The sequence below is a fragment of the Delphinapterus leucas genome, chromosome 1 (genome assembly GCF_059928025.1).
Source record: "Delphinapterus leucas isolate spDelLeu-1000000601 "Yukka" chromosome 1, BTC_Dleu_Yukka2, whole genome shotgun sequence".
In the NCBI taxonomy this organism is placed as follows: Eukaryota; Metazoa; Chordata; class Mammalia; order Artiodactyla; family Monodontidae; genus Delphinapterus; species Delphinapterus leucas.
In genome coordinates this window covers 95,449,512-95,593,690 of record NC_143129.1, presented here as the reverse complement: position 1 = coordinate 95,593,690, position 144,179 = coordinate 95,449,512, and the positions used below count along the sequence as shown (strand labels likewise).

The window sequence follows — 144,179 nt, the reverse complement described above, 5'->3', positions numbered from 1 at the left end:
TTACTTACTCATTTTACATATAATCATTGATTACGTATGGCTCTATCCCACAGTGTCTTCACTCCAGGACCCAGGCTAGTAGCTGCCATCTGGAGCATTGCCTATCTTGTGAGAGAGAGAAAAGAAACATGGCAAAGCATTAAAAAATGTGTATCTTAAAGCTTTTGCTCAGAGTGACATATGTCATTCCTGCCTGCATTTCATAGTCAAAGCAAATCGCATGCCACTCTGGAGTTCAACATGTTACAATTCTGCCATCTTGAAGGCACTGCAGGGAGAGAAAATGGAGTATTCAGCAAATAGTAGTAAAATATACACATCATCTGACCTACATGGGACTTCCACCCTAACTTGTGGACCAACGTGGCATTTTGGAACCCTAGGAAGTAGTGTCAGCTCAGAGGCAGTGTACAGTAATCCGAGAAAAGTCTGGGGATTTTTCTGCAGAAGACTTACACTATGCAGTTGTAGCAATGTCACAGGATTCTTCCTCCAGGAGATAGGACTTTCCTTCTATTCAAGGGGCTCCAGATTTGAGAACTGGCTCAGGTCTGAAAATAGAATAAGTAGCATTAACTCTCCATTGTGATTAAAATTAAGGCTCCACTCACAGACCTAGAACTTTTTATATTTTAAATATAAAGTTAAACTGTGTCACATAAAAGTAAAACTGCCCATCTATTTCAGTCTTAGGGACAATATGATCACTTGGCCATATTCAAAAATATCTGTAATTAAACAATTCTAATTATCACTATTCAATCTTGGCTTGGCTTGGCAGTATCTACTTGGCCTGTCACTCTGAGATCCATCATCCACATTGAAATCAAAGAGCCCATTTCTATTGGCAGCATCTTCAGCTGTCAGCTCCAGCCTTTGAGGACAGCCAGTAAAGAGCTTTCCCAGAAAACTTGTGCTCCTATGGCCAATGTCTTTCCCCAAGTTTTGATAAAGACAGTATCCTCTAAGAGGATGTGTTAGCTTGCTTGGGCTGTCATAACAAAATACTACCAAAAGGGTGACTTAACAGAAATTTACTTCCCATGGTTCTGGAGGCTGGAAGTCCAAGACTGAAGTGTTAGCATGTTTGGTTTCTCTGTGGCCCCTCTCCTTGGCTTGCAGATGGCTGCCTTCTCTCTGTGTCCTCACATGGCCATTACTCTGTGCCCACTCTTCCCTGGTGTCTCTTCCTCTTTTTATAAGGACCTCAGTCATATTGGATTAGGGCCCCACCCTCACGACCCCATTTAACCTTAATTGTCTTCTTAAAGGCCCCGTCTCCAAATACAGCCACATTGTTAGTTAGGGCTTCATGAAATTTGGGTGAAACAATTCGGTCCATAACACACTCTTTCCTAATATGTCTTAACTTTCACATAGTAGACCTTGTAAACTAATGAATTCAGTTTCTTTGCAATTCTTCAGTGTGTAAAAGAGCAAACATTTGGTCTGGTTTTGGGTTACATTGGTCCTGTAATTCTCAAAGATAAGATTTTATTTGGGGGCAGTCACAGAAACACTCTGGTTTTCTGAGAATGTCTTAAGCAGACATTTTTAAACCCTGAGCTTATCATTTCTTTCTGTAATCTCTCCAGTGCCCTCAGAAATATCTAATCTGCCCTGTGGTCCCTGTGGTTCTCACTCCAGCAATATCCACATATTGCAGCAGCTACTTGGTCTCCCAAAACTGTACCTTTACTATTAGGCACTTTATTCTATGTAATACAGGTAATAACTTATGTAACTATTTTGTCATTAATTAATAATATCACTACTAAGTAGGTCATCACTATTCCAAATACAGCAACTCCAATAACAAAGCCTAAATTCCTATTTTTGAAGGTCTTTTTCTTAGAGCCACTCTTGGTAAGTGTTCAGTCAGAAAACAAAACAAAACAAAGCTATTATAGGTAGTCTAAGCAGGACATGATCTAATACAGTGGTCTCATATTGTTGAAAGGTCTCGAGGGGTGGATAGGAGCTACCCATCAATCAGGAAACCACATAAATCTGCTGGTAAAGCTACAGCTGCTAGGTCTAATAGTGAATGTGAGAAAGCCACTTGCAGAAGTGCATGTTAATCTGTCACCATTTCTGATGGAAGAAGAAAAACCCTATCTCACTTCCTCCTTCCAAATCTTTCATTAGCCTACTGTAAACAAGCACTGCTGGCAAAGAATTCTGGGAAATGTAGTTCTCAGGATTCTAGCCTCTATCATACAGGGGGAGACCATGAATCATACTGAATGTCAACAGACATATACCTGGCACACATCCCTTTCCAGAAGCTTTTGGAGGATATGCCCCACAAAAATGAAAGATTAAACTAACAGAGGAGGAGATCGTGAGATCCTAGAAACAGAGAATTCAGGACAAAAGAGAGCCAAAAAATTTTCCAAGATAATGGGAACAGGAAGTCCTAGGATGACAGCTGTGTTAGCTGCCTATAGAGCAGCAGCCCAGATTAGAATAGGAGGATATAGGAATTTAAGAAAGGACTCCAAAGAAAACAAATGGAACTGATAGAATAGTATGACTATATTCAGAGGCTTTTACAGTTCTGTTGGAAAGATAAGAAAGAATTAGGCATAGGTATAGGTACATAAAAACCTAAACAAATAAAAAGCAAGGCAATAATTAACTCCAGGAACAAATTTTAAAGTGCACTACTTGGTTTAATGAACAATGTTTATAGTCATAAACTATAAGCACTAAATATTAGTTTGATCAAAATTGTATATATAATTATGTTGGAAGGTGGGGAGGGAAGGAAAGTCAAAATGGTTGTGTAAAAAAGTTAAATTCTGGAGCTCCCCTGGTGGCGCAGTGGTTGAGAATCTGCCAGCTAATGCAGGGGACACGGGTTCGAGCCCTGGTCTGGGAGGATCCCACATGCCGCAGAGCAACTAGGCCCGTGAGCCACAACTACTGAGCCTGCGCGTCTGGAGCCTATGTTCCGCAACGAGAGGCCGCGATAGTGAGAGGCCCGCGCACCGCGATGAAGAGTGGCCCCCGCTTGCCACAACTAGAGAAAGCCCTCGTACAGAAACGAAGACCCAACACAGCAAAAATAAATTAATTAATAAACTCCTACCCCAACATCTTCTTTAAAAAAAAAAAAAAGTTAGATTCTTACCTTCTGTGATAAGATGTATAGGTTAGTTCTAAAATGGATAAATCTATAAATAGTAATATGATCATATTAATTTTAGAGTTGGAGGTAAATATTAGAAGAAACAGCTAAAAGATGTAAAAGTGGTTGATTCTCGGAAGTGATTTGTGGGAATAGGGAGGAATTGAAAAGGGGCCTGCCATTTTTTGTTAAGAACCTTGTAGAATTATTTGACTGTTAAAACTATATACGTACACGCATTAGTTACTTATAAAATACAATAACGCTTTTTAAAAGTCTGAATAGGAAATAAGAAAATGAAGACACAAGTTGTAGCCCAGTGCCTCTCAAACTTTAATTATACATACAAATGACCTGGGAATCATGTAATAGTGCAAACGCTGCTTCAGTAGATCAGGGGTGGGATCTGAGAGTCTCCAATTCTTTAAAGCTCCTGGCTCACGAATATACTTTGAGTAATAAAACTGTATACCATTCCTTGTCTTAGGGAAAGGGAGAGAGATAGAACTAATTAGAGGAATACCGGGGATAAAATGAAGTTTTAATCGTGAGAGATTCTATTGTACCACCATTACTTCTTTCCACTCTTCTTTTTCTGCCTGAAAATCTACTCATCCTTCAAGACCTAATTCATATACCATCTCCTCTGTGAAACTTCCCTCATATTTTGCCCCCTCTCAGTTTGAAGCAAAATTATTTCCCAGGCTGGGAACTCCCAGAAAAACCTACATCTATGAGAGTCCTTGTCTCACTGTATTGTTATAGTTGGTGTCTTGTCTGTTTCCTGCACTAAAGTATGGGGACATAAATCATGATTTTTCCCCCCAAATCTGTGTAATCCTTGAATTTAGCACAGGTATGAGAAATTTCAAAGTTTAAATAAGTGTTTAGAAGAAACAAATCACTAAGGAATGAATATAGTAACAAATTATAGTCATTAGAACTATTTGGAAGACAGGTTCATGCTCATTGGTGACATCAAAGAAGAGATTTCTAAAAAAAATAAAAAATAAAAAAAAAACAAACAAAGAAGAGATTTCTTTATTTCATAGGAAATTGATGACCATATCATTCCCCTCCTAAGATTTCATAATTCTATGCCTTGGATGTTATGAAATAAAAATAAGATGAATATATGAAATAGTATTTCCAGTGGAGATATGATGCATTCATTAATTTATTCTGGGGAATATTTTTAGCTTTTAACATATCTGATTATAATTGATAACCTAAGTAATAGGAAAAAATATTCTTTAATATGGTATAAATATCACTTAATATGGTAAAAATGTGTCCTTAATAGAATAGAAATAGGAACCTACACTAGGTTTTAGCTGTCAAGGTCACTTTGGTAAGATTCAGATCCCACAAACAAAACTGACCTCAACTTGGCAGTTTCTACACCCTAAATTACAGGGCTGAAAAGAAAGTCAACACAGGCTAATTAGGGTGATAACCAGCTGTTAGTAACAAGCAAATGGGCCTAGAGAGGGCATAAGAAGTTCATTAAAACAATAAGGAAAGAGCAGTAAGGGAGTGACACATGGTTCCAGCTAGTTCCTCCACGTCCTTGGAGGTGGGACGTGCCAGCCCCGGGCTGGATGTATCATTTCAGATCCTGGACTGAAGGTTGCAGATGTCTGCTGATGCAGGAGCTAATGATCATAATTAGAAAAATAATTAAGAAAAAATAATGTAACAAGGGGAAGGAGATGGGATAGCTGATGGTCGGGCATCTGCCAAAATTTAGGTTCAGTTTGTACTTCAGGTCTGGAAGGGAACTTACACATTAGAATCACCTGGTTTCTTCTAAAAAATGACTGATGCTGGAGTCCCACAACCAGGGATTGTCTTTACTGGGTCCTGGCTGAGGTCTGGAACTCAGGGTCATTAATATGCTCCAGTTTACCCAGTTTTTAGTTAGTTGCAGGCTAGAGATGATCATTGTTGGTATCCAGGTGTGCATATGCTTTCTCCTACCCAACTTCTGTTGTAACCACCCCCTGATATGCTGCAAATGCAATGGGCAGCCTTGCTCAGCATTTCAAGAACAACTTTCATGGTGAGATCAAAAGCATACTCAAAACCACGTGTGGCTCAGTCCAACTGGAGAGACCGTGTCAAAAGAGCCTTGTTTATATCGGGTAGAATCTTGTCCGCTCTTCTCCACTCATCACAGGCCAATCTTGCCTAAGCCAGCAAGTTATGAGTAAGATCTGGGCAAAGAAATAATAATTCTATAATTCCCCATTGGCCTGCTTCATCCTGCAACCAAACAGCTGTTTCTGCTTGCTGAGTGTGCGGCACCCCCCGACACACACATACACACACACACAAACTGTAATTCACACTCAGCTGTAACCAGACGGTTCTCTCAAGCCATTTGCAGCTGCTCCTAAAATCCAAAATGATTTTATCACTGATGTAATGGCACTTACCTAAAAATATCAATACTTAATTGCATATAACCCTGATAAACATCTTGACAACTATATTATAAAGAAATCTAGTTGGCCGATAATTTTTAAATATATTCCAAATGGACAAAAATGCATCATGGTAACTGTGATTCAGCGTGTTACCATGGAACCCGCCTCCCACTCCAGCATCAGAGAGCTTCTTGCTGCACCTGATCCATCTAGCCAAGCGGGCAGACGTCAGAAAACCACATAAGCAAAATTCACTAAGATCTTATGTTTGCTTTTTGGTATATTAAAAAAAATACTGACTCACTAAGAGGTCTAGAATGTAAGGCTTCTCTTGTCTTTGAAGCATTTTTGAGATAAGTAGCTTTCATACTTTGACGTGTATCCGAATTACCTGGGGAGTGGAAGCTGAGAATGTATATTTTTTTAAATTGATTTATTAATAGACTTAATTTTTTTAGAACAGTCTTAGATTTACAGAAAATTAAGGTGATAATAGGGAATTATCTGGCAGTCCAGTGGTTAGGTCTCCGCGTTTCCACTGCAGGGGGCACGGATTCTATCCCTGGTCAAGGAACTAAGATCCTGCAAGCTGCGCGGCACGGCCAAAAAAAAAAAAAGAAAAAGAAAAGGTGATAATACAGAAAATTACCATATACACGTGCTCCCCCCACACACAGTTTCCCCTATTAACATCTAACACAAGTTTGGTACCTGTGTTACCATTACCATCCTTCTATTCCAGGATACCACATTACGCATGTAGTTGCCATGTGTCTTTAGGCCCCCCTTAGCTGTGACAGTTTCTCAGGCTTGTTTTTGATGCCCTTGATAGTTTCGAGGTGTACTGGTCAGGTATTTTGCAGGAAGGCCCCCTACCGGAATTAGCCTGATATTTTTCTCATGACTAGACCGTGGGTTATGAATTTGGGGAGGACGATCACAGAGGCCAAGTTCCATTTTCATCACAGCATATCAAGGGTATAGGTATATACTATCAACATGATTTATGACTGTTGTTGACCTTAATCATCTGGCTTACAGAGTGTCTGTCAGTTTCCTCCAGTGAAAAGTTACCTTTTTCCCCCTTTCCACATTGCACTCTTTGGAAGGACGTCATTTTAGGCAGCCCATAAGGAAGGAGTGGGGGTTATACTCCCCCTCCTTCATGATGGAGGATCTCATAATTTATTTGGAGTTTGTCTGGATGGGAAATTTGTCCTCTCCCCAATTTATTAATTTATTCAATAATTTATTTATATCGGTATGGATCTATGGATATTCATTTTAATCTATTTTATACTTTGGATTATAACCTAAGGGCATCTTATTTTGTTGCTAAAATGTTCAAGCTTTGGCCATTGGGAGCTCTTTCAGTTGGCTTCTGTGCACATTTGACATACCCCTTTAGTGTGTGTATGTGTGTGTACATATCTATAAATATCTTTATATTAACCATTTGTATCAACGTTAATGTGAGTTTCTACCGAAGCCTCCAATTCTAATCCATCACCATATAGATCATTCTCTCCCTTTTCTGAAAGAAACTTGGAACCCACCATACACCATTCATCTACTTAACTGTTTGATTCCAACATAGATGTACAGCAGTGTCAGAATTGTTAACACTTACCCCCCATGAGAAACAACTTCTTTGACTAGAGTTCAATACGTATATGCACTCCCTTTTGCCTTTGGTCTAACAGACTCCACCCATTTCCAACGTTACTTAGGTCAGCACCTTTTCCCTGATTCCTTCAATGAGAGTATTTCTTATGCTTGTAATACAGTTAGATTCTCTTGTCACAGTCTGCAGTCTTTCCTGGGATCCCTGACCTCCTAAATAATCTTTTTATTTGCATATATTAAGATTCACTTTTTATGTTGTAAAGCTATAACAGGGTTTGACAAATGCATAATATCATGTATAAATCATTACAGTATCACACAGAATAGTTTCATCACCCAAAACATCCCCTGTGGTCCACCTATTCATCCTGTCCCTCCACCCTCCAAGCCCTTGGCACCCACTGATCTTATATACTGTTTATATAGTTTTGCCCTTTCTAAAATGTCATATAATTGGAATCATATATTATGTAGCCTTTTCAGACAGGCTTCTTTCACTTAGCAATATACATTTATGGTTTCTCCATGTCTTTTCATAGCTTGATGGCTCACTTCTTTTTATTGCTGAGTAATACTCCATTGTATGGATGTACCACAGCTTGTTTATCCATTGACTTATTAAAAGACATCTTGGTTGCTTCCAGTTTTTGGCAACTATAATTAAAGCTGCTACAACCATTTTTGTGCAGGTTTTGTATGCACGTAAATTTTCAACTCAACTGAGTAAATGACCTAGGAGTGTGGTTGCTAAATCATATGCTAAGACCACACTTAGCTTTGTAAGAAACTGCCAAACGGTCTTCCAAAGTGGCTGTATATTTTGCATCCCCATCAGCAATGAATGAGAGTTTCTGTTGCTTCTCAACCTCATCAGCATTTGGTGTTGTCGGGGCTTTTTTTAATTTTAACAGTTCTAAAAGACATGTAGTGATATCTCCTTGTTGTTTTAATTTGCAGTTCCCTAATGATGAATGATATTGATGTTGATCATCTTTCACATGCTTCTCTGCCATCTGCATATCTTCTTAGGTAGTGTTTGGGAATGTGTGTTTCTTTAACAAGACTTTTAAGTGATTCTGATGAAGACCAAAGTTAGAGGACCACTATTCCACACCCATCATTTGCCACTCGCCTCGACTTAATCCTTTGTCTGCATTATGGTCATCCTAGATAACAGCAGGGACATTTTTCCTTTTGCCTGATTTCACAGCTAAACATGTTTTGTCTTTGAAATTTCACCACTTACCTGAAAAGTGATCTGCACCCAAAGGCCTCAGATGGAGGTAAACGTGAATGTGCCTGTGCCTGTGGATGGGCTCTTGGTTTACACTCGCAGCTTAGAGACACACTAATTTCTAAACTTTGATGACTTTGTACCCAGGGAAGTGTGATGCTATGGGCCATCATCACCTGGTCCACCTGTCCAGGATCCCCCCAGGTGGGGATATCTGGTGCCACAGCTTTCAGTTCACAATTCAGGACACATGTTCTTTATGTGGAAATATCATGGAACACGTAAGTCCGTTCATAAACAGTGTGATGCACAAATTACAATAAGGCTTAAAACTTAAGTATAAGCAGATAGCTTCTCTTCTCACACTATGAACATCAATTCTTAAACAATGACCCCTGAATCCAACACTGTTTCTATTTTTTATTTGAAGAAGAAACTTTCTACTTTCTCTAAATTCTGAAGTCAGGGCCTATGCAAACCAGACCTCCTGGAGGCTTATCATTTTATACCATGTTCTCAGGAGCTTCAGAGAGCATTATTGTTTTCCTAAAGAAGGGGTCCTTCACCTCTTTACCTCTCCTAATCTACGATGGGGTATTCTCATACCTGCCCAGATCCTCTCAGACAGGATTAGCAGTTTGTACTACATTTGCTATTTACTCTCTTTAAAAGGTCAGGGCAGACCAAACTAATAATAATAATTTGCATAACAAAAAACAATTATGCATTCCTTAAAATCTGCAGGTATCACTAATTGCCTTCTCCTTGCACCCCCAAAGAGGGAAGGCTTCTCCTTGCACCCCCAAAGAGGGAAGAATGGGCACTTGGAGACCAAGTGCCTATTCTTCCAGCTACCATCCCCCATGTTTTGCAGCTCTGGACAGCTGTGAGAGTTTTTGCATCTAATTCCTTAAAATTATTTAGTAATTAGCCCTACTACCTCCTCCTAAAGCCACCCCTGGGTTGTCATTTTTATTCCAGCTTTTGATAAGTTATTCCTTAAAACCTTTTTTCTTTTAAATTTCTCCAAAATTTTAAACATGTTTACAGCAAAGCCATTTTTAAAGGGTTATAATGTAGTTTCTTCACCAGCAATGGAAAACAAGGTAATATCTACTGACTCTCTCTAAAGAACATAAGCTATCTTCTTTCTGTATTAATTACCATCTGCCTTGGTTTATGTGGAAATCCATTTGAACAGGAACTATATTTATCGATATGCTCTGTATTATATATTCAGTTGGGCTCACTGTCAGAGCTGTATATATACCTGTCAAATTATGGCAATTGGTTATTTTTGGCTGCATTGCTGACTTAAGCTATGACCTTCCTCAAGTCACATAGATATTTCTCTTTTTCAAGTTTCTCCTGTAAAAATACTGACCCACTTAAATAGAAACATTGTGAGGATTAACTAATAAATTGTTCTGAAAACGTCAGGGCCTATAAATATTGTTGTTAATGTGTTAAGCTATAAATATATACAATGAAGAAAGAATTTGCTTTTTAATTTCAAAAAAAAAACCTGTCAGCTTGAATAGTTTAATATTGTAACCTATATTTCCCAAGTACAATGCTAGACTAAAAGCAAAAGAAAAACCTAACACTTTGTTTTCCCCCAAGAAAATAGCCAATACACACCAAGGATTTTTTCAGATTTTTTTTTTAATGTTTAATGTTCACATCGAAGAATTTTCTGGAATCTAAGACTAGGAATCGATCATAAAGATCATGATATCAAGCCTCCTACCCAAAGTAGGGCTGTAATGTTCTTAAACCATTTATAGATCTGACCATCCAACCTCTTGGTAAAGTCTAGAAGAAAGCCCCACTTCACATGGTGACCCTTTCAAGTGCGGTGGAAGGTATTTATTAGAAAAGTCTTCCTTTAAACAGAGATGAAGTCTTCTTCCTTTGAATTCCAACTCTTTGGTGTGCCTTCTGGAGCTAAACACAGTAAATCTAATCACTCTTCTATAGGACAGACTTTCAACTCCTTGATGACAATTGTCAGAGCCACTCAAAGGTTTTTCTTCTCCGATTTCTCAATTCCTTCTTTCATTCCTAATGTGACACGATTTCCTGAACTGTCTCCTTCCTGTTTGTCCTCTCAAGGCAGGCCCCAATTTCTCATGTTACTTTTCAAATATAGTACTGAGGACTGATGACAGAACTTGCTAGAAGTATCCTCCCAGTGGGAAATAAGGCTGGGGCCCACGTCCCTTCCTGTCCTCTCTCTGGCACTGGCGCCCAGCTGCAGGCAACGATAAGATGCTCTGCACCTGGGCCCCGCTTTGCTTCCTGCCCTCCAGCCAAGGGCTTCAGCTGCAGATGAGCTCCCCATATCTGGGGCCCCACTATACATCCTGCCCCCTGTGTCCCAAAGGCAGGTGCTACTCAGCACTCACTTCCCACCAAACCCCACCTCCAGCTCCCGCAGGCCCCTGTAAGCTTCAGCACTGAAACCTCTTTATTCCCAAGGACTGCCTGCTCATCAGTGATTTGCCTGACTGCACAATGGAAATCCCTGGGGTCCTTTAAAAACTACTGCTGCTGCTGCGCTACTGATGATGCTGTCAGGGATTCTGATAGAATTGGACTGGCACAGGACCTAGGCGTGGTAATTTTTAAAATCTCCCCAGGGAGTTTGAATGTGCAACCAGGGTTAAAAATTGCTAAGGAAATCTGGATCCTTTCAAAGCCTACGCCTTCCTATGTGTAGATGTTTAATCTCCCCCACCCCACTGATCACTCAGTAGGTGGTTCCCCTAGTCATGCTTCATCCGTGCTCCCAGGTCACTACTGTAGGCACTTAATATTGAATACTGAATGAACAAATAACCTCTTGTTTCTTTGAGGCCCACACCCTCTGAGAATGATAACCTCTTCTCTTCCTCATCCCTGCAATATGCCAATCTCTTGTCAGCTCCCTCATATCCATCATGAACTTGGGGTCATCATTTTTCTCACCATCTCGTCATCATCTGCCAAGGCACCAATGCCCACATTGACTGTGTTTCTACATCTTGGCCTCCACTTCCTTGATCTCAATTCTGATGACTTCATCTCCACTCCCCCTCAGCCACCCAAGTCCACACTCAGACTTTGTTGTCATTCACAACAGCTCCCCCTCTGAAATTCTAAACTCCACTGTCCTATCCTAAAAATTCTCTGTCCAGTTCTTGTACTCTTTTTTTTTTTTTTTTTTTCTGTACGCGGGCCTCTCACTGTTGTGGCCTCTCCCGTCGCGGAGCACAGGCTCCAGACGCGCAGGCCCAGCGGCCATGGCTCACGGGCCCGGCCGCTCCGCGGCATGTGGGATCTTCCCAGACTGGGGCACGAACCCGTGTCCCCTGCATTGTCAGGCGGACTCTCAACCACTGCGCCACCAGGGAAGCCCTCTTGTACTCTTTTTAACTCCTATCCCAATCTCTCTTTTCGTTCAAAGCCAAGCTTCAAAAAAGCATAGTTTTCACCCACCAACACCCATCTACTCCCCAACTCACCTCACTCTGGCTTCTCATCCCAATGCATCACAGGAACTGCTCTTTCTAGGGATACTTCTAAGTGTTCATTCACTTGCAGTATTTGGTGCTTAGTGATGGTTCTCAGCATTTGGTGCTTCTCTCTAAAACCATTTCCTCCCTCAGTCCCTTGAACACTCTCTGGCCTACCTGTTACTTCACTGACAACTGCCTTAAGTGTCTTTGCAAGTTCCTCTTCTCCTTCCAGACTCTTGGCATTACCAGTCCCTAATGCTTCAGTCTGGTCTCTTAATCACTTTTAAACTCTTTTAATCATGCCTATTGCTTCAACTACTGCTTTGACACAACTCCCAAAACTAAATCCCCAACCTAGATCCTTTTCCTGATGTATGAATTGAATTTCAGTTTACTACATACCTCCAAAAGCAATACCCCACCATCTTCTCAAATTCAGTATATTCAAAGCAGAGCTTATCTTTTCCCCACTATATCAGGATTCTAAGGCCAAAAGGAACTGCAGAGTCTGTCTGATTCAATCTCCAATCCCACAACTTCAAGAACTCTCTAAGAATACAAGCAGAGCTACAGAAGAGCTACCTGGTGGTTCATTTAACTCAATATCATCCTAGGGAGAGCCCTTTTGGAAAATACACCCCCGATTGATCCCTCTCCCGGGTCCTCTATCTTAGCATATGACATCATCTGTACCTAGTTGCCAAAAGCCAAAAACATCGAGAGTCTGCTGATTTCACCCTTCTCTGTCAATTCCTCATCCAAGCAATCACCAAGTCCTATTAATTTTGCCTCCCCAAGCTCTCTCGGATTCATCCTCTCCACTGCTTTATCCAAAAATAGCTATTGCGTATCTATTATCTTCCAGACACTATTCTAGACTCTGGAGACACAGTGGTAAATAAGAAAGTCATAGACCCGCCCTCACCATCTTCATACACAATATCAGTCCAGGTTCAATCAGAGGGCGCAGGTGCTACCCTCGTGGTCAGGCTGGAACCGGTTCAGGGCAGTTGACTGTTGCTACCTTAGCCTGTTCTGGCTCTGGCTGGTTCTGCGGTTTTGCTTATGTAGCTTCTGCCTTAGTTTCTGTTAAGCAAGCACAGCAGTGGGCATAGACTAACGGACTGTGGCGCAGAAAAAAGAAAGTAAGTCAGTCTCTGTACAAGTGTGGGTCTCTTCCCAGTGACCCCACCACTAGCTCTGGAAACATCCTCATTGCCAGTGATGGAAAGGATTCTCCTCTGTCCTTTCTTCTTTGCATCACTTCTGATTAGCCAAGCCTGCAATTTGCATCCTTGCCCTGGCTACCAGATGGGCTTATAGAAATTAAGAAGTTCAGGAGGACCTTCAAGATGGTGGAGGAGTAAGATGTGGAGATCACCTTCCTCCCCACAAATACATCAAAAATACATTTACATGTGAACAACTCCTACAGAACACCTACTAAATGCTGGCAGAAGACCTCAGACTTCCCAAAAAGGTCCTGGGCCTCTGGCTGGGTGTCAGGCCTGACCCTCTGAGGTGGGAGAACTGACTTCAGGACATTGGACCACCAGAGACATCCCGGCCTCATGTAATATCAACTGGTGAGAGCTCTCGCAGAGGTCTCCATCTCAACGCTAAGACCCAGCTCCACTCAATGACCAGCAAGCTCCAGTGCTGGACGCCTCATGGCAAACAACTAGCAAGACAGGAACAAAACCCTAACCATTAGCAGAGAGGCTGCCTAAAATCATAATAAGTTCAGAGACATCCCAAAACACACCCTGGACGTGGTCATGCTGACCAGAAAGACAAGATCCAGCCTCATCCACCAGAACACAGGCACCAGTCTCTTTCACCAGGAAGCCTAAACAAACCACTACACCAGCCTTACCCATGGGGGCAGACACCAAAAACAAAGAGAACTATGAAGCCTGAGAAAAGGAGACCCCAAACAAGTAAGTTAAGCAAAATGAGAAGACAGAGGAATATGCAGTAGATGAAGGAGCAAGGTAAAAAACCACCAGCCCAAACAAATGAAGAGAAAATAGGCAGTCTACCTGAAAAAGAATTCAGTGTACTGATAGTAAAGATGATCCAAATCTTGGAAACAGAATGGAGAAAATACAAGAAACGTTTAACAAGGACCTGGAAGAACTAAAGAGCAAACAAACAATGATGAACAACACAATAAATGAAATTTAAAATTCTCTAGAAGGAATCAATAGCAGAATAACTGAGGCAGAAGAACGGATAAGTGACCTGGAAGATAAAATAGTGGAAATAACTACTGCAGAGCAGAATAAAGAAAAAATAATTAAAAGAATTGAGGAAAGTCTCAGAGACTTCTGGGACAACATTAAACGCACCAGCATTCGAATTAGGGGGGTCCCATAAGAGGAAGAGAAAAAGAAAGGGTCTCAGAAAATATTTGAAGAGATTATAGTTGAAAACTTCCCTAATATGGGAAAGGAAATAGTCAATCAAGTCCAGGAAGTGTAGAGAGTCCCATACAGGATAAATCCAAGGAGAAACATGCCAAGACACATACTAATCAAACTATCAAAAATTAAATACAAAGAAAAAATATTGAAAGCAGCAAGGGAAAAGCAACAAATAGTATACAAGGGAATCCCCATAAGGTTAACAGCTAATCTTTCAGCAGAAACTCCGCAAGCCAGAAGGGAGTGGCAGGACATATTTAAAGTGATGAAAGGGAAAAACCTACAACCAAGATTACTCTACCCAGCGAGGATCTCATTCAGATTTGACAGAGAAATTAAAACTGTTACAGAAAAGCAAAAGCTAAGAGAATTCAGAACCACCAAACCAGCTCTACGACAAATGTTAAAGGAACTTCTCTAGGCAGGAAATACAAGAGAAGGAAAGACCTACAATAACAAACCCAAAACAGTTAAGAAAATGGTAATAGGAACATACATATTGATAAATACCTTAAATGTAAATGGATTAAATGCTCCAACCAAAAGACATAGACTGACTGAATGGATCCAAAAACAAGACCTGTATATATGCAAGAGACCCACTTCAGACCTAGGGACACATACAGACTGAAAGTGAGGGGATGGAAAAAGATATTCCATGCAAATGGAAAACAAAAGAAAGTTGGAGTAGCAATTCTCATATCAGACAAAATAGACTTTAGAATAAAGACTATTACGAGAGACAAAGAAGGACACTATATAATGATCAAGGAATCAATCCAAGAAGAAGATATAACAATTGTAAATATTTATGCACCCAACTTAGGAGCACCTCAATACATAAGGCAAATACTAACAGCCATAAAAGGGGAAATCGACAGTAACACAATCAGAGTATGGGACTTTAACACCTCACTTTCACCAATGGACAGATCAACAAAAATGAAAATAGATAAGGAAACACAAGCTTTAAATGACACATTAAATAAGATGGACTTAATTGATATTTATAGGACATTCCATCCAAAAACAACAGAATACACTTTCTTCTCAAGTGCTCATGGAACATTCTCCAGGATAGACCGTATCTTGGGTCACAGATCAAGCCTTGGTAAATTTAAGAAACTTGAAATCATATCAAGTATCTTTTCTGACCACAATGCTATGAGACTAGATATCAATTACAGGAAAAAAATCTGTAAAAAATACAAACACATGGAGGCTAAACAATACGCTACTAAATAACCAAGAGTTCACAGAAGAAATCAAAGAGAAAATCAAAAAAGACCTAGAAACAAATGACAATGAAAACATGATGACCCAAAACCTGTGGGATACAGCAAGACCAGTTCTAAGAGGGAAGTTTGTAACAATACAGTGCTACCTCAAAAAACAAGAAGCATCTCAAATAAACAGCCTAACCTTACACCTAAAGCAATTAGAGAAAGAAGAACAAAAAAACCCAAAGTTAGCAGAAAGAAAGAAATCATAAGGATCAGATCAGAAATAAAAAGAAATGAGGGAAACAATAGGAAAGATCAATAAAACTAAAAGCTGGTTCTTTGAGAAGATAAACAAAATTGATAAAGCATTAGTCAGACTCATCAAGAAAAAAAGGGAGAAGACTCAAATCAATAGAATTAGAAATGAAAAAGGAGAAGTAACAACTGACACTGCAGAAATACAAAGGATCATGAGAGATTACTACAAGCAACTATATGCCAATAAAATGGACAACCTGGAAGAAATGGACGGACTCTTAGAAAAGCACAACCTTCCGAGACTGAACTGGGAAGAAATAGAAAATATAAACAGACCAATCACAAGCACTGAAATTGAAACTATGATTAAAAATCTTCCAACAAACAAAAGCCCAGGACCAGATGTCTTCACAGGTGAATTCTATGAAACATTTAGAGAAGAGCTAACATCTATCTTTCTCAAACTCCTCCAAAATATAGTAGAGGGAGGAACACTCCCAAACTCATTCTACAAGGCCACCATCACCCTGATACCAAAACCAGACAAAGATGTCAGAAAAAAAGAAAACTACAGGCCAATATCACTGATGAACATAGATGCAAAATCCCTCAACAAAATACTAGCAAACAGAATCCAAGAGAACTTAAAAGGATCATACAGCAAGACCAAGTGGGGTTTATCCCAGGAATGCAAGGATTCTTCAGTATATGCAAACCAATCAATGTGACACACCATATTAACAAGTTGAAGGAGAAAAACCATATGATCATCTCAATAGATGCAGAAAAAGCTTTGGACAAAATTCAACACCCATTTATGATAAAAACTCTCCAGAAAGTAGGCAGAGAGGGAACTTACCTCAAATAATAAAGGTCATATATGATAAATCCACAGCCAACATCATTCTCAATTGTGAAAAACTGAAAGCATTTCCACTAAGATCAGGAACAAGACAAGGATGCCCACTCTCACCACTATTATTCAACATAGTTTTGGAAGTTTCAGCCACAGCAATCAGAGAAGAAAAAGAAATAAAAGGAATCCAAATCATAAAAGAAGAAGTAAAACTGTCACTGTTTGCAGATGACATGATACTATACGTAGAGAATCCTAAAGATGCTACCAGAAAACTACTAGAGCTAATTAATGAATTTAGTAAAGTAGCAGGATACAAAATTAATGCACAGAAATCTCTTGCATTCCTATACACTAATGATGAAAAATCTGAAAGAAAAATTAAGGAAACACTCCCATTTACCACTGCAACAAAAAGAATAAAATACCTAGGAATAAACCTACCTAAGCAGACAAAAGACCTCTATGCAGAAAACTATAAGACACTGATGAAAGAAATTAAACATGATGCAAACAGATGGAGAGATATACCATGTTCTTGGATTGGAAGAATCAACACTGGGAAAATGACTATACTACCCAAAGCAATCTACAGATTCAGTGCAATCCCTATCAAACTACCAATGGCATTTTTCACAGAACGTGATCCAAAAATTTCACAATTTGTATGGAAACACAAAAGACCCTGAATAGCCAAAGCAATCTTGACAAAGAAAAATGGAGCTGGAGGAATCAGGCTCCCGGACTTCAGACTATAGTACAAAGCTACAGTAATCAAGACAGTATGGTACTGGCACAAAAACAGAAATATAAGTCAATGGAACAGGATAGAAACCCAGAGATAAACCCATGCACATATGGTCACCTTATCTTTGATAAATGAGGCAAGAATATACAATGGAGAAAAGACAGCCTCTTCAATAAGTGGTGCTGGGAAAACTGGACAGTTACATGTAAAAGAATGAAATTAGAACACTCACTAACACCATACACAAAAATAAGCTCGAAATGGATTAAAGACCTAAATGTAAGGCCAGACACCATAAAACTCTTAGAAGAAAACATAGGCAGAACACTCTTCAACATAAATGACAGCAAGATCCTTTTTGACCCTCCTCCTAGAGAAATGGAAATAAAAACAAAAATAAACAAATGGGACCTAATGAAGCTTAAAAGCTTTTGCACAGGGTTTCCCTGGTGGTGCAGTGGTGGAGAATCTGCCTGCTAATGCAGGGGACACGGGTTCGAGCCCTGATCTGGGAGGATCCCACATGCCGCGGAGCAACTAGGCCCGTGAGCCACAGCTACTGAGCCTGTGCGTCTGGAGCCTGTGCTCCACAGCAAGAGAGGCCATGTTAGTGAGAGGCCCACGCACCGCGATGAAGAGTGGCCCCTGCTTGCCACAACTAGAGAAAGCCCTCACACAGAAACGAAGACGCAACACAGCAAAAATAAATTAATTAATTAATAAACTCCTACACCCAACATCTTAAAAAAAAAAAATCTTTTGCACAGCAAAGGAAACCACAAACAAGACGAAAAGACAACCCTCAGAATGGGAGAAAATATTTGCAAACAAAGCAGCTGACAAAGGATTAATCTCCAAAATATACAAGCAGCACATGCAGCTTAATAACAAAAAACCCAATCCAAAAATGGGCAGAAGTCCTAAATAGACATTTCTCCAAAGAAGATATACAGGTTGCCAGCAAACACATGAAAGAATGCTCAACATCACTAATCATTAGAGAAATGCAAATCAAAACTACAGTCAGAATGGCCATCACCAAAAAATCTAGAAACAATAAATGCTGGAGAGGCTGTGAAGAAAAGGGAATCCTCTTGCACTGTTGGTGGGAATGTAAATTGATACAGCCACTATGGAGAACAGTATGGAGGTTCCTTAAAAAACTAAAACTAGAAATACCACATGACCCAGCAATCCCAGTACTGGGTATGTACCCTGAGAAAACCATAATTCAAAAAGGGTCATGTACCACAATGTTCCTTGTAACACTATTTGCGATAGCCAGGACATGGAAGCAACCTAAGTGTCCACTGACAGATGAATGGATAAAGAAGATGTGGCACATATATACAATGGAATATTACTCAGCCATAAAAAGAAATGAAATTGAGTTATTTGTAGTGAGGTGGATGGACCTAGAGTCTGTCAAACAGAGTGAAGTAAGTCAGAAAGAGAAAAACAAATACCGTATGCTAACACATATATATGTTATCTAAGGGGGAAAAAATGGTTCTGAAGGACCTAGGGGCAGGACAGGAATAAAGATGCAGATGTAGAGAATGGACTTGAGGATGCGGGGAGGGGGAAGGGTAAGTTGGGACGAAGAGGCAGCTTCGGGTAAGCTGGAGAGAGTGGCATTGACATACATACATTACCAAATGTAAAATAGATAGCTAGTGGGAAGCAGCCGCATAGCACAGGGAGATCAGCTCGGTGCTTTGTGACCACCTAGAGGGGTGGGATAGGGAGGGTGAGAGGGAGACACAGGAGGAAGGGGATATGGGGATATATGTATACATATAGCTGATTCACTTTGTTATACAGCAGAAACTAACACAACAATGTAAAGCAATTATACTTCAATAAAGATGTTTAAAAATAAAAAAAAAGAAAGAACGAAAAACAGAACCAGTTAGAGTAATAAGAGACTTATTATAATAAGTCAAATCCCTATGGATTTGACTGTATGCAGCCTGGGGAACTGATTAAAGCGTTTATGTGCAGTTTGCTCCTTCATTTGGTGCTGGTTTGAAGTCAGCACGTCAGGCAGTTGGGAAGGAAAGATGGACCGGTAGTGGGAGAGCAAGGATAAACTGGAACCCCCAAGGGTAAGTTGGAACCTAAGAGGAAAACTGTGATGCTCGTCAGTCTCCCATCACTTCCAAGCCTTCAGCCTTTATCCAGAATCTAAACCACAGTTGGCCTAGAAATCAGAGGAGCTGAAAGAGGAGATAAGCAGTAGTTGAATTAGTTGTGGTCCCAGCCGCTGCCTCATGCAAAGAAGGTGAACCAGCAGATTCCAGATTATGTTTGAGCTGCAGCAGCGCCCGACCCTATATCAACTTTCCATGTAAACATGGCTGCTGCTTTACTTTACCCTTTCAAATCTTTATCTTGAAGCCAGTCCTAACTGAGAACCACACAGGGAAGGGAATTCTGGGAAGTCGAATTCCGGTTTAACTCAGCTGACTAGGTACAAAGCCACTACATAATCACATGGCTCCACCAACCTCTCATCTGTCCCATTCTAATCCACCCTTCACAGGGTCTTCAGGAGATGGTTCTCACATGCAACTCCCACCACATTGCTCCCTGAGCCGCAGCAATTTCCCACTGCCTCTCCATCAGCAATAGCACAAAATCTAAACTTGTCTGCATAATGTATTAGTCAGGATCTGGTATGTTTGCAAGAGACAAAAACTCAAAATAATTTTCTTTTAAAGGAAACAGAAATTTATTTCTGTCTCAGGTAGAAATCTGGGTAGGTTGTCTGGGGCTATACCGTTTTCCATGGCATCAGGCAACCAGGGACCAGGCTTTCTATCTTGTTCTGTATGGTTGACATAATCTGCTTTCCAGAATTTAGATGGAGAAAGGGACAAAGACTAAACAAACCTAAAGGATGCACTCATGCTCCACTGTCTTTAAGGCCCTAAGAGTAGAATTCCTGGAGCCAGGTGACACAGTTTACAGAATTTAGTTTCTGGCCACACCTAGCTTCAAGGGAGCTTAAGAAATGTAGTCTTTAATCCTAGCAGCTATGTGCCTAGCAAAACTGTCTATTGCTAGTTGAAGACAGAAGAAAACAAATATTGGGGGACAATTAGTTTCTCTCACATGTGACATATAAGAACCCTCCCATCACCTGCCCCTGCCTATTTCTCTAACCACATTTCCTGCCCATCCATGCATATTTTCATAGCAAAACTAGAATACTTGATGTTCCACCCAACTCTCCGTGAACTAGCCTAGTTTCATGACTTTGCACATGATGTTCCCTTGCCTGGAATTCCCTCCTCCTCTCGCCTATCTATCCTCCACCTATTTATCCTCTAAGACCTCATTGGCTATTTGCCCAGGTGCCCCACCTCCTGAACTACCTCCTGTCCTTTCAACAAACACTCATTACAATAATTGTATCATCATATGACAATTGTTTGTTGCCACATCTGTCTCCCTTGCCTGAGTTCCTTAAATGTGGGACTGTCTTTTCAGCCCTGAATCTCAATATTTCTCCCAGTGTCCAGTGCATAATGCATAGGAAATGTTTGTGGAATGAAGACTTAGGGCACAAAGGGATAGGTATTTTATTCAGCCCATATGCTGTATTTTTATTAATGCAGTCTAAAGTAGCTGGGGGCAGCAGCCAGCCACAGGCTTACACGGCTGTGGATTGCTACATTGCTTTTACTGTTTACTGAAGAGAGATCAAGGCAGAGGCTGGACAGAAAAAAAGGCTTTTCTGAGGGGAGAAGTAATTGCTTCTTTATCTCTTAAACACAGGACTGAGGACAAGCACAGATGGTTCCCTCACTCTCCCTGAGACCTCAGGGAAAAAGACAAAATGTCACAATTCTAGAGCCAAAATGCTACAGGAAGTTTGAGAAGGCTAGAAGAGGGTCCCAGGAGACAAACTAAAAGCCAAAATGACAAACATCGCTCAGCATTGAGACATAGTATTCTTAAGGCTACATACAATCTGATGGGGGAGATATCCAGCCCTACCCCCACCAGTAAATACTTCCCGACCTCTCTAAGACATCTCCCCAACAGGAAGGCCTTTGAGATGCTGCTTTGTCCCCACCCTCACCCCATCATATTTGCTGTTCTTTTGAAAGGATATAAAGGCTCTTCCTTTGACACACAAATACTCAGAGCATTAGGGAAAACCCTTTCTGGCAATTATTAGTATTACAACTGTCATTATGTTTTGCTGAAAAGCAAATATTAAAAATATATTCAATAAAAGATATTTTGAGAGAAAGCAGTGGACTAAACTGTACAGTCCTAGCTTCTTATTCAGAGATTCAGTGTATGTGTGTGTGCGTGTGCGTGTGAACAATTCTAAGCCTTGATTGCATTCTCTTATGGACCATTTAAAAGAAAAGCCACAAGAGAATGTTTCTTGAATTATTTTAGATGACTACTGACAGCCCTTTGCAAAGCCCCGTAAGCTGCTGGTGTTGATGTAACTGGAGTGCCCTTTTACCCAGCAAATTCTACTTCTAGGAAATCATCCTAAGGAAGCAATCAGTGATGTATGCAAAGATGTTTATAAAATGGTATACATCTGGGCTTCCCTGGTGGTGCAGTGGTTGAGAGTCCGCCTGCCGATGCAGGGGACACGGGTTCGTGCCCCGGTCCAGGAAGATCCCACATGCCGTGGAGAGGCTGGGCCCGTGAGCCATGGCTGCTGAGCCTGCGCGTCTGGAGCCTGTGCTCCGCAACGGGAGAGGCCACAACAGTGAGAGGCCCGCGTACCGCAAAAAAAAAAAAAAAAAAAAAAAAGGTATACATCTCATCACTGTTCGTGATAGTGAAAAAATGGAAATAAATGTCTCATACTAGAGGATTAGCAAAATATACTCTGCAGCCATAAAAATGATGCTATAGAAAAACATTTACTGTCATGGAAGGATGTTCATGAAATTAAGTAAAAACATGAAGGCTATAAAAAAGAATATTCAGTGTGATCATATTTTACAACACGCACTGGCTGAGCACATGCTGGCCCAGACTCAGGAATCTGGCAGATTTTCATTATGTCTCACCCGATAGGTCCATTTGTGTTAAAGTTTGAGAATTAATGAGTGTCTGACCATAATCTTTATGTACCTATAAATTAAGAAAGAGAGAGTAAAGACTTCTGAAAGACCCCAAATTCTTCTTTTTGAGGTTCAAAGTTTTCGTAAATTGTCTGATGGATTGGGAGTAAGAGGGTCTAAGTCTGAATTAGGAAAGACTAGTGAGGATCCTAAAAGGAATTTACTGTGTAGGTGGAAGGAATCCAGAGCAGTGGTTTGGTCTTGGCATCAAGGGCTAAGGCTCTGGATAGTAGCCCCTGTCTCAGAACTCCTCCCCAACTCAGGCACCCTGGAGAAGGATTTGTATTAGAAGGGTCTTAACCCTCGGGGCCCAGGGTATATTTCTGCAGGGCACAAAAGGCATGGCAGAGAGAAGACAAGGAGTCCCTCTTCCCAAAAGGCACCACTGCTATCATTTATCTCCGTGGTGGTGGATAACAGAGCAGGGCAATGGGGCCTGCAGGAGTGGGGGTCCAGCTGGCCAGATCCCTGCAGGGCTGCCAGGGCCTCCACAAAGCTCTCAGTGGTCACGCAGTTTGTCCCAGTGGTAGGGGCAAGAGCCACTTCGCTACAGAAACACGACTCATCGGGTACAAACAACCTTGCTTAGAGGCTTCTCTCTACCGCCACCTGGATCTCATTTGAGCCTATCATAGAAAGAACTATCCCCGTGAGAGTGAAACTTGGATCTCTGGATTAGTAGGCAACACCCATTCCTGCTCTGCCAACTTCAGAGCAAGCTATTCTCAGTGGGTGGTAAACTCTCTGGAGGCTATTCCCATGGCCAGCGGGATCTGTGTACCAAAGCCATAAATCCAGGATACTCCAGAGTAAATGCCAGGAAGCCAGTTGTTTTCAAGAACCGTTTTAAGAAGTGGCTGTTATCAAATGCATAGGACTTACCAGGATAAATAAAAGATAATATTCTTCATCTCATAAGGGTCCAATTTAAAAGGATGGCCCAAGGGATCTTGGAGCTACTGCTGTTTTCTAGAGATTAATGGTAAAATGACTAATGCCATAAATTATATGAAGGTTTGTTTTATGACCTGATTTTATTTGGCAAGGCCTTGGAGTTTCATGAACATAACCGTTCTCCATCTGGGAGATACGAGCTTATAGTTACGCCATGACAAATATTAGCCCTGCTAGGTCCTCAGTTTAAAAAAACATGTAGGAAATAATAGAATTGCAGCAGTGACGAAAATAACTCTGCCACTGCTGTCAGCTCAGGTTCATCAGTGATAGAGAATTAAAAACCTTCAAGTTCAGAGGTCTGAGTGGGAGTGATCAGGTCATGACTGCGGCACTATTGTGGAAAGGCAGACAGAAGGGGCAGCCCAAGGACAGGAGCTCCTAGAGGAACCCTATTGCCCCAGCCCTCCTGGAAGGAGGAGAAAGATTTGGGCACATGCATTTAAAGCCTCAACAAATTTCTAAATTTGAGTTCATGAGCCAGCATTTGCTGACACACCCTCCCCCAAATCTTTTATTTTATACCCTCACTCTATCTCTGAGGGTTAGGAGCTATGCTTTGTCCAGATAATTTAAAGGAGAAGAAGCTCAAGGTTTTTGCCAACTAGTCCATCTCAGATTGAAAGTCAATACACTTATCATAAATTAACTTTCCTGCTGCCAAAGTACAAGTACAGCTGAGAGTCAGAAACGTGCTTACGGAGTGCTTCTCTGGATACGGAATGATGACAATCTCCTAATGTCTGAACTTATTACCAGTGTCAAACTGGATATTACTGGAAAGTGGTAGAACACAAAAGGGAAGGCAGAATCCTAAAATTGCTTTAGGACTCTGTTAAGAATGTATGATGCCACAGCCAAGGAAGCAATTCTCTCCACTTCGTGTTAGATGAGATGAACTGTAGCCTCTTCGAGGACACATGAATGACCTCAGCACAACAAAGTATGGTCAAAGGGAGATGGACAGTCATGGGAGACCTCACCACAGGAGCAGGGAAGTACCTGCCCAGGGCTTGCTGGTCAACTGCAGCCTGGGAAGTTATATCCAGGGCAACAAAAGAAAATGGCATAGCGAATGCTATAGACTGAACAGTGGTGTCCTCCCCAGATTCTGATGTTGAAAGCTAATCCCCACAGTGATGGTATTAGGAGGTGGGGGCTTTGGGAGATGATTAGGTTATGAGGGTAGAGCCCTCATGAATGGGATTAGTGCCCGTATAAAAGAGACCCCAGAAAGCTCCCTTGTCCCTTCTGCCATGTCAGGACACAATGAAAAGACAACCATCTATGAACCAGGAAGTGGGCCCTCACCAGACACTGAATCTGCCCGCACCTTGACCTTGGATTTTGCAGCCTCCAAAACTGTGAGAAATAAATTTCTGTTGTTCATGAGCCACTCAGTTATGTGGTATGTTGTTACGGCAGTCCAAATGGACTGAGACAGGGAATGAGGCACCTGAGTTTGCTGGGTTCCCAAACATCTACGAGATGGCCCAGGGGCTCCACAAACAGATATGTAAGCATCTTTCAAACAGTAGAAATTCAGAAAGAGCAAGAGGGGTAAATTTTAAATATTGTTCTAATGTGCCTTGGTTAATACAGGTTCTACAAATAAGACACCATTTTCTTTCTTTTTCCTCCTACTTATGTGATTTGATGAATAATGTTTTTAGTTACAGTTATAGTCAAAAGAATCCTGTTTTGATTACTTATTTTATCTCCTATTGCCAAAACAAAGGCAGAATACAAAGCGGTATGTGCACGGTTAACACAACTATCTAAAAATATGCAAGCGTAAGGACAAAAACTAAAAGGTAAGATACAGAGAAAGAAAGAACTGTTTCTAAAACTTAGAGACATATGATATTTAAAATCAAAATTTATTGTCTTTATATGTTTCTAGTCATGATAGTTCTGAGTCACTGATATTTCAGAATAAATTTTATTCAGAAATCTTTTATCAAAGCAGTTTAGAAATATGAACCCTTTAGAAAGATTACTTTCTCCATAAAAATGTCAGATTTGGCAATTGATTATATACTAATATCTCAGTTAGTGTCCCTACCCGGTCCTCTAAATATTGGATGCTATCTTCAAATGTGTCAGGAAAAGGGATGTACATCTAAGTGAGAAACAATTGTTCTTAAAGGAAAAGAAGCCTTTCCCTTTGAATGTTATCAGTTCAATATTGACAGTTACAAAAGTTTTATCAGAAATGGGTTTTTAAAATGTGACTCAGAGTACATTGATTATTAAATGAAAGGAAAAAGCTGTAACTCTGTTCTCCTATCTCCTAGCCCCGCACCATTCCAAACCCCTCCACTGCTTTGCAGCACAGCTAAACCCTCTGTTCTCATGCTATCGGAGAGCAGAAACTCTCTTATTCCCCAAAATGTACACATTCCTCATTGGACCATGCCGAACCTGATGGTCAAATAGTATGGAGGAAGCTCTTTATGCCTTTCACAATAAGAGGTTTCTAGAAATGAGACATATTCATTCAACCCTAGTAGACTAAATCAACTGAGAATGAATGAATCATTTTTGGATATCAGTGTACTTAGACATACAGGAATCCTCCAGAGATGGTGAACTGGCAGGAAGACTTTCCCAGGAAACACATCTGTTTGTGATATTAGGAACCCAGGGCACTGACCTTATGAGAAGAAACTTACACCATTTCTCACTTTAGCAAATAACAAGGCTCAGAGCTTGGGTCAACAAATAGGACTCCAAGGAATTGTTTCATATCAGTGCAAGGTCAGGGCCTGAAGGCAACAAGCCATCAGCTGGATGTTGCCCTTGGAAATCTAGTGTGGAAGGCAGCATGAGTCCCAATTCTCCTGCCAAATAGAACTACATGCTCCAATTACCCCAATAGTCTGGCTTCCTCTGCATCTGTTTGAATACTGGATTCAAGAAGTTCCTCAAAATCAAGAATTTAAGACAAAATAAATCAATAGATACATGAACTATATTTTATTGTATTCAATGCCTGCCACAAACATTTGATCTTAGGGAAATAAAACAGCATTCCTATAGGAAGGGAATCAAGATTGGAGTGAAATCAAAGCTGTTTTCAGGGGTAGTGAGGGGGAAGACTCACCTTCCTTTCATCGTGCAGGTGAGTGGTGACCCAGAGAGGCAGCTGGAAGGATGGGGGAACCAAAATATTTTTGTTTACGTATAAATTAACCTAAAGCACCTCTCTATCTGAATTCTCTCTTCCTCTTTCCTCCCTACCCCCTGCATGATACACCCACCAATGTAAAAAGGGAGAGTGGAAGGAAGTTAAGAATTAATCTTTGTTGTACATCTTCTAAGTGCCAGAAATTCTAATAAGTGCTTCATTCATTTATTCAAAAATATTTTAAAGCATGTTCCAAATGTGAGGCATGTGTTAGATATTAGAGATACAACCATGAAAAAGACATAATGACTGGCTTCAAGAACCTTACATTAGAAGACAGATAGGCAAATATGCAATTACAATACAATTAATGGTTGCTTTCTTGAAGGTATATACAAACTATGATAGAAGCATAGAGGAAGGGAGTACCTAACCTTGCCCTTGGGAAATTGGCTAAGACTTCTTAAAGGAAGCAGAATTTGGATTGTTATTTAAAGGGTGAGTGCGAGTTTTACAGGTGGACAGTGTTTATGAACATTCTTGAACTTCATCCTTACAATCCTATGGGGTATGTGTTTATCACCCCCATTCTTCAGGTGAGGGACCTGAGAAGCAGAGATGGTATCTAAGGCCCCACAGCTAGTAGGTAGCAGAGCTGGGACATGAAGCCAAAGTCCACACTACTTCCACTAGGGAGATGACCTCTCTCTTCAAAACTATGTTTTCAAACATATGCCCCTGAGCAAGGGGAGGGGGGTTGTCATTGTTTTCATTTTTGTGTTTTTTCTCTTTCATAACTGCTCTTGATGTTCATGTTAATCTAATTCTATTTTATAAAGAATAGAGGAAAGGATGATCATAAGTAGATGTGTGGTATGGTCTTGTTTATCTAAGTTGATACATCCTAACGATGACCCTGGGCCCTCTATCAACCAACCTAGGAATGATCTGGAAAGAAACTTTCCACCCCACAAAACCAAGAATATCTGATGGTGTCACAGAAAGTTTTACTTACTCCATTTCTCTACCTGGGGACTCCCATGCCTGAAAGTTGAATTCATAAGACTGTTGCCTAAAAATCAAGGAAAAAGTAGGATGTAAACTATAGCCAGACAAAAACTCATGTTCTAAATGTGAGACACAGTGCTAGATATTAGAGATACAACCATGAAAAAGACATAATCACTGTCCTCAAGAAACTTACATTACCTCCCACAAAATCATCTATTCAAATCTCCTCTTATATTATGAGGTCCATAACACAAGGTCCTTAATATAACAAGCTTAAAAAAGAAAAAAAGAAGTAGTGGTGATATCTGTTCATTTCTCTCAGTAACTGTTTATGTAACTTCTACTTTGAGGCTAATGATGTCTTGATACCATCTGCAAGTAATTCTTCCAAGTCCCGAACCCTTTAGGATTTCTTCCTCACACTGACCAGGAACTATTCCAGTGACCCCTTATTTTGGAAAATTAAACTAACCAAACAAGTGTGTTTCTAAACACACATGGAGGCAAGTGTGATTCTAAATTATCACACAAGCTATTAAAATAATGAATGCCGAATCTGCATCACATGAGTGCTATTGAAACTTCAGCCAGAGTATTTCTTTAAAATGTTTTCTAGTAGTATGCATTTTCTTCATCCTTAATGTGAAAGTCCAATACGTGGAAACTAAAGAGAACCCTTTCCTATTCATTTACCCAGCTAACTACATGTTAAAGTGGGTAGCCAGAGGTAGGAATAGAGTAATAAGAGATATATATCCTAATGTTGGAATCCCTCCTCCTCCTCCTCCTCCCCTTCTTCCTCTTTCTCTTCCTGTTCCTCCTTATGCCCCAGCCTATTATTATTTTTCTTCTTCTTTCAATCCCAGTTGGCAGATAAGTTAAGATTGATGTCAGCTTGGAGGGAGGACTCTATATTGTGGCTCAGTACTCTTGGCCACAAAACTTTCCCTCTTCAGTCCAATCTCAGGAATGTGTTCTGACCTGAATATACCACTCGCTACCCTGACTCCTCTACCCATATCTGTCTCTACCCAGATAAGAATCCTAGATTCCATCAATCCCATCTCCAAATAAATGGGGAGAATACTGGCAAACAGTTACTTTCCCTAACCCACTCTAAGTCTCCCAGCCACCTCCAGCCCTCATGTTTCCATTAGAAATAAGGTATATGGATGACTAGCTAATGCTTCCCCTTAACTACCTGGGAAGATTCTCCTCAAGAGATAACTAAGAAAACTCTCACCAATAAAGATTGTTCTTTGCTAACACAAAGCCTCTGCTACTCCTTACCTCAGTTGCCCACACCAAACCCCTAGTCTAATCTAGTCTAGTCTAGATATAGTACACATAGTATAGATGTACCTTGTATAGTATAAATAACCCACAACTTCCATCCCATTCTCAGGCAACTCCCAGTCAGCTCTCACTTCTCATATTCTAAGAGTACCCATACTCCATTGAGTCTCCTCCACACCTACCCACATACTCAAACTCTTTATTACTTTGTCACTTAACTCCCACAATCCATATTCCTTGGGACAATTTCTAGCTCTCCATTGCAACATTCATACCATTTCCTCTCTACCATCTTCCCCAAACTTTTTCTCCGAGGACATACATGCGAGCTGTACTACATTCTATCCCTCCCTCATGCTGTTATTTACTCATGGCCAGGATCACCAACCCCCTATCTTATACTGAGGACTTTACAATCTTATTATCCTCATGAACAACTTTCACCTCCATGTGATCATCCATTCAACAATTTAGACTCAAAATTTATTAATATTCTTGATTGTAACAAACTTCATTCACATACCACCTCAGCAACTCACTCTGAAAAATAAGGTTACTCTAAATAAACATTTGATTCTGAAGCTTTAGCAAAAATAAAGTGAACTCTTCTAGCCTATCTCTGTCCTGTCTTTTCCAGGGATCAAATAGGGTACAAGCTGTCAGAATAATCATTCAAAGAGTCAGGATCATGGCCTCAACAACAATCTCTCTTTCATTAAACTGCATCAATAATCACTTCAGGAAGACTCTTCCCTCTCACCAACACAATTTAATCAAGGACCAAAGTCCTGCTAGCTTTATCTCCTAGATATTTCTTTAATGTTTTCCTTACTTACTATCCCTACTTCCATTAAATCAATTTAAGACCTCATTATCTGTTCACCTACAGTATTTTAACAATCTCCTAATTTGTCTTCTACCTCTACCTTTTCCCCTCGAATCTGTTCTCCAGTTAGCCATGAGAATGGTGTATCTGAATTGTAAATCTGACCATGTCACCTCCCTGTTTCAGTGTTGTTCTAGAGAGCCTAATCCTTGCACCAAGGTGAGGAAAAGAATTAAGAAGCATAAGTAATAGCAGGAAAAAGTTATCATTACTTTCAGATGTTATAATTGTCTATCAAGAAAATAGAAGCAACTGAAGATCGTATGGAAAAAAACAAGTGAAATTTTTGGCCAACCCAATATTATAACTAATAAGAAAAGTCACAAATGTGACCAGTTATAAGCATGTGCAGAAATTAATCACTTTCTTGCATACTAGTAATAGCCAGATAGAAATAATAATAATAATAGAAAAGAGGCACCATTCACACTAGCAAAATAGATATCTAGAAATAAATGTTAAAAGATAGGTGCATATTTTTAATTTTTTAATTAAAAATTACATCTAAAAATTAAAAACAGAACTACCATATGATCTAGCAATTCCACTCGTGGTTATTTATCCAAAGAAAACAAAAACACTAATTAGAAAACATATATGCACCCCTATATTCACTGCAGCATTATTTACAATAGGCAAGATATAGAAATAACCCAAGTGCCCATCAATAGATGAATGGATAAAGAAGATGTGATTTATATATATTGGACCATTACTCAGCCACGATAAGGAATGAAATCTTGCCACTTGTGACAACACGGATAGACCTAGAGGGTATTATGCCACGTGAAATAAGTCAAACAGAGAAAGACAAATAGTGTATGATTTCACTTATGTGTAGAACCTAAAAAGCAAATGAATAAGCATAATAAGACAGAAGCAGGGTTATAGATACAGCAAACAAACAGGTGGTGGCCAGAGGAGAAGGGAGTAGGGAGAGGAAAGAAATAGGTGAGGGAGATTAAGAAGTACAAACTTCCAATTGCAAAATAAATGAGTCATGGGTATGAAATGTACAGTATAAGGAATATAATCAATAACTATATAACATCTTTGTATGGTGACATATCATAATTAGACTCATGGTGATCATTTTGAAATGTATAGAAATATCAAATCATGTTGTATAACAGGAACTAACACAGTATTATAGATCAGTTATACTTCAAAAACAAAAACAAAGAAACATAGAAAAAGAGATAAGATTTATGGTTACCATAGGCAAAGGGGGTAGAAGGAGGGGGAATTGAGTGGAGGCAGTCTTAAAAATCTTCTGAAATAAAAAATTTTTTAAAAGATAGGTGTATCAAAAAAACAACAACAACAAAAAAGATAGGTGTATCATTTCTATGGAAAATAATTTTTTTTTGTTTTTGCTAAAAAATATAAAGGAAGACCCAAATAAATCGAGGTTCAAGCCATGCTCCTGGTTAGAGAGCTGTGATATCATAACAATAGCAATTACCCCCAAATTCATCTATAAGTTTAATGTAATTCCACCAAAATCCCAACGGGAAAGAAGAAAGTATTGTAGAGACTGCCAGTTTTCTGCCCCAATATATGTTCTTTAAACTCTCTTCCTTAGTAATTAAAATTTAGGCTGGGCACCTGGCCACATAAAACAAAGAATATATTTCTAGGCTTCACAACAGTTAGGTATAGCCTTGGGACCGTGTTTTGCCAATAAGATGTAACTATAAATGTTGTGTGGCAGCTACTAGGAACCCCTCTTAAAAGGCAGCTGGCATGCCCCCTTTGCCTCTTCATCCCCACTTACTTCTTCCTCCAGATGTTAAGGCTGGAGCTTGGGCAGCCATTTTAGACCATGAGGTAGAAGCCAAATGTTGAAGATGTGAAACAACAGGATAGAATGTTCTGGTGTTCTATGAACCATGGATCCACCATAGTGTCCCTGCTCCAAGTTTTGTTTGATAGAGAAATACACTTTTATCTAGTTTAAGCCACTGTTGGCTTTGGGTTTTCAGCTGAACCTGGTCCTAATGAGTATCATGCACAAGAAGGATGAATATACAAGAACAACCAAGAAATGTTTGACAAAGATGAATGAAAGAAGACTTGTCATCTCAGATGTTTAAATATACTCCAAAGCTCTAGTAATTAAACAGAGTAGCACTGGCACAGGAATAGACTATAGCTCAATGGAACAGATTTTAGAGCCTGGAAACCCTCTCATCCCCTGAGCCACGAAAGCCTCTGACACAAAAACATACCCAGCTTATTCATCATTTATACTTAGCTGAGCTGTATCCATCTCCAGGAACCCCCCTTAGTTCCCCCACTCTCCACTCTGGCTGGCTTAGGTGCCCCTCATTAAAGCTATCACAGCACATACTTTTGTGTTATACTCAAGATTGTGTTGTAATTATCACTCAATGTGTCAACCTCCCCCACTAGACTGGGAGCTCCTTGAGGGTAGGGATCATAGTTTATCTAATCCCCAACAATTTACACAGTGCTTAGGGCTCTTAGATTATAAACTCCAGGAAGGAATGGATCATAGCACCATTTTTCAGTAACCCAGCATCTGGTAGTTAGTAGGCACATTGATGAAGGAGCAATGAACCACAAATGAATCAACTGCCCACCTGACTGCACCCTTGTCATCATCTCTTTAGTTGGCCTGAGTCAATGCCTGGCCCCTACTCAAGAACTTGACTTTCAGGAATTTGTGTGATAGGCCTAATACAGCAGAGGCAAAGAAAAAAAATGGATACACAAAGATGTTCACAACAATATATATATATATTTTTGTGGTACGCAGGCCTCTCACTGTTGTGGCCTCTCCCGTTGTGGAGCACAGGCTCCGGACGCGCAGGCTCAGCGGCCGTGGCTCACGGGCCCAGCCGCTCCGCGGCATGTGGGATCTTCCCAGACCGGGGCACGAACCTGTGTCCCCTGTGTCGGCAGGTGGACTCTCAACCACTGTGTCACCAGGGAAGCCCCACAACAATATTTTAAATAATAGAGAGGAAAAGTGCAGGTAACCAGACAACCAAAATGTTTAACTTTAAACACGGGCCTCAACTGAGCAAACATTTATTAAGCATCTACTCAGTAGCAACAGATAAATGAGATACAGTCCCTGCTATGGATTGAATTGTATCCTCCTCCAAAACATACTGATGTCCTAAACTCCAGTACCTCAGAATGTGACCTTATTTGGAACTAGGGTGGTTGCACATATAATTAGTTAAGATGAGGTCATACTGGATTAGGTTGGGTCCCTAATCCAATGATGGTGTCTTTATAAAAAGGGTAGAGAGACACACAAAGAGAATGCCATGTAAACACAGAGGCAGAGACTGGAGTGATGCAGCTGCAAACCAAAGAACACCAAGGATTGACAGCCACTACCAGAAGCTTGGAAGAAGCAAGGAAAGATTCCTACACAGATTTCAGGGGGAGTACATCTCTGCCAGCACCTTGATTTCGGACTGCTAGCTTCCAGAACTACAAGACAGTAAATTTCTATTGTTTTCAGGTCACCCAGTTTGTAGTACTTTACCGCTGCAGCCCTAGAAAACGAACACAATCCCTATCTTCAGAAACCTGTATCTAATAAGAGACAAACATACAAACAAATACTTCCACCATGGAGTAATAAGACCAAAAAATAAAATTATGTACAGCATTCAAGGGTAGTACCAAATAGTGGTTAACTCTACTAGGAATCTATGTTGGAGAGAATTCAGATAAAACTTTACAGATACAGTGATGTTGGTTTTGGGAGTGGATAATGGCTATGTGAAGGCCATTGAACAAGGTGGGGATGGGGAATGAGAGGATATTCTTCCAGGCACAGGGACCAGCCTGTGCAAAGCCCAGATGGTGTGAAATGGTATTGTGGCTCCAAGAACTGCAAGTAGCTCACTACTGCTGTCTTTCAAATGCAAGTGAAATGAGGAGAGAAAATATTGACCTAAAAAAAAATGCAAGAAGCAAGAACCAGATCCTACAGCACTTTGTATGCCTTGTCAAGGAAGCTGAAATTTATCCATTCCATGATGGGAAGCACTAAAGTTTTAAAGGGAAGAACATGGTCAGATTAGAAAGGCCACTCTATGGGGTAAAGTAAAGAGGGAATTGGGTCAGAATATGTGTGTCACAAGCCAGGCAGAAAGACAAATTGATAGACTGACTATTTTTCTATCCTTCATGATGCCCTCTCTTTCCACCCACACCTTCCACCCCTCACCCATTCCCAGTCCTGAGGTGACCACCATGCATCAGGTTTTTATGTGGGAAGGAGGTTAATCATTTGTCTCTATGGCTCCGGGTTATAATTAAGACAAATTGGTATAAGTGTGAGAGAAGATACAAAACAAACAATTGTCTCATTAGAAAGAGTTCTAAAATTATTGCAGCATTTTCCCAAATGTGACCTTATATCACTTCTGTGAAGAGGGGGGGAAGTTTCATGGCCAAATGTTTGCAAAATTCTGGCTTAAACAAAATAGAAAGTTCTCCCCATTCTGATTTTTGCAGAGCTCTTATTATGCTAATTTACATGATGACTCTCCAAAAGGGGGCAATTTTATAAAATGTTTCCCTAATGTATTTGACCTCAGAACTTTTTCCTGCAAATTATCACTTCCCAAAATAAAACACACCCTGTGTTGAGGTGAGTTAGCATTTTCTAATGAGCTAGTGATCCCCCCTTTGCTGGCATGTTTTGTGAGAGATTAGCCCTCTTAAGGATGATGTAAAAGAAAATTTCTCAGTTGAGTGGGATGTTAGATTAAACTACTTCGGAAGTCAGTTACATTCACTCCCAGGATCAGACTACAAGAGCTTTCTTAGGCAAGAAACCCAATCCTCCCCCCACCCCACCCCTGAGAGCTGCCCAGCTCCAATACCATGCCCAATTGTGTGGCTTCCTTTCAGAAATGCATCTACAAGACTCATGTAACTTAAGCTACTCCTGATTTTTTCCAGGGAAAATAAAAATCAAATACTTTACTGTCTCAAAGGAATGCTGTCGTCAATAATTTAAGGAGGGCTGGAAAGGGACAAAGTCAGCCACTGTCTAAGGGCATGCTAGGAGGACATACCTGTTGTCACCAGAATTACCAGAGAGGCTACATGGAATGGAATCATTCAGAGCCAAAGATGAGTGGCAGGAAGAAGGGCAGGAAGAAATTGAGAAAAATAATTTCTTTGTCGACTGAAGAAACTGCTACTCTATCACAATCCCTGTCAGCCCAATTATGCTTCAGACCCTGACCCTCTTCCCACCTAACTCAGCTCTGAGTTACACAAATACATCTGATTGGCAAAAACCTAAATTACAACCATAACCTTAGGAAGTCTTAAAAATGTGATTTTTAGCTTTCTAGCCTCTACTGTATGAGAAGGCACACTAGAAGGAAATTACAGTGGGTGTGGAGAAGGCCAAACAAACAACAGTATCCCCCCCACACATATACAATACTTACAGAAAGCAGGTATTTTGGAAAGAAAACAAAATACAAAATAGAATGAGTTGAGTGGGGTTCAAAGACAAGTTATAATCTACTTCAGGAAGCTCCTGGTGATCCATTTATCCTACCAGTCATTAATAGCCACACACACTTAAGTTGAGTCTGAGTTAGGATAAAAGATGTATAGCATATATTCTTTCACTTTCCCTTTCCACTCCTGTGGCAGACATTAATAATCAATCCCATTAATTTTGTGCTAAACCTAGACTCAATTTCAAATTCCTTTTAAGAACAATGCAACAGGCAGCTAGTAACATCAATCAGAATTAACAGGCAAGTTGAAAATTGTCATCCTTCATTCAACTGTCGTAACATTTTACTTTAAAAAATTTAGGAAACTGCTGGTCTATCATCTAGTGCCACAAAAATGGTACCAAAACAAAACAAAACAGAACAAACAACTCCCTGAAATTCAGAGGTTTAAAGCAACACTCATTTATTATTATTAATGCATCTGCATGTTGGCTGATCTAGATTAGGCATGGCGGGGGCAGCTCTGCTCCCCAAGTGCCTTATCTTCCTTGGACCACTGGGCTAGCCAGGCATGTTCTTCTCATGTCAATGACAAGGGTGCAAGAGGGGCTGTGGAAATGCACTGCCTAGGTTTGGAACTGGCACACTACCACTTCTGTGCACATGCCATTAGCAAACAAATCACTAAGTTGAGCCCAAATTCAAGGGTAAGGAAACACCTTTCAGCCACAGTAAGGCCATGGCAAGGGTGTGGAAGCAAGGAGCGGTGAAGAATTGGGTATAAAAATGCAAACTATCACAGGTCCTCATCAAGGATCATTATAATCTCAAAATAAAATTGTGTGTAATCTCTAATTTTCATTGCCAACGATGCTAAAAAATTCTGCCCTACATTGCAAGACATTGGCCCTTGTCAATTAAAAACGGAGATCCACAGAGAAGTGCGGATTGACATTAGGAGCATTGAGGTGAGCATGAAATCTGCTGGTTGAGGAAGTGGTATCCTTAGAAGTCTAAACCAGCACACAGAACTGCAGCAAGTGGTGGTCATACTAAAGTGACCAAGATAAGGGCCATGTGTACTTGGAGCAGCTCTATTTGTTCTCAGCAAGTCACTCACCATAACATCAGAGGCATATGACAACAATCATTTTCATGTAAAGGCACCAATTTTCTTCTATTACTCAGTGCTACTTATGAAGGAATATGTTTAAATTTGTCATTTTGATAATCTTAAAAAGCAAATAGCCCTTTTCACCCCCGCCGCCACCCATGCGTGTGCGCGGGGACCACCCTACCAGCTCGCCCTAGTCTTTTGCTTTCTTTTTCCTGCCGTGGGCCTCCCTCTTGCGCCCGGGACCACAATGCTCTGCTCCGCTTGTCATTTGGAGGCGCCCAAAGGTGGAGCCGGGCTGCCCTGGGGGCGCAGTGGATAAGCATCCTCCTGTCAATGAGGGGGACACGGGTTCAAACCCCGGTGTGGGAAGATCCCACATGCTGCAGAGCAACAAAGCCCATGTGCCACAACTACTAAGCCTGAGCTCTAGAGCCCACGATCCACAACTACTGAGCCCATGAGCCACAACTACTGAGCCCGCATGCCTAGAGCCTGTGCTCCACAACAAGAGAAGCCACTGCAATGAGAAGCCTGCTCACTGCAATGAAGAGTAGCCCCCACTCGCTGCAACTAGGGAAGGCCCACAAGAAGCAACGAAGACCCAACTCAGCCAAAAAAAAAAAAAAAAAAAAAAAAAGGTGGAGCCGAATTCCACTCCCCTTGAATGTTGGCCAGATTTAGTGACTTGCTTCTAATGAATAAAATGCAGCAGAAGTGATGTGATGTGGCTTTTGAGGAGAGACAAAGCAACTGGTTGCTGATCCTACACTCCGCTCCCTGTAAGTCATGCAAATGGCAGCCCTGGCTTACCTTTCCTATGACATCTGTTAATAGCTTGAGGGCCAGAGGATCATGAACCAAGGAGTCCATGTAAAAAGAACCAAGGTATTTCTCTGGGTTGGTTGGATTGTCCTGGGCACACAGATCTGGATGCATGCTGAATCCATGGCATGCTGAATCCATGGGAGATTCTTCCTTCTGTGAAGGGGAAGGAACCACCCAAGTAAAGCCTGTTCCTGAGGGGTTAGTGTTAATTGAAAAGGATTCTTTTCAACCCTCATGTTGTATGCAAAGAGAAGTTACTGTAGCCCAGCTAGTTAACTGTATTTACAGAGGATCTACTGGGTTCCAAATGCGAGAGATGACCCAGCAAAAAGAATAAAGTTAACTCATCTAGAAATTCAGATTTAAGTAATTTATCCTAAAGAGAGAAGACAAGTGTATAAAGATGTGTGGTCAAGGTTTTCAAATGTAGCGTGGTTATAATAGAAAAATAAAGAGGCAGGCTTTCAGTTGGGGAATATCTAAATAATGACGGCATATCCATAAAATGCATTGTCATGCATACAACCATCAAAAATGATGAAGCTCTGTACTCACTGACATGGAAAGATGTCTCCACGTGCTGTTGAGAAGGAAAAGTGGATTAGAGAACAGTGTGCATAGTTTGATATTGTGTGTGTGTATTCAAGAGTCACAAACTCACTTACCTACAGGAACCAAGCAGGAAATGGAAATGAATGAAACAGGCCTGTTTGTAAACAATAGTAAATGGTAGGGACTACTGCAAACTGCAGAGCTTGTGGTAGCTTGTGGTCTGACGAGAGATTTAAATGAAAAACAAAGCAAAATCAAGTAAACTGTGCCAACCAAACTAAACTTGTCTGCAGAAATGGAATTTGGTCCTTGAACCATCATATACTTAATAACTAGAACAACGACCAGGACTAAATTGTGTCCCTTCAAAACTGTGTCCCTGACTCCCAATGTGATTGTATTTGTAGATAAGGCCTTTAAGGAGATAATGAAGGTTAAATGAGGTCATAAGGTGGGACCCTCAGCTGACAGGACTGGTGTCCTAATAAGAAGAGGAAGAGACACAGGAACTCTCTCTCTCTCTTCCTGTGAACACACAAAGAAAAGGCCATGTGAGGACATAGTAAGAAGGTGGCCTTCTGTAATCCAGGAAGAGAGACCTCACCAAAAACCAGCTGTGCTGGCATCTTGATCTGGGAACTCCAGAACTGTGAGAAAATACATTTCTGTTATTTAAGCTGCCCAGTCTGCGGTCATATTCTGTTACGGCAGCCCAAGCTGACTAACACAGATAGGGTCTTACCTCCATGTGCAAAACATACTTTCAGTTTAGGGAACTTCTCGAACACTCCACCCATGATCATGGAGCAAATGGCTGTGGTGGTCTCTGTGGGCATTCCTGGAAGAAGAAACAGTCATGACGTATAGCGCTTGTCATCACGAGCAAGAAGTCCAGTGATGCTAATGGCAGGGGAATGGGACCTTGTGAGAAACACGGGGTCCCTGTGCCCTAGCATGGCTTGGTTGTATGCAGGCCATGACTTTGGCAAGCAGAAACCATGTGACACTTCCTATTTGCCACTTGCAAGTAGAGTCATCTAATGGCTAGAAGAGTCAAGGAGCCAGAGGGCCTGTCTTTTGTCCCGATTCTCCCAGCTTCCATTTTGTGTGCAGTGGGGCAAGAAGAGTACAGTGAATCTAGGCTGAACCCTTTCTCCTCCGATTGTTTGCTTCTTGGGCTTTGACAAGTAATTTAATGCCCCCGAGTCTGGGCTTCTTCACCTGTGAAATGGGGACAGTGTTGCCCATCTTGGAAGGCTGTTGTGGAACCTTGCAAATGATGATGTTGGGAAAGTTCTTGGCCAGAACTTCACATTGGAGGGGCTCGACAAATATGATTTGCCTCCCTGCTTTAATTTCCTCATCTGTAAACTGGGGTTAATAATGGTTAGTTCTTGCCACTTAGTGAGTGCTCAATAGATATTAACTAATATGAATATTCCTGCCAAATCTTTACTCCTTCTTGGAGCTGAGGTTGAAAATAACTGGATTAAAATGAATTATTTCAAGTGCTTTGTGCTTCTAGAAGAGGCAGCTGGTCCATGCCTGATGCCTTCACCTCCATGGAGTCAATCTGGGCTATAGTTCCAGATGACTGCTTTTCAGACTGTGATTAAGAAATCTCTGGGTGCTCTGTGACTGAGCCCTGGGCCTTCTGGGGAAGCCTGATTCTCTGGTTGCCTAGTGAGGCTTTACTGGTTGTTCATCCTGCCTTAGGCCTGTCACTTTTCCATGGACAGAGATGCCCCTGGCTCCCTGGATCCTTGGCCTTTTGAGAATTCTGGAAGCATGATGGATTCACATCTACCTGGGAGTAGTTTGTGGGTAGAGTTTCCTGCAGGCGGGGGGATGGACAGCATCACTTCCCTTTGGTCCTGTAATTCTGCTTTCCATTAACTACCTGGACAATAACCCCACAATCATTGTCCATATAGGAGCCAAAGTGGAATATTTATAATGTAAATTGGATCATGGCCCTCCCCTGCTGGGAATCCTCCAATCTCCTAAAGACCACCTTTGCATCCAGAATAAAATTCTGAAATTAAAAAAAAAAGAGGGCTTCCCTGGTGGCGCAGTGGTTGAGAGTCCGCCTGCCGATGCAGGGGACACGGGTTCGTGCCCAGGTCTGGGAAGATCCCACATGCCGCGGAGCGGCTAGGCCCGTGAGCCATGGTCGCTGAGCCTGCGCATCCGGAGCCTGTGCTCCGCAACTGGAGAGGCCACAACAGTGAGAGGCCCACGTACCACACACACACACAAAAAAGCAAATATAACTTACTGGTAATAATAAGTAACTGGAGTACATAGGGTGCTATAAATTTTGGGGGTTTTTTTGATGCTATAACGAAAAAAATTACTAATGTTTTAACCAAAAAATGTTTTAACCATACATTATTATGAAAACATGACATTTTAACTATAAATCTTCATGAAAAGCAACTGTATAATTTGATGTTGTATATTATATTTGTAATCACTGTTTTGATACCAGTTAGAATATATGAGTACAATTGTTGGATCCACCAAAGTTATAAATGCCTTTGAATAATTTTTCTATCAATAAAACTAAATTTCACAACACTTGGTGTTCCTAATTCCTTTCAACACAGCTTAGTCTCAATACTTCCATTAAGGATTTTTCCTTCCTCTCTCTTCTTTTATGCTCACATCTATAAACACTAAAAATCATGCAGGGTGGGTAGGAAGGTAAGAAAAGATATTGGTTTAAAAAACTGGGTGGCAGAATCCTTCTAAGAGAAAAGTACCTTTTACTTATAACATCCTGATTGGCCCTTGGTTGTAGAAAGATATCCCTTAAGATGGGTGCAGGATAGGGGAAGAGTGAAGAAAGGAGAATTAAATTGCCCTATGTAATAAGTAAGAAGTTTTTGTGGAAAGGGGAGTGGGGGGGCGTGGTTTGAGAATAAGGTAGAAACTGAGGGAGGAGATAAAAGAAGATGGTATCAACCAAAAAAATAATGCAGGAAGCTGCAAATTAGAATAGAATTCATTTTGGATCTTAAGAATTATAATTCCAGAGACACAAATTTGGGTTACCCCAGAAGAGCATTCCAAGGAAGAGAAAGAGCCAGGGGCTTATAAAGACAAAAAGCCACAAGGTTGTTAAGGTGCCCAGTGAGAATGGTGATTGAATCTGACTCGAGTCGGAAAATATTCATTCCAGAGTTTCCAGGATGGTTCAACATATGCAAATCAAAGCCATACACCATATTAGCAAAAGGAAAGACAAACCACATGATCATCTCAAAAGACCAGCAGTCCCTAACTTTTTTGGCACCAGGGACCAGTTTCGTGGGAAGACAATTTTTCCCTGGACCGGGAGTGGGGGATGGTTTTGGGTTGATTCAAGTGCATTACATTTATTGTGCACTTTATTTCTATTATTATTACATTGTAATATATAATGAAATAATTATACAACTCACCATAATGCAGAATCAGTGGGAGCCCTGAGCCTGTTTTCCTGCAACTAGATGGTCCCATCTGGGGTTGATAGGAGACAGTGACACCCAAAGTGGGCTGCTTATGTCCAGTCTACTCCGTAATCTCGTTTTGGTTGCTGTCACTACAGAAAACCATGCTTCACAAAGATAGGATGTTGGAAATGGAAGCAGGCTTTTCTGTGATTTTGTGGCAATCTCAGGATATTCTGCCTTGACCTTAATCCAGAATGTATGGAGATTTGAAGTTGTCTCAAACATACTTTTAAGGCCACTGTCATTTGCAATCTCAAGCAGTTGATCCTCTTCTAGCACGGACAAAGTCCATTCACCTGGCTTATTCACAAATGGGTCACAGATCCATTCCTTCCCAGTGTGGGGGTCTTTTGTGGTTGGGAAGTAATGCTCAAACTCTTTTGAAAGCTGAGATAGGTGATCATGCACCAGCTGGGAGAAAGAAGGCCCTGGCTCAGTCTCTTTCAAAATCTCTGCTAATGTTTGAAACATGTCAAAAATCCCAATGTTCACTCGTCGCCCCCATAATTCCAGTTTGGCTTTGAATGCAGCCACTTTATCTGTCGACTGAACACAGTTGTTGTTCTCCCCTAAATTGACAGACTGAGTTCGTTGAGCAGGTTGAATATGTCACACAAGTAAGCAAATTTTGTGACCCATTGTGTGTCACCGAAATGTGCTGCCAGTGGTGACTGTTTTTCTAAAAGAAATCTCTGGAGCGGCTCTCATAGCTCAAAAACTCTGGCCAGTGATCTACATTTAGAAAGCCATCTCACTTCTGTGTATAAGAGAAGACATGTGTGCTCTGCGTCCATCTCACAGAGCTGCGCGAACAGACGTGAGTTAAGGGCACGTACTTTAATGTGGTTGATAATTTTAATCACCTCCTGCAAAACGTTGTTAAATTCAGGTGACATTTTTTGGCTCGTCAGCATTTCTCTATGGATGACACAGTGCATAGACCCACATTCAGAAGCCACCTCTTTGACCTGAGTAGTGAAACCAGAAAGCCATCCAGTCATGGCAGCTGCTCCGTCCATGCATATACCGACACAAAATGACCAATTCAGTTTTCCTGATATGTAATCATTCAAAGACTTGAATAGTTCTACAGCTGTGGTGTTGATTGGCAACAAGAATGCACATAACATATCCTCATGCACATCCTCCTGAAAAATATATCACACAAAAACAAGCATTGTTGCCTTGTTGTCAACATCGGTAGACTCGTCAACCTGGATTGTGTACCACAGTGACTCATTAATCCTCTCTAACAATTGTTCCTCAATATCCTCCACTATTTCATCAATTTGTCTAGTTATGGTGCTAGCCGAAAGAGGAACACGTGCCACCTTTTGAACTGCAGCTTCTCCTAAAAGTTCACAACAAATGTCCTTAGCAGCAGGCAGGATCAACTTTTCACCAATAGTAAAGGGCTTCATAGCTTTAGCAATGTGGTTAGCCACTAAGAATAATGCTCTCAGTGCAGACACATTTGACGAAGTGGTGGCCTTCGATAATTGCTCTGTTCTTCATGTTCACGTTTATTTCTTTTGAAAAACTCCAAAGGTTTGTCTTTTAAAGCAGGGTGCTTGGTCTCCATGTGGAAAAGCAGTTTTGAAGGTTTCATGCCTTCGTTGGATATCCTGTCGCCACATATTATACAAAGCAGGCTTGGAGAATGTGAATCACCTGGTGCAATGAACCTGTAATTTAAGTAGGACTCTTGGTGTTTTCTTTTAAATGCAGCTTTCTTTTTGCTGGCAGTCTTAAGAGTCTTCTCCCGTCTCATCATTGGGTCTTTCCCCCTTTTCAAAGAAGCTCTCCAGCGACATTTATTTTTACCCATTTTGGTTAGGCTTGTGGGCTTAGCAAAACTGTGACTGAGCAAGTGCGCAGTGCAGGAAAGAGGTGCGGACGGAAGTAGTAAATAAAATAATGGGCGGGCCAAGCGCAGACTAAAATAAGTGTCGGATTCTGACTTAACGCCTGCCACCAGATGCAGCTATACAACTGAAGTACATCAACTCACTTGCCACTATAAAACCTGCCACCAGGGCTTCCCTGGTGGCGTAGTGGTTGAGAGTCTGCCTGCCGATGCAGGGTACACGGGTCCGTGCCCCGGTCCAGGAAGATCCCACATGCCACGGAGCCACGGAGCGGCTGGGCCCGTGAGCCGTGGCCGCTGAGCCTGCGCGTCCAGAGCCTGTGCTCCGCAATGGGAGAGGCCACAACAGTGAGAGGCCCGCGTACGGCAAAAAAAAAACAAAACCTGCCACCAGATGTAGCTTAATTTTCACTTGCCACTCACTGATAGGGTTTTGATATAAGTCTGCAAGCAGTTGATTTATTATGGTCTCTGTGCAGTCAAACTTCTCTGCTAATGATAATCTGTATTTGCAGCTGCTCCCCAGTGCTAGCATTACGCCCTCAGCTCCACCTCAGATCATCAGGCATTAGATTCTCATAAGGAGTGCACAACCTAGATACCCCACATGCACAGTTCACGGTAGGGTTTGTGCTCCTATGAGAATCTAATGCTGCCGCTGATCTGACAGGAGGTGGAGCTCAGGCAGTAATGCCAGTGATGGGGAGTGGCTGTAAATACAGATGAAACTTTGCTCACTCACCCGCCACTCACCTGTATTGCAGGACCCCTGCAATAGACTCAGAAAAAGCATTTGACAAAATTCAACATCCATTCATGATAAAATCTCTCACCAAAGTGGTTATAGAGAGAACATATCTCAACGTAATAAATCTATTTGTGACAAATGCATAGCCAACATAATACTCAATGGTGAAAAGTTGAAAGCTTTCAAGTTCAAGACAAGGATGCCCACTCTCACCACTTCTCTTCAACATAGTATTGGAAGTCCTAGCCACAGCAATCAGACAAGAAAAAGAAATAAAAGGTATCCACTATTTGTAGATGATGTGATACTCTGTATAGAGAACCCTAAAGTCTCCACACAAAAACTATTAGAGTTAATAAATTAATTCATCAAGGTAGTAGGATACAAGATTAATATACAGAAATCTGTTGCATTTCTTTACACTAACAATGAAATATCAGAAAGAGAAAGTAAAAAACAAAATTCCATTTAAAATTGTGTCAAAAATTAAAATAAAATACCTAGGAATAAACTTAACCAAGGAGATGAAAGATCTGTATGTTGAAAACTATAAAACACTAATAAAAGAAATTGAAGATGATTCAAAGAAATGAAAAGATATCCCATGCTCTTGGATAGGAAGAATTGATATTGTTAAATGGCTATACCACCGAAAGCAATCTACAGTTTTAATGCTATCTCTGTCAAAATACCCATGACATTTTTCACAGAACTAGAACAAATAATCCTAAAATTTATATGGAACCAAAAAAACTCAGAATTGCCAAAGCAATCTTGAGGGAAAAGAACAAAGCTGAAGGAATAACACCTCTAGACTTCAAACAATATTACAGTAATCAAAAGTGTGGTATTGGCACAAAAACAGATATATGAATCAATGGAACAGAATAGAGTCCAGAAATAAACCCATGCACCTATGCTCAATTAATCTATGACAAAGGAGACAAGAACATACAATGGAGAAAAGACAGTCTCTTCAACAAGTGGTATTGGATAAGCTGGACAGCTACCTGTAAATCAATTAAATTAGAACACTCCCTCATACCATATACAAAAATAAACTCAAAATGGCTTAAAGCCCTAAATATAAGACATGATACCATAAAACTCCTAGAAGAGAACATAGGCAAAACATTTTCAGATATATACTATAGCACCATTTTCTTAGATCAGTCTCCCAAAGCAAAAGAAATAAAGCAAACATAAATAAATGGGACCTAATCAAACTTAAAAGCTTTTGCACAACAAAGGAAACCATCAACAAAACAAAAAGACAACCAAATGGGAGAAAATATTTGTAAACAATGCAACCAACAAGGGATTAATTTCTAAATATACAAACAGCTCTTACAACTCAATAGCAAAAAAATAAACAACTCAATCAAAAAATGGGCAGAAGACTTAAATAGATATTTTTCCAAAGAAGATATACAAATGGCTAACAAGCACATGAAAAGATGCTCAACATCACTAATAACAGAGAAATGCAAATGAAAACCACAATGAGGTATCACGTCACATGGGTCAGATGGCTATCATCAAAAAGTCTACAAATAATAAATGCTGGAGAGGGTGTGGGGAAAGGGAACTCTCCTCTACTGTTGGTGGGAATATAATCTGGTGTAGCCACTATGGAAAACAGTATGGAGGTTTCTTAAAAAACTAAAAATAGAGCTACCATTTGATTCAGCAATTCCACTGCTGGGCATGTAACCAGAAAAGACAAAAACTCTAAATTGAGAAGATACATGAACCCCCGTGTTCATAGCAGCACTATTTACAATAGCCAAGACATGGAAACAACCCAAGTACCCATCAAGAGATAATTGGATTAAGAAGATGTGGTATACCTATACAATGGAATATCACTCAGCCATAAAAAAAAATGAAATATTGCCATTTGCAGCAACATGAATTGACCTAGAGAATATTATACTAAGTGAAATAAGTTAGATAGAAAAAGACAAATATTATATGATACCACTTGTATGTGTAATCTAAAAAATAATACAAATAAATTCTGCATACAAAACAGAAATAGACTCACAGACATAGAAAATGAACTTATGGTTACCAAAGGGGAAAGGGGGTATAAATTAGGAGTGTGGGATTAACAGATACGCACCACTATACATAAAATAAACAACGAAGATTTACTGTATAACACAGGGAACTATATTCAATATCTTGTAATAACCTGTAATGGAAAATAATCTGAAATATGTGTATATCTGAATCAATTTTCTGTACACCTGAAACTAACACAATACTGTAAAAACTACACTTGAATTTTAGAAAAAGAAAGAAAATATTTGTCTTAAGGAATCACAAGTTGTTTTAGGGTATGGGTCCAATAAGTTGATAGACTTTCACAAGTTATTTTAGGTCTGATAAGTGTCTTGAGTTTCTGGCAGAGGTTTTGATGGCTTCATCAGGTCAAAGGTCAGATTCCATCCAGGCTGAGATGTGCATAAGTCACGCTTCCTTAATGGCACCTTGCTCCATTTTAGAGAGCTCACTTAGCAACACCAACCTCATTTTTATTTTCCTTTCATCATGGAGAGATGAAACACCAACCTCATTTTTATTTTCCTTTCATCATGGAGAGAGAGAAGGCTGGTAAAGTAACAAGAGACCAGACAATAGATGTCTGTGCAGAAATTCAAAGTTGTGGGCATGCTGTTGATCTTGAAGAACAGGGATAGCTAATATTCTATTTTAAATTGCTTTCTAGGCTCTGCTGCAATATCACACAAACATGACATCAACCTCCAAATCATGAATAGACGCCTACAATATATTTCATAGAAATCAGAGAACTCTTCCCTTCAGGTTAACCAAGAGCAAAGAGAAGGGAATATCCATGAAAGGTGAAACAGAGAGAAGAAGAATTTGTGAGCAGAAAATGTGAGCAAGAGGTGACTAAGAGAAATGCAAGCAGGGTTGTTAGATAAAATAAAGGATACCCAGTCAAATTTTAATGTCAGATAACAGTTTTTGGACTAAGGATATCTCAAAGACTGCCTGAAACATACTTATATTTTAAAAATTAGTGTATTATTTGCTAAATCCAGCAATCCCAAATGCAAGCCTCCTCCACCCAAGAATCTTTAGATCTATTGTAGCAAGTATGTGTTTCTCTTTTTAATTTGAGATGATTAAACATTTTCCCCCACCTTCCAGCCTACAGGAGGACCTGAGGAATTCCAGACAAGTGACTAATATGTAAACGTATCCATTTACCATGTTACTAGCTAGTAATCCATACTAAACCAGTCATCTATTTCTCATGTCTTTTTAGTGTTGTCATGGTACTTTAAAATGGGGACTATTGTCCCAGTGACTTTTGCCTTCTGTGCTACAGAAGGAATAAAAAGTAAAGACTAGAAGTAGGCTTCCTTTTCTGGCATTAGGGACAGATTAGATACTCTGAACAACCCTCAAAATTGAATCAACTAAAATGCAGGATAAAATGTTTCTTAAAATATTTTGAATGCATCACTGAGCTGCATTCAAAGGAATCTACAGAAGCCAGAAATGAAATGAGAGCAGGAATTCTGAGTGGTAGGCAAGTATAAAACTCTGCATGGGGGGTTTGTGCTAATCCTGGAGAAACATTTAGTTAAACTGCAGGATGCGTGGGGGAAATACTAGATACTACCTAAGGTAGGGCTTCAAATAGAAGACCCCTACACCAAGCTGAGATAGCAAAGGGCTACACCCTCAGAAAAAGGTAATGAAAAACTCCTCTATGCTGAAAGGAGCAGTCAGCCTCTACCTGGATGCTGGGTGGAAGGGGAAAAAATATTCCGCTTAAGATCTCATAACCAGAGGGTTCTCTCTCACGGGTTCAAACTGTAAGTTCACACCAATTCTGTGGTCCAAAAACTCAAACAGAATTTAAAGTGGCCCCAGGGGACTTCCTGAAAAAGAATGATGGCAACAGCTCAAAGTTATTGAATCTCTCCAAAACTCATCATGAAACCAAGCTGAACAACCTAAAGATGCTGGCAAATGCTCACCACCAAAAAGAGACGCCACTCAAGTAGAAAGCTAGAACGCAGGTCTGAGAACATGTGTAACTGAGAGGAGCCCTCAAAGGCTCCAAGTCTCGGTTCAAAAACGACACATGGGGATGGGAGAGGACAATAGTCTCAGCCTTTCAGAATCTCAGATACCCAGGAATTTCCCTCCAGAGTCTCCCAATTGATAAACCCACGAGGAAGCCAGCTGACATGGGAACCCGTGAAACAGGGCCTTAAGTGTCAGCTTCCTACGTGACAGAGCAAAGCAGGGGAGGGACGAAGAATAGGGCCATGAGCAAACAAGCAAGCAGCCAGCAGAGCCACCCCTTCCCTTACTGCTGTCATCCTGGCAGCGCTTTGTCAAGGAGTGACTGTGCGGGGCAGAGCCTCTGCCCATCTACGCCGACCTTGCAAAGTTGTGTGAAGCCACTGAGGTTTTGAAGTCATTTGGTACTACAGCACAACCCAGGTTTACCTTGAAAGACATGGAAATTGGTACTTTACCAGTTAGAAGGAGGACTCTGCTAATAACGAAAACCCTCAACAGGGGACACTGGCTTAATGGTCAGCTGGTCAGCAGCAGGGGAATTAATTAGAAGCTAGAATGGCAATTGGTTTCATACAGTGGGAAGCATTTGGCAGAACTATCACCACAGTAACCCAGAAGGCAGATCATATATCTAGTGAATTTATAACCCTAGGGAAAGAGTTCAGAAAGCAAAATGTTAGTTATATGCTTTAGTTACAATTGGCTGCATTCAACAAGTTGCCACGGGGAAGATAGGAGCTCACAGAGGATTTGGCTGGTTTGCAGAAAAGGGCGAAAAAGAAGAGAGTCCACAAATTGATGGACTTGTACAGTGTCTCTCAACCTTGGGGTAAATAACAATTGAGGAAGTTTTGGTACAAAATGACCAATTAAAACTCAGCTTTGGGGAAAATATCTGGTCAAGGTACGGACACCTGAATTAGTGATCAATACCTTCAAAATGATAATGGTGGCTGGGAGTAGAGGTTGAACTAGCGGTGTAATAACCAATAACTCCTCTCACTGGAAAAAATGGCTCAGGGAAAAGATAATAAGCTTAACTGGGATTTGGGGCTATATTTTAAACACGGATACTAAAAAGAGAATATGATAAACAGCTTTTTGTAAATTTGAAAACCAGACGAAATATACCAATCCTTAGGGGGAGAAAAGTCCTTATCAACAATAACTGAAGAAATAGAAAATTTGAATATTCCTACAACCATTAAATAAATTTAATCAATATTTTAAAACCTTTCTACAAAAAAAACTAGACCCAGAGAGCTTCACAGTCAAATTCTACCAAACATTCTAGTAAAAAATAACTCTAATCTTACATTAATTCTTCCAGAGAACATAAAAAGAAGAATCATCCCTCCCACACTCATATTTTCAGGCTACCATAATTTCATACCTAACCCAGACAAAGACACTACAAGAAAGGAAACTGATCACCAAGTTAGGCTCTACTCATGAATGCAAATGGAAATATCCTAAGGAAATAAAATAACCCTGAATCCCAAAATTCATAAAATGATAATGTAACATGATCAGTTGATTTTCCTTCTCAGGAATAAAAGTTTGACCTAAAATTAAACATTAATTAATCTAAGTGATTATTTCAATAGAAATAAGAAAAGAATTTAATAAAATTCAGTATCCATTTATTATTTTTTAAAAACCTTAAGAAACTAGAAATAGTAAGTCCCTAACTTATTGAAGGATATCTAAAAATAACCAATAGCCAACCATACATAATACAGTGCTTTCAGGACAAATACTGTATGGTTTCACTTATATGTGAAATCTAAAAAATAAAACAAATGAACAAACATAACAAAACAGGAACAGACTCATAGATATAGAGAACAGTCACCAGAGGGGAGACGGTAAGGGGATGGGAGAAACAAGTGAAGGGGATTAAGATGTACAAACTTCCAGTTATAGAATAAATTAGTCATGAGGATGTAATGTACAGCATAGGGAATATAGTCAATAATATCGTAATAACTTTGTATGGTAATAGATAGTAACTAAACTTATCATTTTGTAATGTATAAGACTATCAAATTATTATGTTGTACACCTGATACTAATACAATATTGTAAGTCAATTATATGTCAATAAATACATAAATAAAAATAAAAATTTAAAACCTAGTGCTTTCAGCATTTCACTGTCAGTCACTGCCTGGCACAAGACATGGATGCCTATTTACCTCAGCTTCTATTTAACATTGTACTAGAGATCTTAGCCTGTACAGTAAGACAAGAAAAATATTTTTAAAAGGGATTTGAAAGTAATAAATATGCCAATATTTGAATATTATATGACAGTACACATATAAATTCAAAAGTAGCTACAAATCATTAGAGTTAGTATCAGAGTTTAGCAATTGCTGTTCACAAAGTCCCTACAAAAATGTCAATTGCATTGCTCTACACTCTCAACAACCAGTCAGAGATCATAATTTTTTAATAGGTACACTTTAAGATACTTTAAAAAAAATACATTTAGCTAAGGGAAAATCTTAACAAAAGATGTACATCCTTTTACAGAAAAAAAAGAAACTTTATTGCAAGGGTGTGAAAGACCTAAACAAATGGAGAGACATGTCCTATTCTTGGTGAGAAAGATTTAATATCATACTGAAGATAATTCTTATCAAAGTGACCTTTAGATTCACTTATACACTTTGCAGATTTCCAAAATATTGTTTAGAGAAACATACAAAAGGAAAACAACTAGGAAGAGAATTCTTAACACAAATTTTAGGGTAGCTATTTTTGGGGGGCGCTGAGAAGAGCATTAAGTTGGGAAGGTATTCACTGGAGCCTTCTGAGGTTTTAGTAACGTTCGGTTCCTTAAACTGTGGCATAGCTACACAGGTATTTGTTTTCTTATTTTTCATTAAACTGTACATTTGCATTTTATACACCTTTGACTTATGTTTCAAAATTCAAAAAAGCAAGAATATTAGTAAATAATTTGCCCAAATTGTCCACTAGCCTATAGTTCCCTAAAAAACTCCTGATAATGTTAACCCATTAGACTTTGTAAAGTACCAAGAGGGTCGGCCCTAAATCTTGTTCTTCATACCTTTTCCCTTGTCTAGTACAGTACCTGGGATAAAAGAAATAGCTCCATAAACTTTTTTTTAATGAGTGAATAAACGAAGCCTCATTAATTCTCTGTAATGGCATGCATCCATCCCAACACCAATTACTCTTTTCCTAAGAACTATGCTTTGCATTCACATATCTCTAAGCTTTGCTGGTGTTCCTATTATTTCCTACCCACTGTCTACTGGATTTCCTCTGCTGAAATGCGTGACTCACTTCCTCATATATGTTTAATGAAGTTGTCAGTAAAGCCCTTTTTCATCAGACAGCCTGGCTTGTGTTTCACTTAAGGTCTTATTAGCATGCCTAATTCTACTTCCTGAAAACACAGTTAATTAACTTGCCAAATCTGTGAATGTAGCCCTGCATCACATTTAGTTTGCATTTACACACCAAGGGAAATTGGGGAACATGCTTCATTTCCTGGGACTTGAGTAGCATGGCAAGAGCACCTGGGGCTCTCTGGGGAGTCCACAAAGAAGGAATTGAGGTGGTAGTTGGAACACCGTAGATTAGGCTCAGCTCTTGGCAGCAATAGTGACAGGGGCCCATCTGCTCCAGTCTCTGGCAACAAACTCCTGAGCCCACCCTGACTCAGGGTTCTAGGCTCAGTCCCCATGAAATGCTGCCATAACACAGATTATTTCTCCCCAGAAGGTCACTGCATTTTTAAAAAGAGACTGATGGTCCCCTCCATACTTCCCAGGGGCTCATGCTCGTGAGTGGCTCTGGGATGGGGTGTCTTCTGATGACCTTGACAGAGTAACACCAAGCAACTTGGGGGTTTCCATACCATTTTGGGAGAAACTGGGGGCCCGGGGAATGTGAGGCAAAGCTGACACACATCCAGACTAGCCCACTCTCAGGCAGCCACAGAGACCACCTGAGTCTATCCTCCTCCGGCTACTCCTCCCCACACTTACCTTCAGGGTCCAGGACTCCCGATGTAAACGGAGTTCCTACAATAGGCCCAAAGCTCCCAAAGGAAGACATGCAGATTAAACTCTACGTGTGATTCTGAGCTAATTAGATATATAAATATAACAAATTCAGAGTAGGAAAATAAACTTAATAGAATTCTAGTTCTTGGGTCTCAATTGCTTCCCAAGGCAGTTTATGCCCAGAATCATGGAGTTGAGGGTACTTCCTGCTGCTAACAGCATGTCCATCTCTAAGCAGCACCAGCAGTCTATGGCCTTGGGGATGTACTGAAATGGTATCATTTTGTCTGGCAATCCAAGCTGTCTTCTGGATCCTGAAGATGTGTAACTTGGAGCATGTCGTGCAACCCTTCTCAGCCTCCCTTTTCTTATCTGTAAAATGAGGACCACGTGCTGCTCTTCTAGGGTTGTTGAGAGGGTAAACGCTATGACATATATGAGATGGTTTGCGTAGAGTAAACCAATAAACTGCAGCTACCTGACTCAATATTATCATTATTATTCCACTTCCCTCTCACATTGCCTCCTGGCCTCCCAGAGATACTGTCTCCCTTCCTTCCCAGAAATGCTCCATAGACTAAAGCATTGACTCTGAGTCAGAATGTCCTGGGTTCCAATCATAACTCTGCCAATTGATAGAGGTGCAACCTTCAGCAACTCACTTACCTTTTCAAAACCCGTTGGAATAATAGTACCAACCTCAAAAAATCCTTATCAGATAATCCACAGAAATCAGTCAGTTCAATTATCGGTAAACGATAGTCATTATTATTACTTCCTCAATTTCTCAACTCAAATTGCTAGTAGCCCAATACAGATTGTCTTAATTTATACAAAAGAAAAAGATTATTAACAGATTTAACCCTCAGAATCAGTTATTCGTAAATCAAGAAAAATTTCTCATTAGTGGGAATACTGGAGAGATACTTTTGAACAGGAGGATCTCCCTGCCTCTCTGGGCCCTCTCTTCATACCCGCACGCTTTAGAGCACAGCTTAAGAACTGCTCCTGACTTCTAAGTGGAGTCTGATGCCTGCTCTGAACCCTCCAAGACCAAAAGACTGTTCCTGTTCATATTCTTAAAGGAGTAGAACAGCGTGGGGTGATTAAGCAATTATTTCCTTGATACAATGCTTTTTTCAACTTTTTTCTTTTTGGCAGTTGTTCCCTCTTCTTTTAATTTGGCAATTTAACATCTCTAGTTAACGATACTTCTCCTGTAAGCCAGAACTACTATGAGTGTAATTTGCATATCTACCCCGGGGACACATAAGGGTATTTCCAAGGCTCACTCTGCCCGGTGCCCCATGCCTTGTGGGAAACAGGGTGTGGGAGGGTGTCTTTGAAGCTGGGGAAGGCTGATCTGGATGAGAGCAAGTGGCTCTTACAGCACTTTTCCTTCACAGTAAAATTCTTTAACATTTGTCATTAACTAATTTGCGGATTCTCTGTTTACTGACCTTCCCCCCTTCCTGCCCCCAACACGCACACACTGGATATTACCTCCATGATGCTGGATTTGGTCACTGCAACATATCCAGCACCTAGCACCTGGTGTGCACTTAATAAGTATCTGTTGAATAAATGAGCAAATTTAAAGTTTCCTGTGGAAGAAGATTCTTTATGTCCCTCTCTCCTTTGGAATAAATTCCATTGTTGGGGTAGGATTTTAGGGGCCATTGAGGTGAGGGGGAAGGCATCAGACAGCTTTATTTCTGATGTAATTGGATTAGAGCATGTGGCCTGGATGTGTAACTACATGCACTTCCTAACGCCCCCAGACTGAAGAGACTTACCAGCACCCACCCCTCACCCCCAGCTGAATAATCAGAGGCCTCCCTGACCGGGTCAGGCCACATCATGTATGGCAGAAATCAGATTAAAATAAGCCTGTGCTATGGACAGGCAACTCCAAAAGGAGTAAAAGTGGAGGGGGTGGGCTTCCCTGGTGGTGCAGTGGTTGAGAATCTGCCTGCTAATGCAGGGGACATGGGTTCGAGCCCTGGTCTGGGAGGATCCCACATGCCGCAGAGTAACTAGGCCCGTGAGCCACAACTACTGAGCCTGCGCGTCTGGAGCCTGTGCTCCACAACAAGAGAGGCCGCGATAGTGAGAGGCCCATGCACCGCGGTGAAGAGTGGCCCCCGCTTGCCACAACTAGAGAAAGCCCTAGCACAGAAACGAAGATGCAACACAGCAAAAATAAATTAATTAATTAATAAACTCCTACCCCAACATCTTCTTTAAAAAAAAAAAAAAGTGGAGGGGAGCTGGCTGAGCTACACGTGTTCAGGTCCTCCCAAAGTCAATCAAATAAGTTGCTTTCTCCCACTCTCCACACGTGGGGAGGAATGAGCTGAGCAATGGATTAAGTACAGGTCAGATGCATCATTTCATTCTGGAAAGACCCACCTCCATCAGATCAGCAATCAGTTAGCCAAGGGTCTGGTGAACCCCAGGTCATGACGCTGAGCCTACAAAGGGCCAGCCCAGCTCAGTGTGACAGGTGACCAAGAGAGGGCCCTCCAGACCTGGCCTGAGCTGCCACATCAGGAGACAGGGAAGATGTCTTCATGCTTCAGACCAGGCTGATGGCCTCCACAGTCCCACTGGAGACAGAAAGGCCACACACACAAACAGTTCCTAGGGCACTGCCTAGCCAGCTTGGGGAATGTCCCCAGGTTCCCGTGTAAATGTCAATGGAGCCACTCACTGGAGCAGGTGAGAGAGTGGCCACAGCCTGAAGGTCAAATGACTGCTCAGGCTTGTCTGGAAATGAGACCCTTATCCAAGGTCCTGAAGGGTATGGAGGGAGCAGGGAGCAGGCAGGTCCTACACACTCAGTCAGTCCTCAACAAGTCAGTCCTCAGCCTCCTTCTCTCATGCCCCTCATTCCCCTCCCTTCCTTCTGGTACCTCATCTCTCTGCCTAAATTTCCCAGTGCTCTTGTACCTCTGGTTTCCCAGAGCCCACCCAGACCTGCCCTCCCTGAAGTGTCCCCCAAAATCACAAAATTAAGTCTCCACTTTTCCCATAATTATTCCCATTCCCAAAATTCAATCTCCCTCAAGGAAGTTACACTAGATATTAGGAAGAAAACATATCATCGAGTTAATTTACACAAAGTCTCCCCTGCTTTGGTCCAAAACACAATTTAGTAGAATTTCACCCGCAGGTGTGTCCCCCCTTTGCCTCTGCATGTGATCACCTGTGAACGTAATTTCTGGGATGTTGCAGCAAGTTGCAATCCCATGGGACTAGTCTTGCGCTGAAGCTGACACTGATGCTAGCAGAATAGAAGGAGAAAGGAATCTGGGTCCTCGATGACATAATTGAGTTGATGATTGTGACATGCCTGGAGCCTGCCTGCCCTTATCTTCCTATAGATTTCTTGTCATGTAATACAGTAATTTCTTATTACTGTATTACTTATTACTAAATTCCCCCAGGATTAGGGGGAGTGTGTAAATCAAGCAAATGTAAGATCAGATTCTGGCTTTATTTAAAATGTCAATATTTTGCTCATTGTGAAATTTTTGCATTAATGTTGACTTTTTTAAACATTGCATTTAAATGGTATTAGTCTTTATTACTGACTTTTTTGGTGCCCTCCTCCAAATTTGCGCCCAAGGCGAGTCCCTCAGTTACTTTACCCTAGTCCTGGCCCTGCTACTTTTTGTTGCAACTTTTGTTACTCACAGCAAAAATCATCATCAGAGTGAAAAAAGGGGGGGCAGAATTTGATAAAAGCTGTTAAGGAAATTCGTTATCCATATGAGGTAAATGTTGAAGTGAAGACAGGCCTGGGTAAATGCCTATGTGCTAAACCTGCACTGCAGGAAGGAGGGAGAACAAATGCGCGGAGGTGAGTTACTGAGCCACAGCCCTGCAACCAAAACAGCTCACTGCTTGGTCTCGCAGGACGCCTCCCAAAAGGTGACATGAAAGCACTGTGTCTTGGAACTCCACGGAGGAGCACGGACAAGCAATATAAAGGCTGGTTTTCCCCTTCCCCTCTTTTCTTTCTTGGTAGAAGTCCACCTGCTGGGGCTTTGACTCCCTCGCACTCCCTGGTTCTGCGTCCCTCCAGGCAGCCCCTGCAGAAGTTCCAAGCCTCCCCAGGTCCCATCTACTCAGGGTGCAGGTATGACGGACTCTCCTTCTCAGTCAGTGCCACACAAGAGCTCCTTAGTCTATGGCCTCAGGGGCCATGGCTTTATAACCATGAGAGCAAAGAGAACCATTGCCAGGGTAACTCTGGCCAGGAAACAGGGCAGGTAGCCACTCCAGGCAGAGCCAAGGAGATTTGAGGTGGCACATAAACTGGCTCTGCTACGGATCCTCGCCTCCCATTTTACACAAAAATAATTGCCAGGGCATTAAAGACTTAACGATTCTTCAAAGAACAATAAACTACAAAAATACTAGAGGAAAATAAAAGAGCATAGCTGTATCATCTGGGAGTAGGAAAGGCTTGCTTAAACAAGATGAAAAAAGCAAAATCATAAGAAAAAGCATTATCAATTGTACTAAGAATTAAGCTTTTTATAAACAGTGGTTCTCAACTGGGGGTAATCTTGCCTCCCGGGCGACATTTGGCGATATATTTTCCCTGCCAAAACTGGGGAAGTGAGGTGGGATACCATTGGCATCTAACGCCCTGAAACCAGGGATGCTGCTACATGTCCTACAATGTCCAGGACAGCCCTCACAGCAGAGACTTATCCAGCCCAGTCTGTCAGTAGCGTCAAGGTTGAGAAACCCAACCATAAACAAGGTTAACAGACAAGTTAAAGACAGAGAAAAGCTGTTTGGCATATATGTCCCCAATAAAAGATTAGAGTCTACTATGGAGAGAGACTTACAAATCAATAAGAAAAAAAAGTCAACAGAAAAATGAGATATTCTACAACCTTTCAGTTGGTAAAAGTTTTAAAAATCTAACAATATCAAGTGATAATGAGAATTTAGGAAGACTCTCATATACAGCTGGCAACCATGTAAACAGCTGCCCAGTAAAGCAAGTTATTTGACAGAATATTTTTCAGATTTGAAATGTTCATATCCCACTAATGGAACGTCAGCAAATGTGAGGTGTGCCTTTATTAGATCCATTCCTGAGAACACAGGTGTGAGCGCCTCTTGGCATCTTCCTGACGATAGGATTTGGAGCTCTCTTTAACTTAACTTCAACCATGCAGACAAGAATAAAACAGAAGGAAGGCATGTGATTGGCCATGTGGACAAAGCCATATTTCTACCTGGACTGTTCACCTTGCAACTATTATGTGAGAGAATATAAATGTCTATTTTCTTTAATCAGCTGTATTTGGCGTCCTCTTTGCTGAAGTAGCTTGCTTTTACCCAACTAACACAGTTGACCCTTGACCAACGTGAGGGTTAAGGGGGCCAAACACCCTGCAGGATCTCACATCCATAGTTCCACATCCAGGGGCTCATGTACTTATTTACATATTTTCTGGTACATGTTTAGTGAAAAAATCCACATATAAGTAGACCCGTGTGGTTCAAACCCAGGTGGTTCAAGGGTCAACTGTACAATGTAGGTGTGTGCAGTGTGTGTAAAAGCACAGAGAAAGATCTGGAAGACTACTCACAAAGCTCATAGTTTCCTCTGGGCTGGGGGATGGGTTTGAGATCAGTGGTCAAAGAACTCTTTCTGCAATGTTTCTCTTTTAAATAAGAGAAGGTATTCACACACTGTGCATTTTTAAAGATATCTTTTTAAAAGAAGTGACCAAGATCATGTTGCCAAAACCCATTCAACAAATGGTAACTACTGTCGGTAAAAGGCAGGTACAAGATAACTGAGAGTGTACACCTTGTTCTCAGGAGAGCCAGGTCTGCAGGCACGTTCCAAAGTCTGCTGCCGGACCTTGATCAAGTTGCTTCATCCCTGAGACTAAGTTTCTTCAGGCACAAAATAAGGACAATGCTGCTTCCCTCACATGGCTGTTGTGAGGAATAAAGGAGATAAAGTATGTAAAATTCTTAGAACGGTGCCTGTCATTTGGAAAGCATTCAATAAATCGAAGCTGTTATTATTATTAGGATATGTGTGAAAAGCAAAAGAAGAGCTCTCTGTTTTACTAGAAACGTATTTGTGAAAATAAAAATGAAAGGGTTATATAGCTGGCAAAGAAGGACAAAAACAAAATTTAGTTCCATTCACGTGCATGTGTTGAGCACCTATTATGTGCTAGAGGAGTACGACCTAGTCTCCTGCCCCTAAGAAGCTCAGAGTCTAGTTGTGGAGACAGATGAAACTAAACCTGTAAATATGATGTAGAACCTCTAATCTACACAAAAAGAGAAATTGGCCGTGCCTTCTATAGTTCATTGGAGAGACTGGACTAGGAGGGCTTTCAAAGGGAAGATAATAGAAAACATGAATAGAAGTTTCAGAGGCAGAAAAAGTCAGGACAAGGCAGTATGGGCAAGCAGAAGCTTTGTGCAAAGAGATGAAACAGGGCACCACCACCGTTTGCTGGAATCTAGACATGAAAGTAGTAGCAGGGGTGAGAAAGAAGATTCTAGAGGCATCAGAGGCCCAAACAGGAAGGCCTTGAATGCCATCTTTAAGATCTAGCAGCAGGATGGAGGGTGGATATGAAAGGAGCAAAGCTGGGAAGCAGGAGAAAAAGGAGGGAGCTATTGCTGAAATTAGAGCAATGAACACAGTAAGAGCAAAAGGGAGCCAGAAGAGAGGCTATGGAAGCAGCAAAATCCAAAGTAATTGATGCATTGGACATGGGGAAAAAGAAAAAGGAAGAAGCTGAGGATGGCCGTCCAGTTTCTAGCCAGCACGACTGGTTGTATCTCTAAAACACAGAGCTCAGGAGGTGGAGGAGAGAGCCATGCAGCAGGTCTATTTATAAGTTCGGCGTAAGGACGAGCCAGCCGATTGCTGAGCTGCCAGGTCTGAGGGTGTGAATGCTTGGGTGGCATCACCAGATACTGGAGCGTGATGCTGGACAAGGCAGCTACTGGCCTCTGCTCTCCACTGAACCCTGGAAATGGCATCTACCTCATGGCCCATGACCAAGTGCTTAAATATGTCCGAGAATGGCCCAACTCACGTCTAAATGCAGCTGTGTCTTTCATGAGCATTTCTGTTTTCATTTAAACCTCACCAGCTGCAAGGGTTGCAGAGACAGAAGATGGAAATGGGTTATCCTGTGTTAGAGTCCCTGGTATCCGAGTGCCTAATGTTTAATATTTTCAGTTAAATCATGAGGAAATAGTTATGCAAACCATAATTTTGCTATCCACAGGGAAATTATTAGCTTATTATCCTTAAGAGACTTGTACCAGGGCATCTAAATCTTTAGATAAGGAGCTAATTTAATTTTAGTTCCCCTTCTGCTAAGATTTCATACTCTGGGGTAATATATACAAAGAAGGGAAAACATGTGAGGTCTCTGGGTCAAGAATACTAGCATGATTATTAATGAGTAGAAATTTAGCTGTTTTACTTCTTAAAACTCTAAAGTTCCTTCTCACACACTATCTCATTTATTCTTAAAGATAATATAAAGCAAAAATCCCAAAAACAATATAGCTAAGTTATACGTGAGGCAAACTGCATTTGGGGAAAAGTCTTATTTTTATAAGTGTATATTACCAAACTTATAACACTTTGAATTATAGAGTTCTGTGGCTGAAACAGACCATTCCAGGGAGCATCACTTGTTTTAAAGGTGAAACAAAGGCTCAGAGCAGATAAATAGCTTAGTGAAGTTCACACAGTTGAGTTGTAGCAAAGAAAGGACTAGTTTCCAGGTTTTCAATCATCCGTCTAGCATTCTCTCCTCCACCTCATCCTATTTCCATTATTGACACCTATTCATTCTTTTACAGTGCAGGTTTCAATTTTAAAACTAAAAAATTTTCATTATCCCTAGTTAGCCAAACCCATCTCCCTAACCTCTGCTTTCTGCTGGTTTTTCTAAAGTTCATAAACTTACCATCCTTAAAAACAAAAAAAAAAAAGAGCATGCCTCTGATCCTGCCTCCCCCTCAAGCTCCCTCCTCCCTTCACAGCCCAGCTTTCCGAGCGAAGGTCCACACTCACGCTCTCCTCTTTCTTCCCCCCATTCATTCCTCAGCCCACTGCCATCTGGAGCCTGTTGCTGCCACTCCCAGAAACTCTTCTCACTGCAGTCACTCAGGATCTCACACCTGGCAATGCCCAAGGACCTGTCCTTGCTGGACGTCCCTGCTGCACGTGACGGTGTTGGCCATGTCTTCCTTTGTGAAAAACTGTCTCATCCTGGGCTCTGTGACACCAGCTTTTCGGTGCTTCCTTCCTTCCTTCTCAGTCTCCCTCATGGGCTCTCTGCTTTTATGAGTAGGCAGGGCTGTGAGGCATGGGTGAGCGGACCTGGCAAGGAGCGGAAGGGAGACACAACCATCCTCAGATACAGCCCCTCTCGACATCCTGCAGCCACCACCCCAACTCAGTAGTCCTGCCTTTCCTTCCTTCATTGATTCACTCAACAAGTATTTGTCAAGCACCAACCATATGCCAAATACTGTACCTGACCCTGGGGATGCAGCTATGAAAGATGAGAGTGTAGTTTCTCTGCCTCCAGTTTGTACCGGCCTCCAATTCACTCCCCTCCAACCCATCCATCTTCTGGAAAGATCTGACAGGTCCTGTCACTCCCTTCTGATGAAATCCCTCCAATGGCTGGCTCTATTTTTAAGCCCAGCTCCTCAGCATGGCATATATCTGATTTTAATTTATCTGTCTGGCCATTCTCCACAGCGAACACTCCAATCACACAGAACAACTCACAATTTCCCAAACACACACACCCTTTCATGCCTCTTTGCCTTTACATACTCTGCCTCTCTCCCTCCCTCTAGAACACCCTTACTTATCTTCTTTCTGTGGCAAAATTTGCTTCGTCCTTCACAGCTGAGCAAAAATGTCATCTCCCCTATGACGCCTTGTCAGCACCCCATCTGTTGTTCCCATTGTACAAACTCGTTAAATCACTTATCACTTTAAATTGAAATTGTTTTTTCATGTCAGCCTTTTCAATAGACTGTGAGCTCTGAGAACAAAAACTACATATTCTTTATTTTCACACATGCTTAATGCCTAGCAAAGTCCCTGGTAGACAGTGATTAACACAGACACCAACAAAAACGTGTAGAATTAATTACTCTATTTTCAGTGGTACCACAAATCCTCGGTACTTGTGCATCCCATCAACATTTAATATGTCCTGGGTTGATTCCATGTTCTTTACCATTGTCTACATCTCACTCCTTCTTTTTGTTCTATTTATGTACTTCAAGAGGAAAAGGCAAAACCTGACATCTTTTCTTATCCCTCAGGCTCCTCTTCTTTATTAAATTGAAACCAAACTTCTTAAACCACAAAAGACTTTTGGCTCAAGCCCCTCCTCCTGTAGATAGCAATGAGGACAGATTTCCTTTCACTGGATTTGATTTATTCCTTCATAATGGAATAAAAATCAACTTCATGGAAATGGTACATACAACCAGAGGAAATGCAATGACTAATGAGTGAGATATTACATAACAAAACAGCTTAATTGGCTACTCTTGATTTAAAAAGCACAGCCTCTACAGTTTACAATGTTTCATTTCCTTTCATTCTTTCTAATTTTGTCATTGTGTAGTAATTACTACATACCCCTCTTTGAAAATTGTGCCTTCTGCTCAGCCTATTCCTGCCCTTGTAAATGAACCACGCCCACACACCAGACCTCATTGGGATTGAATTAAAAAGTCACTGCAAAAAAAAGCAGGTCATTGCTCTGCCTCCAGGACGCTGTCCCCTCCCCTGCCCACTTGTGCATCCCATTATTTCTCCCACTCAGTGTTTAGGTTCCTTCACACTCCCACATTTGGGGTTTGTACCATGGCCACATACTTTCTTACCAACCGTGAATTGATGATTCTGTTTGGACTAGCTGTCCCTCCCCCCCATGATAGCCCCCAGCAGTGCCCTGCCTCAGGCGACAGAGAAGCACCCTCAGAAGCCCAAGCTTCAAGGAGCACCTCCCCCCACCCCAACAGGGGAGGGAGATTGACAGGTGTCATTGCTGAGCACAGTCTTACCTGCACACTTTTTAAACTCCCCCTCTCATTATCTTCTTGCAAACTGTAGCCTCATAAAAGTCTACCCTGCCCCCGCCAGCCTCTCCCATCCTCCCCTCTCCTACTCCAGCCTCTCTCTCCCATGAGGACACCACGTGCCCTCCATGGGGTGAGAGGCGGGATATGTGTGCTCTGCACTGTCCACTTCAGCTCCTAGACATTCCCTCCACATGCACGTCTATTTTTTTTTAAACATCTTTACTGGAGTATAATTGCTTTAAAATGGTGTGTTACTTTCTGCTGTATAACAAAGTGAATCAGCTATATGCATACATATATCCCCATATCCCCTCCCTCTTGCATCTCCCTCCCACCCTCCCTATCCCACCCCTCTAGGTGGTCACAAAGCACGGAGCTGATCACCCTGTGCTATGCGGCTGCTTCCCACTAGCTATATATTTTACATTTGGTAGTGTATATATGTCCATGCCACTCTCTCACTTCATCCCAGCTTACCCTTCCCCCTCCCCGTGCCCTCAAGTCCATTCTCTACGTCTGCGTCTTTATTGCTGTACTGCCCCTAGGTTCTTCAGAACCTTTTTTTTTTTTTAGATTCCATATATATGTGATAGCACACGGTATTTGTTTTTCTCTTTCTGATTTACTTCACTTCGTATGACAGACTCTAGGACCACCCAGCTCACTACAAATAACTCAATTTCATTTCTTTTTATGGGTGAATAATATTCCATTGTATATATGTGCCACATCTTTATCCATTCATCTGTCGATGGACACTTAGGTTGCTTCCATGTCCTGGCTATTGTAAATAGAGCTGCAATGAACATTGTGGTACATGATTCGTTTTGAATTATGTTTTTCTCAGAGTATATGGCCAGTAGTGGGGTTGCTGGATTGTATGGTAGCTCTATTTTTAGTTTTTTAAGGAATCTCCATACAGTTCTCCATAGTGGCTGTATCAATTTACATTCCAACCAACAGTGCAAGAGGGTTCCCTTTTCTCCACACCCTCTTCAGCATTTACTGGTTGTAGATTTTTTGATGATGGCCATTCTGACCGGTGTGAAGGGATACCTCACTGTAGTTTTGATTTACATTTCTCTAATGATTAGTGATGTTGAGCATTCTTTCACGTGTCTGTTGGCAATCTGTGTATCTTCTTTGGAGAAATGTCTATTTAGGTCTTCTGCCTATTTTTGGATTGGCTTGTTTGTTTCCATGATATTGAGCTGCATGAGCTGCTTGTAAATTTTCGAGATTAATCCTTTGTCAGTTGCTTCGTTTGTAAATATTTTCTCCCATTCTGAGGGTTGTCTTTTCATCTTGTTTATGGTTTCCTTTGCTGTGCAAAAGCTTTTAAGTATCATTAGGTCCCATTTATTTCTTTTTGTTTTTATTTCCATTTCTCTAGGAGGTGGGTCAAAAGTATCTTGTTATGATTTATGTCACAGAGTATTCTGCCTATGTTTTCCTCTAAGAGTTTTATAGTGTCTGGCCTTATATTTAGGTCTTTAATCCATTTTGAGTTTATTTTTGTTTATGGTGTTAGGGAGTGTTCTAATTTCATTCTTTTACATGTAGCTGTCCAGTTTTCCTAGCACCACTTATTGAAGAGGCTGTCTTTTCTCCATTGTATATTCTTGTCTCCTTTATCAAAAATAAGGTGACCATATGTGCGTGGGTTTATCTCTGGGCTTTCTAAGCTGTTCCACTGATCTATATTTCTGTTTTTGTGCCAGTACCATACTGTCTTGATTACAGTAGCTTTGTAGTATTGTCTGAAGTCCGGGAGCCTGATTCCTCCAGCTCTGTTTTTCTTTCTCAAGATTGCTTTGGCTATTCGGGGTCTTTTGTGTTTCCATACAAATTGTGAAATTTTCTGTTCTAGTTCTGTGAAAAATGCCATTGGTAGTTTGAGAGGGATTGCATTGAATCTGTAGATTGCTTTGGGTAGTATAGTCATTTTCACAATGTTGATTCTTCCAAGACCATATTATATCTCTCCATCTGTTTGTATCATCTTTGATTTCTTTCATCAGTGTCTTATAGTTTTCTGCATACAGGTCTTTTGTCTCCTTAGGTAGGTTTATTCCTAGGTATGTTATTCTTTTTGTTGCAGTGGTAAATGGGAATGTTGCCTTAATTTCTCTTTCAGATTTTTCATCATTAGTATATAGGAATGCAAGAGATTTCTGTGCATTACTTTTGTATCCTGCTACTTTACCAAATTCATTGATTAGCTCTAGTAGTTTTCTGGTAGCATCTTTAGGATTCTCTATGTATATAGTATCATGTCATCTGCAAACAATAACAGTTTTACTTCTTTTCCAATTTGGATTCCTTTTATTTCTATTTCTTCTCTGATTGCTGTGGCTAAACCTTCCAAAGTTTTGTTGAATAATAGTGGTGAGAGAGGAAAACCTTGTCCTGTTCCTGATCTTTGAGGAATTGCTTTCAGTTTTTCACAATTGAGAACGATGTTGGCTGTGGGTCTGTCATAATGGCCTTTATTATGTTGAGGTAAGATCCCTCTATGCCTACTTTATGGACAGTTTTTATCATAAATGGGTGTTGAATTTTGTCAAAAGCTTTTTCTGCATCTATTGAGAGGATCATATGGTTTTTATCCTTCATTTTTTTAATATGGTGTACCACATTGATTGATTTACATATGCTGAAGAATCCTTGCATTCCTGGGATAAACCCCACTTGACCATGGAGTATGATCCTTTTAGTGTAATGCTGGATTCTGTTTGCTAGTATTTTGTCAAAGATTTTTACATCTATGTTCATCAGTGATATTGGCCTGTAGTTTTCTTTCTTTGTGACATCCCTGTCTGGTTTTGGAATCAGGGTGATGGTGGCCTCGTAGAACGAGTTTGGGAGTGTTCCTCCCTCTGCTATATTTTGGGAGAGTTTGAGAAGGATAGGTATTAGCTCTTCTCTAAACGTTTCATAGAATGCACCTGTGAAGCCATCTGGGCCTGAGCTTTTGTTTGTTAAAAGATTTTTAATCACAGTCTCAATTTCAGTGCTTGTGACTGGTCTATTTATATTTTCTATTTCTTCCTGGTTCAGTCTCAGAAGGTTGTACTTTCTAAGAATTTGTCCATTTCTTCCAGGTTGTCCATTTTATTGGCATAGAGTTGCTTGTAGTAATCTCTCATGATCCTTTCTATTTCTGCAGTGTCAGTTGTTACTTCTTTTTCATTTCTAATTCTATTGATTTGAGTCTTCTCCCTTTTTTTCTTGATGAGTCTGGCTAATGGTTTATCAATTTTGTTTATCTTCTCAAAGAACCAGCTTTTAGTTTTATTGATCTTTGCTATCGTTTCCTTCATTTCTTTTTCATTTATTTATGATCTGATCTTTATGATTTCTTTCCTCCTAACTTTGGGGTTTTTTTGTTCTTCTCTCTCTAATCGCTTTAGGTGTAAGGTTAGGTTGTTTATTTGAGATGTTTCTTGTTTCTTGAGGTAGGATTGTATTTCTATAAACTTCCCTCTTAGAACTGCTTTTGCTGCATCCCATAAATTTTGGGTGGTCATGTTTTCACTGTCATTTTTTTCTACATATTTTTTGATTTCGCCTTTTATTTCTGCAGTGATCTCTTGGTTATTAAGTAGTGTATTGTTTAGCCTCCATGTGTTTGCATTTTTTACAGGTTTTTTCCTGTAACTGATATCTAGTCTCATAGCATTGTGGTCGGAAAAGATACTTGATATGATTTCAATTGTGTTAAATTTACCAAGGCTTGATTTGTGACCCAAGATATGATCTATCCTGGAGAATGTTCCATAAGCATTTGAGAAGAAAGTGTATTCTGTTGTTTTTGGATGGAATGTCCTATAAATATCAATTAAGTCCATCTTGTTTAATGTATCATTTAAAGCTTCTTTTTCTTATTTATTTTCATTTTGGATGATCTGTCCGTTGGTGAAAGTGGGGTGTTAAAGTCCTCTACTATGATTGTGTTACTGTTGATTTCCCCTTTTATGGCTATTAGTATTTGCCTTATGTATTGAGATGCTCCTATGTTGGGTGCATATATATTTTCAATTGTATCTTCTTCTTGGATTGACCCCTCGATCATTATGTAGTATCCTTCTTTGTCTCTTGTAATAGTCTTTGTCTTAAAGTCTGTTTTGTCTGATATGAGAATTGCTACTCTAGCTTTCTTTTGATTTCCATTTGCATGAAATATCTTTTTCCACCCCTCACTTTCAATCTGTATGTGTCCCTAGGTCTGAAGTGGGTCTCTTGCAGACAGCATATATATGGGTCTTGTTTTTGTATCCATTCAGCCAGTCTATGTCTTTTGGTTGGAGCATTTAATCCATTTACATTTAAGGTAATTATTGATATGTATGTTCCTATTACGATTTTCTTAATTGTTTTGGGTTTGTTTTCGTAGGTCTTTTCCTTCTCTTGTGTCTCCTGCCTAGAGAAGTTCCTTTAGCATTTGTTGTAAGGCTGGTTTGGCGGTGCTGAATTCTCTTAGCTTTTGCTTATCTGTAAAGGTTTTAATTTCTCCATAGAAGCTGAATGAGATCTTTGCTGGGAGAGTAATCTTGGTTGTATGTTTTTCCCTTTCATTACTTTAAATATGTCCTGTCACTCCCTCTGGCTTGCAGAGTTTCTGCTGAAAGATCAGCTGTTAACTTTATGGGGTTTCCCTTGTATGTTATTTGTTGTTTTTCCCTTGCTGCTTTCAATAGTTTTTCTTTGTATTCAATTTTTTTTTTTTTGCGGTATGCGGGTCTCTCACCGTTGTGGCCTCTCCCATTGCGGAGCACAGGCTCCGGACGCACCGCTCTGCGGCATGTGGGATCTTCCCAGACCGGGGCACGAACCCGTGTCCCGTACATTGGCAGGCAGACTCTCAACCACTGCGCCACCAGGGAAGCCCTGTATTCAATTTTTGATAGTTTGATTAATATGTGTCTTGGTGTGTTTCTCAGATTTATCCTGTATGGGACTCTCTGATCTTCCTGGACTTGATTGACTATTTCCTTTCCCATATTAGGGAAGTTTTCAACTATAATCTCTTCAAATATTTTCTCAGTCCCTTTGTTTTTCTCCTCTTCTTCTGGGACCCCTATAATTCAAATGTTGGTGCATTTAATGTTGTCCCAGAGGTCTCTGAGACTGTCCTCAATTCTTTTCATTCTTTTTTCTTTATTCCTCTCTCTGGTAGTTATTTCCACTATTTTATCTTCCTGGTCACTTATCCATTCTTCTGCCTCAGTTATTCTGCTATTGATTCCTTCTAGAGAATTTTAAATTTCATTTATTGTGTTGTTCATCATTGTTTGTTTGCTCTTTAGTTCTTCTAGGTCCTTGTTAAACGTTTCTTGTATTTTCTCCATTCTTTTTCCAAGATTTTGGATCATCTTTACTATCATTACTCTGAATTCTTTTTCAGGTAGACTGCCTATTTCCTCTTCATTTGTTTGGTCTGCTGGGTTTTTACCTTTTTCCTTCATCTGCTGCATATTTCTTTGTCTTCTCATTTTGCTTAACTTACTGTGTTTGGGGTCTCCTTTTCACAGGCTGCAGGTTCATAGTTCTCGTTGTTTTAGGTGTCTGCCCCCAGTGGCTAAGGTTGGTTCAGTGGGTTGTGTAGGCTTCCCGGTGGAGGGGACCAGTGCCTGTGTTCTGGTGGATGAGGCTGGATCTTGTCTTTCTGGTTGGCACAACCGCGTCCAGTGGTGTGTTTTGGGGTGTCTGTGAACTTATTATGATTTTAGGCAGCCTCTCTGCTAATGGGTGGGGTTGTGTTCCTGTCTTGCTAGTTGTTTGGCAGGGAGTATACAGAACTGGAGCTTCCTGGTCATTGAGTGGAGCTGGGTCTTAGTGTTGAGATGGAGATCTCTGGGAGAGCTTCAGTGTTTGATATTACGTGGAACCGGGAGGTCTCTTGTGGACCAATGTCCTGAACTCGGCTCTCGCACGTCAGAGGCACAGGCCTGACACCCAACCAGAACACCAAGACCCTGTCAGCCGCACAGCTCAGAAAAAAAGAGAGGAAAAAAAAGAAAGAAAGAGAAAAAAATAAAATAAAGTTATTAAAATAAAACATAAAATAAATTACTAAAAATTAAAAAAAATTTTAAGTATTATAAAGAAAGATAGAAAGAAGAGAGCAACCAAACCAAAAAATAAATCCACCGATGATAACAAGTGCTACAAAGTATACTAAAAAAAAAAAAAAAAAAGGACAGACAGAACCCTAGGACAAATGGTAAAAGCAAAGCTATACAGACAAAATCACACAAAGAAGCATACGCATACACACTCACAAAGAGAGAGAAAGGGAAAAAAATATATTTATCCTTTGGGAAGTCTGAGGTCTTCTGCCAGCATTCAGTAGGTGTTCTGTAGGAGCTGTTCCACATATAGATGTTATTCTGATGTATTTGTGGGGAGGAAGGTGATCACGTCTTACTCCTCTGCCATCTTGAAGTTCTCTCCCACATCCACCTCTTGTTAAACCCTATCCCACCGAAGGTCCTGCCATCTGACCACTTATTCACTAGCTCTCATTCATTAAAGACTTTAAGTAGCTGGATCACGAGAAACTGTCAGCTCTCCAAACTGTTTCTCTCTCAGATTTATAACTCAAAATCTCTGTCTGACCCACCCTCTCTCCTCTCAATTTATGTGCTAATCATTCCCACCACCTTTGTTTTGCAAATTCATTAGGACCTCTGGTCCAACAACCCACACACTGCTATGCATCCATCTCCTCCTTTCCCCTTCATCTGCTTTGACTCCACGCTCCTGACGTCAACAATTCCCTCTCCAGTATTTGCAATTTCCGTTCTGGTCTGCACTTTCACAGCACCTGCCCAGTTAAACCCTAGGTGGTGAATCAAGCTATGTGCTTTCTTGGTGCTTACATTAGGAACATAAATACTGGAGAAAATCACATGTGGGAGGGCAGGATTTTCTTTTCTGTCACCCACTTGTCTTCTTCCTCTCATTGTCCAGGTGACCTTCATGAAGGGAAAGCTAAGGGTCCATCCTCAGTCGTCACCTTACCTGGTTTCTAACACAGCCCATGTTTCAGATTTTCCTCTAACCTCACAGTTACTCCTTCTCATCACCTGGACTGCTTCCTCCTCATCTCTCTGACCTCTTACTAGACAGGAGCACCCAGCTTCAGTCTTCATCCCTTGTCAACTCCTCCTTATCTCTACTCACTTCTCTGATAATTAGCTTCTGGCTTTAAATACCACCTGGATGCTGTTGACTCTCAATGTCTATGTCTACCTCTCCCCTGAATTCCAGATATGCCTTTTGGAATTTTGCCTTAGATATCTCAGAGGCATCTCAAATTTCAAATGCTTCAAACCCAGTTCTCTACCTGCCCACTCAGCCCCACCTTTTTTGGTATTAACATAGTCTTTCCATCTCGATAAAAGGCAACTTCATCATTCTATCTTTCTTGGGTCAAAAACTTAGTCACCCTTGACTCCACAATTTCCTTTAAACCTCTGTCTAATCTGTCATCTAATCCTATCAGCTCTCTATCCTGCTCTCCTCTTTGTAGGAGGCCAGAGAACATTACCCTTTATTTATAGTCCTTTCATCTCAACCATTAATGACATCATTTAAATGCAGTGGTCAGAAGGAAACAAGTTTGCTGTGGTTCTCAACCTTGGCTGCACACTGGAATCATTGCGGGGGGGGGGGGGGGGGGCGGGAGGCAGTACCTATATCCCACCTGCAGAGATTCTCATTTAATTGGTCCGCTCCTGGCCCCCACCCAGGTGATTCTAATGTGCAGTCAAGTTTTAGGGCTTAAAGAGAGAGACCCAGAGAGACCTGGTGAAAATCATTAGTATTAATCAGTGTTTAAATGTCAAGTAGATTTCAGAATCAGTATCACACACTAAAAACAATATCTCCCGAATTAAAATAAACAATAATAATAATTAAAACTGGAAATCTATACCAATATGTTCTATTCTTTTTGAATAGGCCTTATAATTTCAATCTTTACTTTTATAATCTTTTCTTTCTCATTTTTATAAGAATCTTTTTTATTAGTTCTATATACTGATCATTTGATGAGAAAATTGTACTCCTGGCTAAAAATTGGCCAGATTACACCAGATCTCAGCTCTGGATCCTTTCTGTGTTTTCTTTTCAAGCACTGACATTTCTCTGAATCTTGAGGGAAATGAGCTGAAAAGCTCATCCCAATATTAGGCAGGGTTGAAGGACTATAACAATTTAAGAAGGCCAGTTTTATTATCTTGATTTTCTTTTTCAGTTCTCGAGCATTTTCCTCTGAAGGCATCAGGCTGTGGGGTGACCAGTTTGCATTTTTTTAATGATAAGTTAACAAACAAGGGGAAAGAGACAATTGAGAAGTTAAAAAATGATAGGGAAAAACAACTCAAAGAGTGGTGGGTGAGAGGAAGGAGGAAAAAAGAGGCAAAGGAGGTGAAGGCTGGCACTTCTCAGTTCCTGCTATCAGAGGAAGTTGGGAAAACAGGTGAGCAGCTGGTGGACACTGTCATATGGGGAGGGGCATCATTACATCAGAACCTACCATTTCTCCTCCCCATCCTAATTTCTATTTTCCTCTGATTCAAAGTTGTTAGAATCTGTGCAATAAAGTGTTTGCAGTCTTATTTCCCCTGAGAAATTCCCTATGGATGTCACAATTGTACATCGAACAAATATTTATACTTATGCAGTTGCATAACATTGAAATAAGAATTTAGCACTAAAAAAAACCCTGTTTACTAGAATTGAAGGATACTTTAGATTAATCCAAAAATACAGATTGATTTGCCTAATAGTAATATTAAATTTTTCCCATGATGCTAATTATTCCAGGGATATACCAGAGCAAGCTTGTCTTAATCTGAAACCTAAACTGTATTGCTTTTAAAACATGTCAACCACAGTGCAATCAAGGAAAACAACTTCTTGTTTAAACAAAACAAAACAAAAAACAAAGGAGAATAGAGTAAACTCAATTTTGTGAGTAAACAATTCTGTGGTGCATTTTACTTGTTTGTTTTATTTTATTTTTACACTTATTTTACCCCTCCTTGTACTTCCAAGCTTGAATTATGAGTACACTTCTCAAAATATTTTAAGCAAATGAAAAAATATTCATCACACTATTAAAACAAATATCCCAAAATATCTTCTATGGTCACAGTTTTCATATCTGAACATTTAAATATAACTCTGTGTATGACCAGTAATGCTTGTTTTTTTTTTTCAATCATTTCTAATTTGACTTGTAAAACGGAATTTTTCTATTTTTGAAAAATTGTCTAAAAAAAATAAGAACAAGCCTTTCTCTTCAATGTTACACATAAAGGACCTTCTTTGTCACCTTCTCTCCTGGAATGGTAACAAGCTGACCCTACCTTCCCTTCTCTAAACAAGGCAATGATGGTTCATGCAGGAAATTCAAATCTGGCCAGAGGCAACCCAGTGATTTTCCAGATGGAGGCAAAGGGAGAAGGCTGAGAAGCTCCGGGTATCTGCAGTCCGCAGAGCTGGGAGAAGTCGGCCACCCAGTGGAGGATGGAGGCCATGACGGTTACTTGTAATAGTTTGGTGCAGGTCTTTTGGGGCATCAAGAACTGCTTCTACGGGGTCCTGGGTCATAGCTTCCATTCGAGACATGGTGTACTATCGGGAAAATGCCAACAACAAGCATCCATATTTAAACCCAAAACACAAAATATTTTACAAATGACAACTATGCAGTAGTGTTCTATATAAGAGCATAAAGTAGTGCCACATAAAGTACTGAGTGTTTAACAAATCCCGTCTCATTTCTACAGTGATTACCAATGTATTCTGTGTGTCTTTTCCTACTCAATAGCGAAAACAAGGTGGGAAGGATATTTATCCCCCATTACTATGATTAAAGTTGTACTTTTTTCAGTATCTGCAGAGAATATTTTTCATCTGTTCAGATCCATGCAATAATGTACCTCAGTTTATGGCTCTCTTTCAAAAGTGACTGACATGTTCAAGCAAAGTTAAGGGATCGGCAAAAATGGGCAGAAGACCTAAATAGACATTTCTCCAAAGAAGATATACAGATTTCCAACAAACACATGAAAGGATGCTCAATCTCACTAATCATTAGAGAAATGCAAATCAAAACCACAATGAGGTACCACCTTATACGGGTCAGAATGGCCATCATCAAAACATCTACAAACAATAAATGCTGGAGAGGGTGTGGAGAAAAGGGAACCCTCTTGCACTGTTAGTGGGAATGTAAACTGATACAGCCACTATGGAGAACTATATGGAGGTTCCTTAAAAAACTAAAAATAAAACTATCAGACGACCCAGCAATCCCACTACTGGGCATATACCCTGAGAAAACCATAACTCAAAAACAGTCATGTACCACAGTGTTCATTGCAGCTCTATTTATAATAGCCAGGATATGGAAGCAAGCTAAGTGTCCATCGACAGATGAATGGATAAAGATGTGGCACATACACACAATGGAATATTCCTCAGCCATAAAAAGAAACGAAACTGAGTTATTTTTAGTGAGGTGGATGGACCAAGAGTCTGTCATACAGAGTGAAGTAAGTCAGAAAGAGAAAAACAAATACCGTATGCTAACACATATATATGGAATCTATTTTTTCTAAAATAAAAAAAAAAAAGGTTCCGAAGAACCTAGGGGCAGGACAGGAATAAAGACACAGACATAGAGAATGGACTTGAGGACACAGGGAGTGGGAAGGGTAAGCTGGGACGAAGTGAGACAGTGGTATGGCCATATATACACTACCAAATGTAAAATATATAGCTAGTGAGAAGCAGCCACATAGCACAGGGAGATCAGCTCGGTGCTTTGTGACCACCTAGAGGGGTGGGATAGGGAGGGTGGGAGGGAGACGCAAGAGGGAGGAGATATGGGATATATGTATATGTATATCTGATTCACTTTGTTATAAAGCAGAAACTAACACACTGTTGTAAAGCAATTATACTCCAATAAAGATGTAAAAAAAAAAAATAAAGTTAAGGGATCTGGACCTAGAGCCCAGGCCAGGCCGCCCATATACATTTGTGCTCTCTTCTTTTGGTTTCTTTTGTCACATTATTCCAGCTTGCTTTATGTTTCAAATGATTGTTTTTCAGGTACACATACAGGCATCTATTTGAAGGCATCAGTTCCACCCCTTCCCACCTCCAGTCCTGGTCCAGGTAGAGGTAACTCCCCGTACGTCTGTCAGCTGTTTCTCTGAATAAAATGCTTCTGCTCTTATTTTCAGAACTGTGGGGGGCAGACTGCCTAAGTTTGGGTTCCCTCAGAAGTAGACCATGAGACAAGGATTCAAGGGCAGGATGGGGAAGTAAGATGAGTGGGGAAGGCAGCCAGGAAAGGGTACATCACCAAACCAGCTGCCACTGTGGGCACCTGGAGCCAGACCCCAGGGCAAAATGGAGCCAGTGGACAACGGAGCCCAGGATCACTGGTTTAGGGCTGCTCCTGTCAGCAAAGTTGAGTTCTGGCAGGCAAAACCCTGGAGCAAAGAAATGCAGAAGCTGGCAACTGGACACAGAGCCGCTGTGTGCTGCCATGGGCAGGACCAGGTGTCTGGGCAGGGCACTGGTTGCACCCACTACAGCCATCGTACCTAGATGAGCAAGTCCCTAGCACACACCCTACTTCCCCTTCCCATCCTCCCAATACCACCATTTTTTAATCCTTCTTTGGAAATCCTTGTAACTTTCAGTATATACTAACAGCTTTCTTTTTTGTTCCATCCACAATAGGCAGCATCTCATCCTCTAAGATGAAGACTTGCAGACACCACCCCACCGCCCAGCCTCCCACCTCTCACCTTCTGATTATATTTTCTTTCTCAGTTGCATTGTTCTATAGCTATACTAAGTCCTGGGGGTTCAGCCTATAGTTTAATTTTAAAAGTGCATTTAAGCGTCCGTGCCCAAGCCTCGCGGGTCTGCGGCCGCAGCGCAAGGTGCCGGAGCTCGAGGGGCGGGGTTTGGGGTCGGGCCGGCTGCCGGCCCGGGAGTCAGGACATGTTCGACGCCATTGTGTTCACGGGGAAGGGTATCGGGAAGGCTATGAAGAAGGAAGTAGTTTGGATATGATTGAAGGAAGACAGTATGGCACGTTACATGGAGCTAAAATCGGATCTGAGATCGGGTGCGCTACCAAGGTTTTGCATTTGCTCGGAGACGTCTCCTGCACGGTTCCGCCACTGAGAAAGACAGCAAAAAGATGAATGTCTTAGAATCGTTGATTGGAATGATTCAGAAATTCCCTTATGCTGACCCTACTTAATGATAAACTTCACGAAGACTTAGACAGAATTAGGGGGAAATTTAAGCAGCTTTGTTCATTACTAAACGTTCAGCCCGACTTTAAAATTAGTGCAGAAGGTTCCAGACTTTAATATTGAGGATGACAGATGCACAAAGACGAAACATCAAGGAACAGATGTTCGTATGTTAAGTGTTTAAAAATGTGATTAAAGGCAAAACAATGATGGGGGATTCATTGTTTTGCAGGGAGGGTTCCAACTTGGCCTATGAACAGGCTTCCTTCCCCTGAGGTTTGCCGGGTTGCCTCGGTGCCCCCCATGGGGCCCCTCCACACAAGCCCGTCCTTTGTTGGGTCCTGACTGCTCTGCAGTGTGAACATGGCCCTGGCAGAGCTCTCGCAGGGCTACTCTTCTCTGGTCCAGGGTCCAGGCCGCTGGCTCACGGGTTCTCATCACCTGGCAGGCCTGGCTGGATCTAGACTCGGGTTGGCTCTGGATAGGATAAACCTCCCCTTTACCCCCTGGGCTTTGGTCAGTGCTCAGAGGGATAGTTTTTTTTAAAAATGAGAGCCACAGGGCTGCTTGACACAAAGCAGGTTAATGGGAAGGAGTGATGGGTTCTGTGACATTTATTGACCCTTGAGATGTGCCAGTGCTGTGACCTGCTTCTCATGTTTTATTTAGTCCCTTCAGGAACCCATGAGGTGGGCGTTATTCCCGTCTTATAGATGAGGAAACGGAGGCCCAAGAGAGTGCCTGATCCAAGGGCACTGGGTGGCAGAGTTGGGACTCCAGCCCTGTCTCCTGGTGCCCGCTCTGGAACGCACAGTCACACCCACAGGCTTGGGGTTCCTGCTTGCAGGTCCCTGCTATGCCCCGTGGAGTCCTAGGGCATCGTCCCCTGTGGCCATGGACGTGGGCATCTGGCTGAGAGAAGGAGAGGCCAGCCCTGTCCCCAGGGAGCCAGGACGTGCTCTTCCTGTGTCCCCAGGTGGGTGGGGCTCTGCAGCATCAAAAATGGTCAAGAGGAGGAGACTTTAAGGCACCCTTCTATGTGCAGAAACTTAGGAGCCTTACTGCAGCCTTCCTTTTAGTGTGAGTTCTTCTGTCTTCTGCCGGACTTAAAAGGCATCATCTGTACATACCGTACGGCCTCAGATGCCCCTTTGTCACAGACACCAGGAGCGCTTATCTCTGGCTAGTGGGATGGAGGGGCTTTTGTTGTCATATTCCTGGGTGGATTTTTGTGCTCCCTAAACTATCTGTTTGGATAATGTATTATTTTTATAATTGGAGAAAAAATAAACAGCATATTTTAAAGCAAAAAATAAGTGCATTTATGTGACTACACAGTATTTTTCACTGCAGAGCTGGTGTTCACTATAATTACATTTCTTTTGTATTCAGTCCTTTCCATTTTTCCTGAAGTTTCTGTCTTTAATGTTCTTGCACTTTTTGCCTTTGTTTCATAATGACATTTTTCCTTAACCTCTTCTACCCGTCAGGGATCAGGTGTTCTGTTGAACCCCTTTTCTCTATGGAGTTTCTTTGCAGTGCCCTCCATGGTGCTGTTCCAGTCTGGACTCCTTCTCTCTGCACCTATTGTCAGCCTCAGACTTCCTGACACTGCTTTCCCTGGTTGGATCCACTGTTGCCTACATCCCGTTCTCCTTTTTTTCTCGGTATATTTACTCCCTAGTTTTACTTGAATATATCCTAAGAAATAATGTGCGGGAAGTAAACTTCCTTTCACTTTGGAAATTTATTGTCCTCATCTTCAGCTTAGTAAACAGTTGCATTACTCTTGACTCTAGATTATCACTTTTCTACTTTCTAGGGATATAGCTGCAAAATCTGATGCATTTTGATTCTTATTCCTTTGCAGATGGTCTGTGTTTCCTCCTCCATTTTAGAAGCTTTTAAGATCTTTTCTCTTTAGCCTTGGTGTTCTGAACTTTGCAATGGTGGGTCTAGATGTGTGTGCTGCCAGAGGTGCTTCCAAAGGCAGAGGCACAGGGAGAAATACCCTGGCTTCCCTCTTCCTCTGCCCTCCAGTCTCTTGCCAGTGCCCCCACTGGCCAGCTCCCCCTGGGAGCAGCAGACCTGAGAGCCTGGGAAACATTACCTGGAGGAGTCACATCTAGGAATACAGAGCAGGGCAGGGGAAGGGCAAGGGCAAGGGATAAATCTGAAGGCAGACAAGCCCAGGACCAGGGCAATTAAGACGACAAAATGTCATACAGAATACAATCTCACTTTGCTTTTTATGGTTTTAAAGGTTATAAAAGTAAAACATACTAGTTGTACAAATTCAAACAATATGTAGGTCTCCATTAAAAAGTGAAAGTCCTCATGCACAGCCCACCCATGATACTCCCTGCCCCAGAGAATAACACTGTGGGTTTCAGTAGAGATCCTATCTGTGCATTTACAAGCTTTATAGACACAGGCACATGTGATATGTACATAACACATTCTCACTGTTTCTTTTACATCCCCTTTGCTCAATTCTGTCAGGCTGATTAAGTTCTCATGTTTCCTTTGTCTTCTTTAAGTAGATTAGAAATTATACAGCTATATTACAGTTTTGACTCAAATAGTTCAATGAAATATTCTATATAAAAATATATATGTATATATAAAATATGATGTGTCTCCATTACTCAGCCTAAGATGTAACAGTATTGCTGAAGTATCCAGAAAGCCCCCTAAATTATAACCCCCTCCCACCCAACAACAACCACTAATCTGAATGTTGCTTTTCTTAAAACTATATTTTAAACTACATGTTATTTTTAAATACTATACTGGTAACTAATTGTGGTAGGTTTTTTAAACTTATATGAAAGGTGACATATCATAAGTATTCTTATACAACTTGCAATTTTTACTCAATATTATGACTTTTTGTTAGATTCAAACATATTGCTATGAAACTACAAAATATTATCAAGAAATTTTTTTTTAATTCATAAATGGAGAGAGATACCTTCTCTTCTGACATCTTAAGAAAGATGTCATTTCTCCCCAAATTAATCTATAGATTCAATGTAATCCCAATCAAATTTCCAGCAGGCTTCACTGTAGACATTGACAAGCTGATTCCAAAATTCATATGGAAATGCAAAGGATCTAGAATAGCTAAAACAACTTTGAAAAAGAAGAACAAGTTTGGATAATTTACAGTACTTGATTTCAAGACTTATGAAGCCACGGTAATGAAGACAGTGTGGCATTAAAATACACAAATAGATCAACAGAACAGAATGGGTCCAACAATTGACCCACATATATATGGACAACTGATTTTCAACAAAGGTACAAAGGTGGTTCAGTAGAGAAAGAATAGTCCTTTCAACAAATGGTACCAGAACAATTGAATACTCATATGCAAAAGCTAGAACTTCAATCCATACCTTGCACCATACACAGAAATTAATTCCAAACAGATGATAGATCTAAATTCAAAGCCTTTAAACTACAAAATTTCTAGAAGAAAACACAGGAGAAAATGTTCTTAAAATTTTAAGAAAATCTTAAAAGCTAAGAAATTTTTCTTAGATATAATACTGATTCAAAAAGAACAAATTGATAAATTGGACTACATCAAAATTAAAAACTGCTCTTCAAAGACATAGCTAAGAGAGTGGAGAGACAGTCACCAGATTGGACCTGAAAAAGGACTTTCATACACAATATATAGAGAGAACTCTCACTACTCCAAAATAAGGCAAACAACCCCCCAGAATGGTCAAAATATCTGAAAAGACACTTAACCATGATGAAACTTATAATTTGATAAGCCTTGACCTATGTATACACTCATAAACACAGTTTTTACCAAAACTGGTGGCAAAAAAAAAGCACATATCTTGAGGGAAATGTACATTAAAACCACAATAAGATACATAACTCCTATTAGAGTGGCTAAAATTGAGAAATATCCACAAAGGCAAGGATGTGGAACAAGTGGGACAATCATGCCACTCCTAGGTATTTACCCAAGAGAAATTAAAAACATATGCCCATATACAGCTTGTACATAAATGTTCATAGCGGCTTATCTGTAATAGCCAAAACTGGAAACAATGCTAATGCTCATCAATAGGTCAGTGTCCATAAGCAAATAGTAGAATATCCCTATAATGGAACACTACTCAGCAATAAAAAGGAATGGACTATTGACACATATAACAACACAAAGGAACCAGTATGCGGAGTCAAAGAAGCCAGACATTTATATGAAATCCTATAAAATGGAAGCTAATCTATAGTGATAACAAGGAAGCAGATAAGTGATTTCCTGTGCAACAGGAAACTTTTAGGGGTGATGGTATGTTCATCATCTTGATTGTGTTTATGGGTAAATAGATACGTCAACACATCAAATTATACACTTTAAATATGAGTAGTTTATCGAATGTCAATTATACGTCAAGAAGGCTATGTAAAAATATGACTTTCAAAGACTCAACTTATGTCTAAGATCTGCTTGAGAAGTTACAATGTCTCCTTACTAAAAATTAGTTTACTTTTGTTCTTCCAAACAATTTTATTAAATTTGTAACTTCCTCCTTAATCTGTATTACTTTGTACATATTATATATACAATTGGTATGAGGTACATACTTATTGGCTCACTTTGGAAATCCTGGAGGTTCCATAAAAATACCTGGCTTTGCTCTAAGAAATATGCACTGCAATAGATGACTCCTCCCATAGCAGGGAAAAGCCTGGACAGTTCATTCTAACATTAAATTGGCAATTATGTACATGTGCCCATTTAATTTACCCAACCAAGGCTGTCAGTATCCTCGTGAGGGCCACAATTAACAAGGATACAGAGACCATACCCCACCCCAGTTAAAGTCACCATTCTATTGCCTGGCAAAAAATGATGCCCCTCAGAAGGAGCATATACCATTTGGATTACACTTTATGAGTGTAAACTTTGTATAAACTTTGAACCTAAAAGGCTGAAGTAAACTTGGCCTTACCTCACATGTAGATCATCTTAATATGAATCATCTGAAACTGAACAATCGTATCTGGTCCTAAGTGAAAAGCTAATGCAAGATAGGCCATAGTGAGCTTCCCTGGTGGCGCAGTGGTTGAGAGTCCGCCTGCCGATGCAGGGGACACGGGTTCGTGCCCTGGTCCAAGAAGATCCCACATGCCGCGGAGCGGCTGGGCCCGTGAGCCATGGCTGCTGAGCCTGCGCATCTGGAGCCTGTGCTCCGCAACGGGAGGAGCCACAACAGTGAGAGGCCCACGTACCGGAAAAAAAAAAAAAAAAAAAAAAAGATAGGCTGTAGTGTTAAAATTAAAAAATTAAATCAATAACTAGGCACTAACAGTTTATACTTTGGGAATGGTGGTCTTTGGGCTGCTGTGGGTAAAGCTCCCATGACCAGCACCCTCGAAGCCTTGCTCTGTGGGCCAGGGGTCACTATTTTACTGGTCCTGTGCTATCACCACCACAGGTAAAAATCAGCCTTCCCATTTCACTTAGCATTGATTGGATGATGGAACAAATACAAGGATCTACTTAAAGAGTTTTGTAACTCCTCTGTTCCCAGTCAGTAAGACAAAGGGTAAATTATGGCAAGAAATCCTTGGAAAATACTGTTCCTTTGGGCTGAGGCTCCTAGCCATTTGCTATATGACTATGCAACCACCTGGGAAAGGAAGAGATTGATTGTACGAGTGTTCCCAAAGGCTGTGCTGTTTGTTTTTAAAGAGAGAATTTATACAAGCTCAACAAGGGAAGGCATGAAGTGGGCTGCAAAACTCATCAGTCAATTCCCCCTCTCTCTCTCAGAAATTAGGCATGCTTCATACTTGGAAAGTCCATATTAGTGACTAGAGAACCATATTTATGGCCCATGGTGCCCCAAATGGGCAAATCTATAGTTGAATAACATCATGAGCAATTATCATGGTGATAAATAAGGCTGTCGGTTCACTTCTCACCTTGAGGGCATGTCCACAGCGCTGTACTGCACCTTCTTCTCCAGGTCCTTCTTCCTACCCCTCCTGACCAAGGGGAACTCCACTGCTGGGAATTCTGAAAAGGGGAGGGGAATACCTCACCAGGAGTCACCATCTGCTTATAAGTTAATAGTACCATAAAAAAATAGAAAGAACTTCGCTGAATAACATCATCTTGGCCAATGTATGGCTCGTGATGTTCTCAATCTTTGTGCTCATTGCCTTATAAGAAAAATAAGTGAATTATTAAGGCCTGGCAAAGAGAGGAGCATCTCTCATAATCTGGTCAGAATTCCCTAAAACAATAGCCATACATTTTTGCTAGTTAAAGAAAACAAACATATGAAATAGCAAAATTTTCAAACTACAGCAAAATTCTTCAGTTGTTTACTGACTTTTTCCTCTCCTTGATATAGTTTTATTACCTTATGAAAGATTTTCTCATTTTTCTCCAGAAGGGACATCTTTATAAAGAGTAAAGGGGGAAGGGAACAAAATCAGAGGAGGAACAAATCACAAACGGATGGACTTAAAAACTTCTCCTCACCTTTAGTCTGCCTGAAGATTCTTTTACTGTAAAAGCCTCAAGCACCCGAGTCATTACTACCTGTAAGTCTACACTTGCACCTTATCACCCATGTCTTCTGAGGCCTTACACTCATATTCCCTAAATCATCCAAAAACAAAACAGATTTAGAAACAGTTCTAACTCCGAAGAATCTTATCATCCTTTTCCACATTACAATTAATTTTACCCTCTTCTTTCCATCTCCTCTCCTTCCCATCTCCTTCCATCTCCTTGAAAAGTGTCAGCTCTCAATTATACTGTTGACTTTTCACTCAGGACACTATTTACTGAACCATCTGGCTGTGAGGCTACATTGCCACATATCAGTAGCGTTCTGGGGATTTCGAGGTTCAGTAGGCTGAACAATGTGTTGTTTCACGTGAGTAGAGACCACCACTCTGCAGCACAATAATGCTCATTCCTGAGACACAGAGTACAAGGGGCAGGAGGTGTTTTGAGAGCCTACAGCAAGATAACTGAGCGAAAGACTAGTTTGTATTTATTCCCCTTATATGTTCCCTTTCATCTCATTTCAGACAAGGAGGCAGGGCTTTAATATCTCCTTCCCTCAGTGATTTTTAAAAGTGGAAAACAGAAGTCACTTTCAATTAGAGGCTCTTCTGTCTTTTGCAAGCATCTAAGTTACCTGCAGAGAGGATGCCAGGAGTCCCAGGGGATGAGCAGATGGGTGCCTTTAAGAGCAAAAAGGAAAAGGGACAAACCCAGGGCCTGGAAAGGAGACATAGGTTGGTGGATCCCAAGGTATGGAGAGATTCACATTCAACTCCTAACCCTTGCAGAATGGAAAGGCCAGACCCCAGGTACAGATGCCCCATGTCTTACCAACTACCCCCATGCCAAGCACAGCACAGCCATGGGGTCCAAGGGACCATACAGGCTGCAACAAAGGGCCCCTTAGCAGCAACTGGTCATGGTAGACCATGACCAGTGTCCATAGGGGCCAGGATCCCAGGTCACTTGCACAACACTGAGTGGTACAGGAGCTTCCAGCTGGATTTAAGCTAATTTAAAGAAAATTCAGAAATGTCACATGTTTTGAACATCCCAGTTGGCACACTAAGATTCATGTGGAGACCTCACCTGGGGGTTGAGTGATGCATATCTGCGGCTGACATTGATTACAGGTTCTGGAATTTAAGCTAATTCATCCTGAACCCATGGTCGTGACTGTATTGTAGAATGGTGTGTAAAAAGATGAGTGTAAACTCTTGGAAAACACACCTGATTAGCAAATACCAAGGATCTGCGATAAGTTTCGGTTTGAAAGAGTAATTCACAATGCTTTAAAATCCCTGGCCCTCTTTTAAAAGTAACAAAATACAAATCACTTCTTCAGTTACTATTATCTTGACTTGGTGGAAGTAAATTCAAAGCAAGACAATATCAACTAGCAAAAAATAAATAAAAGGATTGTTTTCAATATTGTACAATTTGTATAAATTATAAACAAATAAATCCGGGGCAGTTACAAGGTGGTCAGAGAAGGAAGTGAGCACAATGACAGCTTTGTTGGTTTGTTAAGATTCAAGTTCTCTAATTCTTAGGAAAATGTCTAGAAAGATTTTAAGGTCTCTAAGTTAATTTGTCTTTTTAAAAATTAAAATCCTTCCCAGAGAAGGAAAGGCAAAGAGTAGCCTATACACATGCCATTATGTTGGGACAGCAGTTTCAGGGAAAACCATTGTGTGTGTGATGGACACGACAGTTACAGAAACTGCAAGGTTTTCCAGTGATGTTTCCAATAATGAGACTCCCCCCCCCAGAGGAGAGACATCTGAATCTTGGTTAGGAAACATTACCAAGGAACTGTGGCTATTGCAGTACCGGAAGTGCTCAGCAGGCCTCCCTCCAGCCCTCTGTGGCTTCATCGCCTACTACCTTCCGTTTTGCTCACCCCACTCCAGGCACACTGACCTCCCCGATGTTCCCTCCTCCCACGGCCTTTACCTGCATTCCCTCTGCCTGGAATGCCCTTCCCAGACAACAGTGTGGCCTATTCCTGTGCCCCCTTCAGCCCTTTATTCAAACAGCACCTTCTCAGCAAGGTCTTCTCTGCCTAAAATTGCCACCTCGGCCCCAGCATTGCCTTCTACACTTAATCACCATCTGACCTATTACATATTTTACTTACTTCGTTTGTTGTCTGTCTCCACTAGATAATCTCCATTAGGAAAAGTATGGAGTCCTGTTCAAGGCTGTGTCCTCAGCCCCTAAAAGTATCTGACACACAGTAGGTGTTTAATAAATTCTCACTGAAAGAACCAATGAGCAAGTGAATGTTTACAGAATAAATGCCAAGTGGCCCAGGCTTGGGGCACTTCTGCTTTCACAACAAACAATGCTGCAGTGGCTATGGCCGAGCATCTGAGTATAGGCTTGTGGAGCCCAATTTGCAAACAAACAAAACAAGCAAAAAACAAAAACAAAAAAACCAGAAGGCTGTGAACAGGTGTCTTCAATTGCACTGTGGTCAGAGGGCTGCAGCAGGTCCAGGTCCAGGCCCAGGCAGCTTGGACCTTAGCACAGCTCTGTCCTACATGGAAGCAGAAGGGCAGATGGAATTTTGCAGGGCATGCTCTCCCGGAGAGCGATTTGATGAGCTCAGTCTGCTCTGTGTTTCTCCCAAGCAGGGAATATGGCAAAGGAGGAAAAGGAGGGTTATTGGTTGCTCCTCTTCACACATATTATTACTCGTTTGGTGCTCTTCTCAAAACAAAGAAATTCCATGAGAACAAAAGAGCTGGGAAAATTCTTATTTGGGCATAGGGAACCTATGCCATACTTTTATACATGTGACCTGATGTAAAGCTCAAAAAACAAAATAGTATAAAATGCAATGCCTGTTCACGTGAAGCTTACGCTCTGGATGGGGATACAAGACAAATGTGTAAGAAACAAATTGGCGACATTTTTCTAATAAAGGGTCCCTGAGAGCCAAGGAGGGTAAATACGTTTTTCCTGGAGGCCGGGTAGCATTCAAGTTGGAAAGCAGAATTTCTTTGCAGTCTTATGTTTTATTTTTTTAAATCAAATTTTATAATCTTTATAGGTGTAAAATCTGCATTATAAAATTGTTTTACTTACCAGTAAACTTACTTAGCTTTTGTTTCCCACAACTTCAAGACAAACTGGTACTCCACCAAGATGTGCCAAGGAGCCCTGTGACTTTGGACTCTCTTTGGCACTATGAGCCCCGGGGGTATCACCCTAAATGGTAAATGTGGAATTTGGACATCACGAAAAACATCATCTTATACCAAAATATATGACAGAGGTAATAACTGTTATGGCTGTTCAGAAAAGGCCAAAATATTTGGAAAGACTACAGTGAGTCTTATTCAGTAATACTATACAGACTATTCAAACTGCTGCCAAAGATATGAACTGCAAGACACAGCCATTTTTTTTGCCTTAGTTACACTATTTTTTTTTTAAATGAGGAAACAAGACATTTCAAAAACATTTTAATATAAACAGAAAGTAAATATGCAGTAATGCCAGAAATAAACTATCTTCAACTCCAGGCTCTTTTCAAAAGATACAAGATACACAGATAAATCACATTCATTCCTTACAAATGTTAAAAAGCGAACAATTTAAATCATAACGAACAATGAATATTTTTCAGTAGCTGAAATTTTACTCATTCCATAATTTTACAAGTGAAAAACGAGCTAATCATGATCCTTAATATTGTCATTTATGTATTATTCAAAAGTACAAACACCCTGAAGATAGAGTCCCATTCTTATCATATGTATTATAAAAACACTGAGACATTTATCAGGTATAATTAATATAATGAAAACTATATGTTAGGATATGTTTCACAAACACAAGTCCAACATTTCTCTCTGGTTCGGAAAATATGAGAGGTAGTTTCAAATAAAGTAAATGTCTATTATGTCACTACATTTCCATTAAAATGTTGGCAATTTATAACGAATTACTAGAAATAAAACTTGAGTTTAAGAACTCAATTGAATATGGGGATATATGTATAGCTGATTAACTTTGTTATAAAACAGAAACTAACACACCATTGTAAAGCCAGTATACTCCAATAAAGATATTAAAAAAAAAAGAACTAAATTGAAAAATGATAAGAATAACTTCAACTAATAAATATTTTTCTAAGTCCTAATCACACAAATCAGAAAAGATAGTTGATTACAAAAAATGGCTTCAGTAAAATAAAAACATACTATCAATATTATAAATCAAATTTTCTATATCATAATGTGTTTCTAAGTTGGGGGAAAGAGAAAATATGAATGTACATGTTTGTAAATTGGGCCTTTCATTTATAGTACCAAATATATAAAATTAATATATACTACTATTAATATATATTATTCTCCTAGCTTTGTGCTGCCCAAATTGAGAATTGCAGGGTCAAATAAATTAAAAGTGAGGGGGAAGTGAGAACGCCATTCACCCATGATCAACCTACTTCATGTAATTGAGAAATTTCAGATAACCAAGAATGGTCCCCAGAAGCCTTCCTGATTAAAATGGAAGTCTGATTCAAGTAGGAAACAAAGGACAAAGAGAAGAGAGATGCTCTTCAGAAACTGATACAAGTAAAAGTGTTTTTGTTTCCTGGTGCTTTTCAAAGCAATGACAATAAACAGAATTTTTCAAATAAGTTGCCTTGTGTTGATAATTTAACAGTAATATACTGACAATCAGTGTGTCATCCTGGGAACCAAATAACAGTACAAGACAAATGGAGAAGTGCTCACTGAAATAAATATTATTTTATCACTCTTCCTTACACAAAAATCTATGAGTGGACTAGGGTATTCACATGCCTTGAAGTTCTGCCGCTTATGTTCATTCTTATTCAGCTTTAAAAAAGATTATAGACCTTATACCTATTTGGCTGCTGTAAGATTATGTTTTCATGCAATGATTCTCCATGAATGGTCCTACAAGGAAATTTTAAGAAGTTTAAAAAGACATTCAAAATACATAAATAATTTAAGTTTCTAGGTTTTCCAATCATTTTGTTTTTAAGAAAAAGAGATTTAAGTATAAAGGAACTGGCATAAACTTGAACCAACCAAAAGAAAGATCAAAGATTTATAATTCACACAAAGCAAATTTAGTTCAGCAAGTACATCTTTTCAGATTTAGGATTCCAGGCAGAGATTTGTAGAAAGGACTAATAAGAAAAAATATAATTTTATTGCCTTTTCAAAACTGTATGAGCTTATCAAAACAATGATTTTTAGCATTTCTGAATGTATAAAATTGAGTCCAAATGTTTGAAGTTACCAATGATTTGCTCTTCCCTTTTGTGAAAAAAAAATACAGCTTCTTTTTGCCATGGACTTGTTGCAGCTCTAGGAGAAAAGGTCACTCTGGAGATGGTTGAAAGTTTCAATAATTATGCTAAAGCAAACAATTCAGCATATCACTTCTGAGTTACTCCTAAAGTTTGTCTCATATTTTCATAAACCACATAACTGATGCCTACAGCAGGAAGCACCTTCATAAAGTTTGGGGTGATGCCTCTGTAAAGTCCTGGTATTCCTTCTTTAGAAATTATTCGTCGAAAGAGCCCAACCATGTTCAGCTGTGCGGCTCCTTCTACCATGGCTAGAAAATTAAAAAAGAAACCAGGCTAATTTAATATTCATGCATGTTTTATTATGACTATGCAATTATGATTCAGAATGATTTTCTAGAATGAACAGAATAAAAGGATAAAATTTATTCCAAGAGGCCCAAGAAATAATTCTCCCTGTATGGCACCTAACAGTGAATGCCCTGATTATAACAAATATGAGTAATTACTCTGTGTTAGATATTGAGTTAATTACTTTATATACCAATCCTCTAAGGTAAGTGTTATTATACCCATTTAATAAGTAAGAAATCGGAGGTTTAGAAAGATAGAGAAACTTGTCTCAACACACTTAGCTAGCCAAGTGGGAGAGCTGAAAGCTGATGGTCTTTCTCTTCTGTAAATGGAATGAAAACTGCACAGCACTGAAAGAATCAGTAGCAACATATGTAAAGCAGTTGGCATCTGTCAAATTCTCAGTAAATGGTGGCTGGAGTTGTTTGTTATTATGGGACCTACAACTTCTGAACTGTGATTCCTCCCCACTGTGACACTGTCTCCTCGACTTTGATTACACAGCGCCCTCCTGGCTCTCCTGCCGTCTGATTCAGTATTCTCTTTTCCTATGATTTGCTGGCTTTTATTGCTATGCAAAAGTAGTATTCATTCTGTGCCTTTCTTTCACTTTCTGCTTTATCCCTGGCCAATCTCACCCACTACCATTTCTTTAAACAGTACTCCCTGAGCATCCAGACGCCTCTATCCCCAATCCCTCTTCCGAGTACCAACCTCCCTCCCGCAACCAAGCAGTCAATCATTAATTAACCAGTACTTCCAATGTAGATGATCTGTAAATACAAGTGTAAAGAGTGGACTGCATGGCAAATGCAAGTTTTACTTTTTGGAACTTTCTGGAGTTTGGGAGTCTTTTTCCTGAATATTTTCGACAACAGTTGGTTGAATCCATGGATGCAGAGCCCACGAATATGAAGGGCCAACTGTACTCTTAAAACATGCACTCTCAACGGGAGCACGAAAATCTTACTCTGTGCATAAACCACAGATATACATACAATATATGCACAGAGTATCCGTGGTATTAAAATTTCATGAAGAGGAACTGATTTGGAAAAGAATTTCTAAAAAGCTTCCTTAAGGAGGCAATAATGCAAAAACGTTGAGAAATACTCTCTTAAAACCACACTCTGCTGTCTCAGTGGAACCTGAAGTTCCAAAAGCACGTTACTGATGCACTACTTTATCAGTGTCATCCTTTTATCCAAAACTCACCTTGAGCCTGCATGCGTGTTCTCACCAAAGCCAAGGGGTAGCTGGCCAGCTGACCACAGGTGCTGGATAAGGCACCACATCCCAGCAGCACCACGACTCCAGGGTTTACTGAGTCTTTGGCAAAATTATCTAGCCAATGGGACTTCAAGAGCTGCCAGAGAAACAGAAAAGAAGAAAAATAATAAACAACTAACTTTACAACTGCTTTCACTCAATATGATTGTTCTCACAGCTACTCTCATCCTTATGAGACAGGACACATTTCTGCAAGATTGGGCGGCACAGCCACTGTAGGAAGCAGCAGCTCTGTAGAGAGGTGGGGAAGCCACAGGGGATTCAAAACATGAGAGGTGTGACTGGGTGCTCATCTTCTTCTAACTAAATATGAAGATCAACAGCACACCAGACTAGGATCTAAACATTTCCTACGGTGCTTATCAATGAAAATAATATAATACTACAAACTGCATCTAATTTTGTACTTTACACATATGTTATTTCATTCAGTCCTTCTACAAAAGCTCTGAGGTGGAGCTATTCTTCTGATTTTAGAAATGAGGAAAATTAGTCTCAGTGGGGTTTTCTAAACAAGGGTGCTGAATCAAGTATATGGATCCTCAGGCTATGCTTCTTCTCTATTATCCTAGGTCTTTGTATTTCCATTAGAAGGCAATTAATTGAGAGAAATGTATAATCTACTTTTTAAATAAAAAATATCTGAAGTATTAAAATATATGCTAATATGTGGGGGAAATTATATACTAGTTTAAATATTTTAAGATAAAATGTAACTGCATACTTGGACCTTACAATTATATAACAAGAATACCTCTATAAATTTGAAAACAAAGATTATATTTAAGTGCCTTATTTAAGGTCCATTTAGTACTGTAATATGACAAGAAAAAGTCAATAAGGCTAAAGACAACCATGTCTGAACTACAAACATGAGAAAAGAGAAGTGATTCACTAGAAACTAAGCAACTATTTACATTATTAACACCAGAATGGGGGGGGGAGGTAGGAAAATGCACTTTTAAAACAATTAATTTAAAATCCTATAAAATACACATGATCTTGTAAGTCCTCTCTGTGTGTCCCATAATCATTTTCTTCTACATCCTAGGATCCATTATCATTCCTTGCCTCTCAGATCTCACTATATTTTTTTTACTTATTTATTTTATTTAGTTTTGTCTCCCCCTCTTTATTGGCTTTGTAGCCCTCAATTTATGGATATTCTCAAAATTCTATCACCTTATGAAGGTTCTCTGGCAACATCAAGGTCATAACAGTGGGGTCCTGATCCAATAGGATTAGTGTCTTTATAATAAGAAATACCAGAGAATTCATTCACTCAACTCTCTCTCCCTCTCCCTCTGGGAACATAGCAAGAAGGCAGCTGTCTGCAAGCCAGTAAGAGAGCCTCACCTCAAACCAAATCAGCCAGAACCCTGATCTTGGACTTCTAGCCTCCAGAACTGTGAAAAAGTAAATTTCTTTTGTTTAACCCTCCCAGTCTCTGGTATTTTGTTATGGTAGCCCAAACATACTAATACACTACCCAAAGCAAACTGCAAATTCAATGTAATCCCTATTCAAATTTCAATGACATTGTTTGAAGAAATAGGAAAAAAATTCAAATAGAATCTTAAGAGACCCCACCTAACCAAAATAACCTTGAAAAAGAACAAAGTTGGAGACCTCACACTTCCTGATTTCAATGTATATTACAAAGCAACAGCAATCAAGATAATATGGTGCTAGCATAAAGACAGATACATAGAAAAATGGAACAAAATAGAGAGCTCAGAAATAAATTCTTGAATACATGGGCACATGATCTTCAACAGAGGTGACAAGACCCCACATTGGGCAAAGGATAGTCTCTTCAACAAATGGTGCTGGGGGGACTTCCCTGGCAGTCCAGTGGTTAAGACTCTGTGCTTCCACTGCAGGGGGCATGGGTTCGATCCCTGGTCAGGGAACTAAGATTCCACATGCTGTGCAGTGGGGCCAAAAATTAATAAACAAAAATGGTGCTGGGAAAACTGGATACCCACAGGCAAAAGAATGAAGTTGGATCCTTATCTTACAACATATACAAAAAACTAACTCAAAATAAATCCAGGGCTGAAACATAAGACCTAATACTATAAAATTCCTAGGAGAAAACACAGGATAAAAGCTTTAGGACCTTGGCTTTGGCAACAATTTCTTGGATATGATCCCAAAAGCACAGGCAAAAAAGCAAAAATAGACAAATGGATTTCATCACCTTAAAAACTTCTGTGAAGCAAAGAAAACAACCAACAGAGTGAAAAGGTAACCTACGGAATGGGAGAATATATTTGTAAACCATATATCTGATAAGGATTTAATATCCAAAATATATAAATAACTCCTACAATTAAACAACAATAAAAAATAACCTAATTAAAAAATGGGCAAAGGACTTGAATAGACATTTCTCCAAAGAAGATAAATAAATGGACAATAAGCATATGAAAAGATGCTCAACATCACTTATCAGAGAAATGCAAGTCAAAAGCACAATGAGATATTGTCTCACACCTGTTAAGATGGGCACTATCAAAAAACAAAACCCAGAAACTAACAAATATTAACAAGGATGAATGAAAACGCACTGTTAGCGGGAATGAAAAATGGTGCAGCTTCTATAGAAAACAGTTTGTTCCTCAAAAAGCTCAACACAGAATTACCATATGACCCAGCAATTCTGTATACTGATAGGTATACACCCAAAGGAACTGAAAGCAGAGACTTGAAGAGAGATCAATACTTGTATCCCTTTGTCCCAAGAGGTGAAAATATCCTTGAAATTAATTCAACCCCTCAACAACTGATGGCATTCCAAGCCCCTCAACCCTATCAGCAGTTTTTGCCCTTAAGACAAGCTTGGAAGGTAACATACACTTAAAACTCAAGAACGTCCCTGAGAGACTCGGCAAAATCCACAACCCACGTTGGGCAGGTTCATTTGGCTCCCTCAATTAAAATTCAAATTGACCGCGGTCAGCCTCTTCCTAACATTAAACAATATTCTTTAAATCTTGAGACCTTAGCAGGAATTAAACCAATCATAGAGGAATACAAAACACAATACCTCATAGTCCCCTACACTAGTCTCTGTAATACACCCATTCCCCTCATTAAGAAACTCCACAAAAGAGGATGGAGATTTGTCCAAGATTTGAGGGCTATTAATAACATTGTTGCATGGCTTCCGGGAAGATGGCAGAAGAGTAAGACGCAGAGATCACCTTCCTCCCCACAGATACACCAGAAATACATCTACACGTGGAACAACTCCTACAGAACACCTACTGAACGCTGGCAGAAGACCTCAGACCTCCCAAAAGGTAAGAAACCCCCCACGTACCTGGGTAGAGCAAAAGAAAAAAGAATAATCAGAGACAAAAGGATAGGGACGGCACCTGCACCAGTGAGAGGGAGCTGTGAAGGAGGAAAGGTCTCCACACACTAGGAAGCCCCTTCACGGGCGGAGACTGCGGGTGGCGGAAGGGGAAAGCTTCAGGGCCGCGGAGGAGAGCACAGCAAGAGGTGCAGAGGGCAAAGCGGAGAGATTCCCGCACCGAGGATCAGAGCCGACCTGCACTCACCAGCCGGAGAGGCTTGTCTGCTCACCCGCCGGGGCAGGTGGGGCTGGGAGTTGAGGCTCGGGCTTCGGTCGGAGCGCTGGGAGAGGACTGGGGTTCACGGCGTGAACACAGCCTGCAGGGGGTTAGTGCACCACGGCTGGCCGGGAGGGAGTCCGGGGAAAAGTCTGGACCTGCCGAACAGGCAAGAGACTTTTTCTTCCCTCTGTTTCCTGGTGCGCGAGGAGAGGGCATTAAGAGCGCTGCTTAAAGGAGTTCCAGAGACAGGCGCGAGCCGCGGCTAACAGCGCGGACCCCAGAGACGGGCGGCAGACGCTAAGGCTGCTGCTGCCGCCACCAAGGGGCCTGTGTGCGAGCACAGGTCACTATCCACACCCCTCTTCTGGGGAGCCTGTGCAGCCCGCCACTGCCAGGTTCCCGGGATCCAGGAACAACTTCCCCGGGAGAACGCACGGCACGCCTCTAGCTGGTGCAACGTCATGCTTGCCTCCGCCGCCGCAGGCCCGCCCCGCACGCAGTGCCCCTCCCTCCCCCCCCCCCCCCCCGGCCTGAGGGATCCAGAGCCCCCAATCAGCGGCTCCTTTAACCCCGTCCTGTCTGAAACAAGAACAGACGCCCTCCGGCGACCTACACACAGAGGCGGGGCCAAATCCAAAGCTGAGTCCCGGGAGCTGTGCGAACAAAGAAGAGACAGGGAAATCTCTCGAAGCAGCGGATTAAAGCTCCACAATCAACTTGATGTACCCTGCATCTGTGGAATACATGAATAGACAACGAATCATCCCAAATTAAGGAGGTGGACTTTGAGAGCAAGATTTATGATTTTTTCCCCTTTTCCTCTTTTTGTGAGTGTGTATGTTTATGCTTCTGTGTGAGATTTTGTCTGTATAGCTTTGCTTCCACCATTTGTCCTACGGTTCTATCCGTCCGTGTTTTTTTTTTTTTAATTTTTTTTCTTAATAATTACTTTTTATTTTAATAATTTTATTTTACTTTATCTTCTTTCTTTTTTTCTTTCCTTACTTCCCTCCTTTAGAAAACGAATCATGCCAAATTGAGGAGGTGGACTTTTAGAGCAAGATTTATGATTTTCTCCCCTTTTCCTTTTTTGTGAGTGTGTATGTGTATGCTTCTGTGTGAGATTTTGTCTGTATAGTTTTGCTTCCACCATTTGTCCTACGGTTCTACCCGTCCCTTTTTTTTTTTGTCTTAATAATTATTTTTTTACTTTAATAACTTTACTATATTTTATTTTATTTTATCTTCTTTCTGTTTTTCCTTCCTTCCCTCCTTCCTTCCTTCCTCCCTCCCTCCTTTATTTATTTTTCTATCTTTCTTTCTTTTCTTTCTTTCTACTTATACTAATTCTTTCTTTCTATTTTTCCTCCCTTTTATTCTGAGCTGTGTGGATGAAAGGCTCTTGGTGCTGCAGCCAGGAGTCACTGCTGTGCCTCTGAGGTGGCAGAGCCAACTTCAGGACACTGGTCCACAAGAGACCTCCCAGCTCCACATATCAAACGGCGAAAATCTCCCAGAGATCTCCATCTCAACACCAGCACCCGGCTTCACACAACGAATAGCAAGCTACAGTGCTGGACATCCTATGCCAAACAACTAGCAAGACAGGAACACAACCCCACCCATTATCAAAGAGGCTGCCTAAAATCATAAGAAGTCGACAGACACCGCAAAACACACCACCAGACGTGGACCTGCCCACCAGAAAGACAAGATCCAGCCTCATCCACCAGAACACAGGCACTAGTCCCCTCCACCAGGAAGCCTACACAACCCACTGAACCAACCTTAGCAACTGGGGACAGACACCAAAAACAACGGGAACTACGAACCTGCAGCCTGCAAAAAGGAGACCCCAAACACAGTAAGATAAGCAAAATGAGAAGACAGAAAATAACACAGCAGATGAAGGAGCAAGATAAAAATGCACCAGACCTAACAAATGAAGAGGAAATAGGCAGTCTACCTGAAAAAGAATTCAGAATAATGATAGTAAAAATGATCCAAAAGCTTGGAAATAGAACAGACAAAATGCAAGAAACATTTAACAAGGACCTAGAAGAACTAAAGATGAAACAAACAACGATGAACAACACAATAAATGAAATTAAAAATACTCTAGATGGGATCAATAGCAGAATAACTGAGGCAGAAGAACAGATAAGTGATCTGGAAGATAAAATAATGGAAATAACTACTGCAGAGCAGAATAAAGAAAAAAGAGTGAAAAGAACTGAGGACAGTCTCAGAGACCTCTGGGACAACATTAAACACACCAACATTCGAATTATAGGGGTTCCAGAAGAAGAAGACAAAAAGAAAAGGACTGAGAAAATATTTGAAGAGATTATAGTTGAAAACTTCCCTAATATGGGAAAGGAAATAGTTAATCAAGTCCAGGAAGCATAGAGAGTCCCATACAGGATAAATCCAAGGAGAAACGCACCAAGACACATATTAATCAAAATGTCAAAAATTAAATACAAAGAAAACATATTAAAAGCAGCAAGGGAAAAACAACAAATAACACACAAGGGAATCCCCATAAGGTTAACAGCTGATCTTTCAGCAGAAACTCTGCAAGCCAGAAGGGACTGGCAGGACATATTTAAAGTGATGAAGGAGAAAAACCTGCAACCAAGATCACTCTACCCAGCAAGGATCTCATTCAGATTTGATGGAGAAATTAAAACCTTTTCAGACAAGCAAAAGCTGATAGAGTTCAGCACCACCAAAACAGCTTTACAACAACTGCTAAAGGATCTTCTCTAGGCAAGAAACACAAGAGAAGGAAAAGACCTACAATAACGAACCCAAAACAATTAAGAAAATGGGAATAGCAACATACATATCAAAAATTACCTTAAATGTAAATGGACTAAATGCTCCCACCAAAAGACACAGATAGGGTGAATGGATACAAAAACAAGACCCATATATATGCTGTCTTGTTACAAGAGACCCACTTGAGACCTAGAGACACATACAGACTGAAAGTAAGGGGATGAAAAAAGATATTCCATGCAAGTGGAAACCAAAAGAAAGCAGGAGTAGCAATTCTCATATCAGGCAAAATAGACTTTAAAATAAAGACTATTAGAAGAGACAAAGAAGGACACTATATAATGATCAAGGGATCGATCCAAGAAGAAGATATAACAATTGTAAATATTTATGCACCCAACATAGGAGCACCTCAATACATAAGGCAAATACTAACAGCCATAAAAGGGGAAATCGACAGTAACACATTCATAGTAGGGGATTTTAACACCCCACTTTCACCAATGGACAGATCATCCAAAATGAAAATGAATAAGGAAACACAAGCTTTAAATGATACATTAAACAAGATGGACTTAATTGATATTTATAGGATATTCCATTCAAAAACAACAGAATACACATTTTTCTCAAGTGCTCATGGAACATTCTCCAGGATAGATCATATCTTGGGTCACAAATCAAGCCTTGGTAAATTTAAGAAAATTGAAATTGTATCAAGTATCTTTTCTGACCACAATGCTATGAGACTAGATATCAATTACAGGAAAAGGTCTGTAAAAAATACAAACACATGGAGGCTAAACAATACACTACTTAATAATGAAGTGATCACTGAAGAAATCAAAGAGGAAATAAAAAAATACCTAGAAACAAATGACAATGGAGACATGATGACCCAAAACCTATGGGATGCAGCAAAAGCAGTTCTAAGAGGGAAGTTTATAGCAATACAATCCTACCTTAAGAAACAGGAAACACCTCAAATAAACAACCTAACCTTGCACCTCAAGCAATTAGAGAAAGAAGAACAAAAACACCCCAAAGTTAGCAGAAGGAAAGAAATCATAAAAATCAGATCAGAAATAAATGAAAAAGAAATGAAGGAAACGATAGCAAAGATCAATAAAACTAAAAGCTGGTTCTTTGAGAAGATAAAGAAAATTGATAAACCATTAGCCAGACTCATCAAGAAAAAAAGGGAAAAGACTCAAATCAATAGAAGTAGAAATGATAAAGGAGAAGTAACAACTGACACTGCAGAAATACAAAAGATCATGAGAGATTACTACAAGCAACTCTATGCCAATAAAATGGACAACCTGGAAGAAATGGACAAATTCTTAGAAAAGCACAACCTTCCGAGACTGAACTGGGAAGAAATAGAAAATATAAACAGACCAATCACAAGCACTGAAATTGAAACTGTGATTAAAAATCTTCCAACAAACAAAAGCCCAGGACCAGATGGCTTCACAGGCGAATTCTATCAAACATTTAGAGAAGAGCTAACACCTATCCTTCTCAAACTCTTCCAAAATATAGCAGAGGGAGGAACACTCCCAAACTCGTTCTACGAGGCCACCATCACCCTGATTCCAAAACCAGACAGGGATGTCACAAAGAAAGAAAACTACAGGCCAATATCACTGATGAACATAGATGCAAAAATCCACAACAAAATACTAGCAAACAGAATCCAACAGCACATTAGAAGGATTATACACCATGATCAAGTGGGGTTTATTCCAGGAATGCAAGGATTCTTCAATATATGCAAATCTATCAACATGATACACCATATTAACAAACTGAAGGAGGAAAACCATATGATCATCTCAATAGATGCAGAGAAAGCTTCTGACAAAATTCAACACCCATTTATGATAAAAACCCTGCAGAAAGTAGGCATACAGGGAACTTTCCTCAACATATTAAAGGCCATATATGACAAACCCACAGCCAACATCGTCCCCAATGGTGAAAAACTGAAAGCATTTCCATTAAGATCAGGAACAAGACAAGGTTGCCCACTCTCACCACTCTTATTCAACATAGTTTTGGAAGTTTTAGCCACAGCAACCAGAGAAGAAAAGGAAATAAAAGGAATCCAAATCGGAAAAGAAGAAGTAAAGCTGTCACTGTTTGCAGATGACATGATACTATACATAGAAAATCCTAAAGGTACTACCAGAAAACTACTAGAGCTAATCAATGAATTTGGTAAAGTAGCAGGATACAAAATTAATGTACAGAAATCTCTGGCATTCCTATACACTAATGATGAAAAATCTGAAAGTGAAATCAAGAAAACACTCCCATTTACCATTGCAAAAAAAGAATAAAATATCAAGGAATAAACCTACCTAAGGAGACAAAAGACCTGTATGCAGAGAATTATAAGACACTGATGAAAGAAATTAAAGATGATACAGATAGATGGAGAGATATACCATGTTCTTGGATTGGAAGAATCAACATTGTGAAAATGACTCTACTACCCAAAGCAATCTACAGATCCAATGAAATCCCTATCAAACTACCAAAGGCATTTTTCACAGAACCAGAACAAAAAAATCTCACAATTTGTGTGGAAACACAAAAGACCCCGAATAGCCAAAGCAATCTTGAGAAGGAAAAACGGAGCTGGAGGAATCAGGCTCCCGGACTTCAGACTATACTACAAAGCTACAGTAATCAAGACAGTATGGTACTGGCATAAAAACAGAAAGATATATCAATGGAACAGGATAGAAAGCCCAGAGGTAAACCCACGCACATATGGTCACCTTATCTTTGATAAAGGAGGCAGGAATGTACAGTGGAGAAAGGACAGCCTCTTCAATAAGTGGTGCTGGGAAAACTGGACAGGTGCATGTAAAAGTATGAGATTAGGTCATTCCCTAACACCATACACAAAAATAAGGTCAAAATGGATTAAAGACCTAAATGTAAGGCCAGAAACTATCAAACTCTTAGAGGAAAACATAGGCAGAACACTCTATGACATAAATCACAGCAAGATCCTTTTTGACCCACCTCCTAGGGAAATGGAAATAAAAACAAAAATAAACAAATGGGACCTAATGAAACTTCAAAGCTTTTGCACAGGAAAGGAAACCATAAACAAGACGAAAAGACAACCCTCAGTAAGGGAGAAAATATTTGCTAATGAAGGAACTGATTAAACAAAGGATTAATCTCCAAAATTTATAAGCAGCTCATGCAGCTCAATAACATAAAAACAAACAACCCAATCCAAAAATGGGCAGAAGACCTAAATAGACATTTCTCCAAATAAGATATACAGACTGCCAACAAATACGTGAAAGAATACTCAAAATCATTAATCATTAGAGAAATGCAAATCAAAACTACAATGAGAAATCATCTCACACCAGTCAGAATGGGCATCATCAAAAAATCTAGAAACAATAAATGCTGGAGAGGGTGTGGAGAAAAGGGAACCCTCTTGCACTGTTGGTGGGAATGTAAATTGATACAGCCACTGTGGAGAACAGTATGGAGGTTCCTTAAAAAACTACAAATAGAACTACCATATGACCCAGCAATCCCACTACTGGGCATATACCCTGAGAAAACTATAATTCAAAAAGAGTCATGTACCAAAATGTTCAGTGCAGCTCTATTTACAATAGCCCGGAGATGGAAACAACCTAAGTGTCCATCATTGGATGAATGGATAAAGAAGATGTGGCACATATATACAATGGAATATTACTCAGCCATAAAAAGAAACGAAATTGAGCTATTTGTAATGAGGTGGATGGACCTAGAGTCTGTCATACAGAGTGAAGTAAGTCAGAAAGAGAAAGACAAATACCATATGCTAACACATATATATGGAATTTAAGAAAAAAAAATGTCATGAAGAACCTAGGGGTAAGACAGGAATAAAGACACAGACCTACTGGAGAATGGACTTGAGGATATGGGAAGGGGGAATTTTAAGCTGTGACAAAGTGAGAGAGAGGCATGGACATATATACACTACCAAACGTAAGGTAGATAGCTAGTGGGAAGCAGCCGCATAGCACAGGGAGATCAGCTCGGTGCTTTGTGACCGCCTGGAGGGGTGGGATAGGGAGGAGGGAGGGAGGGAGACGCAAGAGGGAAGAGATATGGGAACATATGTATATGTATAACTGATTCACTTTGTTATAAAGTAGAAACTAACACACCATTGTAAAACAATTATACTACAATAAAGATGTAAAAAATTTAAAAAAATTAAAAAATTAACATTGTCATCAATCATCATCCAGTTGCCCTTAACCCTCATACCCTTTTAATGGCAATACCTACAGAGAATAAATTTTTCACTATAACTGACCTCTGTAGCACCTTTTTCAGCATCTCTATGGATTGTGAAAGTCAAATTTTATTTGCTTTCATGTGGGAAGGACAATACATCTGGACTGTCATGCCACAAGTCTAGACTAAAAGCCCTTCCTACTTTTTACAGATCCTAAAAGCAGATTTAGCAGGTGTCATTTTTCTGTAAGTGTCCATCCTTTTCAATAGGTTGATGACCTTCTTTGCTCGTCTTCCAACGGGGCAAGTGAGCCAGACAGCATCCATCTCCCCAAGCTGTTAGCAACTAAAGGTCATAAAGGTCTCTAAAGAGAAATTACAACTTATTCAAACACAGGTCAAATACCTAGGACCCTTGATCTCGGATTAAGGACTCCTTTAAGACCCTAATAGGATTCAAAGTGTCTTAAATTTCCCATAGCCACAGACCAAAAGACAACTTTAAAGATATTTCGGGCTGACTGGATACTACAGAAACTGGATACTTAATTTTTAGTTGCCCAGCCTCTCAAAGCTTAAAGACCAGATCCTTCAGATTGGGAAGAAAACGTCTTTAGGGCTCCAGAACCTGAAAAGTGGACTCTGCAGTCCCCTGCTTTAGGACATACTAATGATTAGCTTCCCCTTTTCCACTTCATGTTCGAAAGAAGAGAAATGGCTTAGGAGTGCTCACTCAAAGGCACAGAGGTCAACACCAACACCTTGGATATTACACTCAACAATCAGACCTGTAGCCAGAGGCCTTCCTCCAGCAAGAGAGCTATTTCAGCAGCAACAGCCCTTACAACATCAACTGAGGAAACAGTCATGGGCTCTCCACTCACCATCTGTGTTCCCCCATGCGGTAGGAGGCTTGCACAATTCTCATCACACTCAACACCTTCCTGCAAGCTGTCTTACCCCGCATGAAATATCATTACTGACTTCTCACACAACCCTTTCCCGCTACAACAACTTCAACCCTGCAACCCTTCTCCCTTTACTTAGTGACAAAACTCCTCATGACTGTCTGACCCTGACTGATCAGTTATTAACCCTCAGAGCTGACTTACAAGAAACCCCTGTTGCTAACATTGAGATTTCATGGCTTACCGATGGTTCTTGTTTGAAAAACGGCAAAGGAAAATACTGTACTGGGTATGCAATCATCTGCTCCTTTGAAGTAACTGAGGCAGCTCCACTGCTGACCGCTACTTCGGCCCAGCAGGCAGAACTCCATGGTTTAACTAGAGACTGCACCCTAGCAGAAGGCAGAACTGTGAATACCTATACAGATTGTCGCTTTGCCTTTAGGGTAGCTAATGACTTTGGCATGCTTTAGAAACCAAGAGGATTCTTAACCTCAGGGGGAAGCCAGATTAAGAATGAAAATTGGGTCAATAAATTGTTGGAATCGATCCAACTTCCATCTATCCTAGCCATCATTAGGGTACCTGGGCATCCAAAATTAAATTCAGATGAAACCAAAAGAAATAACTTGGCTAATCAGGCCACAAGGACAACTGCCCTACAAGCCACCAAATCTCCTAGGAGTCATTTCCTGTGCCTCCCTGTTGCCCAATGGTCTAACCCTATGACACTGACTCCTTGAAATAACCACTGGAAATTAAAAATTCCCCCCCAACATGGGACATGACTTTCTGGGACAGGTCCATCCCAGCAATGTGAGACAAAGCAAATCTGTAAGTTGATTGGCAATGCTTTTAGAGAATGATCTTGATCAAAAGGGGGATATGTGACATAAGATGGAGTCACTTATGTCAAGGGGTTTTAAAATGAAGCTGGAAGGCCACTCAAGAGGTGGACCTTATGCCTGTCTCACCAGGTGGAACCATAAACGTATGAACTGGGCCACACCATAGATAGTCCAAGAACTCTGCAAGAACACCTGCAACTTGTCACAGTAATGAACTCTTACCTCCCTCTAATGATAGCCTTAGCAATCAATCATGTTTAGTCAACTAGGTTCTGCCTTCAACTCCAACTAAAATTCTTTGTAATGCAAACCTCCTTTCTTTACCATTTAAAACCCCTGACTTGGGCTTCCCTGGTGGCGCAGTGGGTGAGAGTCCGCCTGCCGATGCAGGGATGCAGGGGACACGGGTTCGTGCCCTGATCCAGGAGGATCCCACATGCCGCAGAGCGGCTGGGCCTGTGAGCCATGGCCGCTGAGCCTGCGCGTCTGGAGCCTGTGCTCCTCAACGGGAGAGGCCACAACGGTGAGAGGCCCGCGTACTGCAAAAAAAAAAAAACAAACAAAAAACCCCCCAGAAAACCCCTGACTTTTATTCCCTAGCAGACACTGTTCAGATTGATACGCAAATCTGTGTGTACCGAATTGCAATTCTTTGATCCCAAATAAATGCACTGTGTTTGATTATTGCCTCCTAGGTTTCTTCAGGTTGACAAGTACAAGGAATGAATCTGTACTACCCACATCAGTCTCTTGGTTTTATCAATGTTAAATTTTAACAAACCAAAGAAAATGTGCCATTTTTGCTTATTTTTCTCTCCTCAGAAAAATCCCTAATATCATCTGCTAAGCTGAACAACTGTATCTGCAATAACCTTTTTTTTTTAATTGAAGTACAGTGAATTTACAATGTTTTATTAGCTTCAGGTATACAGCAAAGTGATTCAGTTATACATTCTTGTTTTCAGATTATTTTCCATGATAGGTTATTACAAGACATTGAATATAGTTCCCTGTGCTATACAGTAGGTCCTTGTTGTTAACTATTTTATACATAGTGGTATGTATATGTTAACCCCAAACTCCTAATTTATCCCTCCCACTCCCACTATCCCCTCTGGCAACTATAAGTTTGTTTTCTATGTCTGTGAGTCTATTTCTGTTTTGTAAATAAGTTCATTTATATCATTTTTTAGGTTCCACATATAAGTGATATCATACGATATTTGTCTTTCTGTCTCTCACATAATATGATAATCTCTAGTTCTATCCATGTTGCTGTAAATAGCATTATTTCATTCTTTTTTATGGCTGAGTAATATTCCATTGTGTATAAATACATCTTCTTTATCTATTCATCTGTTGATGGACACTTAGGTTAACTTCCATGTCTTAGGTATTGCAAACAGTGCTGCTATGAACACTGGGGTGCATGTATCTTTTCAAATTAGAGTTTGCTCCGGATATACGCCCAGGAGTGGGATTTCTCGATCATATGGCAGTTCTATTTTAATTTGGCAAGGAACCTCACTACTGTTCTCCATAGTGGCTGTGCCAATTTACATTCTCACCAACAGTGCAGAAGGGTTCCCTTTTCTCCACACCATTATTATTCCTTTTCTCCACACCATTATTATTCCTTTTCTCCACAGCATTTATTATTTGTAGACTTTTTAATGATGGCCATTCTGACTGGTGTGAGGTGATACCTCATTATAATTTTGATGTGCATTTCTCTAGTAGTTAGCGATATCGAGCATCTTTTCATGTGCCTGTTGGCCATCTGTATGTCTTCTTTGGAGAAATGTCTATTTAGGACTTCTACCCATTTTTTGATTGGGTTGTTCTTTTGATATTGAGCTATTTGTGTATTTTAGAAATTAATCCCTTGTTGGTAGCATCGTTTGCAAATATTTTATCCCAGTCCATAGGTTGTCTTTTTGTTTTGTTTATGGTTTCCTTTGTTGTGCAAAAGATTTTAAGTTTAATTAGGTCCCACTTGTTTATTTTTGTTTTTATTTCCATTACTCTCGGAAACGGGTCCAAAAAAATATTGCTGTGATTGCTGTGATTCTGCCTATGTTTTCCTCTAGGAGTTTTATAGTATCCAGTCATACATTTAGGTCTTTAATCTATTTTGATTTAATTTGTGTATATGGTGCTAGAGAAGTGAACAACTATATCTGAATGTGAGAGTATTCTCTTCATTAATAAAAATAATTAACAGGGAAATCTAATACAAAAGTGACCACAGGCATATGGGGTCTCATATTCAAGGAACTTGAAAAGAAAGATAAAAGAACACACCCCTGAATCTACTTTTGGTCACAAACTGTTTCCTGATACATATGTACCTCTGTATATAAAGTCAAATTCTAACAATGAGAACTATTTAACTACATTTTCAGATTCAAAAGATTGCTACAAACTCACCTCATACACAGCAAGATCTATACCTGCATAAGGTATGATGCCTAATAAATTGGGAACGTAACCTTTGTAAAAAGCTCCCATGCCTTCATGTTTCAAAATCTTCTTGGCACAATCAAACATCCCAGAGTATTGTCCAGTTTTGCCTACAGCCAGCCTGGTTTTCAGAACCTGGTTATGAAAGAATATAATGAATATTATTATTCACATCAATGCTATCATCACAGAATTCAAAAGACGTCACTTTACAAAGAACAAATATCTAGCATATATTGTCACTCAAATGACTGTCCAGTTTGTTGATGTGTTCTCTCTCACAAATTATCTCTCTTAAGGGTCTAAGACCAGGGCCAAGAAGATCCCTTTTGCTGTAAAGATGATCTGAATTAGGGCAGTAGCAGAGGAAATAGAAGATAATCTATTGACATCTTAACAAAATTGTGATGTATTAGATATGGAGGGTGGGGAAAATGGTAGCGTAAAGGATGATCCCAGTGTTTCTAGCTTGGAACTTGGGATGGGGCCGGCAGAGAAGAGGGAAGGTGATGCTATTAACTGAGATGGAGGATATAAGAGGAAGCCTAGGTATTGAGTTAGGATATTTTTTGAGGGGTGTGTGGAGTAATATGAACAATCATATTCAGATGCCTGCAAGGAAAGCTATATTAATATGCATACCACAAAGGTGAAAACTAACAGTATTTCTTAAGCTTATCAGTTATTGAAAACGCTTTGTCATATCAATAAAGATATCCACATCTACAATATTATTCTTGCTCTAATGCAGGAGTTGACAAACTTTTTCTATAAAGTAAATATTTTCGTCTTCGCAGGACTGAAATACCAGGTCTCTGTTGCATATTCTTTGGTATTGCTTTTTTGTTGTTGTTGTTTTTAAACCACCTTAAAAAGGTAAAAATATGGAAACCATCCTTAGCTCAAGGGTTGTACAAAACAGTCCACAGGTCCATGGTTTGCTAACCTATGCTCTAATAAAAGGACGTCCAGTTAGGATTACCACCACCTAATCAAATTCTAAGGTTCCATTACGAACTTTATGGTACAGAAACTCTTTGGAGAGGAATGGGTGCTATAATTCTTATCAACACTATGGGAGCCAGCCTCCAAGATGGCCCCCAACTATCCCTGCCTCCTGGTATTCACACCATGTGTAGTCCCCTTCCACACTCTACCAGGGGCGGTCTTTGTGACCAACAGAATAGAGCAGATGTGACCAAAGATTGCAGCTTCTATCCTAGGTGCTCTCTTTGATAACTGATTTGGAAAAACCAGCTACCATGTTGTGAGGATACTCAAGCATCCTATGGAGAGGACCCTGCAATAAGGAACTGATATCTTCAACCAACAGCCAGGGAAACCTGGCAACAAACACGTGAATAAGCTTGAAAACAGATCCATCCCCAGTTGAACCTTGCAGTGACTGCAGCCCTGGCTGACACCCTGCTATAGGCTGTGAGAAACCCTGAGCCAGAGGAACCCAGCTAAGCTACACCCAGATTCCTGATCCACAGAAACCATGAGATTATATATACTTGTTGTTTTAAACTGTTAATCTTGGGATAACTTGTTACACAGTAATAGATAATAATACAAACACCGTTAATGCAATCAGACTTCACAATGGTACTTACCTCCATAGGATAAATAAGTGTCTGTGCAGTTGCTCCAGCCATGGAACCAGAAACGAATCTCTCAAAGGTTCCTACTTTTTGTCCTTCCTCAGTAAGCAACTTCTTGTACTGTGTAAATAAAATTTTAAATGCACATTAATACCTGCTACAGAATGAATTGTGTTCTTCCCCCCTCTTCCCCATCCCCCCCCACAAATTCATATGTTGAAACTGTAACCTCCAATGTGATAGTATTTGGAGCTGAGGCCTTTGGGAGGTAATTATGGTTTGATCATGAGGTGGGGCCTCTCTCTCTTTCTCTCTTCCTTTCACACACATGCTCACTCTCTCCCTCCTTCCTTCCCTACCCCTCACCCCTCTCTCTCTCTCCCCCCAACATGTATGCACCAAGGAAAGGCCATGTGAGCACACAGTGAGAGGGTGGCCATCTGCAAGCCAGGGAGAGAGCCCTCACTGGAAACTGAATTGGTCAGCACCGTGACGACAGACTCCCCAGCTCTAGAACTGTGAGAAATAAACTTCTGTTGTTTAAACAATCCAGCGTATGGTATTTTGTTATGGCAGGCCAAGCTAAGACAATACAAAAATACAAATCATCTCCTAGAAATCAATTGACAATATGATGTTTCTCAAAATGCACATTAATTATTAATTGTTAATGCACTGCATTAACAATATCTAACAGAAAAGCAAGGTTTGAATGCTAATACATTCAGTTTACTGGACAGTGATTTTCAAGTTAGAATTCCACAAAACACAGATGATCCACAGAGGGGACCCGGCAGCTCCTTTGCTAAAACAGATTCATCACAACGTTCTTCCTCAGATGCACAGGTTAATAAAGTGTTCACAGTGTTTAGATATTTTCCCCATAGTTTTCCTTTTTTTAAGATGAGTTTATTTTCACCAGTATAAGTAAAACTAATAAATAAGTGACAAATATTAACAAAACAACTTAGAAAGACAGTTTTTGTAGGTAATACATTTAACCATACTAACATCTCGACCCCAGAGCCCACCTGGCCCACCAGTACTAAAGCAACCGACATGGCTGATCTGGCCAAAGGGGGAAATCTGGCACAAATGCAGCCGAAATACCGATAGGGCAGGATGTTAACATCATGGGCTCCACAGTCAGGCAGACCTGGGCTTGAACCCTAGGTCTATGTGGCCCTGAGCAAGTTTATGAACATGTCCACATGCAGTTTCCTCATCTGTGATAACCCCAGTTTCACGGGGTTGTTGAAAGAATTTGATCAGATAATACACGTAACAGAGCACAGCGCTGGGCAAATGGCAAATGTTCAGTAAATGTTATTGTTGTTGTTGTTATTACTAATATATTCAATATTGTCTTTCTACAACTTGGAAAGAAAATCTCTGTCCGAACACAGACTGTGGTTATAAGCCAGGTAAACCAGATTCCTTCTCCTAGAAATGTGAGGTGGGTCTACAGGTATAATTAGGCACTGACACCTGAGGGAGAAATGGATAAAGCAATAGAGAAGCAGACACATGGAGAAGGGACAGGTCAGTGAGGTTCCACTTTCTGCACTTCCTGAGGCTCCTCCCCTTAATGCCGCAGGCACCTCCAGCCTGCTTCCCTGAGCCAGTCTCTGTTCCTTGGGATCCAAAGAGCTCAATGCAAAAACACAGGAATACTTTCTCCTAGTAAAGCTGTGTTTCTCTGCTCATGATAAAAATTAAATATATTATGATTTCACAAAGTTCCCCAAATAGCAGATATCTGCTTACCCCCAAAGATCAATGTTTCCACAGGTTCTATTTCCTGAACTGCACCAGAATGTTAACCAAAACTCCCTTCTGCATAGGCCCTACTGATTTTCCTGCATGTCAGATTATCACAATCATTAAATATAATTTATTGAAAACCATCCTGCATATGAACAGGAACCTCAGAGACATCGTTTACATAGTGTACCCCCATCCCAAAAGCACCTATCAAAAGTATTCTTTAGTGATTGGTGAATAAATATTTAAAGTGTAGGGGTTTGGGGCTCCTGCACCCCAGAACATACAATGCACAAAGGTAAGAGTTGAGGACAGAGAGCCTGTACAGGGTTAGGCAAAGGGACAGGTGCTTAAGACTATGTCACCAAGCTTAATTCCTACCCCAGAAAGGAGGTAACAGTCACAGAGACTTTAAGTGGCTTGCTCATGGCCACAGAATTTGACTTTCTCAAAGATGACTTAGCTGTGCTCTCAAAGCCAGCCTAAAATCCTTTTCAGGATTTTAATTTTCTTCCTTCCTTTCTTTCTTTCTCTCTTTCTTCCTTCTTTCTTTTCTTTTCTTTCCTTCTCTTCCTTCCTCCCTCCCTCCCTTCCTTTCTTTCTTTCAATTTTCTTTGTTTCTTTCTTTTTCTTTCTTTCCATCCATCCTATCTATCTCAACTCTCTCTCCATTTGTTAGAATACCTATTTCAACCTTCTCCATTCTCCTCCAGGTTCCAATACCGCTTCCTCCCTCATTCTCAAAAAAAGTCCTTTCTTGGGAACTCAAGGAAGAACAGAGAGGCCACCAGGCAAGGATATCTTGGTATTCCTGCCCACTTCCCACACAATCACCCACATCCACTTATATCTTTTTCTTCCCGAGCTGACATGAGAACAGTCCTCCACACAAAGGCTAATCCTGCCAGCAGACTGCTTAGTACCCATTTCTCCCCCAGCCCCTCCACCCCCCACTCCCTAGTCCACACACATACTTCCTCTGAATACCTGCTGCACTTGTCGTCAGTCTCTCTCACTTATATTTTTTAACCTCCTTCTTTGTATTGACATGCTTCCTTCAGCCATAGGCATGTCATCAAAATGAAACGTATCAAAAACCAACATGCTTCTAACCTATCACTCTCTCCCTCTTCTTTTCTCCTTCCCTTCACTGAAGTCAAGCTCCCGACAAAGGTGTCTACTGTCCAGTTTTCTTCACCTCCTGTTCACTTTAGCTCATTTCAATTGGTTTATCATCTCATTACCTCACTGAAACATTTATACCAAGCTTTCCCATCTCGGAGCTGGTAAATTCTGAAAGGTAAACTGTTTATTGTATTTAGTACCCTGCAGTATTTGACCCTTCATGGAACCCTCTTCTTCCTCTGACTTCTAGGCCGTCACTTTCTCTGGATTTCCTCCTGTCTCTTTGGCTTCTCTTTCTCGGTCTCCTCTACAAGTTTCTCCTACTTCTCCCTGGACATATCCCCAGAACTGTTCTCATCTATAAGCCTTCCCGAGGGCTCCATTCCAAAGGCTTTTCACCTCAATCACAACCTCCCTGTCCTACTGGACAGCTCCTTGTACGTGTTACAGAAATAGCTCAAACCCAGCATGTCCAAAATGCAACCTGTCGTTTTACCTCAAAATCAGTTCCTCTTGTTCCTCTTATTGTGTTCTCTACATACTTAGTTGCTCAAGTTAGAAACCAGAGTATCACCCTTGATTCCTCTTTCTCACCTCTACATTCACTCAGTGAGTTCTGTTGTTTCTATTTCCCAAAATAGTTTTCAGTTCATTTCAGTTTTTCTTCAATCACTACAGCCGTCTCCTTATACTGGTCCTCATCATTTCTTACATGAATTCCTGAAATATTTCCTTAAATAGTCTCCCTGCCTCAACTACAGCCTCACTCTCTTCCAATACCTCTTCACTTTTTTTCCACATTGATCTTTCTTAAATGTAAATATATTTATTCCACTTCCCTATGTAAGATGCTTCAATAACCCCCTCACCACATTCGGGATAAAATCTAGACTCCTATCACATCTGGCTCCTGCCTATCTGTCCAGCCTGCTTTCATCACCATCTTCCCGGACACACACTCCACTACACTTAAGCCCAGTGGACCACCTTCAGCTTCCTTAGTGAGTGATGCTCTCCTGTGCCAACATTTCTGTCCACAGGCTGCTGCTTCTGCTCAAATACCCATCTTCCCCTTCATCTTAATGGACTTAAGACTCACGCTCATTCAATGAGGATTTACCGGCACTGGGCAAGGTGCTGGGAACACACACCTGAAAACAGATCCTGCCTAAGGAAGCTCACAGTCTCCTTAAGAAGAGAGATAAGTACTGAGATCATCAGAATTCAGTGTGAGAGTGCTAACAGAGGGAAACAAAGGGAAGGTGTCCTGGAGGAAATAACTCCCGAGCAAAGTCTTGAAAGATGTTCACCACCATATGACCTATAGGAAGAGGAATGGTGTGTGTGTGTGTGTCACTGGAGTGGGGGGTGGGGGAGGGATGACTGTAAAGTACCCTTGGGATATGTAAGCGGAGATGCACAGATATGCAGTGCTCAGGTGGATGTGCAGGTATAGAGATGAAGAGAAAAATGTTAGAATGGAAAGCAGTTAGAATGCAGATGGCAGCTGAAACCATGGGAACACAACACCGTACTGCCACCCTGTTCCTGATACAACTGAACTGCTATGGCAATGAGGACCCAAATGGACCGCAGCTTTATCCCATGTTGATGTGTTTAAGAGAGCTGCGTACCAGGCTGAAAATATTCTTTTCTTTGTTTTCTAAGCTATTAGTTATTCAATGAACAAGACCTACCTGAATACAAAAGTAAGCTAGTTAGGTACTCTGGGAAATTTGAGAATATATATGGCATAACATTTATGCCAAGGTAGTTTACAATTTACTGGGATAAACAATGGGTTTTCCATTATCCGATGGAAAATTGGATATTCTGTAAAATAGTACTCTAAGGAAACCAGGCAGGAGAGGCATCAGTTTTGGTTGGGATGCTTAGGAAATGCTTCTCATAGGAAGCTGGGCTTTGGGCTTAAGAGAACCCCAAGGGATGAAAGGACCTTCAGCAGGGGGCAGAAAATGGACAGGCATAATAGGTCCCAGAGACCACAAGACCAAACTGTGCAGAGAGCTTTCTCTTGATCTCTAAGAAAAGTCAGCATGCAGTAATTAAATATTGTGAAGAGGCCTGAGAAAGGAGCCTGGCTGGATGCCTGTTGGTAGTGTTCAAGGTAAGAATCTGCTAAGTAGCATAAAGTATAATACATACATTTGCTTGCAATAATACAGACTTTCAAAAATATTGACTTCCTGCATATGGAATAATGGTTTTATACTTGAATACTTATTTAATTTAGGGTCTGGTTTTCCTATCATAAAATCCAAGTATGTGATCAGAATAACCTACAGGTATCTAAAATGCTAGCCCTTACTAGTCGTGATATGTATCTTCAAACATTCACAGAAGGAAAATATACTTCCCAAAGATAAGCTGCAATTAAAGTCATGGAGGCTAGATTTTCTTCAATGTTTTCTTTGCTTCTCTATTTCTTAAGCCAAGAAAAAAACACCACTAGACTTTGTAATCTTCTCAAGAGTATTCTGTTGCTCCAGAACAAAATGTTCTCCAAAATTATCAAAACTCTATTTGAAATAATACAAAATATAAGGTGGGATTCAATTTCAAGGTTCTTATCATCTATGGTTAACAAGGATGGAAGAGATAGTGGAAAGAATAATTTTGTGCGTGCTTAACTAGACAATTCTGCTAATGACAAAGAGAAGCCAAACTCTAAAATCCACTACTGTATTTCCTCTTAACACCAAGTTATGCTGAAGCAGCATCCTAATATCTGAGCATCCTAAACAATCTAAGTCAACAGAGAAGCTGATTCAGAGGTAACTGCATTCATTCATTTACTCATTCACTCACTCATTCTACACTTACTGAGCACTTATCACACGCCAGGCTCTGTCTAAATGCTGGAGTGCACGGAGAAGAAGCCAAGCCCCTGCCTTCATGGAGCTTGCACTCTAAATTCAGCTCAATTTTATAGCAATGTCAAATTACACAAAGGACTTCAACTTAAAAGTTTTCCTTCCAGATGCTGGATGGGGATACTTTCACAAAAAACTTATGTGAGTGTGCAGCTTCTATTCTGAATTCAAAATGAATAAGCTAAAATCTTACGTTTCCTTTAAGAGCTACTTAGAAAAGAACACAAAAGTCTTTTTAAGTAATATGAAATTCAGAATTGAGTCATGAGGGATCTCTGAGGTTATCTAGTCTAATCTCCTATAAGAGAAATTCCTCATGGAGTATATATGTGGAAAATTATCATGTATTAAAATAATAATCTAAAAAGCATTGTATGATAATTGTTATTGAATCAGTTTATTAACTCCCCTTTGTTAACAAATTCCACAGGTGATAACTATTACCTGTTCATATGCCCAGAACTTAACAGCTGTCTCAGGAGCAATTTTAATGACATTTGTACCATTTCCTCTCCAAAGTGAGCGGATACCTCCCTCTTTCACCATCTGTCGAAAGCCGCCATATATGTTCATTTTCTCTGATTTTGAACCATGGACCTAAAAACAAAAGCAAAACGATATTAAATACTGGTGGGATGTTATTATTACTATTTCTAAAGTAACCATACAATCCACTCTCTTTTCTTCAGTATTATTTATTACTGCATGAAGATGTATTTGAAAATAGAATATAGAAGGCTGAGAAAATATATAATGGGAAGAACTATTACCATCATTTTAGAAGCCTGACTCTGAATCTAAAACTAAGAAAAATCGTAACCCTCAGTGTGGGAAAGCAAACAGAGAAGGCATGATCAAAAGTAAAATTATGAACAACGTTCATAAGATAAAATGAACCAACTTATTATTTATTAGGCTATGGAACACCCTTTGGAACATGAGCAAGTTCAGTATAAGAAAAATTAGAAAAATATACTGAATGTAATATATTATCCCTCCCCCTGAGAAGTAATACTGACTTGAAATATAAATGGGACTCAAAACAATCTGGATGTTATGTTTATCAGAGCCATAGAGAATAGAATACACACAGCCTGACACCAAAAATAAAAATTGTAACTTCTACAGCTTATCTCGAAATCTCATGTACCAAATGCCTAACCCAGTGAATACTGATGAATTACCTGGCTCATACTACTGATGTGATAGTTGTTTAAATAAACTAGACCTTATGCTTGTCTCTATATAAAACTGATTAAATCTAATAAACCAAAAGTAATTAAAGAAGTCAGCTATTCTTCTGATTGTTTCTGCTTACACAAAATGAGTGACTACTATTTAAACAAAAACCAAGAAGGGAGGAAGGGAGAGGCTGAAGACTAAAGGTCAGCCATGAGGGCAGTATGTGATCTAGTCACAATAAAAACTCTGGACACCAAAGACTCAGGTGAGCCTCCTTGGTTGGTGTGCAACTCTGTGCATATTGTCACACGCCAATGTCAGGAAGTAATACATTCTGACTCTCTGGGGAGAAAACAACAGAAACTCTGCATTTGGTGCTTCCCTGGAAGCCCTATGCTCTTCTTTCCTTGGCTGATTTTAATATATATCCTTCAGTGTAATAAACCATAATCATGAGTATAAAAGCTTCCAGTGAGTTCTGTGAATTAATGAATCTGAAGGTAGTTTGGGGAAACCCCTGAACTTTCAGGAACAAAAGTCTAAATATATCCATTTTATTTTAAATAAACTTCACAATAAAATACGACAAAGGAAAAGATGAATGCTTATTCAAGCTCTCTCAAAGTGGATTTACTATTGTTCCTAAAGAAGAACATACAGGCCGATTCCCTCTCCTTTTTTTTAAAAGCAGTATCTTTACCCCTAAACATATTTTGAGATGTAGGTACATTCTCAATGGATGCTGGTTTAAAATATTGTCAGAAATCATTTTGTACAGAAATCTAACGGCAAATATAAAAAGTGCTGACCATAGGTATAACAAAATAACTTTTAAAAACCTTTTTTAAGCAGCTAGTATATTCTAGCAGGGTGTTCCAGCCTACCAGGCATTTTCCCATACCTTACATTATTTAATTCTTACAACCACCCTTGTTAGATATTCATATTCCCATTCTAGAATGAAGGAAAATGAGGCCTCAGGGGTTTCATGCAGTCTGAGAACCATGAGCTTTAGAGCCAGAAATACTCCATTCCTTGTCTAATTTGTTGTAAAGGAAAAGTTATTTAACTCTCTGAGCCTTGTGTTCCCCACAGATAATATGAGGATAAAATCCCCCCATGCTGGGTTACTAGAGGATTAAATGGGTTACCATAATGAGCACCAAATAAATATTAATCCTTTCCTTTTCCTTTCTTTTCACTCTGACCAGCCAAGCCTACACTGCTAGTAAATAGGAAAGTCAGCTTATAAACCCAGGTCTTTCCTGCCAACCTCAGCTTTAGAATAATTTTTTAAGTTACATCCTTGTTCCAAGATTCTAGATTTCAGAAAAACCCTCTTTTGAGAAAGAACATAAAATACAAGGAAAATATAAGTAATTTAAGGAGAACCCTACAATAATGGCTAGAGATTTCCTTTTCTAATTAAACATTTGAATAGTCACAGAAAGCCAAGATTAAAAGTTCATCACACACGTGTACCAACAATTTAAGGTTTGGTCAAACACTGAAATACTTAACATGGACTGAATTTAGGATTAATAGCAATAAAATTGAGAGATTTCTTTTTAAAGAAATTTTTAAACTTTTATCAATGCACCGTATTTCTCATTGTTTCAGAATATTTTGGGCAAACTTAGACAGAAGATCGCAAAGCTCACCTGCATCATGACTTTCAGACGATCCAAAGGGGCAGTGCTTGTTCGAGAGACGGCACCAGCAACACCTCCTGCCAAAAGCTGCCTCCACCACTGCCCCGACTTCTTTTCATCTTCCGTGAATTCATCTGGAATAGTTAAACTGTCTCCTATGTCAATACCCTGTTAAAATGGAAGAAAGAGCCCCAGGCTCCATCAATTAAAGACAGATCATTCCAGAAGGTTTGCTTCTTTGAAAGAAGAATTACATATTTTATAATTAAGATCAGCTTCAATCCTTAGAAAGTACTATACTGAACCAATCTGAGCATATAGGCAATTATAAGTAGCCTATTCACGCTAAATGAAGTACAGTATCAGTCCGCAAGAAATGAAAATTAACAGTAATTACAAATTTACAAAACCAAAAATCACAACTTTTTTCTTAATAGATTCAGAATAACTTTTCTCTTCTAGGTCTAAGTCAGAATGAAAGAGCAGCATTTGATCAGAGGTAGTGAATCCTTAGCTACAGAAAGAAAATAATTTGTCAGTTCTTAAAGATACACACTTTATCTCAAAATTATATCCACATTATACTTTATAACATGATATGTGCTCTAAAGATGTAAATAAAAATTAAATTAAAACTGTAATTTGAGTACCCCTAAACTCATTTCCTATATAGACTGTCTGTAAATATTTTTATAAATCTGACTTGTCATTTAAAACATGCAATAGATTCTATATAAAATTTAGCTTACAGGGAGGTATTGTTTAAAATGATCTACCTTCCAATCTTCTCTAAATATTACTATAGGTTACAAACATAGCTTGACAAAAACAAAATTCTATAATAATATTTTTCCAACTTTATTATCTAAATGATTCTAGTGTAAAAGATTTTATAGGTAAGAGTGTCAGGGTAAGGAGCTTTGCTATAGTAGTAACCCTCTATTTCTTCATTTTACAATCAATAAAATGGATACATGATTGTAGCCTCAACCATTACTATCTCCAAAGATACAATAAGAATTTGATTATGTAAATATGACTTCACATAAGTATAAAATTTGTCAAGGCAACTGAACTACAAATATAGTATTATTTTATACTCATAGTTGAAAAGGCATTAGTCACCAATAATTCTACAATGCTCTAGGTAAGTTTAGGCATTGTTACTAGTAACAATGTGAACTCTAGGCTTCATTTAGTGCATATAAAATGTACTGAAATCCAGGAATACATATAGAAGTCAAGCCCATTAGAAAAATAAAAATTCCCTCAAAGAGTTCCCACTGTTTTCAGGAACAGATTGCAGAATGAAATGAATTTCATTTACCCCAGGATATTTCAGTAGGATATTAATGAGATTTAATTAAAATTTGAAAGTTTAGAAGAATACAGATGGATAGGTGTGCAATATTAAGCAGATGAGCCAAAGATTTTTTAACCTTCCATGATTATTATTATAGGTGCCTTAAGCCAGAGATAAATGTAGGTCGTTGACTGAACAAGCAAGTTTCAGAAGGGATCTTTGGTCATTATCAACCACGAGGTACTGAGATTACTTAGGCAATATATTATCTGTAAAAGGTAAAAGCCCCAGGACTTCTCTGGTGACGCAGTGGTTAAGAATCCTCCTGTCAATGCAGGGGACACGGGTTCGATCCCTGGTCTGGGAAGATCCCACATGCTGCGGAGCAACTAAGCCCGTGCACCACAACTACTGAGCCTGTGCTCTAGAGCCCACAAGCCACAACTACTAAACCCATGTGCCACAACTACTGAAGCCCGTGTGCCTGGAGCCCATGCTCCACAACGAGAGAAGCCACTGCAATGAGAAGCCCACACACCTCAACAAAGAGTAGCCCCTGCTCGCTGCAACTAGAGAAAGCCCACCTGCAGCAACGAAGACCCAACACAGCCAAAAATAAATAAAATAAAATTAATTAAAAAAAAAAGCTTTAATATACTCTGAGTATACACCTAACAGACCACGTAGAACTTTACAAGTTAAAGAGCTACTGAGACGGGTACCATGGCCCATAAGTGTTACAGAGTGCTTTTGGATGATAACCATACCAATTGCTTATAGCTCCAAATAAGTATAAATTAATACATAAAGCGTACTCACAGTAGAATGTTTCCAGAAACGGATAATTTCCTCAATGTCTGTAACAGGGTTAAATAAGAAGTAGTCTCTCCATTCATTCCAGTCCACTGTCATCGTCCCATCAGCATCGATGCTGAAAATAAAAAGAAGCTGATTAAAGAACAAAATAAAATGTATAAATAAAACTAACATTATTGGCCATGTTGCAGAATGACAGTTTCTCTTCCAACTTAATATTCTTAAAAGGTTTTTGGAAATGGCAACAAGCATTTGATAATCTGTTTTAATCATTTAGATAAAAATAGACCCCCAAATTACAGGTCTCACTAAAGGCTACTTTTGGTGCTCTGTCAAACTCCAAGTCAATGAGCTATCAAACACTAATGTTGGAAGTTAAAATTGGGGGGGAGCAATGAATGAATTTATGATCGATTTTTTCTTACACTGGCTCAAGAAGATAGTTCTTAATGTTCTATTGTAACATTTGGATGTGACTTCAGAATATACTCAAGATACACTATCAATTTCCTTCTCCAATTTTCTCTAAGCTAAGAAAATTACCAATGATTGTAAAAAATAAAATCAAACTTGGTGATTGGGCCATCTGAGTCTTAAGAAATCCTGGTACCTTATCTTCAACATTTAAAATTAGCATATTGTAGCCTTGGATATTTTTCATTAACTTTTTGCTTATTTTAGTAGGTTCTTGGCAATAATGTCATTTGTACCTGTTTATTTTCCTAAAAGCAACTTTATAAACTGCCCAGGATTTTGATAGTTTTGTTCACTACTGTAGACCCAGCATCTAAAGTGGGCAGTACAAAGAAAGTGCTCATTTATTTATTGAATTAATGAATATATCTGAAAAAAAAGTTTTGGTGTCTCCTCTGAATTTTATATTTATTCTATGACTTGTGTGAAAGTGATGCATAAAGATGGCAGTCAGATAAAATGCTATTTTCAGATATTTATGATTATATTTTCCAGTGCCACTTTTTACTTTGATTGCATACATGAAATTACACTTAAACTTTCAATTGTCCCATCACACAGGTGTTAACATTCCATATTTGCATAAGAGTCCTAGTTACTACTGATGTTTATGACACTATTCTTCTGGGTTAAAATATTTATAGCTCTATTTTTTAATCACTATTTGCTATTTTAATGCAATTGTTTATTGTCTGACCCTACCCCTCAACCCCCCACGCACGCATGCAAGCATCCTCCACAAGGCAAGGATTTTTTATTTTATTCACTGATATGACCAAAGTGTCTAGAACAGTGCCTGGCGCAGAGCAAATATTTGTTGAATGAATAAATGAATTCCAAACTCTGCAGCTTAAAGCTGCAGAACACTTAGTGTTGACAAACTTCTTAAATAAGATAGTCTCACTGTGGGTTTAAATTGCGTTTCTCTTCAACTTACTAACGAAGTCGAGCATCTCATCAAATTCATCTGCTATTCATGTTTTTCCCCTTGTGAAATGCTTGTTCATATCTTTTGCCCATTTTTCTAATGGGTTGTGTCTTTTTCTTAAATATGTATAGTTCTTTATATAGTTGATTTAATCCTTCAAGTTATAAATTAGCAAGTACCCTCTCTTTGTCTTTTCATTTTATTTATAGTGTCCATGAATAGATGCTCTTAATTATAATACAGCTGAATTTATCAATCTTTTCATATACGGTTACTGACTTCTGTATTTTTTTAAAATAAATTCTTCCCTATACTGAGATATAGACATTTGCTTCTTTTTCCTCTAAAGGTATTGCAGTGTAACTTTCACATTTAGTTTGATTTTTTTAAATTGAAGTACAGTTGTTTTACAATATTATGTTAGTTTCAGATGTACAGCAAAGTGACTCAGTTATATGTATAATTTTTTCAGATTATTTTCCATTATAGGTTATTACAAGATATTGAATATAGTTCCCTGTGCTATACAGTAAATCCTTGTTGCTTATCTATTTTATGTATAGTAGTTTGTATCTGTTAATCCCATACTCCTAATTTATCCTTCCTACCCTCCCTTTCCCTTTTGGTAACCATAAGTTTGTTTTCTATGTCTGTGATTTCTGTGCATGGCGTGAGGCAGGTACCCAACTGTATTTCTGTCTGCATGGATAACCAGGTGCACCAGAACCATTTATTGCATAGTCCCTCCTTTTCCCAGGGATTTGCAAAGCTACTTCTCTCATGTGACAAATCCCAAATACGGCTGGGTCTGTTTCTGGGATGGTATGTTCCACTTGTCAAGTTGTCTATCTGTGTAGCAATACCACTATGTCTTAATTATAGCTTATAACAACTCTTTGATATCTGATAGGGAAGGCCCCCAGCTCCTTAGGGTTCTCCGAGAATGTCTTGGTTATTCCTGGGCCTGTATGGTTTCATTTTTCTCTAGAAATGTTTCATAGCCCAAATGCTGGGGCAAAGAGAGCAACTGAGAGGGTGGTTCAGGATTGGGGGAAAGTAAGTAGGAGTGGTGGAAGGAATCAATCAAGAGATTGACAGACTGGTGGAAATGAAGGGGCCAGAGATCTGTAAGTCAAAATGCAAGTACCATAGGAGCCAGACAGTGTAGAATCTGGAGGAAGAAGGGTCAGAAGGTAGGATACAGGCTTTTAAGACTTCAGACGAGGAGTGGCTTCAAGTTATGATACAATCCTGAGAGGGAGCGGGCTGCTGAAGCAAAATGGAATAAAAGTCTCAGGTGTGTTGAGGAAGGCAAGGAATACTGACGCTAGAAAGAGGAGTCACCAGCACGAATACTGAAGTTTCCTAGGACTTAAAGAGAAAATGACTATTTGACAAGGGCCAAGGTCCTCAATAAATGTGGAGAGGGAGCTAGAGATAAGAAAATTAGAGGAAAGAGGGATGGAGATGAAAGCCTAAATGGAAAATGGATTTTACTTGAGAGCGGAAGATAAAGATACATGAAGCACACATGTTTGGGAGCGACTGCCTACCTATTTCAGCTACTCCCCACCCATATCGTCTACTGAAAAAGTAGAACTAGGAGGCTGTATTTCAACCAACTGATTCCTATTCTCATACTCTGATGACTCAGCCTCACCTGTTTCAATCAGCACCTTTCAGACTTCTCTCCCATGAATTCAGTTTTGAGTATACTAAGAGACAGTGAAATGGCAGAAAGGAAGCTGACATTTGGAGGTATTACGAGTCACACTGATGGCCGAGCACTCAAGGGAAGGTCCGTGATTTCCACTACTGAAAACACAATCAGATTCTGCCTTTTAAAACACTGTCTTTTAAAACACAATCAAATTCTGCCTTTTAAAACACTGTGAGATAATAGAAAATATATAACTTGGTCTCTGTTCCCTGTTCCTGGCAAAAGCCCCTAAAGCCCTTGTAATTTCCTAAGTGATAAGAGCACTAGGGCATCTTTTGTTCTAATGAGGCAACTCTGAGTGGGCTCCTGGATGGCTCCTGGATGAGGGCTGGTCACCAGAAAAACCAAGTCATGATTAGAAGCTTGGAATTTTCAGCCCCCTTCCCACCCCCATCCCACCCCAATTCTCCAGAGGGGGAGAGGGACTGAAAATGGAGTTAATAATTGAGCATGCCTACATGAAGAAGCCTCCATAAAAATCTCAATAGCACGGGATTTAGGGAGCTTCTGGTTAGCAAACACATCCATACACTGGCAGAGTGAAACACCTAACTCCACAAAGACACCTGTGCTCAGGACCCTCCCAGGCCTCTCCTTACGTATCTTTTTGTCTGCCTGTTCATCTGTATCCTTTATAATATCCTGTAATAAACTGGTAAGCATAAGTAAATGTTTCGCTGAGTTCTGTGAGCTCCTCTAGCAAGTAACTGAACCCAAGGGGGAGAACGTCACGGGAACCTCTGATGTGTAGTCAAGTCAGGCAGAAGATGTGGGTAATCTGGGTACCTACTACTTGTGATTGGCATCTGAAGTGGAGAGCAGTCTTGTGAAACTGAGTCCTTAATCTGTGGGATCTGACACTACCTCCAGGTAGACAATGTTAGAATTGAGTTATGTTGTAGGACACCCAGCTAGTGTCAGCTAGAATTGCTTGTTGTGGGGAAAAAAACCCACATATTCAGTGACCAGAAGTTTCAGAAGTGAAGTGTTTTGTGTGAGTGGTAAAGGAGTCACGTAAAAGGGAAAACAGAGCTTCTTCTACTGCACCAGCCCTGGAGGCCTTGAAAGAGTTTTCCCATTCCTACACTTTAGGTATATGTGTACACACAAAATGAAAAGTGAGAAAAAGGGGAGAAAGATATTGAAAGTACATAGTGAGGAATGGTAAGGTACAAGGATTTGTTTTAAGCCACACTTACAAAGGCAGATCTCTAATACAGGATACTAAAAGTAAAAAAAAAACAAAAAACTGTCAATAGAGGAAGAGCTTACCTTTGAAGAATCAACTCTGCTTGTTGTTTAGAAATAGTTAGACCTAGTATCTGGAGAGACTGGACAATTTCAGAAGCCTCAATTTTTCCTTTAAAAAATAAAAATTATAAACTTAGAACTGATAAGGACCTTAGAAATCATGAATTTCAAATCTCTCACTTTATAAGGGAGAGGCTTGGACTGATTAAGGTAAAATTGTGAATTTAGATGAGCTATAGATTTGCTTAAGTACATATTGCAACACCAACTCAAATTTCAACAAATACATTAAACAAATATACACACATTATTTCACTCAAAAATCATAACAGCCTTGTAGGTAAATAATGACATTCCATCTAAAGAAAAGACTGAGAGCGTACATGGCCTTACCAAGAAATGACATTAAGAAGCAGCAGAACTGAGATTCAAATCAAGATACTCTGACTTTGAGGTAAATTCAATTAAGCTAGGATCTATTAATTTTAAAGCATGCATTTCTACATTTTAATAAATGATTAAGCATTTATTATACATAAACATGGAAGGCACTGAGTTAAAAGAAAGTAGAAAATGACTAAATGAAGCCAAAGAGTGTGGAATATTCTTTTGAGAAATCTGGCAATAAAAATAAAGCAGGATAGTAGGATGATGGAAGTAGGAAAATTATTATTATAAGAGCAATTAGAGCATGCTGTAGAAAGGAGAAGAATCAGAAGAGAAGAAGAAAGAGAAAACATAAGCAATAAATGTAAGATTGCGTTTCCCTCAAGCATCCCACAGACCCATGAGGATCCTAAGACTAAGATGCATGGAACAGGTAAACAGACCAAAGGGTCTGATGCCAAACCAGGATTAACAGCAAAGTTCTCCAGGAAAAGAGGAAGACAAAAATTACTGTTAGTGGTGAAAGGAAAGATTCCCTTTAAGGGAAGGACTTTGAAGGAATGACAGGATTTGGAGAGACTTCTCCCAGGGAGAAGAAAGGAGCAGCACGAGAATCTGGACAATGTAAGAGCAGTTAGAGGCGTCACCCTGTTAGCGATGAAATTTTTCAAATACCACTCTGAATAATCTCCTTTATGGTTGCACTTTCAGAGAAGTACAGTTGATTCTCATTATTCACTGTAGTTACTTTCTATAAGGTCACCATGAACACAGAACTAAAGAACCGAACCGCTGTTCCTAAGGGAAATACAGGGTTAGGCTCCTGTGCCTCTGGTCACAATATTCTCATCAACTAATCAATACAAAACCTTGTTTTCTGTGTGTTTCTGTTTAAAGACACCTTGCTTAATATATATTATTGACTCATAAACATTGAACTCATGGTCAACAGCACTATAACTCATGCCTGAGTGAAGCTTTTCTGACACACCTATTTTCTTCCAAAGGCACGTCACAGCCTTCCCACATTTAGGAACACTCGACAGCATTTCAGCACTGTTCTTGGGAGCCATTGCAAATAGTGAAATCACCAATAAAAGCATAAAAATGCAAAAAACATGGCATCAAGTAGACTGCAGAAGGATTTGTGTACAATAAAAAAGCTAAAACAAGAACGCAGCGCATCGCCTCTCTCTATCTCAGCTTTAGAAATGTGCTCACCAAGAAAATGAAATTGGTGGCTGCTCAGCGCAAATCCATGAATGACTGCAAAAGCACTGTGAGTACTGATTTGGGGGTTATTTATGGAGTTAAATTTTAGCAAGTAGAAAAATTCTCAAATACAGAATTCATGAATAATGAGGATAGACTGTATATGCTTTGCTTTAAGAAAGTTTAATAAACAGAAGTATGAACCTATAATGAAAAAGTGTTTTTAAATTACAAAAACAAGATAAACTGAGGGGAAACTGTTTGTATTTATTACAAATTTTATCTTTAACACAACATTATAAATCAACTATACCTCAATAAAAAATAGAATAAAAATATTTCACCTTTAATTATTTCTTCTGGTTCATTTAGAATTTTCTGAAATGGACCATTGATACATGCATACTGTACGTACTGAACAATCAGCCTCTACTTATCTGGAGATGATCATGAGGTAACTTCATCTCCTGCTACTGCCTGCCCTAACACTATATAGACAGTCCCTTCTCTGCAGCTGAACTTTAGAGGGTTCAGGGTGGGATGAAAGTTTGTGGGAAGAAATAAACTTGATTGTAAGAATTGAATTTTGCTACAAGATTGGACTAAGGTGGACTTGGAACATACAATGTAAGGTTTACGGGTGGTAACAAATATTCTAACAGTACTACTTTCCACCACAAACTCAGCTCTTCCTGGCCAAGTCACACATTTGAACGATCATCAAAACCATTCAAAGGGTTTAGTTGTTTCTTTGTTTGAAGAAACTTGCCTTGAGTCTAACTGAAGTTAGTGTTCAGTAAAAATCAGGGATCAACAAACTATAACCCTTTGGCCAAATAAGGCCAGTTGCCTGCTTTTGTAAATAAAGTTTTATTGGAACACAGCCATGCCTACTCATTTACATATTATTTATGACTGTTTCTGCACTGTGAAATCAGAAATGAGTACCTGCAACTGAGATCACACAGCCCACTAAGCTAAAATACTAACTGGACTTCTACAAAAAAAAAAGTTTGCCTATCCCTGGTATGAACCATATTTTCTCTCAATTTATTTGTTTAACTTGTTTCTTGAATAACAAATCTTGAATGAAATGGCCTTGACCACTCATGCGTGGGGAGGGGTCTGAGGCTGCATTATACATTTTTATTTTATTTTTTTATTTTAAATTTTTTATTTTTTTGGTACACGGGCCTCTCACTGTTGTGGCCTCTCCCGCTGCGGAGCACAGGCTCCGGGCGAGCAGGCTCAGCGGCCACGGCTCACGGGCCCAGCCGCTCCACGGCACATGGGATCTTCCTGGACCGGGGCACGAACCCGTGTCCCCTGCATCGGCAGGCGGACTCCCAACCACTGTGCCACCAGGGAAGCCCTGCATTATACATTTTTAAAATAAATGCCCTCTTCCTATCAAAGGTTGCCTCTGGTGATAAGGGTTTGATAGCTCTTCCCTTTCTCCTACAGTGGCCTTTACTTCTTGCTCCACATGACTGGAACTCTAACTCCAAGCTATTAATCTAAATAGAAAAACTATAAACCCAATCAGAAGGTATGTATTTAAACGTCTATCTGCTATTTTCTTTTTTAACTTTCAGAATCAGAGCATCTTCTTTGATCACATGTAATTCTTTCAAAAAGACTATCAAATATAAGATAATCTGAAAGTTGTTTAAATTTTAGAATATATAATACTCATGCTTAGTATGAATAAAAATAACTCTGTTGCCCAGAGAGCAAAAAAACATAATTATTATTTTTAACCCATAGCTTTAAGTTCAAATCAGTATAAGGTTCCATAATTAATATTTTACAAAGGCCCTACTCACAGTTTATGATTCATTAGGCAAAGCTACATATAACTTTTCTTCACTAAAAACATTCTATATAAAAATCACATTACTAAGAAAAACAAGTATTAACACAAGTAATAATTATCATCTAAAAATAGACTGACTAAATATACATTGTTTTAGACTTTTGGAAGCATGAGATGTGCTTCTTCATAGCTGGTGATAAATAGAAAAGAAAGACACACCATCATTATTTTTGTCCAAACTCTTAAATGCCAATTTCATTTGTTTCTCATGGTCTTTAAGGTACTTCATAAATTCTTCAAAATCCAGCTTTCCATCTTTGTTGACATCACCAGTAGTAAAAATTTTCTACAAAAAAGAAAAATTAGAGATATTTTTATATGGGTTAAAAATACTAGATGTTTTGTACATCAAGCAGATTGGCTGTTTTCCTATTAAGACTTGTATTTTATAAATCCCAAGATAGAAGACAAAATCTTGACCTAAATTTAAATGTTTAAAATAGTATATTTCCCTTTAATTTCCAAAATTAAATAATCTTTTCCTAAAGATGATTCTTATAAAAAGCTGTCATATCAAACTGTCTATCTCTATTAAGAAAAATCATTCCTTTTGAGAAAGAAATAATATATTATTTCACACAAATATATGTATTGATATATACACACACATAATATATATATACATAATATATATGGGTACAATATATAAAGTTGATAATACTATATATATAATTATATGAATACAACAATATATAAATGGATACTATATATATATACACATATAATACTATATGTATTATACATACACATATGTACATGTATAATACTATATATTATATATACATATGTACATAATAAATATATACATAACACTATATATGGACACACATACATACACAAGATAAATGTATTACAGTAATCCCAGGTTGGGTTAACATATTTTTTTTAATCTTGTAATTTACCACAGTAACAGAATAAAAAAGAAAAGTCATGTGGTTACCTTAATAAATGCAGAAAAACATTTGATGGATTCAATATCATTTGCGACTAAAAACTCTGAGCAAACTAGGAATGGTGCTTCCTCAAACTAATAAAGGGTATCTACAAAGAATTCTAGCCTTTTTTGTTTAAACTAGTATGACTAGGATTCTCTTATCTGCAACCTAAATGCCATCAATTATTACAGTTTTAAAAGCAAATACATTTGTAGTGTCACTGAAAAATAATTATTGCTATTTAATTACCTTTACAAATTAGACTGAGGATGATTTTCATCTGGAAATTATTTTCTGATTACTCAACACATACACTGAGATTTGCATAATCCAAGAGAAAATGTCACAGCATTCTGGGGCCCCATTTATGTACTGAAGTTTCATCTAAGAAGTTTATATTTTGGTCAATGAAAATAACAGTGAACAACTATCATTTTAGAAATTACAAGTTAAAGGACATCTCTAACGCTATCTTTGAACAGCCTGATTTTTTTACCCATATTTCATTAGCCTTTGTTACGGTAAATAAAGATTCCCAGAGTTACAACTGTCTAATGACTCTGACTTTTGAGTTTTCTTGCCTATTCCTCTGTGGAAATAAAGACCAGTCAAAGGAGAAAAGGAAAGGCTGTTTATTCTGAGATTACTATAGCAAGGAAGTCAACCACTGTCACTTGTATTTTGGCTCAAAGGCAGGAAGAAGAGTGGGAAAGCTTTATAGTAGAAAAAAAAGGAGTTTTGGGGTGTGCCCTGATTGCAGACTGTTGGCCTGGGAAAACTGTAGGTGGGCTAAAGCAAAAGTGGGGCATCCTGTGTGATTGGTTAGGGGGGCATATTTGGCTTTTTCTGGTTGGTCCTAAGTTGGAAGCAGGGACAAAAATTGGGGAACATGTCAGTTATCAATTAATTTCTGGCCATTTGGGGCTGACTGTTACACATGTTATTGTTTAGCTTCCTGGACTGTCACTAGAGATAGCATTCTGGCTTCCAGTAAGTCTGACTTACAGCGGGTTGGCTTCCTGGATTTTTTATTATAAACAAGGGGTAGTTTTCTGGGTAGGTCTTAGGTCAAAGTTCAAAATTTTTTTAATTGAAATATAGTTGATATACAATATTAAGTTAGTTTCAGGTGTACTACATAGTGATTTGACATTTGCACACATTATGAAATTCAAAGTTCAATTTTAAATATGGTCTAACACTGTCTATTTGCATATTCAGTCTCTCACCTTTCACAGCAAAAAAACAAACCAAATCAAACATCATTCAAAAAATCTGTTATCAGAATAAAAAGTTGTATCTTTTCTTTCTTAGTAGTATGTAAGTACCATTTCTATACTTAAAAAATCAATTGAATTCTCAATCTATATAAATAAACTTCTACTATGGAATCTGGAGACATGGGGGTGAAAACTCACATCAAAACTTCCTAGAGATGTGACCATCACCTGAGGAAAAGCCACATCAGCTTCCCTGAAATATACGGTTCTATGTGGCTGGTGCAGAGACTGCCAGAGTTTTGATATGTGAGACATCATCAGTCATAAAAAGCCTTTATATGGCTCACACCACCTCTTACCAAAAACAAAAGACAAATATGCAAAAAAAATTGTTTTGATAAAGAAAAAATGTGTTTTAAAGGGTTAAACTTGTTTATGGCATAATCCTGAATTTCTTATGAAAGGTTAGTTTGTATCAAATAAACAAATATCATACAAGTCACATGTGAAAATCTAAGTACAAGAGTAGCTTTAAAAAAGCATGAAGGGAAGATGGCGGAAGAGTAAGACGCGGATATCACCTTCCTCCCCACAGATACACCAGAAATACATCTACACGTGGAACAACTCCTACAGAACACCTACTGAAGGCTGGCAGAAGACCTCAGACCTTCCAAAAGGCAAGAAACTCCCCATGTACCTGGGTAGGGCAAAAGAAAAAAAGAAAAAACAGAGACAAAAGAATAGGGACGGCACCTGCACCAGTGGGAGGGAGCTGTGAAGGAGGAAAGGTTTCCACACAATAGGAAGCCCCTTCGCGGGCGGAGACTGCGGGAGGCGGAGGGGGGAGCTTCGGGACCGCGGAGGAGTGCACAGCAACAGGTGCGGAGGGCAAAGCGGGGAGATTCCCGCACAGAGGATCGGTGCCGACCGGCACTCACCAGCCCGAGAGGCTTCTCTGCTCACCCGCCGGGGCGGGCGGGGCTGCGAGCTGAGGCTCGGGCTTCGGTTTCGGACGGAGCGCAGGGAGAGAACTGGGGTTGGTGGCTTGAACATAGCCTGAGGGGGTTAGTGCACCACGGCTAGCCGGGAGGGAGTCTGGGGAAAAGTCTGCACCTGCCGAAGAGGCAAGAGACTTTTTCTTCCCTCTTTGTTTCCTGGTGCGCGAGGAGAGGGGTTTAAGAGCGCTGCTTAAAGGAACTCCAGAGACGGGCGCGAGCCGCGGCTAAAAGCGCGAACCCCAGAGACGGGCGCGAGCCGCGGCTAAAAGCGCGGACCCCAGAGACGGGCGGCAGACGCTAAGGCTGCTGCCGCCACCAAGGGGCCTGTGTGCGAGCATAGGTCACTATCCACACCCCTCTTCCGCGGAGCCTGTGCAGCCCGCCACTGCCAGGTTCCCGGGATCCAGGGACAACTTCCCCGGGAGAACGCACGGCGGGCCTCAGGCTGGTGCAACGTCACGCCGGCCTCTGCCGCAGCAGGCCCGCCCCGCACGCAGTGCCCCCCCCCCCCGGCCTGAGTGCGCCAGAGCCCCCGAATCAGCGGCTCCTTTAACCCCGTCCTGTCTGAGCAAAAAACAGACGCCCTCCAGTGACCTACACGCAGAGGCAGGGCCAAATCCAAAGCTGAGCCCCTGGGAGCTGTGAGAACAAAGAAGAGAAAGGGAAATCTCTCCCAGCAGCCTCAGAAGCAGCGGATTAAAGCTCCACAATCAACTTGATGTACCCTGCATCTGTGGAATACACGAATAGACAACGAATCATACCAAATTGAGGAGGTGGACTTCGAGAGCAATATCTATGATTTTTTTCCCTTTTCCTCTTTTTGTGAATGTGTATGTGTGTGCTTCTGTGTGAGATCTTGTCTGTATAGTCTTGGTTCCACCATTTGTCCTAGGGTTCTATCCGTCCATGGTTTTTTTAAAAATTATTTTTCTTAATTAATTTTAATAACTTTATTATACTTTACCTTCGTTCTTTCTTTCTTTCCTTCCTTCCCTCCTTTAGACAACGAATCATCCCAAATTGAGGAGGTGGTCTCTGAGAGCAAGATTTATGATTTTTCCCCCTTTACCTCTTTTTGTGAGGGTGTATGTGTATGCTTCTGTGTAAGATTTTGTATAGCTTTGCTTCCAACATTTGTCCTAAGGTTCTATCCGTCACTTTTTTTTTTCTAAATAATTTTTAATTCAATAACTTTATTATACTTTATTTTATTTTTACTGTATCTTCTTTCTTTCTGTCTTTTTTCCTTCTTTCCCTCCTTCCTTCCTTCCTCCCTCCCTCCCTCCCTCCTTTCTTTCCTTCTTGCCTTCTTTCCTTCTTTCTTTCTTTTTCTTCTTTCTTTCTTCCTTCCTTCCTTCCCTCCTTTCCTGCTTTCTTTTCTCATACTTCTACTAATTCTCTTTACTTTTTCTCCCTTTTATTCTGAGCCATGTGGATGAAAGGCTCTTGGTGCTCCAGCCAGGAGTCAGGGCTCTGCCTCTGAGGTAGCAGAGCCAACTTCAGGACACTGGTCCACAAGAGACCTCGCAGCTCCACATAATATCAAACGGCGAAAATCTCCCAGAGACCTCCATCTTAACACCAGCACCCAGCTTCACTCAACAACCAGCAAGCTACAGTGCTGGACAACCTATGCCAAACAACTAGCAAAACAGGAACACAACCCCACCCATTATCAAAGAGGCTGCCTAAAATAATAATAAGGCCACAGACACCCCAAAACACACCACCAGATGTGAACCTGCCCACTAGAGAGACAAGATCCTGCCTCATCCACCACAACACAGGCACTAGTCCCCTCCACCAGGAAGCCTACACAACCCACTGAACCAACCTTAGCCACTGGAGACAGACATCAAAAACAACGGGAACTATGAACCTGCAGCCTGCAAAAAGGAGACCCCAAACACAGTAAGATAAGCAAAATGAGAAGACAGAAAATAACACAGCAGATAAAAGAGCAAGATAAAAATGCACCAGACCTAACAAATGAAGAGGAAATAGGCAGTCTACCTGAAAAAGAATTCAGAATAATGATAGTAAGGATGATCCGAAATCTTGGAAATAGAATGGACAAAATGCAGGAAACAGTTAACAAGGACCTAGAAGAAATAAAGATGAAACAAGCAATGATGAACAACACAATAAATGAAATTAAAAGTACTCTAGATGGGATCAATAGCAGAATAACTGAGGCAGAAGAACGGATAAGTGACCTGGAAGATAAAATAGTGGAAATAACTACTGCAGAGCAGAATAAAGAAAAAAGGATGAAAAGAACTGAGGAAAGTCTCAGAGACCTCTGGGACAACATTAAACGCACCAACATTCGAATTATAGGGGTTCCAGAAGAAGAAGAGAAAAAGAAAGGGACTGAGAAAATATTTGAAGAGATTATAGTTGAAAACTTCCCTAATATGGGAAAGGAAATAGTTAATCAAGTCCAGGAAGCACAGAGAGTCCCATACAGGATAAATCCAAGGAGAAATACGCCAAGACACATATTAATCAAACTGTCAAAAATTAAATACAAAGAAAGCATATTAAAAGCAGCAAGGGAAAAACAACAAATAACACACAAGGGAATCCCCATAAGGTTAACAGCTGATCTCTCAGCAGAAACCCTACAAGCCAGAAGGGAGTGGCAGGACATACTGAAAGTGATGAAGGAGAAAAACCTGCAACCAAGACTACTCTACCCAGCAAGGATCTCATTCAGATTTGATGGAGAAATTAAAACCTTTACAGACAAGCAAAAACTGAAAGAGTTCAGCACCACCAAACCAGCTTTACAACAAATGCTAAAGGAACTTCTCTAGACAAGAGACACAAGAGAAGGAAAAGACCTATAATAACAAACCCAAAACAATTTAGAAAACGGGAATAGGAACATACATATTGATAATTACCTTAAATGTAAATAGACTAAATGCTCCCACCAAAAGACACAGATTGGCTGAATGGATACAAAAACAAGACCCTTATATATGCTGTCTACAAGAGACCCACTTCAGACCTAGAGACACATACAGACTGAAAGGGGATGGAAAAAGATATTCCATGCAAATGGAAACCAAAAGAAAGCTGGAGTAGCAATTCTCATATCAGACAAAATAGACTTTAAAATAAGGACTATTAAAAGAGACAAAGAAGGACACTACATAATGATCAAGGGATAGATCCAAGAAGAAGATATAACAATTGTAAATATTTATGCACCCGACATAGGAGCACCTCAATATATAAGGCAAATACCAACAGCCATAAAAGGGGAAATCGACAGTAACACATTCATAGTAGGAGACTTTAACACCCCACTTTCACCCATGGACAGATCATCCAAAATGAAAATAAATAAGGAAACACAAGCTTTAAATGATACATTAAACAATATGGACTTAATTGATATTTATAGGACACTCCATCCAAAAACAACAGAATACACATTTTTCTCAAGTGCTCATGGAACATTCTCCAGGATAGATCATATCTTGGGTCACAAATTAAGCCTTGGTAAATTTAAGAAAATTGAAATTGTATCAAGTATCTTTTCTGACCACAACGCTATGAGACTAGATATCAATTACAGGAAAAGGTCTGTAAAAAATACAAACACATGGAGGCTAAACAATACACTACTTAATAATGAAGTGATCACTGAAGAAATCAAAGAGGAAATCAAAAAATACCTAGAAACAAATGACAATGGAGACACAACGACCCAAAGCCTATGGGATGCAGCAAAAGCAGTTCTAAGCAGGAAGTTTATAGCAATACAAGCCCACCTTAAGAAGCAGGAAACATCTCGAATAAACAACCTAACCTTGCACCTCAAGCAATTAGAGAAAGAAGAACAAAAAAACCCCAAAGTTAGCAGAAGGAAAGAAATCATAAAAATCAGATCAGAAATAAATGAAAAAGAAATGAAGGAAACAACAGCAAAAATCAATACAACTAAAAGGTGGTTCTTTGAGAAGATAAACAAAATAGATAAACCACTAGCCAGACTCATCAAGAAAAAAAGGGAGAAGACTCAAATCAACAGAATTAGAAATGAAAAAGGAGAAGTAACAACTGACACTGCAGAAATAAAAAAGATCATGAGAGATTACTACAAGCAAGTCTATGCCAATAAAATGGACAACCTGGAAGAAATGGACAAATTCTTAGCAATGCACAACCTGCCAAGACTGATTCAGGAAGAAATAGAAAATATGAACAGACAAATCACAAGCACTGAAATTGAAACTGTGATTAAAAATCTTCCAACAAACAAAAGCCCAGGACCAGATGGCTTCACAGGCGAATTCTATCAAACATTTAGAGAAGAGCTAACATCTATCCTTCTCAAACTCTTCCAAAATATAGCAGAGGGAGGAACACTGCCAAATTCCTTCTATGAGGCCACCGTCACCTTGATACCAAAACCAGACAAGGATGTCACAAAGAAAGAAAACTACAGGCCAATATCACTGATGAACATAGATGCAAAAATCCTCAACAAAATACTAGCAAACAGAATCCAACAGCACACTAAAAGGATCATACACCATGATCAAGTGGGGTTTATTCCAGGAATGCAAGGATTCTTCAATATACGCAAATCTATCAATGTGATACACCATATTAACAAATTGAAGGAGAAAAACCATATGATCATCTCAATAGATGCAGAGAAAGCTTTTGACAAAATTCAACACCAATTTATGATAAAAACCCTGCAGAAAGTAGGCATACAGGGAACTTTCCTCAACATAATAAAGGCCATATATGACAAGCCCACAGCAAACATCATCCTCAATGGTGAAAAACTGAAAGCATTTCCATTAAGATCAGGAACAAGACAAAGTTGCCCACTCTCACCACTCTTATTCAACATAGTTTTGGAAGTTTGAGCCACAGCAATCAGAGAAGAAAAGGAAATAAAAGGAATCCAAATTGGAAAAGAAGAAGTAAAGCTGTCACTGTTTGCAGATGACATGATACTATACATAGAGAATCCTAAAGATGCTACCAGAAAACTACTAGAGCTAATTAATGAATTTGGTAAAGTAGCAGGATACAAAATTAATGCACAGAAATCTCTGGCATTCCTATACACTAATGATGAAAAATCTGAAAGTGAAATCAAGAAAACACTCCCATTTACCATTGCAACAAAAAGAATAAAATATCTAGGAATAAACCTACCTAAGGAGACAAAAGAACTGTATGCAGAAAATTATAAGACACTGATGAAAGAAATTAAAGATGATACAAATAGATGGAGAGATATACCATGTTCTTGGATTGGAAGAATCAACATTGTGAAAATGACTCTACTACCCAAAGCAATCTATAGATTCAATGCAATCCCTATCAAACTACCACTGGCATTTTTCACAGAACTAGAACAAAAAATTTCGCCATTTGTATGGAAACACAAAAGACCCCGAATAGCCAAAGCAATCTTGAGAATGAAAAAAGGAGCTGGAGGAATCAAGCTCCCTGACTTCAGACTATACTACAAAGCTACAGTAATCAAGACAGTATGGTACTGGCACAAAAACAGAAAGATAGATCAATGGAACAGGATAGAAAGCCCAGAGATAAACCCACGCACATATGGACACCTTATCTTTGATAAAGGTGGCAGGAATGTACAGTGGAGAAAGGACAGCCTCTTCAATAAGTGGTGCTGGGAAAACTGGACAGGTACATGTAAAAGTATGAGATTAGATCAGTCCCTAACACCATACACAAAAATAAGGTCAAAATGGATTAAAGACCTAAATATAAGGCCAGAAACTATCAAACTCTTAGAGGAAAACATAGGCAGAACACTCTATGACATAAATCACAGCAAGATCCTTTCTGACCCACCTCCTAGAGTAATGGAAATAAAAACAAAAATAAACAAATGGACCTAATGAAACTTCAAAGCTTTTGCACAGCAAAGGAAACCATAAACAAGACCAAAAGACAACCCTCAGAATGGGAGAAAATATTTGCAAATGAAGCAACTGACAAAGGATTAATCTCTAAAATTTACAAGAAGCTCATGCAGCTCAATAACAAAAAAACAAACAACCCGATCCAAAAATGGGCAGAAGACCTAAATAGACATTTCTCCAAAGAAGATACACAGACTGCCAACAAACACATGAAAGAATGCTCAACATCATTAATCATTAGAGAAATGCAAATCAAAACTACAATGAGATATCATCTCATACCAGTCAGAATGGCCATCATCAAAAAATCTAGAAACAATAAATGCTGGAGAGGGTGTGGAGAAAAGGGAACAATATTGCACTGCTGGTGGGAATGTGAATTGGTTCAGCCACTATGGAGAACAGTATGGAGGTTCCTTAAGAAACTACAAATAGAACTACCATATGACCCAGCAATCCCACTACTGGGCATATACCCTGAGAAAACCAAAATTCAAAAAGAGTCATGTACCAAAATGTTCAGTGCAGCTCTATTTACAATAGCCCGGAGATGGAAGCAACCTAAGTGCCCATCATCGGATGAATGGATAAAGAAGATGTGGCACATATATACAGTGGAATATTACTCAGCCATAAAAAGAAACGAAATTGAGCTATTTGTAATGAGGTGGATAGACCTAGAGTCTGTCATACAGAGTGAAGTAAGTCAGAAAGAAAAAGACAAATACCGTATGCTCACACATATATATGGAATTTAAGAAAAAAAAATGTCATGAAGAACCTAGGGGTAAGACAGGAATAAAGACGCAGACCTACTGAAGGACGGACTTGAGGATATGGGGAGGGGGAAGGGTGAGCTGTGACAGGGCGAGAAAGTGTCATGGACATATACACACTAACAAACGTAGTAAGGTAGATAGCTAGTGGGAAGCAGTCGCATGGCACAGGGATATTGGCTCGGTGCTTTGTGACAGCCTGGAGGGGTGGGATAGGGATTGTGGGAGGGAGGGAGACGCAAGAGGGAAGACATATGGGAACATATGTATATGTATAACTGATTCACTTTGTTATAAAGCAGAAACTAACACACCATTGTAAAGCAATTATACCCCAATAAAGATGTTAAAAAAAAAAAAAGCATGAAGGACGTTTAGGTTTAAAAGGAAAAACACAATTTAAAAATCCAAGTAAACTTTACAGAGATAATATTTTGGACTGGTCTGGTCCATGGACAACATCCAGTCCAGGCCTCTGATGTTACAAATGAGGAAACCAGGACACAGTGCTTGGCATATAGAATGTGCTCAAAATACAACTGATCAATGACTAAGTGAATGATCGAAATAAAGACTCCCAAAGTTCACATGGCTAATAGGAAGAGTTTTACCAAATCTTAACACGACAGAACTCATTTGACAGTTTTTTGAGCATGAAGTGCCAATTATCTTAAATGAATTTGCCAGTCTTTAACTCTCATGGATCTCCATCTATTGGGTTAAACATCCAAAGAGCAAAGATCATTGGAAAGTAATAATTATACTCAATAATAACTTCTGAACAGAAGATAACTTGGAAATACACTGATAGAAATATGCATTAGGCACTGCATACTGAGAAGGATCCTCTCATCTAGGTTGCTGGGGAAAAGATTTGCAAAGGAAAAAATGCCCAAGCTCATTCTTCAAAAGTCTGATGATAAAGGCACCTTATGAGGAAACATCAGCATGGGAGAAACCCCAAGAGTACAAGCCACTCAGACTGATTGCCCTCCTTCCAAGAACAGAAACCAAAATACACTATTAGAGAATTTCCAACTACCACACAACTCCCAAAACACACAGTGATTATGCCAGTTCCCCAAAGTGGGAAGAGAGCATCTTTGGCCTAAATGCACATCTAGGCTACTAATAACAGGTGAGTACATTGAACAAGGTGACTCCAAAAACAAGGTTGCAGCCAACATCTTGAGAGCAATTTGAATTTAGAAGTGTTATTAGAGCCAGGGAGAAAATTGAGAAAAATGCTTGAGAGGAGTATTAGTAATGTTGTTATTCTTCATACAGTAACGCTGGTAATAGACCTGAAAACTATAGTGGGGCCCAGCATCAAGTTTGGGAGCGTGTAAATTTGGCTTTACCCTTCTCTGCCCAAGGCCCCTCCAGAATTCTCAGACCCAACATCTCTCCGACCACAGCCCCACTGAAGCCCACCTTCCCTTCGTCCTGAATGACCCCTACGTCCTGCAGGCCTTCCTGAAGTTCAAGTATGTCCAGGGTCCCATCTTCATTATGGTCTAGGTACGAAAACAGTTCTTCATCGAAGGCGTCCATCTGGGATGTCTCTGGCGGCAGAAGTGCTTCGGGTGGTCCACGCTGTGACCCCCGTTAGTCTCCCCGAGGTGGAAGTGAGAGAGAGGATGGTGATCTCTGCCCACCACAGGCCAAGTTGGAAAAGACCTAAGGTAGCAGCTGCCTCTCTGCTACCAAAGCCAAAGCCCCTGGGCCAGGTACAGAACGGAAAGGGGATGGTTCATCTCCACGGCTCCAGAGCAGAAGCACGAGATGCGCTGGGAGCCTCGGAGGGGTTGGTGCTGGAGGCCAGGCGTGGAGTGTGAGGCCATGGAGTTCCGGCCTCACTCCCAGATCAGCCAATCAGACTCCCTGTTTCCCACCTCACTCCAGGAAGAGCCTTTTCTCCAGAAGCTTCCTGAGAGACCTCCACACAGGTCTGTCTCTAAAGGTAGAACTTCTTTTTAGAGAAAAGTGGGTAGGGGAGTTTTGAGACATGGACTGTGGGGCCATAATGACTGGTGGTGTTGGTCCAACATTTTTTTGTTTTTTAAGTTGTCTGGTCACACCTAAGACTTCTTCTTCTAAGGCTAAGGCACTTGGGAATTATTGTAATGAAGCTTGGGACCAGAATGAAAATCTGACCATGTGGGCCTTTCCTTCTGTGATCCTCTCCCCCAGTTCCTTATCTTCACTCAGTATGTGCAGTGGCTCCAGAGCAAGGCTGCTGAACAGAAGGAGTCCCATCTCCATCTGCACAGATTGTGGCAGCACACTTGGGATGATAATCTCAAAATGGGCAGAAGTTAAGTCAACTGGGGTCCAGGAGATACTCATAAACAATGTTTATGGCGTCTTCTTAATCGCCACTTTCCGTAACCACTGAGAGCTCTGGCTTCCCTATACACATACCTGTTGGTCCCTCATCGGGCGCCACTGGAAATGTGGAAGTGTAGTTTCACAGTCAAAATTCCACATTTTACATAAGTTACTTTTAAAAATATGGAGTAGTCGTTAAAAACTTGAATGTTAATATTCATATGGAGTAACAAGAACTCTCATGCTGGTGGGAATGCAAAATGGTACACTTTAGAAGACAGTTTGGCAATTTCCTACAAAACTAAACACACTTTTACCATATAATCCAGCAATCATGCTCCTTGGTATCCACCCAAAGGAGCTGAAAATGTATGTCCACATGAAAATCTAAACACAAATGTTTGTAGCAGCTTTATTCATAATTGCCAAAATTGGAAGCAACCAAGATGTAGGTGAACGGGTAAGTAAACTGTGGTACGTCCAGACAATGGACCATTATTCAGTGCTAGAAAGAAAAGAGCTATCAAGCCATGAAAAGACATGGAGAAATCTTAAGTGCATATTACTAAGTGAAAGAAGCCAATCTGAAAAGGTTACATACTGTATGATTCTAGCAATATCATATTCTGGAAAAGGCAAAACTATAGAGACATTAAAAAGATCAGTGGTTGCCAGACGGTTGGAGAAAGGGGTGGAAGGATGAATAGGCAGAGCAGAGAGAATTTTTAGTGCAGTGAAAAATACCCTGTATGATTCTGTAAAGATGGATACACATCATCATACATTTGTCCAAACCGATAGAATATACAACACCTAAGGTAAACTATGGACTTGGGGTGATATGTCAATGTAGGTTCATCAACTGTAACAAATGTTACCACTCGGCGTCAGATGTTGATCATGGGGGAGGCTATGCATGCGTGGGGGCAGGTGAGATATGGTTAATCTCTAGACCTTCCTCTTAATTTTGCTGTGAACATAAAACTGCTCCCCCAAAATAAAATTTTTTTAATTCATAAAGATAATCTAATCAAGCCGTTATCTGTCAGTTTTTGCTCTATTTACTCATCATGTCAAGTACAGAAAACACAAAGAGGACCATCCCATGTCCTTGAATTACCCATGCGTTTGCCAGGAAGAGATTATGCCATGGTTAGTCATAAGTACTACTGCAAGCTTCGCAATAAATGTTTCTCCCCAGAGCTGTTGAGCAGTGGCAAACATCTAATGTTGTTTCACAAGATGGGCTGTGGCCCAATCAACAAGGAATTCTCCAACAAAAGAGAATTTTACAGTCCACAGGGAATGATCCTTCCCTGGGCATTGCAGAGAATGCAAGTAGTCACAAAGAGTCATAGAAGACAGACATCCAGGCAGGCGCAAGAGTCTAAAGACCAAGTAGAAAAGATAGAAGTCACAGCCAGACTTCTGAATAAAGAAAACAGACTAACAGCATTTTACATAACTGATAGAAGAGAGCAAAACATAGACTTGATCATCTCATCATTTTATTGCCTTAATTCTAAATCCAGATTTTTTTTTTTTTGGTTCTACACTATTCTGAAGTCTTCCAAGCCTAAATTGAACCAAAATAAGCATACTTCCAGCTAAAATTGCTGGCTCTTCATCATCAGTTTATTTTTCTGATTTCCATTTCAGTAAATTAAAATTCAGATGATTTCTTCTGCTCTTTGATGTTCTGAAATTTTTTTCCTCAGAGTACCTCAAGTGACATCCAAACATTGGGATTGCCTTTTAAAATGTTCTAACGTGGCCTTTGATGAAAAACAATGAGGAGGGGGAGGCAAAGAGGGAGGAGGGAGGAAACGATGGAAAATAATGCATAAAGCAGACAGGATTACTAGATTCTTATGGGAAAATTAGTAATAACTACTGTATCTCCTTGTTCCTCATGCTACCTTCTACTCTCAATTCCTGAGTCACAGGAGAACTTAATGTGAATTTTATCTCTTCTAAAACACTAATTTCATAATGAGGAGATTTGGAAACACATGGAAAAGCAGGGTCACTCATATCAGAAGAAACCATAGTGAGTTCGCCTCTAGCTAGTTCTTAATTTTGTCTCAGAACTTGCCTTGATGTCTTTTCCCTTCCCTGTATACTTTTGGAACACTTAGTAACAATTAGTTATTGTATTCCTTATTATGTTCCACATTCTTTCCATTTAAGGCCTAAAGGAACTTAAATAGAAATTTGCTCTCTTCTACATGCCAAATTCGTTACAAAAGCTTGGCAACATGAAGATGAGATCAAGTCAGATGGAAATTTATAGAGATTTCACTTTAGGTTGAGTATTTGTTTTAGATGCAAATTATCTTGAAACCTTCCCTTGAAGAATCACCCCATAGTTCTCATTTCTAGATACTCCAGTGGGTAATCTCCCCAATCCTTGACATTATACAAACCCTTGACCTATGCCTCTGAAATTCTCCCCCATAAAGACTGACCATGTAACCCTAATTCCAAGTATGTGATTGGCTACTGTCACCCAGGCTCCCCTCCACACCCTCTCTTCCTCCTGTTTTTGCACAGCCACCAGAGTGATCTTCCTAAGTCATAAGTCTGCCTGTGTCCCCTCTTGCTTAAAATCTCCCAAGTGCTCCCATCACTCAATTGACAAAAGTCCAAACCAAAAGGCAGGTCCTCAATGCCTTTCATGATCTGGCCCTTGCCTGGCCCTGACATGACACTATTCCTCAATGCCTTGACAAAAGGCAGGTCCTCAATGCCCTTCATGATCTGGCCCTTGCCTGGCCCTGACATGACACTATTCCTCAATGCCTTGACAAAAGGCAGGTCCTCAATGCCTTTCATGATCTGGCCCTTGCCTGGCCCTGACATGACACTATTCCTCAATGCCTTGACAAAAGGCAGGTCCTCAATGCCCTTCATGATCTGGCCCTTGCCTGGCCCTGACATGACACTATTCCTCAATGCCTTGACAAAAGGCAGGTCCTCAATGCCCTTCATGATCTGGCCCTTGCCTGGCCCTGACATGACACTATTCCTCAATGCCTTGACAAAAGGCAGGTCCTCAATGCCTTTCATGATCTGGCCCTTGCCTGGCCCTGACATGACACTATTCCTCAATGCCTTGACAAAAGGCAGGTCCTCAATGCCCTTCATGATCTGGCCCTTGCCTGGCCCTGACATGACACTATTCCTCAATGCCTTGACAAAAGGCAGGTCCTCAATGCCCTTCATGATCTGGCCCTTGCCTGGCCCTGACATGACACTATTCCTCAATGCCTTGACAAAAGGCAGGTCCTCAATGCCCTTCATGATCTGGCCCTTGCCTGGCCCTGACATGACACTATTCCTCAATGCCTTGACAAAAGGCAGGTCCTCAATGCCTTTCATGATCTGGCCCTTGCCTGGCCCTGACATGACACTATTCCTCAAGAAGGCCAACTGGTCACTCGGTGGAAAGTCAGTTATATTGGGTGCCTCCTGTGGTGTAAGGGGAACTGGGTCTTCCTCAAAGGAAGGTAGGGGTTTCCCTTTCCTGCCCACAAAGGTTCAGACAGCACCACTATCTGGGGGCTTGTGGAATGCCTGATCCACAGGCGTGAAATCCCTACAGAACACAGCATCTGACCAGGGGATCCCTTCATAGTGTAAGAGGTGTGCACATGGGCCCGAGACCACTGGATCCACTGGCCATTTCACACCCCACACCATCAGGAAGCAGCCAACCTCACAGAATGCTGCAATGTCCTACTGAAAGCACAGCCGAAGCACCACCTAGGAGACAATATTTGGCAAAAATGGGTTGCCACCCTTCGGGATACCGTTATGTACACTAAATCAGAGACCTACCATGTGGCTTTGTGCCCCCAAAAGGAAGAACACATGAGTCCAGGAACTAAGAGATGGAAGCAGGAGTGGTCCCACTTACTATCACTCCCAATGACCCAATGGGAACTTTTTGCTTCCCATCCCCACAACTCTGGGCTCTGCAGTGTTAGCTTCTGGTCCCCAAGCAGGATAGATATACTCTTGTCAGGGAACACAATGAGGGTCCCATTGAACTACAAGCTATAGCTTCCACCTGGACATTTGTAACTCCTTGTGTCCAGGGACCAACAGGCAAGAAAAGAAGTCACCCTCTTAGTAGGTGTAAATTGGCCCTGATCAGCAGGAAGCAGGGCTGCTTCTACACCACTGAGACAGAGAGGAATACTTACGGAACTCAGATGACCCATGTGGACTCCAGGGATGCCCAGTTATAACTGTGAATGGGCACATGCAGCAACATTGGCCTGAGAAGCTCAGACACTGCAGAAAGGAAAGTTTGGGTCACACCACCAGGTAAGTCACAAAGACCTGCAGAGATTCTAGATGAACGTGAGTGGAATTTAAAATAGACAGTCAAGAAGGGAAATCATGAGTACCAGTTGTGACCAAGTGAAGCAACGGGGACTGTAGTTTGTCCCACTGTCCTCCCTGGGGAAAAGAGGCTGCGAACAATAAGGGAGCACTCCCAAACCTATGCTGAGAAGCACATCTGTGGGTGCCATGGAGTGGCCTGTGGAGGCCAGGTCAGATCACTCCACAGGCCAACACTCCTGTTTCCTCTCCCTTACCCTTCTTTTGCACACCCAATCCCATCTTGGTTTCTGCTCCTAGGAGAACCAGAAATGACGCAGTTAGCACCAGCAGTAGCCCAAGACAAGAGGTAAGAACATGGGGTTTGGGAACTGGCTCATTCACTGCCCAGCAGGCAAAGAGCCCTGAGTGGAACATGGGGCAAGGATGATGCCTTGTACAAGGCGGGAGCCCAAAGCTGAAGATTTCCCAGCGGTGACCTGGGAAAACAACCTGTTTAAGGGGAACACCTGGCTAGTGCATTTGTGTTACAAAAACACTCAGGCATTTGTAAAATATGGGGGGAACCATGCTATAAGGGTAGGCAAGAAAGCATAATGATGAAAGGAGCAATTCACCAGGAAGCTAAAACAATGCTAAATTTGAATATACCAGCAGTATAGTCCATTATATAGTCTGTTTTTAAAATAAAAGGGAAAATCAACAGAATTATAAAGGAAAGTTAGCAAATATACAATCATAGAGGAAATTTTGACACCCCTCTTTCAAAAGTGATGGTAGTAACAGTTTTAGATAATTTAAAGGCTAATTGATTGCTTATTAGATACCATGAATTATTCTAAATACTTTACGTATTTTAATTCATCTATTCTTCACAATAACCCTATGAGATAAGTACTCATGTTACCTCTGTCACAGATGAGGAAACTGAAGCTAAAAAGATATTTTTAATGGCCCAAAGTTAACTAGTAAGTAGCAGAACCAAGATTTAAACCCAGGTGGTTTGACTAGATATTTCTTATTTTCTTACAAGCTCATCTATGTATGTAAAAAGATGTTTATCTGGAAAAACTACAGAATCAATAAAAAGATCAGTGGTTGGGGATGTGGGAATGAATAGGCAGAGCACAGAGGACTTTTAGGGCAGTAATAATACTCTATATGATATTATAATAATGGATACATGTCATTATACATTAGTCCAAACCCATAGAACATACAACACCAAGAGTGAAACCTAAGGTAAACTTTGGACTTAAAGTGATAATGAGGTGTCAATGTAGGTTCACCTTTGGTAAAAAATGTACCATTCTGATGAGTGATGTTGACAATGGGGGCAGCTATGTATGTGATGTTTAGAGGCAGAGGGTGTATGGGAAATCTCTGTACCTTCCTCTCAATTCTGTTGTAAACAAAAAACTGCTCTAAAAAAATAGTCTTTTATATATTTATCTTATTTTATCCAACATTTCTAGGTATCTAGCAACAGGAGAATTTTTGGTTTTCTTGTCCTACATATGCTGGAAATAAAAGCACTAACAACTGCTTTACAGTTAAATTTTTTTTTCTTTTAATTATTTCAAAGGAGCCACTGTCTTGTTTAGGGTATTTCAGATCACAGCCTTAAATCTTTTTGTACCACTGTGCTTAGATCACTGAGACATGACCCTCATCTTCAAGATGTTTGGTCTTAGTGGAGGGCACAGTCAATAAATAAAAATAGTACCTTTTGAAAATTATAGCAGTAGCGATATAGGAGACCAAGATCTACAAATAGTAGGGTGAGACCAACTCTTCTATAGAGGGTGGTCCAGAAAAGCTCATCACAGAGGAGGTGATATTTATTTAAAAAAAAAACAACTCTATTTTTTCCTAATCATAAAAATAATAATGTATGATCATTTTAAAAAACTGAAATAATACAAAAATTGTGAAGAAAAAAGTAACAAGGTAATTTAACTCCTACCATCCAGAAGTAATCATTATTAACCTTTAATTGAAGAATATACCCATCAGAAAAGAGTGCTGGGAATAGTTAATAATATCTGGCATGAGCACAGAGTGATACTATGTATATGTATATGTATGTAGGTATAAAATATATTTTATGTATATGTATAGAATACATATATTGTGTGTGTGACAAATATACGCCATCCTGTTCTATATGTTTGCATACACACAGTTTTATACAACTTATTTTATAATTTGTTCTTATATAAATTTTGGAAAATTAAAGACATTTTTTATTCCTGAGTTCCTCTCTCTTTTTATTAATCAGTCTTGCCAGAGATTTGTCTATTTTATTCATATTTTCAAAGAACCAACCAAAAAAGCATATAGTTGGAAATTTAAAGCACACAAATAATTCATGGGTCAAAGATGAAATCATATTGGAAATTAGAAAATACTTAGAACTAAATTACAACAAAAGTACAAACTTACGGGATGCAACTAAAGAAGTGATTAAAGTGATATTGTAGCTCAAACTTAATAAATCAAGCATTTATTAATAACTCAAGAAATTAGAAAAGGGACAAATGAGTAAACCCAAAGAAAGTAGAAGGAAATAAACAAAAGTTAATGGAAGAAAATTTAAAAAATGGAGACAATCTTCAAAACGTACCAAAAGTTGGTTCTTTCAGTGTATGAATAAAAAAGACAAAGGTTGAAGGGGAAAAAGAAAAGGTTGGCAAGAAAAAAAGATTTGGCAAGATTGAAGAGGAAGCAGGGGTGGGGGGGGAGATATCAGGAATAAAACAGAGAACATAACTACAGATACAGTCAGAACTTTTTAAAAATCACAAGTGAATATAAATATTATGAGCCTTGGACAGAACGTGCAGTTTCCTAAAAGTTGTAACTTACTAAATCTGACTCAAGAAGAAATAGTAACCTGAAGAGGCCTGTAACTACTAAAGACATTGAATGAGTAGCTTAAAATATAACTACTATAAAACAGTTTTTGGCTCTTATAGCTTAATAGCACTTTACCTCTTGGGATAGGGAATGCCAAAGTGTCCTCCTACGTTTCAGTGGGGTTGGAGAGGTTCCAAATATCTCTGCTGATAGGGGCGCACTTCAGGGACACAATTAAAATGACTCAGAGAAGCTGAAATTGCTCATAGGATGGGCCAACCCTTCAGGTCAACTTATGTACTTAGGGCATTAAGAATGTCTTAAACAATGGAATGTTGCCTCTCCTCCTCAACAGAAGGTTGGGGGAAACATACCACTGGTTTTCAAACAGTTTTGAAACAGTAGACAAACTAGCTGGTGTAAGAAAGCAGCTTCGAATAGATACAAAATGTGAGACTTTTTACAGAGCTTGGGGCTCACTGAAGTGTGAGAGCTAAAAAAAAAAAAAACCAAAGGTGGCTAAATTTTTGCATAGGCTTAAAATGCCCTGGGATGCATTCAGACCAAAAGTACTGGGCACAGGATTTTAAATTCTCAGAGTGAGTCAGAGGGTCCACTGCACTAATTTTTCTGTAAAAGTACCGGTAGCCTTTCAGATCCTGATGCGCATCCGTTCCGGGGTACCTGGCCCCATTCCCGAGCTTCTGAACCCACTCGCGGGTTGGAAGCCACACTTCCAGCTACTTCCTGCAGAGCCGCGGGCAGCCGCCCTCCGTCCTGGCAGCGCCCCGAGTCCCCGCAGCCCTTCCGGCCCTCAGGCCCCGCAGCGACCCACCTCCTCGGCGTCCTGGCCCAGGGGGATGCCCAGGCTCTTGAGCCCCTCCTGCAGCTCGCAGATGTCCACCACGCCGTCCCCGTTGCGGTCCAGCTTGTGGAAGAGGGTCTCGTAGTGCGTCGGCGGCTCCGCGTCCTGGCAGGCCGCCGCGGGCAGCACGACGCCCCGCAGCCAGCGCAGCATGGTCCCGGAGGCGCGGGCCGGCCCAGCCGAGGGACGCCAGGGGGGCCGAAGGCTGCTCGGGCGCGAGGCCTGGCTGTAAGGAGCCCGCGGCCTGGCTGTAAGGGGCCCGCGGCGCACAAGCTGAAAAGAGCCAAGTCCCCACCCGAGCTCGGCTCGGTGCACGGGGAGTGGCCGTTCCCGCTGCTGCCTGGGGAGGAGCTCGGCCGGCGCCGGCCTCCCCGATGGGCGCGGGGGACGGGCTAGGCTCTGCCTTGAGCGGGCAGGAAGTGAAAGGGTTGCAGGGTGCGGCCCGGGAGGGGCTGTGGGACGTGGGAGGTAAGCTCTGCGGCGTCCCTAGTGGAGCTGTCAGGGGTGCGGCCCGAGGAGCCAGTCCCGGGAGGTTGTGGGATTCTGCATCAGCGTATTAAAGGTGGGGCGGGGGACGGAGGAGGGGGGGTGGTGGTGGTGAACGGGAGGAGTGAGGGAGCAGCTGGAAGCTCAGGTTACTTAACTTCAGGCTCCCTTCCCTTCGGGCTTGGTACCCTGGCGAATTGCCCAGAAACAGTCCTCTCTGCAGGGACACTGGGCCTTCTCGGGCTTTGTCTCGCACAGATCTCGCACTTTTTCGTGCAACTCCACGGACACTACACATCTCTGGGACTGTTTTCTTTTCTTTTCTTTTTTTAACATCTTTATTGGAGTATAATTGCTTTACAATGGTGTGTTAGTTTCCGCTTTATAACAAAGTGAATCAGTTATACATATACATATATT

The 144,179-nt window shown here is 40.2% G+C and overlaps 1 protein-coding gene and 1 pseudogene across 1 annotated transcript; one reads left to right on the top strand and one right to left on the bottom strand.

Annotated features, from left to right (window-relative positions):
• The first annotated feature begins 74,011 nt into the window (after positions 1–74,011).
• Positions 74,012–74,891, top strand: LOC111179893 (protein LTO1 homolog pseudogene; annotated as a pseudogene).
• Positions 74,892–84,462: 9,571 nt separating this feature from the next.
• SLC25A24 (solute carrier family 25 member 24) lies at positions 84,463–143,680 on the bottom strand. Its single transcript, XM_022584187.3, has 10 exons — positions 143,244–143,680; positions 123,160–123,286; positions 119,547–119,634; positions 115,156–115,267; positions 113,043–113,201; positions 110,644–110,796; positions 104,429–104,536; positions 102,780–102,947; positions 87,876–88,026; positions 84,463–86,617 (listed from the first exon to the last, which is right to left on the bottom strand). The coding sequence occupies exons 1-10, from the start codon at positions 143,424–143,426 to the stop codon at positions 86,433–86,435; spliced, it is 1,434 nt and encodes a 477-aa protein (XP_022439895.1). The 5' UTR covers positions 143,427–143,680; the 3' UTR covers positions 84,463–86,432.
• Positions 143,681–144,179: the final 499 nt, after the last annotated feature.

Coding starts and splice junctions, on each gene's coding strand:
- SLC25A24 (XM_022584187.3), bottom strand. CDS start 143,426: ATGCTGCGCTGGCTGCGGGGCGTCGTGCTGCCCGCGGCGGCCTGCCAG. Junction 115,268..119,546: donor GCAGAGTTGATTCTTCAAAG/GTAAGCTCTTCC, acceptor TTTTATTTTCAG/CATCGATGCTGATGGGACGA. Junction 102,948..104,428: donor CACTTATTTATCCTATGGAG/GTAAGTACCATT, acceptor TTTCATAACCAG/GTTCTGAAAACCAGGCTGGC.